This window comes from Sander lucioperca, chromosome 18 (assembly GCF_008315115.2).
Source record: "Sander lucioperca isolate FBNREF2018 chromosome 18, SLUC_FBN_1.2, whole genome shotgun sequence".
In the NCBI taxonomy this organism is placed as follows: domain Eukaryota; kingdom Metazoa; phylum Chordata; class Actinopteri; order Perciformes; family Percidae; genus Sander; species Sander lucioperca.
Genome location: NC_050190.1, coordinates 5281553 through 5423758, shown reverse-complemented (window position 1 = coordinate 5423758; position 142206 = coordinate 5281553). Strand labels below are relative to the sequence as shown.

Sequence of the window (142206 nt, the reverse complement as noted above, 5' to 3'; positions counted from 1 at the left end):
AACACACTGTAAAAGGGTCAAATTTCTAAGACCAAAACATGGACAACGTGCAAAAACAGGTTCACGGCTATTTGTACGCAGTGCCGTGGACACGCATTGTTAAGCCTTTATCCAAATTGACAGTTATGGTAGATATGCTGTGGTAAACTTTTAACTTCATCGTTTTACATCTTGTCGGCAAAGACACTATAGAAACTTTTTTATTTATATTCAGCCATGTGAATTTTTTTTTCGTTTTTATTATTTGCGATGCTGTTGGTACAGGTGATGTTTTGTGTACATGCTGCCCAGAGCTTTGTCAGTACAAAGTGGTATGTGCTACTTTGTTTGTCAAATTCAAATGGAGTGAAAACCACGCCCAGTCAGCACAAATGAGCTCCGTCTTAGTCACGTTTTGAGGTGCATCCAGTGAGAAAAGAAAAGTAGTAATCTCACATGTTACATGACCAAAATCTAACTTTGGTATGTTTCTCTCTTCCTCCAGCGCCAACCCAGCCCCACCACTCCTCAAAAATGAATCCTGTCATAGCTGGTGTCGTGTCACTGGCCAATGGCTCTGCCACTCAGCCCAGTGTGTCAGCAGATACTGCTCTTACTGGTTAGTAGGGCTGCACGATTTGGATAAAAAGTCATATTGGCATTGCGATTTACGATACTGCGATTGTGATTGCGATATAATGGTATCATGAGTCTACCTGCTTGATTATCAAGAAAAAATTGAACAAAAAGCAATCTTTTAAAAATAGACATTTTTGCTTAGCTCGACAGTACAAATGAAATAAATAGAACAACAAATAAGAAAAATAAAAAAAAATTTCTTATTCCCTTATAAACAATGACATTTAAGATGGTTGTAATATAATAACTAGTGATTAAGTTACAAAATATACTTTGTACAGCCTCTTAAAGTCTGCATGGTCTAAAACCCTCTGCTGATACTCACTTGACCATACACGAAACGCGCTACTGCCTAAACAGACTGACTGTTCATATCTTTTGTAGACGTTACAAGGGTAGTGTAATTCAGAGGGCAGATTCAGCACAGAACCATAAACCAGGCATTGGTGAGAGCAAAAATGACAGGTGCAGAGTGAGTGACGTTAGTGTTTGAATGGAGAGCGACTGGCGAGCGGTTTCGGACTTAGCGTAGCAGCTGTGTGAGGAAAAAGAGATAGCAATGACGATGTAAAGTGAGTTAACGGTGAACAATAAAACAAGCTTATTAAGACACGGTAGCTTTATCTATTGTTAATACTGTCGGTAAGTGAAAGGTGTTACAACTAGGGGTGTAACGCTACATTGATCTGGATTGATACATGATCCACGATCCAATATTATCGATGGAAAGTAAAAATATCCATACATATTGTCTGTAAGATTCCCCTTTATTTTAGATTCCCACTTTATTTTAATTTTTTTTTATTTAAAAAGAAGTTTGTTTTAAATGATTTAAATGTCTGGAAGAGCTCAGTAATAAAATTGTCGAATCATATATTAGTATCGTGACAGACTTTAAGATATCCACAAATATATTGTTTTCCGAAGAATCGATATAATTTGTATCGTGCACACAGAGACTAGAGTGTCACGCACTCAGCACACCTTTTGGTTTAGTCAAATTGCACAATTTTTGCAGTTATGTAATCCCACATTGCGATTAGATTAATCGTGCAGCCCTACTGGTTAGTTATATCAGTTAGTTGTTTTTATATATTTATGATGTGCATTTCTAACAGTGGGGTTTAATGCAGTGCTGTTATATTTTTATTTCTCTTTTGTAGGAGCACTTCCAACCTCCAACGTTGATGGCAAGAACCTAGATCATGTATGTACTGTGTGTTTGTTTCAGGCCAGACCTTACATACAACTGTAGGTCTCGACTAAAGAATGTTAAGTTATTGACAAGAATATATATGTATGTATGTATGTGTGTGTGTGTATATATATATATATATATATATATATATATATATATATATATATATATATATATATATATATATATATATATATATATATATATATATATATATATATATATATATATATATATATGTATATGTGTGTGTGTGTATATATATGTGTGTGTATATATATGTGTGTATGTGTGTGTATATATATATATATATATATATATATGTATGTATGTATATATATGTGTGTATATATGTGTGTGTGTGTGTGTATATATATGTGTAGATATACAAATATATATGTAGATAGATGGATAGATAGATAGATTTTATTTATTTATTGTTCATGATTATGAACTAGATCAGATCTGCTTTGTTTATTTCTGCTGTTTTTGTTTTTAATGTCCCTTTCCAGGCCAGTACTCAGACTGATGCCATGGGAGTGCCTGTGTCCCGTCGACGTCAAATGAAGAACAAGTCGGTTCTGTGTCGGCCCTTCACTATGGACCAAGAGAGCATGTGCCAGCTGCCCGCACCTTCCACTGATTTAGCAGGTAACTACAAAAAACACTCGGAACAGGTTTGGGTAGTTTAGCTTTGTTACATTTTGTTCACACAGGACACAGAGCGGCTGCACAGCTGGATTTAGGTACGCAAGTTTCATGTGGACTGTGTGCCATCCAGCAGCTTCCTGACAGTAAATTGCACTACAGAGTGTCCAAATACCGAGTGGACATAAAGTCCAATACAGACATTTTGAAACATAATGCGTGAAGTATTTTAAAGGGGCGCTATGCAGTTTTGGCAATTTCTTCGCTGTTTTCTCGCTTTTTGCTCGCATGTTTCTCTATAGAGCTCCCCCTACAGCTTCGGAATAGATATTTGGCAACACTGTTGTAAAAACTCGTTGGTGACTCTACCCCCTCCCATCTTCTCCCTCTGGTCATGTGCATTTGTCTTCAAAGAAGCCGGCGAACGCACGGAGCCATGTCCGCTGAGGTAGACAGCTAGTAAGCTAGTAAGCCCGTAACAGCGATCATAATAAAAACCTTTACAGACAATAGCAAACATCCTGAGGTCACAATAACAAGATTAAACAGTTTGTCCCAAAGATACTTAAAAGTGCAACAGCAGGAACGCCAGGTCAGCATCAGATTAGCAGGCTTCTGTTTGTCTCAGTTCTCGCCATTCTGAAAACGCAGGTCCGATGTTTACTCGTGTCTGACTCCTCGCTCGATCAATCTGCCGTTTCCTCTTTCTCTGTTCCTCCGACAATGCTTTCCTAGCTTTCTGCTTCTTTTTTGCCGGCTCAGCCATGACAACAGTGCGAAAAACTCCATCGCTACCTTGTTCTTGTAGCTAGCCGGTTCCTGTATGTGTGCAGTGCCGTGAAGCCATTCGTTACATCACGAGACCTGATATCACGCGATACTTCCTGACGCTGAGGCCAACGGCTCGCCGGCCCAAAGTTGGAAGGGTGGTTTTTCCGCTCACAGGCGCTAGGGGTAAGCGAGACGACCACCATTCAACCCGGAAAAAAAGTCATATAACCATTCCAATGACTCCGAAGCTGTTCAGTTAAGGTAAATTAAGCTGAAAAATAAGGCATAGTTCCCCTTTTTAAAGGATAATAATGGCGCAAAACGAACCTAGGGGTTATTAACAGATGTGTACCCACTCGATCGTTCTCTGGGACATGTTTTCATGCTAATCGAATGTGTTTGTAGCTTGAAACAAGCTAGCGTGGACCGCTGATTAGCTTACAACGCTAGTATTCGGGTCACAGGGAAAGTAAGTGTTTTGTAAGTGTACAGTTTATTAAAAAGATAGATTATGAAGACAGTCGCGTTCTCGTATACAGGCGGCCGCCGTCTTGGGAGCTACTGTCTTTCTAAACTATCTTTTTAATAAACTGTCTGTACACTTACAATGTTCTCAATGCTTCGGTTAACATTAAGGGACCCTCATTATGCTACCGTTGAAGTGTGGTGATATTTTGAACCTTTTTAGTGGTATAATAAGTGATTTTGTTTTTACTTTCCCTGTGCCCCGAATACTAGCGTTGTAAGCTAATCAGCGGTCCGCGCTAGCTTGTTTCAAGCTACAAACACATTCGGTTAGCATAAAAACATGTCAATTCCTGCCGTTTAGATAATGTTGTCGCTTTTATACCAGCTTCTTCTTCTCTGTACACACACTGATGGTGCTGAACCTACAGTAAATCAATCAATCACATGTATTTAAAGTGTAAAATCACCATTAAACATGGTCTCAATTCACTTTACAATTAAAAGAACACATAAATGTAACACTGCAACAGAACAATTCAGTTCCTGCTCCGTGTGTGGAAAAATCGCTCCGAAACATCTTGTGTTTATTGATCAAACCAAACCGCTCGTAGTGGTGGAAGTAGGTCTGGGCAATATATCGATATTATATCGATATCGTGATATGAGACTAGATATTGTCTTAGCTTTTGGATATCGTAATATCGTGATATGACATAAGTGTTGTCTTTTATTGGTTTTAAAGGCTGCATTACAGTAAAGTTATGTCATTTTCTCATCTTACCAGACTAGTTCTAGCTGTTCTATTATTTTCCTTTTCCCCACTTAGACATTATGTCCACATTACTGATGATTATTTATCTAAAGTCTAAGTGTGAAGATATTTTGTTTAAGCACCAATTGTCAACCCTAGAATATCGATATCGAGGTATTTGGTCAAGAATATCGTGATATCTGATTTTCTCCCTATCGCCCAGCCCTAGGTGGAAGGTTAGGTTTCACCACGAGATACTTAAACTTAAACAAATCAGATGAGCCAATTAGAATTAAGAAGTTGAATTGTCACCTAAGCAAAAACAACTTTTAACTTAGTGCTTTGTGAAGTAGAATATTGAGCTTGCTTGTGCTTTGTTATTCTTAGAGTCCGCACAAGGTGGACAGTGATATACTGGACTAATATTGATTTTTTGTTATTAGGTATAGAATATCAGGCTTTTCTGCCAAGACAAAGATAACATTCTGCAGGAAAAACGTACATTTTGATAATGAAAAAAAATAGTTAAAACATAAAACTGGTTAACACTAATGGTACTAAATTGTGTTGCAAACGATCTAACTAATAACCACAGCAAAAGTTAATAATAACAACAATAATAATAATAATAATAATATAATGTAATACCTAGTTTTAGCAGCACTGATAGAAGTAGCCATTTTCCCTTAGGACATGGCTGGTGTGCCTTTTTGTAGGGTGTTTGTCACAACCCTACACAGCATCTAATATATTTTCATTCATTTTTCTGGTTAATTCAATTATTCGTTGTTCACAACTAGCTGTTTCAATAATTGCACCAGCTCTGCTAGATAGCTCCTCGCAAACTGACCAGCCAACTGACCAGCCATCTGCGGACGCTTCCACATCTCCGCCGCCATCGCCAAAACCTCAGGGAGAAACTCAGCCGTGTAATGGCGTGCCAGCACGCCTAACCGGACGCCATTTCCTGGGCAGGAGGGAGACTGACTCTGACTGCAAGGTCTGCTGCTCACAATACAAGAGGAAGAGGGTGGAGGAAGAAGAGCAGCAGCAGGAGGAGGAGGAGGAGGAGAAGAAGAAGCAGAAGATGGATGAGGAGCCGGAGGGGAAAACAGAAGAAGAGTCAGAGGAGGCAAAGGGAGTCCAGTCACATGATGGGGAGAGAAAAGAGGGCGAGCGCTCAGAAACAAAGCATTGTGAGCAGCAGAGTGGGACATTGTGGAGTAAGACGTCGTATTACTGTAAGACGTGTTCAGGAGAGCCCAGTCTCTGTCCTGTGCCCTGTTTTGAACTCTACCACACCAGACTGATCTACAAAACACCTCCTGAACTGGAACCACAAGGTGAGCCTTCTGAATAACAAAAACACATTGAGTATATATATATATATATATATATATATATATATATATATATATATATATATATATATATATATATATATATATATATAGTAAAGAAAATACGGTAATACTTTACTTGAAGGTATCTACATAAAAGTGACATGACACTGTCGTGAACACATGAACCCTAACCATAACTTGTCATGACAAAAACCGAATGACACTTACTAAAAGAAGAGTTATGTCATAAACGTTTATGACTTGTTTATAATGTTTATGACACGTTCATGACAGGGTAGGGCTGTGCAATTAATCGAAATTTAATCGTGATTATGATTTTGGCTCCCAATGATCACAAAAACAGAATAATCGAGAAAAACTATTATTTAGCTCATTACGTTTTGCAAGTAAACAGTTTTTTTCCCTTGTGTTCTGAATGAAAAAATAAAGTTTCAATAGGAAAAGTATTAAGGCAAAGTTCACAGTTGTATGTGTTTTTTTTTTTTTTTTACTGTTGATTTATTTAACTTTTTCCACTGTTTTTTAAGTTCACAAATTGCAACATCTTTCCAGAAGTCAACGAGAAATCGTGTTAAATTATCGTGATTTCAATATTGACCGAAATAATCGTGATTATAATGTTTCCCATAATCGAGCAGCCCTATGACAGTGTCATGTCACTCTTATGTAGATACCTTCAAGTAAAGTGTAACCAAAAATACTTTTACATTTTTTTATCATTTGTACCACAGCTGTATCCACTATTTAAGGCTTCTTATTTTGTCAACAGTGTGTGTGTAAAAGACTCCAATTAATGTTAATGCTATTATAATCGGAGTAACTACAACGATGCACTGACATGATCTGTTGACATCGACTTCTTAAGAGGGCCGAGTGTATCACCTGAGTTTCTCTCTTCACAGCCTCCTGACATGCTGACATGAGGAGCCGTCTTCTACCACGACCCCCGGACAAAAATGAAACGACTACAGGTTCAACCGTTTGTTTAAGTTTAACCCAAAACCTTATTGACAGCAAAGGCAGAATACCCATCAGCATAAAGTAGTTTCATGAATGTGTATTTGCGAACTGGTAGTGCAGTGAAATTATGCGCGTAATGGGGAGTTTCTGTATTTTTTTATAATTAAATAAAGATAGCAGTATTTGTGCAGAACAGAATTTCATGGCTGTCTGTGCCCTCTTCCTATAAAGGGTATTTATTTTGTGTGTGTGGATGGGGGGGGGTTTATAAAAGGTCTTTAACTGATGGACCAATCAATGGTCAAGGCAAGATTGAGATACTTCCTTAAGTGCTTCAGTGACCTACAACACGGTGCTGTAAAAATTTAGTAACATTTATTTTTACCTCAATTAATATGTGTCGCAATACATGAACATGGCATTAAAACTGATCCCAATCATGGTACATTTGTCAAGTGTCTTTAAAGGTACGTTTCATTCACTTAATATGTGTTTGTTGTGTTAACGGACTGTGCTGCCACTTTATTTCTGGTGGGTTCTTATACACACAGGTATGTTTTTACCACCACCACATCCCATTATGTGATGCCACTTTAAATTACAGGTTGAAACGTCATTCACTGTTTCACTAGCAGTAATGACCCCTGTCCTACAGTATGTAACCTGTTACTTACATTTATTAAGGACACTTGTGCCTAGCTGCCTGCCCAGATGCAGCCCCTGGAAAAATGTACTGCACTGTACAAGTTTCTTATGAAGGGGATACCACATTGTTTAGGTCAAACCAATTTCTCATATGTTTTTGAAATTGGCTCCTAAACGTATGCAAAATACAACGGGCAAACCCATTGATGCTAAAATCAAACTCAAAATGTCATGGAGCTGGATTCAAGCAACTGTGCTGCTAAATATGCTACTACTTTGAACAAAATACTTTTTCGTTTCTTCGTTTTTTGGGGGATTTTCACCCCAGTGTAGATAAACTATGTAACTTCGGTCCGGATAGGGCACCACACTAAATTAACTTATCTCATTAAATATTCGTACATCTTGAATTAAAGCTTGCCAATGCTGTTGGTTAAATAAATGCAGCAGTTGGTCTGAAATTCAGCTGTTGGTCTTTAGTGCAGTGTTTTAAAGGAGATGGACTTGAAGGCAATGACATGTGACAGGACAAATGACAGGACCAGTCCAGTTCTTGTAGAAATGAACGATTTTCCCTCAGAAGCGCAGTCAGACCCAGTGGATGATCTTAGGTGAAGGTCATTTAGTATGGGTTTACTCTCACTGCTAAATTGACCAGAGGGCGAGTTGACCAAACTAGGAGATAGAGTGTACCATTCTCGATAAACGTTATAAATTGAAGGTCTCGATCTGTAACTATAGATGCACCTGTCAGCTAAAATCAGCAATCACTTGGAGGAGTGTCTGAGTGAGAAAAAAAACGTTTGGATGTTCAATTATCTTGTTTGTACTATTATGCTCTATTTTAGGTATTATTATGAATGTGTGATGCATGTTTAAAAGTAACATTCCTTGCTGTACCTCACTACTGATGCAGTCATGTGAACCAAGGTTGACTTCAGTTCATCCGTGTGCTGTCGGAGTTTACAGCCCTGTATTACATCACTCATAAATGCGTTACGGTTTATTTCTTTTGCAACCTACTGTCTGTTATAAGTTTTTGTAACTTCTCCACTGTTAACTGCATGTTTTTATTTGTTTCTTATTTTAACGAGATTGTGAAATCCTGTTGCATTATAGTTTTGTGTTTGTTTTAAAAGAATATTGTCAACACCTACAAATTATGGTTTTGTTAAATGCAAAGACGATGTCAATAAATTTAATTTGTGAATACAATTTTGTTTTGTGTGTGTTTATATTTCTTAGATTTTACCTGCCCAAAAAACCCAAGTTCATAACGACCCACCTATTTGAATCTTAGACACATCGGTCGAAACCAAACTATCGAGTAGCTGTTACTAAGTCACCTTTGAAACCATTTATCCTTGAGTAACAGAAGGCTGCAATCATTTTTAAGATGTTTACTGTAGTAAGCTGCAAAAGCTGCCTCTACGATAATCAGACTGTATCCAAGACATGAACTCCACAAGACCAAAGTTTAGTTAAATTCAGTAACGAGCAACTTCCAAACAGCAGTTTGAAGCTGCAGACAGACGAGGAAACCAGCCAAGCTTAGTTTTTACAGATGCGTACCTGAAATTAATAAAATGCAATACGTAAACAAATAATTACAGATGAAAAATACAAGCAAAGATTTAAAAGTGATGGGGAAATAATTCCACAGGTGACTGATGTAACACTGTCAGGGCTAATGATGGTTAAATGAATGTGAGAGTAGATTTATTTTTTTTGAAATAAGTAAATGTTTTTCTTGAGACATAAAGCTCTGCTGCCTGCTTTGGGGGAGTAAAGATACCCCTGGAATCTGTAGATATGTCAACAGATCTTCATGATGTAATAATAGTTTTACTTTTCAGGTCTAAGGTCACGCGTTCCCATAAACAAAAGATGCCTTAAAAAGTGAACCGACAGTTACATAGATTCAGTTATTGGTAAAAAAATCTTTCAATTGTAATCAGTGATTGCTACAACGCAAAGGTTCTATGTGTATCATTTTAGCCACACCCATTTATTATGAGAGCTGAAGGGTCTAAATATTTTTGTTCATTTTGAGAATTACAGATTAACATAAAGTGACTAACACAGCATGGCCATGGTGATGGTAAATATATGGTGTACTGTATATCTTCTCAAGATGTGTTTTGTTAGGACCTTTCAGCAGCAAGAAAGAAAATACACATGTATTGACATGTCACTTATACATTTTTCTCTTTTACCGTTTTTTTGTGAGACTGTAGGATGTTTGTCTTATCTGTATTTTGTGTCAAATTTGTTTGTAACAAAATATTTTCAATTCAAAAATGAAAAGTTCTTGATTATCTTACTGTATCTATTTCCTATTTCATTAATATTTAACCCATTTAAAAATTTTGCCCATCTCTCATTCTCTCTCCTCTCATTTACTCCTCCCTCCCTCCCCCAGCTCCATCTCTGTTTTCAGTTAGCTCCCCTGCAGGAGAGGAGAAGGTGAAGGTGTTGATAGTGCCGGTCCCAGTACCGGTCTTCATTCCAGTGCCAATGAACATGTACTCCCAGCACACACCTGTTCCAATGGCTATGCCTGTGCCCGTACGTTCCATTACATTAGTAATTCTATGAATTCAGAATGATTCATATACTTTGTATTGGCTATTTGCTGCAGCAAATCAAATGTTTACTTGTTTGTTGCAGGTTCCAGTACCTATGGTAGTACCACCACAGAAAAAGGACATGAAAGATGCAGCGGTCCAGTCAGAGCCTTTGGCTGTGGAGGAAGAAAAACAGAAAGATAGGCCTGTTTACAGTGCAGGTGAGGGCAGCGTTTGTCCTGCTTTTTATGTTTGAGTTTAAGGCTTGAGATACAGTATGTCTGCTACATTAATCAATGAAATATCGAAAGCTTAATTACCCAACTTTCACCTCACCTATGTTTATTTTTGTGTCTGCTACAGACCAGAGCAGATCTTACAGTGGAGATATGAAGTCAGAGGTTGTCACTCCCATAACCCGTGAAGATCAGGAGACACAAAAAGCAGTACAAGCCGACCTGCCACTTACTGTAAGTTCAGAGAGGAGCCCAGAGTCGACTGTTGCCCTACTTAATACCCAGCCAGAGAGGAGCCCAGAGTTGACTGATTCCCAACTTAATACCCAGCCAGAGAGGGTCCCAGAGTTGACTGTTCCCCTACTTAATACCCAGCCAGAGAGGGTCCCAGAGTCGACTGTTCCCCTACTTAATACCCAGCCAGAGAGGGTCCCAGAGTCGACTGTTCCCCTACTTAATACCCAGCCAGAGAGGGTCCCAGAGTCGACTGTTCCCCTACTTAATACCCAGCCAGAGAGGAGCCCAGAGTTGACTGATTCCCAACTTAATACCCAGCCAGAGAAGAGCACAGAGTCAACTGATTCCCAACTTAATACCCAGCCAGAGAAGAGCACAGAGTCAACTGATTCCCAACTTAATACTCAGCCAGAGGGGACCATGGCAACAAGCGACCCACCTACCACCAGTGCTGAGCATCAACCCCCCTCCTCTCCAATGATGGACTTGGAGACTGACATCCCGTCTGGTGAGACATCCTATAACTTAAGTGAACACCCAAATGAATCTGTTGAAAAAAAACTGGATAACATGTAGTCGCTACAACGTTTGTGTTTTAACAGAATCGTTGGATCAGCCATCAGCTGCTCCACAGCGAGGAGTGAAGAGACCCAGAGAAGGTTTCTCCAGCCGGAAACGGGTATGATAGCTCAGCAGTCTTTCTTCTATCCATTTTATCAGCCTAGGATTTAAAAGCTTTTACTGTACTTACTGACTTTAGTTTTTAGCTCTCTAGCTGTAGGAAACCCTTTTTACCAAAGCGTGCCTCCCTGTCCTTCGATGTTATGACATTCTTGATTATAATATGTATTTATAGAAAGAAAAGCCTAATTTTATCCTGAAAGTGCATTTTCTGCTTACAGTCAACCTTTTAGTCGTGTCAACAGCTATCCCACATTACCCAGTATTCATTGCATTTCCATCCATCCAGGGTCGAAGGCGAACTGTTACATCAAACCGCAGTGCAGTGGTGACTCCAGCCGCCTCCAAACTGAACCACCTGTTCGGAGTTAAAGCCTGGAAGAGCTGGGTCCAACAACGAAACAAGCACCAGAGAGGATGTGAGCCTCAGTTCTCTTTATATTCAAGTTTTAAGTTAGAATATCTCTTCCTCTGACCCATCGAGGGGTTCTGTTTACATCCCTTTTTATTTCATTCTATACCCGTTGAGTTTCATGTTCTCTTCCCCTGTAGCCAATCCAGTGGATATTAAAGAAGACATCCTTCAGTGTGACTCTGCTGAGCTCAGCTATGCTCTGTCTTGCTTCATCAGAGAAGTGAGACGGCCCAATGGAGAGACCTACAGTCCAGACAGCATCTTCTACCTCTGTCTGGGGATACAGCAGGTAACGCACACATATTGTTTCACGGGTTTCCATCTTGATTCTAATAGTGTGTTTCTTATTGATTCCTTCTTTCCCATCTCCCTCTCTTCGGACAGTATCTGTTCATGGAGGGCCGCATAGAAAACATCTTTAATGACCCGCTGTACAGTCAGTTTGCTACCAAGATCAGTGGGATGCTGCACCTCTGGAAACCTAAACTACTACCTAATGGTATGATTGCTGACATAAAGTCCTAATCCTTAAGATTTTCATGAAATCACACCCTAATGTGATACTGTTTATGTTTTTTTTTTTTTTTTGCAATAGATATTCAATGTATTTACCATTACCTTTCTATATAGACATTTTTGGTTGGTAGTGGTGGGAGTCTGCCATTCCAGTGATTCAGATTACCTACAACTTTAGAGCTGCACTAATCAATATTTTGATATTAACAATGTGCCACAAGACTACATATAATGTAATCACCCAACTCTGCGGTTCCTCTCAGCTCTACAGAGCGTTTTAATGCCAATTCAACTCATTGTTTTGGTTTTATGGCCCACAACTTTACCGTTTTGGTTCAGTCTCACTGCTCTCATCAGCATTGTTTATAGAAGCAGCAACAGGAAGCTCTGAGAAACCCACTGTACATTACCTGCCTAGCACCAAACAGCAAGGTGCAGCTAGCTGGTGAACACAGTGGATTTAGCAGTTTAGCGCCTATCACAGCATGCAGTTGAGCGAAAGGCATGGAAGCACCCTAAACAGGTGGCCAGTTAACTAACACCCATGGGCACTTTGAGTCTCCGAGTCACTCTGCTCCTTCCTCCTCAAGGTGGTACTGCTTCCTCCCGTATTGTGGAGTCCTACCTGTGGGAGTGTAAGCAGCTGGGCGCCTACTCCCCCATAGTGTTGCTCAACACACTGCTCTTCTTCTGCACAAAGAACTTCCGCTTCACCACGCTGGCGCAGCATCAAAGCCTCTCCTTTACCAACTTCACTCGACACTCCAAGCCCTGCAACCGAGCCGGCAAAGTCCACTACCTCCGCTACCAGAGAAGCAGCGCTGGCACACCCCACACAGGTGGGTGTTGTTAAATAATACATGTATGTCTTTTTAAATTAAAGTCGGAATGATAGTTTGTCCATGCAGCTGTGCTTTTGAGCAGTGGCTTACATTTTTTAAACTCGCCATATTTAGTACAAAATATTGTATCTGGTATCAGTAACTTCACATCCAAATATATTAGTATCAGCCTTCATCTGGTATCAGTATGTTTTTAACCCTTGTGTTGTCTTCCAGTCGACCATGAACTTGTTGTCCATTCAGTTCATTTGAATTTTTGGTGCTTTTTCCAGCGTTTTTGTTCTTTTTTTATGCTTTTGACACTTTTTTTCAGCGTTTTATTTTTAAATTCATTGTTAATAAACCTAATTGATATGACATTATGCCTAATCTTTGAGTTAAAAAAGCAGAAATTATGAATTATTTTGACTAATAGCTAGGATCAGAGGATGTTGAGTGAATCACAGACTGGTTTATGTCAAAGTTTAGTCACGATACTGTTTTAAAACCATTTAAACATGTTTATAAAATTGAATAAAACACCTAAAATTCAATAAAAGTAATTATTAATTTTACGTACAAAGATCGTTGTATGGGTTCCATACAACGCACATCCATGCATCCATGTTATTTTTGGCCATTTTGGTTCAAAGAAACCCATATTGCTGATATAAAAACTTTGAAAACGGGTCAAATATAACCCTTGGACAGCACAAGGGTTATACATCAGCTTCATCCTATTTCTAGACATCAAAACCACATTCATAAATTGTCCCTAAAAGCATAATGTGTTTGGAAATAGACTAGACTAGAAATAGAATGTTACGACTAACTGAGTTGCGGTACTTATTTTTGTTTTTAGAGCGATACCGAAAAAGGCAGGGAGAGGAAGAGGGAGACCTAGAGATGTTTGAAAATGTCGCCAATCCTCTACACTGTCCCGTCAGACTCTATGAGTTCTACCTCTCCAGATGGTGAGACACACACACACACACACACACACACACACACACACACACACACACATTTCTAGGCACCTATATGAAACAACTAATAAAACTGAACAAACGTTTTGTCTTCTCTGTCCTCTTATTCTCCAACAGCCCTGAGTCGGTAAAGAATAGGTCAGACCTGTTTTTTCTGCAGCCTGAACAGTTTGTGCACCCTCAAAGGTCAGACTCCGTCCTCCAACATTAAAGAAACCCAGTGACGAAAAGTGTCACTTATTACACTGACATATTGTATATTCACCCTATTGAAATTAATCCATCTGATGGAAGGGAAAATGTTACTTTCTCTGCTGTTTGTGGACAACAATGTGCAAAGGTATCTCTTTATATTAAAGAGAAAGAAATATTTTTCAAATTTCTTTTCCATTTCTGACCTCAACAGTTCCCACTGGTACACCTTTCAACCGTTAGAGGGCGCCACTCTACAAAGCATGCTCACACGCATCCTGGCCGTCAGAGAGGTTCACCAGGAACATGAAGCAGCCCAACATCAGTCCCCAGCCACCGCTGATAATGACAGTTTACAGTGATATGGAGCTCCGCTTATTCACACCCTGCTTATGATCTTCTCTGCAACAGAAACCTTCGCCGATGCTGAACAGTTCACAGCGAATTGCAGCCGTAGGTACGCCCATCAGTCATTCAGACGAAGGTTGACAAGTCTTTGAAAAAGGAAGACCGAACAAAGACACAATGAAAGGGGACCCATTGTCACAAAGAGACAAACTTAAAGAACGTTACAAAAAAGTGTGGGATCATTGTGTTTAGTAACCTCAGTAGTTCCCCACATAAACGCACAATGAGTTTACAAACATCCAATACTCTAAAATATGAAAAAGGGAGTACATTGTTCTTCTTTTCTCATCCTGTCACACCAGAGTGATATTTATCATTTCTCACATGTGGTTTGTTAAGGTTTTTTTTTTTACTATCAGTAATGGTCCATGCCAAGCCTGTCAAATGAACTTTTTATTTCAAAAAGCAGATTTCTGCAATACTAAACTGGTATGAGCAGCAAACTGAGAACAGTCGGTGCTGATGTGGTTGACAAGAGTTTACATCCAGTAAGCACTGTCACATCTGTTTGTTAAGGGGTTTAAATGAGTATTTACTTGTACAGTATACGTTTTAAAGTCTGATACTGGTATTTAAAGCAACACTGCGTAACATTGTTTATTTTTTGCGATTTTAAAGGTGCTCTAAGCGATGTCGTGCGTTTTTTAGGCTACAGCATTTTTTGTCACATACAGCAAACATCTCCTCAGTATCCTCTAGCTGCCTGCCCACTGAACACATTGTAAAAAAAAAACGCGGTCCAGGCTCCACAAACGGCAACAAAAACAAACTGCGCCAACCTGCACCACCAAACATAACAAACAGTGTTCCAGCCAATAACCGACAAGAAGGATTTGGGGGTGGGGGGTTAGTGCGCAGAAGGGAGGGGGACGGGACGTGATGAGGAGGAGGGAGGGGCGAGCTAGCCTCCGTTTTGTTTGATAATACTTCGAACGTCAACAAGAAGTGACGTCACCCAACATCACTTAGAGCACCTTTAATTCACTTCTACACTGCTGTCATAATATGGTCAGCTGTACATGTGCATTTGTTATGATTACATAACTTAGAAAAGACACTTTAATCTTATTCATCACTTACAATTTGACTGTACAGTGTAGTGATATTCAATTAGTGCATTGAACCCATCCTAAGTATTAGGAGCAGTGGACAGCTATACTGTACATCATCAGCATCCGGGAAACAACTTGAAATTCAGTGTCTTGCTCAGGGACACTTTGATAGTGGCGACCCACTACCTCCGACTCACAGCCAGCCCATGGTCAAAAACTAGCAAGTCGACAACTTTGCTAATATTACCTACTAGTCCAACAGCAAGATGGCCAGCTCGGATCTGTTGCCCTCCAGCATCCTAGTCCTGGCAGCACGGCTAACCGAGCAAACATAACTAGCTGACGGCAGCTACGGTTAGCAGCCCTTAGCATTTAGCCTTAATTTAGCAACAAGTACGCTTTCTGTCCATCTGGAAACTCCATAAATCACAGAGTCGAGGCAGAGCAGCCGGAGGAAATCAGACGGAAAAATCCGAAAACATTTTATCGATAAAATATGATCCAGTTTCACCAAAATCGGTGGTAGTGCCATAAAGCTTGCAACATTCTCCCTAAGTCAGTGTAGCTTAAAAATGTTTTTTTTTTTTTTTTTTTAAGCTGTTATTTTAAGGTAAATAGTTATGTAATGTTGCTTTGATGAATTGCTTTTAAATTTCAAAATCTGAAAACAATGACATCCTGAGCAAGTTTTGTAATTTTATTATTTATACATAGCTGCACAAAACTTAAAAAAAAGTCACTTAGTTCAGGTAAAGCACTTCCCACAGACATCCAGTGTAGTTTTGATTAAATTAAACATTAAATATGTAGTTTACCAAACTGCATCACATTCATCACATTGGCGGTGGATGACATTGACTGGTTGACATCTGGCATTTATTTAAAAAGCCAATATCTGACTTAATATGTTGTTAAACCAGTATACTGTATATCAGTGTAACCCTTCTTGTAATAGAGGAGACTCGCAGTGCCTCTCATCCTTTGTTTTATTATTATTATCTAGTTATCTGATATTATGTTGTTTCCCTTTTTTAGTCTTCGTCCTGTGTGGCCTTATTTCCCAACAATTTCCCCTTCTCCACTTATTTCTCTCCAGTGTTCCCTCACATACCTTCACTTATTCCCTCTGGAGGTAAAGTGGAGGAGTGGCTCATCACAACGCACATCCATTTTAATGCAGCGCATATAATCTACTACACTCTAAATCATGAAGCTGAGCTTCATTTACAGACCACCATAATTATGAATGGGGAGTGTTACAATTATAGTTACAATAGGACGTCTACTCTCCATATGCATTCCCTATATGTATTCCTGTCCCCTTTCCTTTTTTCTAACCCTGCCAATATCTTTTCTCCTCTTATTGTTGTTATCTTTCACTTGTCTTTCCCTAATTTGAAAAATGGAATTGGGAGAATTTGGATGAGCAGCAGACAAGTCAAAGTACTAGCACAAAATACTTTTCCTAACCCTTGAGGTTTCCTGTATTATAACTAATAGTGCGTGGCCGTACATACAATTAAAAACAAGTATTATGACAATGTGCCTACGATATTTACCATTGTGTCAGCAGTGGTACATTTGTTCCTATTCATTCAATTCATCTATTTAAAATCCTAGTCTGTTGCAGATTACAGCTGCAATAGACCTTTGATTTTGAATGAATTGTAGACTTTGATTCTTAGTTGGCGTATAGATAGTCCAGGGGACTCAGGACACAGACATAATATGGAAAACATGGTTGGTATATAGGGTTGCTGCTCAACCACGTCACACAGCCTGAGATGTTAAATTTAACCAAACATGTCTGGACATACTGAACATGAATGCCTATACATCTTATAATGTCCATTTAACATCACGGATCATAATTTAGTTTTTATTTTAAACAAAAAACTTTCCTTTCATGATTCTGCCGGTTGACCAGAAAAGTAAATATGTAAGTTAGAAAGTTGAGATTTAATGAAAATATTACCATTTGTTGTTTTGTGGACTCCACTACCCACAATACCATGTGATAACACCATGTGTGTTGTTATGTGTTAATTGCTACTTGGATCTATTTTGTTGTTTTAGCGGTTATGTTTTTGTCATGAAGGCCAGGGTGCCTTTACTTTTGCCTCAACATTAAGCGTTCACCGTATTGACTGATGCATTAACGGAGTTCTCTAAATGTTGGTGAATTATTTTAAACATACTGTCACCGCTGCTGGTGCAAAGGAAATATTACTGTCGTAATATTATCACTGCTGTCCGAAGCTCCCATCTGATGATTGTTAAGAAAGAACCGGTCCAAAGACAGTCAGATGTTTTATTGTCACACACAAAATGCTGTATTTCCATTAGGTATTAAAAATTCAACTTATTCTTTTCTTTCCTTGATTGCGAAAGCATGATAAAAAATGAAATGTGATGTTGAGAGTGTAATTGAAATTTGTGCAGTTTTAAAACACTGATTCATAAAATGTGCAAGGGTCTTTGGTGTGTATGTGTTTGACTGTGTTCAAGATCAGTATCTTTCTCACTTTAAGGTCATGTATCAGTTATGTATATAATCAGGGATAGGGGAAATTAGGCCATTATTATTAGATTTTTCTCATTTTTAATATGTTAAAAGTCCTATTCTTGTGTAGTCTCCCTAATAGGTAGCATTGTCTTAAAAAGTGGTTTCAGAGAAGTAGTTGTCGCACTAACTCGGTGGAGGTGTGGCTGTCTTCTTCCGTGTATCTGTCATTTTCTTTTTCCTCCTGGTGCCGGCTCAACCAGGTGAATTGAATTGAGGTGATTAGTAGCTCGCGCCCAGTTAAAATAGTGTTTCAATTACGCGCATCATTCATTTGACTGGAGTGCGACGGACAAAGAGGTCAGCAGAGGCACAAACGCATTCACTGTGAGGAATTGGGACTTTCTGATTATGACAGGCTATCGGTAAGCTCATGTGGACTCTTGTTTCATATAGATTTTCGTTTGGATCCTTTGTCTGTTTTGTATTTAATGTGGTAAATGTGTTAAATGTTAGAGGTAAAGTTTGAAAGAAATTATTACTGCATGGTGCATTTGACCTTTCCTCTGTTGGGAATATACCTGTTTATTTAAAATGCTTTTTGTGATTTCTTTTGTTTGTTTTTTTTTCTCTTTAAAGGTTTTTCACCTGTTACTTCGAATCCTGATCCTATTACATTGCTACTTCAACTGATCAAAATAAATATTCTTCTGAGTGAAATCCTAAGTCTGGTCCTTTTCAAGTGTGGCCACCTCACAGTTAAAATACACTTGACAGTGAAAAACCGCCTTGACCAGTGAAGACTCCACAAAAAAGCCCGCCACAAAGAGGGGAAGACTCCATCTGGGGGCCTGGAGGAAAACTAACTATCTTCGTCCACCTGTTCGTCCAACAGCCAGAAAAGCAACATGGCCGAGTCCAAGTCACTCGAAGAGCTGAAAATAGAGCGAACCACAGCAAAGAGACTTTTTTCCCGACTTACCAACCATATAATGAGGATCCACATGGAAATGTCTGTAGAGGAGCTTCAAACTAGCTTCAAAAGGCTCACAGCGGAGGGCACCAAAGTGATGGATGTAAATGAGGAGATTGAGGCTGCTTACATGCGCAGTGCGAGGAGACTGATGGAGAGGATGCACCTGAGTTAAGCGACCAGCAGAGAGCCGACCTCGAGAAGACGGAGAAAGAGTGTGAGCAGAAGTTAAAAGAGGGAAAGCACCTAATCCAAGAGACACTATGGACCTCATTTGGTGAGAGGGAACTGACCATCGCTCTAGAAACTGCAGAGGCAGAGTGCGAGAATGTCTCTTCCATTCAGCCTGACATGCCCCTGGAGGCATATGATTTTATGCTCCACCATTTAGAGGGGTTGGTACATAAAGCCAAGAAAGCGCACCAGACCTGGAATCGTTGGGCTCCACTACCTGAGAAGCAAGACTTCAATCATCGCCTAACGAAGCTAGAAACCCTCTTTCCCAAGCTGGTGTCGGGGAAGGCCACCCTGATTAGAGCAGAAAAAATTAAAGAGGACACCAACAGAGTACCTGTCGAAGCCCACAGTGCAGCCCCTGTCGCTGCCATAAAGCTCAGAGCCACTGCTTTACCAAAGTTTGCCGGCAGCCAGCGTGAGTACTACAGATGGAGGAAGGAATGGGAGGCTCTGCAGAAGCAAGGCGAACCAAACGGGTCCAGGGAGGTGAAGAAATTCCAACTGCTTGATAGCCTCGATGAAAGAGTGGCCAAAGATCTACGCCTGTCTACTTACACCTCAGCAGACGAGATCTTCAGAGTCCTGGAGAACCGTTATGGGAACCAAGCCACTATTGCCATCGAGATTGTCGAAGAGCTAAACGCTATCCCACCTGTCCGTGGTAACCAGCCGAGAAGAATCGTAGAGCTCATCCAGGCAATTGGAAAAGCCCTCTATGATTTAAATGAATTGAACAATGCAGATGCCATAAAAAACCCACTAGTAATAAAATCTATAGAAAGCAAATTGCCGGAGTCCCTGAAGAAAGACTGGCTAACCCACACTGCTGATCTGAACAACGCTGTGAACCACAAGAACCGCTTTGACAAGTTACTCGCATATCTCCAATCCCAAGAGTCCATCTATGAGCAGTTGGATCAGTTGAGAGACATTGACCCTGCCAAGGAGAAAATCAGGTTTCAAGCAAAGCATGCCCGGACAAAGACAACCAACTCCAGCAGTGGATCAGCAGGCTGCATTATCTGTGGAGACCCAAAGCACAAGAGAAAACTCTACATTTGCAGAAGGTTTAGAACCACCACAAAGCTTCAGGAGAAGAGGGACGCAGTGCAACAGCTCGGAGCCTGCAGGAGGTGCCTCGAAGTCCACGATGAACCCTGCAGAACAACTACTTACCTGTGCGGAAATCCAGAGTGCAGAGACCAACACCACTACCTTCTCTGTCCCTTGCCCAGACATCTGTCCCAAAGACCCAAGTTCGGCCCGGTGAGAGCTGAGGGGAGAAGATGCACCGAGGCCCAGGAAGAGTTCCTCTCTAAACTTCCTCCTGAGCTAGCGCAGCAGGGTCGCGATGCCTTCTGCAACACCGCATCCTGAGCATACAACTCCACTGCAGCAAAGAGGGGCCTTCTGGAGGAGGATGGTCTACACGAGTACTCCGTGATCCTGATGCTTCTTGACGTCATCGCAAATGACGGGCGAAGAATAGGGACACTTATTGACCTGGCGTCTGACACAAATTATATAACTCATAAAGCTGCAAGCAAACTGAACCTCCGCAGTGAAGATGTACATTGGTCGTCCATGGCGTTGGAGGGATGAAGGTGTCTGTTGCAACCAAGCGCTATCTCCTCAAGATCCGTATCAGCACTTCAAGAGGGACCCTCAAGTCTCACCAACTGATCTGCTACGGACTTGACAAAATTGCAGAAGTACACAGGCATGTTCCACCTAAAAAGTTGCAGGAGATCTTCCCTGATGTTCACCTCAAAGACCTCATTAGACCCAGAGAGATCCAGCTTCTGATCAGCCACAAAGAAGGCCAGCTGGTGCCCCAAAAAGTCCGCTCTATTGGCGACCTGGTGCTCTGGGATGGTCCACTCGGCAAGACAATCGGGGGCACGCATCCAGATCTCTTCGAGAAAGTCACCCTGATGGCTCACACTGCCAAGACTCACTTTGCGAGATCTATGAGAACTGCAGCAGTCAAATATCGAGAGCTTGCAACAAACTCTGCTTCCTGCCAGTATCGAGACCATACCGAAGCCCAGTCTAGCACAGCCATCAGCAGCAGAGACTTTCTGAAGTGGTGGAGGTGGGAAAGTATTGGAGCCGCCTGCCAGCCAAGATGTGGAGGGTGTCGCTGTGGGAACTGCCAGCCAGGGGGAAAAGAAATGACGCTCGCAGAAGAAAGGGAGATGGAGATCGTGAAAAATGGCTTGACGTACACAACTGGAGATGATCACAGCACAGAACCACACTGGCACGCTAAGTATCCGTGGGCAGAAGACCCAGCAACTCTGCCAAACAACAAGAAAGCAGTAGAAGCAACATTCCTCAGAACTGAGAAGCAGCTGTCAAAAGAACCTGAGTGGAAGACGGCTTATACTGCGCAAGTCCATGAGATGGTGAACCACAGAGCTGCAATAAAGCTATCCGAAGACGTCCTGCAGAGTTGGACCGGGCCAGTGTAGTACATAAGCCATCTCATTGCGCCGAATCCACACTCAGTCTCCACCCCAGTCAGACTAGTGTGGAACAGCAGCCAAAAGTACAGAGGTCTCAATTTGAACGACATCCTCATCAAAGGTCCTGACGTCCTGAAACCGATCAGAGCTGTTCTGCTGAGGTTCCGAGCCGGTGTCTATGCTGCCCTTGGTGACATCCGCAAGATGTATAACTCCGTCTGGCTGGAAGATCGAGAGGTCCACCTGCACAGATTCTTGTGGCGTGACAGTGAAGATACTGAAATAAAAGATTATGCTATCACAAGAGTCAACGTCGGAGACAAACCTGCCGGTTGCATAGCCCAAGTCGCCATGCGAGAGACAGCAAACTTGCCTTCATTCAGTCACTTCAAAGAAGAGAGACGCGTGCTGGAGGAGGATGCCTACGTCGACGACATTCTGACTTCACACAACGATCTTGACCATCTGAAACGCCTCACAGCCAACATCGAGCACATCCTGAAAGCTGGAGGATTCTACATGAAACCCTGGGTCTACTCTTTTCGGAATGGGAGGAAAGATCCCAAGAGTAAGATACCCAAAACAGAGCCAAAGACTATGATCCTGCCAAACCAGCTGATGGAAGACGACAACAAAGCCCTTGGCCTTGGTTACACCATCGATGATGACAAGCTTCATGTCATGGTTGCAGTGAACTTTTCAAAGAAGAGGAAGATGCGCCTTGGTCAAAACCTGTTAAGAGAAGAAGTTAGGAGTCAAACTCCTGATCCACTTACTAGAAGAGAGCTGCTAAGCCAAGTCTCTGGTCTGTACGACCCACTCGGCCTTGTGACCCCTGTCAAGCAAAAAGGTGCCATTCTGGTCAGGAGAGCTTTCCAGGAAGCCAAAGTAAAGTACTGCTTAGAAGACACGTGGGACGCTGCCTTGTCTGAAGGCCTCCGAGAAGACGCCATAAAGCTATTAGAAGAATATGCTGACTTGAGCCAACTTCGCTTCGCCAGATCCCTGACTCCGCCAGATCACTGCGCAAAGCCCAGTGCCATCATGTTTTCTGATGGCAGTGAACATGCATACGGCGCGGTGATGTATCTACGATGGAGCTGTAGCCATGGTGTCGTTGTGAGACTGGTCGAATCCAAAGCCAAACTGACCCCTCTCGACCACAGAGGCGATCCTGTAAAAGCTGAGATGTGTGGAGCCATATTTGCAGCCCGCCTCAAGACCTACTTCCTGAGACACTGCCGACTCCAGGTCGAGAAATGGTACCATCTTGTCGACAGTCAAACCGTCCTGGGCGCAATACAGCGTGAGAGTTATGGCTACCAGACCTTCTTCGCAAACCGTGTTGGCGAGATTCAGAGCTGCACCGACGTTCAGGATTGGTGGTGGATTCCAGGGCTAGTAAACATCGCAGACATCATCACCAGAGGGGCCAATCCAGATGCCCTAATTGAGGACTCCGAGTGGCAGTCAGGTCCAAAGTTCCTCCAACTTCCTGATGATGAATGGCCAATGAAATCCGTTAGAGACGTCGCAGCCCAAGCTCGAGACAAAGTCACAAAGATCCAGAAAAAGACATTTGTAGCAGTACTTACCAGAAGTCACCAGAAGACTGCACACGATCCAACATACAATCCAGCCCGGGTAGAGTCCAGAAGACCACCAGCAGGAGCAGCAATTCAACAGCTCATCGAAATAAGGCGCTTCAGCAATCTGAGAAGGCTGGTCGGGACCGTGGCGTGGATCTGGAGAACAGCTAAAAAGTTCCTGAGTGCCAAGATCAGGGACCAAGAAAAGTGGGAGGCAGTACCATCCTCAGGTGTCCTTACAGTCAGCGAAAGACGAGACGTGTTCCAGGACCTTTGTCTAGCAGCACAGGAGGGCGTCGACTTCCCAAGTGCCACAATAGACAGACTAGTCGTCTACAGGGACCAGATAAGTGGACTTCTAGTTTGTGGTGGCAGAATCCAGACCTTCGGAGAAGACCGCAGAGCTGTTCCTCTTCTACCATTCCAAAGTTGGTTATCCACCCTGCTAGCCAGAGAAGCACATAGCGAGGGACATGACGAAGTGCCGGGAACTCTACTGCGGATGAGAAAGAAGGCGTGGGTCATAAGAGGAAGAATTATTGCCCGAAAAGTTGTTGACAAGTGTATCGTCTGCAGGAAAGCAAAAGCAAGAACCTGCAAGCAGATAATGGGAAGCTTACCGGAAGAAAGGTCAAGTCCTGCTGCACCATTCGAGTTCACGTCCGTTGACCTGTTTGGACCTTACCATGTCAAGGACGATGTCAAGAAAAGTGTAACTATGAAAGTATGGGGCGTCGTATTTTGCTGTATGTCCAGCCGAGCCATCCATGTCGAGCTAGCAAATACATTGTCAACAGAGAGCTTTCTGCTTACCTACCAGAGGTTCACCGCTGTCCGAGGCCATCCCCGGAAAATCTGGTCTGATCCTGGTACAAACTTTGTCAGAGCAAAACCTGTCCTAGAAGAGATGTACACTTACCTGAATCAACAGAACAAAGAGTCACTTGAAGAGTATGCTGCCAGAAATGAGACCACCTGGACGTGGAAAATCCTCCCGGCCGATTCACCTCACCGGAACGGGGCCGCCGAAGCTGCTGTCAGAGTCACTAAGAGAGCTCTCCAAAGTCTTGGAAATGTAGAAGGCCTTACCTTCAGTGAGTTCCTGACTGTGCTCCAGCTAGCTGCCAATCTTGCTAATGAGAGACCCATTGACGCCAGAGTTCAGAGCCAAGAAGAGCGCATCCAGTACATCACGCCGAACAGTCTGTTGCTTGGTCGAGCCACACAAAGTGGAGACTTCAAAACTGTCGACTACACCATTTATCCATTCAAAAGACTCAAAGAAGTACAAACTATAGTCAACAACTTCTGGAGATCCTGGAGCCAACTCGCTGGTCCGAACCTGTTCATTCGCAGTAAGTGGCATACTGCTGAAAGGAATGTTGCCGTTGGAGACATAGTTTGGCTCTGCGACCAAAACGCACTGAGAGGGCAGTTCAGACTTGCAAGAGTCATCGGTGTAAATCCTGATTCCAGAAGTGTTGTTCGAGATGTTTATGTGAGGGTGGTCTCTGTAAGCTCCAGCATTTCGGTGAGAATTCCGAAACCAGGTGGCAGAGATCCCGAATCGAGTACCATTTTGCATCGGGACGTCCAGCGCCTTGTGGTCCTCGTACCGGTGGAAGATCAGGTCGGAGACCAGCCCACTTGAGTGCGATCTTTCCGGGCATCGCCACGTAAAGATTGAAAAAATGCAGGGTAAAGAACCAAGCTGTTGCCTGTAGGGAAAAAATGCATTTGACCTTTCCTCTGTTGGGAATATACCTGTTTATTTAAAATGCTTTTTGTGATTTCTTTTGTTTGTTTTTTTTCTCTTTAAAGGTTTTTCACCTGTTACTTCGAATCCTGATCCTATTACATCGCTACTTCAACTGATCAAAATAAATATTCTTCTGAGTGAAATCCCAAGTCTGGTCCTTTTCAAGTGTGGCCACCTCACAGTTAAAATACACTTGACAGTAGTCTAGCTAAGGACTACATTTCTCATCTGCTGAACACTGCTGATAATGTATTTAATTACTAGAGCTGCAAAGATTGTCAACTAATAAATTAATCAGCAGCTATTTTGATAATCGGTTTGAGTCTTTTTTTTTTTTTTTTTACAAAAAAATCAAAACTTTTCTCATTCCAGATTCTTAAATGTGAATATTTTCTAGTTTCTTCATTCCTCTGACGGTAAACTGAATATCTTTGAGTTGTGGACAAAACAAGACATTTGAGGACGTCATATCAGGCTACGGGAAACACTGATCCACATTTTTCACCATTTTCTGTTGAGCCTTTATTAAATGAATTAATAAATTTATGAAATTTAGCATAGGCCTAATCTACACATACACAGGTATTTTATAAAACCGTAGCCTTTTCGGTCACCGACAACGGATCCTTTGGAAAACTCCTTCTAGGGTGAAGGATTCCCAGAACCTGTTATTAGTGTTGACATGTAGACACAGCGCACACTGTCTACATGTCAACACTACATATAGCTATATTAAAGGTCTTGCGTTTGTTTTGTTTTAAATTATCATTTTTATTTGAACAGAAATATGTATTTACACTTGAAAGATTGAAAATACATAATAGACAGCTGAGCTTGATTGGACAAAACTCATATTTTATTTCTTGGAATAGCTTGCTTAAGTCATATCTCATTTTGCCCTTTATTAATTTAACATTTTCTGTAATTGTATTTAGTTTTTTATTATTACCTTAAAAATCCCAATATAAAAATGTCCAGTTATTCATAAAGGTTGAGGGCAAAGGATGAATGATGTCAACAGTGATCAGAATAATTCTGACTTATTTAATATCACCCTCATCATGGACTTCCCTTTGTGCAAGTTACCATCCAAAAAGAACTCAATATCCACTTTAATGTGGGCAGATGATATTCTCTCCATTCAGAGGCTTGCAGGAAACGGAAAACAGATTTAAAAGATAAATACCTTTCCATGATCATTTCTGTCTGCATGTAAACTAAGGAAATAGGAACAGGAATTTTGATATAATGAGGTATGTGTGTTATCTGACTCCTCCATCTGCTGCAGTTAACAGGATGGTTCTACATGTCTGCCTATTCTGAATATGTTTTTATGTTTGCTCCCCTGTATGATAGGGTAAAAGGAAATTATTTTTTTTGTATAAATTCAAGAGACACATACAACAGCTACTTTGGAAAAGTGTAGTGTAATTTGAGTATCACATATGGATGTTATCCTCTGGGGAAAACAGATTAGCAGACTCAAATCACTCAACACCAAATACTCCTAAATTATTATCTCAGCAGATAGGCTACTCCTTTGGAAACATCTTTCCTCAAACACAATTTATGAATGCATCACAAGGCCATAAAAACGATTTGATAACACTATTTCTAAAAAGTACAATTTCAGAATTATCAATCATTTTCTCTCCCAGTATTCTGGAATTGGGACTGTCAAATGACTTGCTTATTCATTTATTTTAGAACTAAAAAGACGGAGTTATGTGTGCATTCTGTGAGCTTGTGTAGTGTTATGAGGGTTGAAGGAGAGTTTAGCCTTTAATCTGATGAAGTGAGAGTAGGCGGACAAGGACGTTGGATGTTATCAGATCTGTGGCCTCTTCAGCAAGATAACTTCCTTAGATTTGACGGACAGAAAATTTACATAACAGGCTTCCATCACACATTTTGCATAGATATCATAAGGATAGTATCATATGCATATAGATGTATGAGATAAAGAATATGGGCCACATCTTGCCAGGGATTTATTGCATTTATATTCAACTTGCTTGGCATTAACTGCTCCCTGCGGATATTTCATGTTGCCAACAGCAATCTGCCACTTAAATGTTCACCTATGCACTGAACCAGCTTATTTTCTGTGACGCCATGAGCTTAAGCGTCACAGTATTTGGACAGGGATGTTGCCAATAGGAAGGACGTAATGTTACTGTCCCAGTAGGCAGGTGGAAGCTGAACAGATTTATATCCTTGAGCAGGTTTAGTTAAGCTAATACATGAGAACACCTGTGTAGAGGCTTTATAATTTGAGCAATGAAAAATCTGTAATACCGTAGTTCAGTTCAGTCACATTTATAAGTAGCTATAAGTCACAACACAGCGTAGCACCAATTCGTCAAGATCTTTATTAAGTCCATCTATACTTTTGATGTCAATAACATCCCAGTACAAACACACTAAGAATAATGTAGCAGGGACAAGTTTCTGACACTATTTATGGTCCAAGGTGTATTTTGTTTTGCTAAATTAATTCACTACATTCTTATAAAGAATTACACTCCATCAAACCAAGTAAGTGTCAAATTCAGCCATGATTGCCATGAACTGGTCAGTGTTACATTCTCTTTCATCACAAATATATGACAGTATGACATACTGGGTAGTCAGTCTTCTGTGGACTTTGAAATATGATGAGAAATGGTATTGCCTGGCACGACATTTAGGCGATACCATCCAAACAGAAAAGAAACGGGAGAGGTTAAAAACATTCATATCCAAAGCAGGAAGGAAGACAAAGTAGTGTGAAAACAGAACAGACAACATTTATAAATCAAGGCTGGAGAAATCCTTCAACGAGTTCAATGTTATCATTTGACGACTTTCATTGGAGTTACTGTGCAATTTAAAAAAAAAAAAAAATGTCCAAATGATGATTGATTTTAAGCCAATTATCAATAATTCTCAACTAACCTAATTCCTAACTGTTGCCTAGTAAGAAAAAGGTCATAGTAGATGTTTTAGGCCATGTCCTCTTCGCCTTCCTCCTCAAACTCGCCCTCGTCCTCAGCGGTGGCGTCCTGGTATTGCTGGTACTCGGACACCAGGTCATTCATGTTGCTCTCAGCCTCCGTGAACTCCATCTCATCCATGCCCTCACCCGTGTACCTGAAACAAGTAAATACTTACTTACATTAAGCTTGACAAATTAGCTTAAGTCTATTGCTGAAGTGTTTTGTATTATGACAGATTTGGGGTTATGAAAAGACGCTCATGCATGAAAATGTTAGTGTATGAACTCTGGGTAAGAACAAGACCGCAGAAGTACAGGGACTTCTCCCAGCTCTCCTGACGTCAGTCTTCTTTTACTCACCAGTGGAGGAAGGCCTTTCGGCGGAACATGGCAGTGAACTGCTCAGAGATGCGCTTGAACAGCTCCTGAATGGCTGTGCTGTTGCCGATAAAGGTGGCAGCCATCTTGAGGCCACGGGGAGGGATGTCGCAGACAGCTGTCTTGACATTGTTGGGGATCCACTCCACAAAGTAGCTGCTGTTTTTGTTCTGCACGTTCAGCATCTGCTCGTCCACCTCCTTCATGGACATGCGGCCCCGGAAGATGGCGGCGACTGTAAGGTAGCGCCCGTGGCGTGGGTCGCAGGCTGCCATCATGTTCTTGGCATCGAACATCTGCTGGGTGAGTTCAGGAACTGTCAATGCCCTGGAAAAAGACAAACAATTCAATTAGGACTTATTTCAAATACATTTTAAAATACAACTTGAAGGTGTGATACAGTCTCTAAAAAGCTAAATCCTGCCTCTCTACCTGTACTGCTGGCTGCCCCGGCTGGTCAGGGGGGCAAAGCCGGGCATGAAGAAGTGCAGCCTGGGGAAGGGCACCATATTGACGGCCAGTTTCCTCAAATCAGCGTTGAGCTGGCCAGGGAAGCGCAGGCAGGTGGTTACCCCGCTCATGGTGGCTGAGACCAGGTGGTTGAGGTCGCCGTAGGTGGGCGTGGTGAGCTTCAGCGTGCGGAAGCAGATGTCATACAAGGCCTCATTATCAATGCAGTAGGTCTCATCTGTGTTCTCGACCAGCTGGTGGACGGAGAGGGTAGCATTGTACGGCTCCACCACTGTGTCTGACACCTGGAGTGGGAGAGTGAAGGGAAAGAGGAGACAAAGGGAGGAAGAGGAAACAGCATTAAAGCACAGAGGAGGGGCAAATATTTAGTGTTAAAATATTTCCATGTTTTTTTTTTATGAACCTTGGGCGAAGGCACCACGCTGAAAGTGTTCATGATGCGGTCTGGATACTCCTCTCGGATTTTGCTGATGAGCAGCGTGCCCATGCCGGAGCCTGTGCCTCCTCCGAGGGAGTGCGTGAGCTGGAAGCCCTGGAGGCAGTCGCAACTCTCTGCCTCCTTTCTCACCACATCCAGGACCGAGTCCACCAGCTCGGCTCCCTCAGTGTAGTGGCCTTTAGCCCAGTTATTACCTGCTCCACTCTGGCCTGTGTTACATGCAAATACAGACATCCATCACTGCTGTGGTGTCAAAACTTCCTGGATCGTATTCTACATGAAATATGACTTTGTCATACTTGCAAAGTCAAACACAACTTACTCGCAGTGAGCAGTGCATACACTGAAAGAGACTGGCTCCTTCACTTCTTCACGCAGAAAAACTACTTTACAGATATATATGGCTTTAAAGTAAGAGTTGATGCTTAATCACAGTATGGCAATTTGATCAACCCAAGTTAAAAAAAAACACATCATTTGTTCACATTTAAATTCTCACCAAAGACAAAGTTGTCTGGTCTAAAGATTTGGCCAAAGGGACCAGACCTCACAGAATCCATTGTGCCTGGCTCCAGGTCCACCAGCACTGCACGGGGGACATACTTGCCACCTGGTGATTAAAACACAAGTGGACAAATTACAATTTACACACAGTGCTGAAACATTTGTTCAAAAACAGCTCCTGAACTTTTAGATTAGATTAGATTAATTAGATTTATTGTCGTGTACAAGTACAAAGACAGCAAAATGCAGTTCGCGTCCAACCAGAACTGCAGAAAAAAGCATAAAGTGCAATGCGATATTCAAGTATAGACAGGTGGTGCATAGGCAGGACAAGAAATGAATTGTAGTTATAAGAGCAGAATAAACATGGCTATGTAATATGAACAATGCATGAACAACATGTACAGATATGTGCAATGTAGTAGCAGTGGCATTATACTAGTAGTAGCACTAGTAGAACTGCTTGATTTCTCCTTTTTTTTTTAGTATGCATTAAATATTTTGCATTTTAAAAAGTTAACCAAACAAAGAAAGACGAACGAAAGCACAACACCTATATGTAAAAGTGGTTTATGGACGGTTTCTATTTTTTTTTATTTAGTCAGAAACGTGCCCATATTTTCTGCTACAATATTTAAACGTTAAATAAACAAAGTTAGTCGCCTATAAAAAGGTCTCAAGACGCCCTCATATTTGTTTGGGATAATGTCCTTAGCTGGAGGTTTGTTGTTTGTATCATGGAAACGGCGACCGTAACTAGGAGAGTGGAGCAGAGGGCAGGGGCCATTGGCATCACTTCTAGTGGCTTCCAGCGGGTTAAGGAACCCCTGCTGGATGGCTACGGAACTAACAAGCCTTCCGCGTGGTATTGAATTACCTTGGCTCTCTTAGAAACTAGCAACATTATCTAAAACTCTGTAGTTCGGACACACTCAAAGCAAAGTGAAGTTAACCTGATGCCTCGTTGTAGTACACGTTTATTCGCTCCAGCTGCAGGTCGCTGTCCCCGTGGTATGTCCCGGAGGGGTCGATGCCATGTTCGTCGCTTATCACCTCCCAGAACTAGAATCAGGGGAAAAAGAACAAAGGATAACGGTTACATTAAATTGCTAACTTGCATGACTTATCCTTACGAGTCAAACCCATCGGTGGTATGGACACAAAGGTTATGCTTAGTATTGTTGTTAACGTTAGGTAAGCTCATTTATATATCAGCCCGCCCAAATCTAATTTAACATTCACGCTCTTTTTCAGTGAGTTAAGACTTAAACAAAAGCTACCTTTGCTCCAATTTGATTTCCACACTGGCCTGCCTGAAGGTGCACGATTTCCCTCATGTTGGTGGTAATTAAAAGTTTACGGACAACGACCGAAACAGACAAAGTTGTAACCGGTTATAACGCTCTAGCACTCCAGTAACGGACTAACCTGAGAAGAAGGTGGGAGTGTTGCCAACTACAGCTGGCCGATAAATGCAATTGGACTAGCTAAATGTCAGTCAAAGCATATCAGACATCTCATTGGTCGAAAAAAGTTGGATTCCAGTTTTGATTGGATAGTACTATGGGAGCTCTGTTGTCTTGGTAACACTAAATAGAATCTAATACACAACAGCGTTTCTACAGAGACACCCTAGACGCTCCAGACGCCCCTTTGTTTATTCAACATTTAGCTAAGTTTCGATAAAAACCAAACAACACGAGATCTTACAATGATTTTCATTGTTGACTATATCTCTAATACACGAGCCTCTCTGCTGCTCAAAATAAGAAAGTTAATAATAGATACAATTGAGGCGATATATGATCATCTGTGCATACATACCAAACTTTCACAAAGCCTACTTATACATGTTTTCTGTGATGATATAATGATAATTTAGTGTGGTTTCATGTTTATTAGGCGCCAAGTATGCTATCTAACTAATCCTGCACGCTAGGTCGCCATGGAAGAAGAGGAAGAGGAATGAATGAGTAATTGTCGTAGCTTTATTTGCCACAAGAGGATAGTAGAGAGCCTTATAACATAAGCCTACTCAACTCACCTGACGCACTAGGGCGTTTTCTCATACAGTCGAGGGATTTTGCTGTGGGGGTTGACCTTTAGATATTAACATCTATGAATAAAATGTACACCAAATTAAATCACATTACTCAAATGTTTTCCTCCTCCATACATAATGCAGCTTTGACGGACATTCAGTGGGTGCATTACCTGTATATATAGGCTATGACAGTAGCCTAATCAACCAATTCTAAAATAAGTCTAATAGATCTTTCTCCAAGAGAGTTCCTCCAAGATTGTGCTGGGATAAGCCTGGTTTCATTCCTCTGCTGGTGGTGTAGAACTGAATAGTTACTTCTGGGGCTCAGAATCTATAATTTACCTTTACAGAAAGCAAGAGAATCCATTCTGGCTTAACCTATTTTTTGAAAATATGAAACCTTACTGCAGACACCTAAAAAAAAGTGGCTTGCAGGAAGGTTAACAATACCATAAGCCCCTAAATCACATTAAGAATTAGACCCATATTTTTAGATACATATGAAATTCTACAAGGTTAAATTGGAGGAGCAGCCTCCAAGCTGTAACGGAGAGTGATCAAGTCCGAAGTGCTGGGATTAGGCTACATGGACAACAGAACAACTGTGGAAGTATATTCTTCTTGTGTAGGTTTACTTGACCTAGTAATGATAAAGAGAGGTTCATCCAACAGTCCAGGCCTCTTTCATTTTGCTGAGTAAATGTATAGAATTTGCTTTATAAAGACCAGAATGGGATGAAATGACACATATACCAAGGTAAACAAAACCAGAGGGTTACTATCGAAAAGGTACAGAGCTAAATGGGACCCATGTATCATAGGTATTCCCTGCAGCACAAGGTTCACCTGGGCAAGAGGTTGGTACAGTGACCAGTGACAACATGTAGGCTACACCTGGGAACTGTCAGTGACATGATTATGATTTGACATAAAATAGGCCCTCAAATAGGAAACACTTGTACAAAGAAATCCAGAGCAGTGGGTGCTAACTAAATCCTACTGTTAAAGTAGTATTATGTTTTTGCTGAGCTTGTGTGAGACAGTGGGCTAATTGATTTACCTCTATATGATTAATTTTAGAGGCTATAGCTTGTTGCATTGTTGGGTTGCTTTATATCGAAAAGAGTAGTACGTCATCTGCTACACTTTTTTTTTTTTAATAATTAAATCCAATATAGCAATACCTGAAATTATAGATGCAAAATTACATTGCACATGGTTTTATGTGGCCATTCACTGAGAATGGGCATCTAGCCGACTGACAAATGACGTCATGTTCCTGCGACTGTTTATATGCGACACACACCATCATGGCTCTGTTTCCAGCTTTCGCAGAAGTAGAGAGTAACAAAGTTGAAGATTCGTCCAAAGGTGATTACTTCTTCATGTAGCACTCGATTTAATACGGATTGCTATTTGCCTCAATACTCTGCTGTCATCATGTTGAGAGGATAACGTTACACCTGTTGAACTACGAGCTAACGTTAGCTTAACATTAGCTGTCTGCCTGTCGTCGAACCTGAAAGACAGACCTTGGCGTTAGCTCACCTTCTTGTCTATTAGTTTACATTCCGCTACAGGGTTACTCGTGAAAGCCAGGATCCCTTCTGACTATTTGTTTGCATTTGGTTTGCCTCGTATATTATGTTATGATGTAGTAGTAGTAGTAGTAGTAGTAGTAGTAGTAGTAGTAGTAGTAGTAGTAGTAGTAGTAAGGTTGTCACATTCGCATAATAGACCAAGCAAAGCAGGCGTTATTGTTGTCTTGTGCGTAGACACGACATTCCCGCCGGTCTCGTGCCAAGGTACTTATCCCCGCCAGGATTTGTATCCCCTGGCCGCGGGAGCGCGCGTGCACTCAACATATAACATAATAACACACAAGGTGACAGGACAGACCCTTTGCATGTTAGGGGAGTAGATACACATTATATCAGGTGAAAAACGGCCCGATATTTTCTGTATCCCCTATGTAACTTTTGCTAGAAAAAAGCTGACATCTCCATATTATCTCAAAAAATAACACGCATGATGACAGGACAGACCCTTTGCATGTTAGGGGAGGGGGTACACATTATATCAGGTGAAAAACGGCCTGATATAATGTGTATCCCCTTTGTAAATTTTGCTAGAAAATAGTAGACATCTCCATATTATCTCAGGTTGTTTATCGTGACCTGGTGGACACAGAAAATAACAGGACAGACCCATTGCATGTTAGGGGAGGAGATACACATTATATCAGGTGAAAAACAGCCTGATATAATGTGTGTCCCCTATGTAACTGTTGCTAGAAAATAGCAGACATCTCCATATTATCTCAGGTTGTTTATCGTGACCTGGTAGACACAGAAAATAACACGCATGAGGACAGGACAGACCCATTGCATGTTGGTGGAGGGGATACACATTATATCAGGTGAAAAACGGCCTGATATTTTGTGTATCCCCTATGTAACTTATATGGTAGACAGGTGAACAAAGCGGTTAATTGAAAGTCATATTAAACTAAATTAAATTAAAACAGAAATCACGTTAGGAGAGGGAGGGACGTGTTAGCAAAGACGAGGAAAAAATATTGTTCATAAACCTGCACGACTCACATAGATAGGCCTATCAGTCGGCCTTTGTAGAAGGTGCATGTCAATATGGAACTTTGGAAAATACTGTCGATTAATCCACAATAATAAACGAAGTATTAAACAATTTACACATCGCCTTAATGTAACAGACAAATAAACGTATTTATGTAGATAAATGAGACCCTTACTAAGGAAACCCCTATCGAGTCTTCCACGTCGCTATCTGTTCCATTTAAAAGGTGAATTTGAAGTGCAGCAGCTAAACTCCGCTCTGAGTGCACGCACGCTCCCGTGGCCAGGGGATACAAATCCTGGCGGGGATAAGTACCTTGGCACGATACCGGGTTGAAAACAAGCGCTTTCTTGCATTTCTATATGACAAAGAGACCAAAATATGGAAAGGAAGCCTTGATGATATTCTACACACACTTTTTGGATGCTTTTATATAGGGCTTAGTGGTCCCCTAATACTGTATCTGAAGTCTCTTTTATATAGGCCTTAGTGGTCCTCTAGTACTGTATCTGAAGTCTCTTTTATATAGACCTTAGTGGTCCCCTAATACTGTATCTGAAGTCTCTTTCCCGAAATTCAGCCTTGGTGCAGAATTACGGCCACTAGAGCCAGTCCCACAATGAGCTTTCCTTAGGATGTGCCATTTCTGTGTCTGTAGCTATTGAGGAGGAGAGAGGGGGGGGTGCAAGGTGGAGGGTGGGGGTGTGGCCTTGACCAACTGCCACTTTGCTTGTTTTGCAAGCCATGATGTCTCTCTCTTTCACATGGATGGGCAAAGCAGAGAAAGGGGAGGTAACCTTCCTCCTTATGACGACATAAAGGGAAGATTCCAGATCGGCCCATCTGAGCTTTCATTTTCTCAAAGGCAGAGCAGGATACCCAGGGCTCGGTTTAAACCTATCACCATTTCTAGCCACTGGGGGACCATAGGCAGGCTAGGGGAACTCGTATTAATGTTAAAAAACCTCATAAAGTGAAATGTTCATGCCATGGGACCTTTAACTCATTCACACGTAGCAAATCTGTACCAACTGAGTTAACTCCGTTTGTTTTCTGGCTTTAGCATCTCCATCTTATCTTCAGTAATGCAAGATGAGAGAAAGTATCCCCTGCATTATTAATACATGATGTACTCACCATCACAATGTCTCAATCCTCCTCCTGATCACTGAATGACACTGGTATTTTTCCCATCCACTCTCTACTTTTACAATTAGACTGGCTGAAAAATAAGAGTTTTCGGACTGGAGATGCCCTCTCTCTTCACAGTCGTTTTTTTGAGAAGACCAATGACAGTGAGAGGCTGAACCAGAAGGAATCAAGGTACAAATCCAAACTAAAAGCTAGTTTCTTTGCTTGCAGACACAACAATGGGCATTTGACTTTGGACGCTCAAACATTCAACTTTGTGGTAGCGTCTTTTAGATTTCCTCTTAAAACGCTTTTCATAAGAAACCCTCTGTCAGTGTACGGCACCAATTTTATTGTTGCTTCTATATTGCCATTTCCCCTTATGTTTTTCTTGTTTCTGTGTTCTTATACTTATGCTTGCATCTGTTTTTCTTAGCTGTGAAGCACTCTGTTTAAAAGAAGAAAAAAAAACTAAACAAAGATAGTTATTTCTCCAGCATGTATTAGAAGTATTTGAAAATTAGTCAAATAAATCTTTGACTTTACATGAGGCAGGTGTTTAATGGGTTCTTTGCGTCTCTGACTCGCATTAACGTTGACTTCATCTTATAATCCTCAGTGTAGGCAGAGATGTGAGCTCTGCGGAGGAGGAGAAGGAAGAAGAGGGTAATGTGCCACCCAAAAAGAAGAAAAAAAAGAGTGAAAAAAAGAGGAAAAAGAAGAAAAAACACAAAAAGAAGAGTGGAAGATATTCAGACAGCAGTGGGACCGACTCTGAAACCATTTTCCCCAGTGACCTCAAAAGGGTCAAAGAAGCAGATAGGTAATAGACTCACACGTTTACATCACCCATGCTTACACTCTTAATCTTATATACAATATCAGTGACTTACTTCTGCTCTGCATTCATGGTTGGTGTGTGTGCATCCACGCAGTCCTCAGCCTGCTCCGTTAGCAAGTTGTTTCTCCTGGTTGGATGACCTCCAGTCGCCCACAAAGCAGCCGTTCTGTGTGGACCGTAAAGCAGACCCATCCAACTGGACCTACAAGTCCCTCTACAGAGGAGACGTAGCCAGGTAGCTCTCACACACACACACGCACACACACACGCACATACACTCGTCTCTGCACTACGAGGGCAGTGCATCTTGGATTGTGAGTGTCTCTTTTAGTGACCATCCCTGCTCATGCTAACTTCTTTCAGTAGGTTCTTCAGTTTATTACAAATCAAAAACATCATTGAGTTAGGGAAAGACTCTCTGTGACTCTTTGGAGGAGTAAACATAAAAGCTTACATGTGCTGAAGTAGGTTTAAAGACTACAGTAGCAAAACAAATATTTACTTGATAAAAATGTAGCGGGTTATAATTTTACACGTAATGTTTAAACTGTGTGTGTGTGTGTGTGTGTGTGTGTGTGTGTGTGTGTGTGTATATATATATATAAGGTATAAGAGGAAAGGCAGCTCGTCCTTGGGATTGGACTTCCGCAGACAGGGCGTCAGCTGGGAGGAGTCAGAGTCAAATAAGAAACAGAAAGGCGGGGACAAGAAGAGAGCAGCAGACAGATACTTCTCTACAGTCAGTCGCCAGCTGTTGAGGTCCCAGCCCCCTATTCCTACATTACCTACAATTCCTGAGCGCGGTGATGCCATCAGCCCCGCCTCCTTCCTCCCGCTGGGTGACGAGGCGAACAAAGGAGCAGAGACTGGTAAGAGATTTAGCCAGGTGGTGAAGGGGGAAGTCTTTACAATCTCAAAAAGTCAAGCAATGTGGTAATTTAATGTAAATGTCAATCCAGGTGACCGGGTGAAGACATCATCAGTAAATCCTCTCGGTGTGTACGACTCCTCAACGGCCCTCTGGCTGCAGGGGAAGGGACAGCAGGAGCAGACAGAGCCGCAGAAGCAGGACATACCGACGGGGCAGAGTGCAGCGCTTTTGGCTGGAAGGACCGAAGAGTTTAACAGGCGGCTCAGAGAGCAGCCGGAAGACACGCAGCTATGGATAAAATTCATACGATACCAGGTGTGAAAACTTTTGTTAATATATAGACTACTGTGTTATTCTGCTTCACTTGCCTAGTCTCGCATGGCCAGACCTATCTCTACAGCACTGCTACTTCTAAACCTCATCATCTCCTCTCTCACTCTAGGATGAGCTGAGTGCAACAGTGTTTGGAGGCGAGGAGGAACAACAGGGCAGCGATTCGGCCGAGCGCCGTAAGTCTTCCTACAGAGCGGTTCTGGAGAAAAAGCTGAGCATCGCAGAGCGTGCAGTGGCCACCAACCACAGCTGCATAGCTCTACAGCTGGAGAGGCTCAGGATCTGCCAAGAGCTCTGGGAGCCCTCACTTCTGGCTAAAGAATGGAAGAAACTGGTCAGTCTACAGTCTTTATATGCTGCCGTAATATTCACTCAGTGCTTTTGTATTTCAACGAAAGCTGCCCTAAAAAGAGTAGAAAATTGGCTGCGCTCTATTTTTGTAGTTGGTTCATTCATTTTCACACTGCCTTTTTACAAGCAAAGGCTCCTACACATTTCATTAAAGTGCTCATATTATGCTCATTTTCAGGTTCATAATTGTATTTAGAGGTTGTACCAGTATAGGTTTATGTGGTTTAATTTTCAGAAAACACCATATATTTGTTGTACTGCACACTGCTGCAGCTCCTCTTTTCACCCTGTGTGTTGAGCTCTCTGTTTTAGCTACAGAGTGAGGGATCTCACTTCTGTTCCATCTTTGTTGGGAGTCGCACATGCGCAGTAGCGAGGTAAGGACTACTAGCCAGTCAGTCACTAGGCGAGCATTGTAACGGGTGTTACAAAGTGACGCAGGTTCATCACGGAAGTAAAGGCTGGACTCAATAGAGCTGTTTGGAGCAGTTTGTGAACAGTGTTTTCTGTTGGAGATGGTAAGTCCCTTTGGGGTGGACTTTGGGCTTTTTCACTTGTGCACAAAAAAGATATATAACACAATAAAGGAAAGGGGAAAAGCCAAAAAGCAATATATGAGCACTTTAAATTAAGCACTTTCTATTAATCTGACTCGCCAGATGGTTTGTATTACGGTATGTACTATTGTATTTCAGGTGTTCCTCCACCCAAACAGTGCCCCCTTGTGGAAGGAGTATCTGCTGTTTACCCAGAGCTACTTCAGCAACTTCACCGTGTCGAAGGTCAACTCTGCCTATGGGAAGTGTCTGAGCACGCTCAGTGCGGTGCGTGACGGTAGCATGGTCTCTCACCCAGCCCTGCCAGGACTTGAGGAGGATATGTTGGGTAACAGAGATTTTGTTGGTCTGGCAAGCAAAACTAGCCTCTACTTATCCAGTGCCTCTACTCTGAGAGGACTGATTAGTGGATAACAGTTACATATTCAGTTCACCTGCTGAAATTTAATCACCAACTACTGTCACAAGGAAATCAAGCATGAGTCATCATATTCTTATTTGTTTGAATACAAAAACGTTTGTATGCTCAATGCTTATTAAAAGTTGTTGTCTTTTCTTTCTGTTTAGATATCTTCACCCAGCAGTGTCATTTCCTACGTCAGTCTGGTCACTCAGAGAAGGCCATTTCTCTGTTTCAGGCCATGATCGACTTTACTTTCTACAAACCTGACAGTGTACGAGAACTGTCCACCAAGCAGCAGGTAAACACACACACACACACACACACACACACACACACACACACACACACACACACACATACTAAACCAAAAAAACTACTCAGGCTCTAAACCTAGTCCTTACTTTTATATTCAAATTGTAAATCTAAACCTAATCCTAATAAATAATCTTGACCATGAGGCCGAATCGTAACCTATAATGCCTAAAAGGAATAGTTCGACATTTTGGGAAATACACTTATTTGCATTCTTGGCCCGGTGCAGGGACTTCCTGAAATCGTGTGAACTACGTGAGGTTGCCAGGCACCTTGTCATTTGTACACTTTGGTTTTTGTACGTATTAAACAGAGATAACTGTTGTCTTTTTTAGTTGATTGCGATAAAAAAAATCTACTTGGGGAGTAAAGACATTAGAGTACACACACCAGTGCTCCAGCAATGCAAATAAGGAGGGAATTGTGTCTTCCAGTTAATTATAGTGTGTGTGTGTGTGTGTGTGTGTGTGTGTGTGTGTGTGTGTGTGTGTGTGTGTGTGTGTGTGTGTGTAGGTTGAGTTCTTTGAGCCGTTCTGGGACAGCGGGGAGGAGAGGGTTGGAGAGTTGGGGGCCAGAGGTTGGAAAGCCTGGATGCTTCAACAGGAGCGAGGAGGCTGGCTACAGCCCAGTGCAGGTAAAACACTCAGACATCCTTATAACAAAAGTGAGGTAGGCTTTACTTTATTTAGTGTTGATGTAAATCCTGGAATAATCTTAAAATTGTTTGTGGGGCTAAAATCTTTATTTTTTATCTTTTTGTAAACCGTCATCTTCTTATGTGTGTGTTTGTGTGTCTCCACAGAGGAAGAAGAGGAGGAGGAAGAGGATGAGGAGGAGGTGAAGGATCGGAGCCAGCCCAGATGGACAGTCTGGTTGGATGTGGAGCAGTCTCGTGAAGCAGCTCACTGGCTGCCCTGGAGGCCGGACAAAGCCAAGGGCCAATCAGAAGAGGACTGCGAGGACCCGGACAGACAGGTACTGATTTAAAGTGTCTCTGCTCACGTATGGTATGTTTTGGAAGCCATTTACAATATAATAAAATGAAAGCCACCATTGTAGGCGTGACCACTTTGTTTGACTTCTTCGTCTCTCTCTTTTCTCTCCAACTGTAGGTGTTGTTTGACGACATTGGGCCGTCCCTAATTTATCTGTCTTCACCAGAGCTCCAGCTCAGTCTTCTTCTCCGTTTCTTGTCGTTCCTGGGACTGCCCGTAGACTCTGTGCTCTCTGCTGCCCCCTGTCAGGCTGGCCTGCTGCTGGAGAGCCTTTCTCTGCTCACACAGGGTAAAAATGGCACCGTCCGTCAGTCAGAAAAATACAAACTAGCTATTTTTGATTTTTTTTTTAAAACTATAACAATCAACTTGAAGCATATCATTGAGACAAAGCTGTGTCACGTCTTAGGTAATGAGCTCAGGCATCCTCTGACCTCCCAGGACCTACCTGAACCCGGGGTTAACTCTGTAGGTCACATGACCACTCTCCAGGGAACAAGGAAGTGGGTGGGGCTTGGGAAGCAGGGCGAGAGGTTTGTCACCAATGTGATCAATATGCTCCAACCTGTCCTTCCCGCCCACCACCGAGCCGCCCTGTCACTCAGCCGGATGCAGTACGAGAAACTCAAGGTAAGAGTCTGTTTATCTGACTCAAGTTATATTAGCTGACTCAAGTTATATCATTTAGTAGACTCAGACTTTTTAGACTTAGTTTCAAGTCTAAAAAGGGTCTGATATTTGCACTGATTTACCTTTTGCATTTGTATGTGTACATGTCAGGTCTTGCGTTGCCTGCGTGGCAGCAACAAAAAGCGCGTCCGCTCTCAGGGAAAGAGCAGCAAGCGAATTGCCAAGCAACTGCTCAAAGAACCCGACAACCGCTCCTCGTTGGTGCTGTGGAGGGAGTACGCCCACCTGGAGTGGATGCTGGGCAACCTCGACGAGGCTCGCAAAGTCTTCTCCACGGCAACAGCGATAGGGGGAACCAAGGGGCTGAAGAGCTCCACCCTCTGTGAGCTGTGTCTGCTGTGGGCCCAGCTGGAGGTGGAGGACGGGTCAAGCGTGCAAGGGGGAGGACTAACTGATGTCACCGTGTCCCCAGCTGTTTGTGTATTAACCAGGCTAGCAGAAGGAACCTCCTCATCCTCCCAGCCCCTCTCTCCGGTTTCCATCCTGAAAGCCAGGAAGTCGTATGAACAGGCTCTGACTGCCGGCTTGTCATCTCTGGACCAAAACCCCCACAAACCTCAGGCCAACAAAACAGGTTCACTTTATCAACAACTTCTGTGTGTTAAATCTATTGCAGAGGTGCGTGGAGAGCCTGTCTTTTAAAAGGCCCATATCAGTGGTTTTGCATGTTTGCAGCTGTTCACTCACTGTTACTGCTGGCCCTTTTTCCAAACATACCATACCATTTGTTTGGATTCATGAGCGCATATTTATCAAGTTCTTTGCAGACTGTTTTTTAATCATTTTAGTACAGTAATGTGAGGTATACAGTACAAGATTAGTAGTAATTGGCCTGAAAAATGGAACAACAACCTTCAGCAATAAGTAATTATTACCAGTTACTAGAGATGGTCCGATACCATTTTTTGCTTCCCGATACCTGAACTTGCGTATCGGCCGATACCGAGTACCGATCCGATACCAGTGTGTCATATATTTTATTATGTTTTAACAACTGTATACTACTATCCCTGTATGGATGTGATATGATTTCTATCTTTGTTGTCGGTCTGGCTCAGGTTAAACTCTTTGTGAAACATGAATGCCACAGAACTTTCTTTTATTATCCAGTTTGACAGTCAGTTATAACGGAAAAAGAACATAAATAATCTACTTTAACGTAGATTTTCTTTAGGGCTTTATTATGTGGTATCGGATCGGTGCATAAACTCCAGTACTTCCCGATACCGATACCAGCGTTTTAGGCAGTATCGGAGCCGATACCGATACTGGTAATGGTATCAGAACATCTCTACCAGTTACGCACCAGTTCAACCTTGTCTCACCAAATACTAATTCCAGATCCTCAACTTAGAGTATCTTCTCATACCAGGTACCTTTTTTATAATGAAACTGACAGAGAAACTGTATTTATTGTGAATTGGTCCCGTCTGGCCACTACCCAATCCACTTAATCAGGTCGATATCTGCTGATACCGATCTGGAAGATCTGATTGGTACATATCTAATTATTAGTCAAAATGAGAGTATATTCATTTTTCTAAAATAAACAAAAGCATAGCCAAACTAATAGTAGTCACTGGCCTCTACATTGCATACCAATGGGTCTGACGGATTTCAGTACAGCAACAAAACTGTTCTTCTGAGTCGAGCTAAAGTATTCAGTTACTTGTAGGAGTAAAAACCAATGGGAAGTCTTAATCAGTACTAGTTATGCAATACATGAGACCTCATTAAGATAAAAAAAAAAGGGTGCCCGGATAGCTCAGTTGGTAGAGCGGGCGCCCATATATAGAGGTTTACTCCTCGACGCAGCGGCCCCGGTTTGGCTCCGACCTGCGGCCCTTTGCTGCATGTCATTCCCCCCTCTCTCTCCCTTTTCATGTCTTCAGCTGTCCTATCAAAATAAAGGCCGAAAATGCCCAAAAAATAAACAAATCCTCCCCAAATGAATGCTGAAGACATTTTGACATGTCACAGTAGGAAAAGCCCCGGTGTAAATAACCAAGTGGCTGAATTCCACGTAGCTGCTTGGGTCTTAGGGTCCTGGTGTTGTGCATGCTGGCTCACTGCCGTTGCTAATTGGGACACTTGAATAGAACAGAGCTTTTGTTGATGTTATTAGTAACACCTGTGCTTTTCCTACTATGACAGGTCTAAAATGTCTCCAGCATAAAACGGCTGCCTTTCATTAATTTGATCTTATCCTTATCTCATCGTTTCACCAGCAGGTGATGAGGACCTGCTAGGAGAGAAGCTGAGGCTGAGAGGCCTAATAGGCTGCTACGCTCTGTTCCAGTACATCACCATGGGCATCCAAGCAGCTAACATGGTCTACAGCCAGGCTAGAGAGAGGGTGGAGGAGCTGCACCGCACGCTAACACTTGACAAGCAGCTTCAAAGTAATGAAGAAGCCAACCTTGCTAGCACTGATGCTAGCCAGTCTGCAGAGGGTTCCAGCCATACCAGCAGACGCTATGTTAACAGGCTAGCTTCTGAGTGTGAGGCATTAGCAGTGCAGCAGGCAGCGTTGCTTAGGTACCACAACAGCATCAGTGTGTTTCCACTGGCAGTACTGAGACAGACGGTCACCTCTGCCCTCTCTACCTGGCCCAGCAGCGCCCCTCTCTGGAGCATATATGTCCAGGTAAGCCAAGGCCTCCATTTCATGTTTCAATGATGATTGAAACAGCTCATTGCCAATGAATGATTGATTGAATCAATCAATCATTCATTGGCAATGAGCTTCTGTACACGTGTTTTTACCAGCACTTTGCACCTTTTCTGTACCAAATCAGTACTTGTGTATTTTGGCATGATGACCCTCATGTGACCCGTGTTTCAGGTTGAGAACCGTTACCATAGTGCTGGCCGGGCGCGTCGCTTTTTTCACTCTGTAACCAGAGACAACAGCAGTTTGGTGCCACGCCTCTTTGCCATTGTTGCTGAACAACAAAGGAAGCAGCTGGTGGACGCTGCTCAGAGGTAAGAGCAGACAGCATGATGGGTAGTTGCAGGGTTTTTGCCTGCACTCAAGTTGTTTGGGAATAAGCATTATAACAACTTAGAAAGATGTAATCAATGATGCCATGATCATAGTTTTCCCTATTCCTTCTATGTGTGATAAGCAAAGAAACTTAATTTTCACAAATACTTTCTATCAAAATTCCCATTCCTTATTAATACTTGTGTATATATAAATGTATGGTGTTTATAGGTCTTGTTGCCATGATGCTGCCTTGCCCATCCTGCCAGAGAATGGCCTCAGCAACCGTATCCGTGGACTGTTTGAAAGCGCCATAGCAACAGAGATGGGCTCTCACTGTCCTTTACTTTGGAGGCTGTACATGCACTTCCTGGTGAGACAGCAAATAACACTCATACGTTTACTGCCCTTGTGAGGACTCCGTATTGACTTGAACTCATTTTCTATCTTTGACCTGTCAGTTGAAAGAAAAATAAAGATTAGGGGAAACTCATAATCCTTTTAAACAGTTATCCAATCGTACTCTTAACAGCATAGTTACAGACTTCACTGAAAGGGGCAAATACCAGCTTTCTTTTTTCACAAAATAAACTTGTCAATAAGCTGATAGATGTTAAGGGCAGTTTCAAAAGTTACGTGTATCAAGGATCAACGCGGTAATTTAGCATTTTGCATCATCGTGGATAACGTTTGAACACAAAAATGTGCATTTCAGTAGTGATTGGAAAAGCCTGCTGTGCCTTTAAGATCGCATTTTGTTGTGCATATCATTCTGTTTGTTATTATGTGACCTTAGAGTGCTGCCTATTTTCTCCTTCTCCAAATATACAAGTATAAGGCAAACACACACAGGAAGACCAGCCTATACAAACTTACGTTGTGTGTAATTTGCACATTTTTAGATATACAAATATTGACAGTTAGTAAAGTCTTATGCTTAAGCTGTGTGTGTTTCTATGTGTTTGTATTTGTAGGTGTCAGAAGGGAAGGGTGATAAAGCCACAGGGATCTTCTACAAGGCCTTACAGAATGTCCCCTGGGCTAAGGTGCGCTACAGACATCAAAGTCATATTTGCTAACAGCAGCTGACCTCGCTCTACTTCATTTTTAAATTGTACATATGAGAAATTAATTCTCGCTCTCTGTGTTTGTGTGTGTGTGTGTGTGTGTGACGCACGTGATCAGGGTTTGTACATGGACGCAGTGCAGCTGTTCCCTGAACATCTGCAGGAGTTTGTAGATCTGATGACAGAGAAGGAACTCCGACTCAGACTGCCTTTAGAAGAACTGGATATACTACTGGAGGACTGAACACGCATCTCATTCAAGAACTTGAGTTTGCTTTACCGGCAACATGCCAATGAAAAAATCGGCACCCTTGATAGCAAGAACAGGAGACCCATACTGTACACAAACTCAGATGCTTACACACAGCATTAAACAGTGAAGTTGCAGTGATCTTATGGGCAAGGAGCCATCCTTTGTACATGATATCTAATGCTTTATTTTCACAGCAAACCACAAAGACTGTTTTATTACCAGAGATTGTTAATAAATATATAATTCTCATTCATGTGTTGTGTGCTGTAGGATTGTTTTATGCATAGCTTACAGTGCATGCACACTGAGGTTTAGGGCCTGTGTTTTAAATGAAATATATTATAAAAGTCCATGACATGTTACTAGTAGATGTGATTGTAAAGAGCAACTGTGAAATAATTGTGTTAACCAATACTGAGATAAATGAGAAAAAAAGACTTAACACTGCCTCAACATTTAAAAATCATGATTATCATATTTTAACTGTGAATGCTAAAATGCAAATGCTTCAACTTGTTCATAATGCTTAAATTAAATTGTATCCCTGCACCTTGGTGAAACAGAATCTTACCCAAATACCAAGAATAGAAAAAGATCAGACCGGCACTAGTGTCAAGTTCCGAAAGTTGTCACTTTTCACGTGGTGTGATTTCCATCTTTCAGTTATTTTGTATATTAAATGTCATCATCTGAACACTGCTAATGTAAATTATGTCACAGAGTTTAGGCCTGAATATGCGTTGTTGCTGTTTTTATCTTCTGATTTTAAGAATTGCATTTTAAACATAGGGAATTCAGTCTCATTTTAAGCCGATATGAGGCAATGTCCGCGGTAAGTTTTATTCATTTACTCCCTCAACTGACCGTTAAATTACCTCAAAGTTTTTAGGCCTACTTGCCCTATTTGTATATAACTAATAAAACAGCGGTGGAGTCGCTCCCTCCTGCCATCGTTGCCGCGCCGTGGTTTGACGCATTGCAGATTCGCACTGGCCAATCAGCGGCCTCTGTACAGTGTGCAGAATATTGCGGGTCTGCTCTGTCCAATCAGAATCCGCCTCTCAAAACCGCAACTTCTCCAGTGCCACGGAGATATCCTTCCGCCTGCATAAAAGTCTTGTCTAACACAAACTAGTCCGTCACTTTTCACAGATAAAAAACAAAACATAAATAGATACGAGGAAACCTCTCACATTTTTCTTTAAAGGCAAACGACCACTATTATGAACTACTCAATTATTTTAATAAAAGTTATAATTATCTTTTTCCCCCAGACAGATGTATCCTGATAAACCACTACATTTCACTAGGCTATTTTTTTATGACAATAAAACACAGCCTATTACAGTGTTATGTGAAATGGGTCAAAGAAAAGTAATGTTTTTGCCTGAAAATATTCTTTATTTGTAATCTATTTGTAATGATGATGCTACACTAACATTTTAATTTAGGCCTATATAGTGTCAACGCATACAGGTAGGTACATTTAGACACCTGTTGCAGTTATTCAGGTTTCAATAACACTAATGTGGTTCTATGGTTTTGATGCCAGATGTAACGGCAGCCAATGGCTGAAGAGACCTCAGCGGCACACTTTATGATTGGTGCCAGATAGTGTGGTTTATGACTGCATATGTTAAATAATAGAAAAGTGGGATTCATTTCATTTTGTATTGATACTAATGTTTACATCAGTCGATTATTCTAAATCTCTGATTGCTGTGTACAGCATCAAGGCTGGATTACCAACAGGGTAAAGCAGGCAACTGCCATGGGGCCCCGGGGTCACTTTATGTCATGCATGCAAAACTGTTAGGGAATGTGCACCACTTAAGTACAATATCAAGTAAAGCAGGTCCTGCATTATTAGCTATTTTTGCCATGTCTTGTAGAGGGACCTTGTTTCAAGAGCTTTGATATTTTTGTGCATATAATAGAATACATACACACTGCACAGGGGGCGTTTGGTGTCAGTGGCTGATGGTTAATCCAGTCTTACACAGCATGCACACCCTTTCACATTGAAAATCTTATTGTACCTGTCCTTCGCTTCTCTTTCTAAATGAAGACTATCGTTTTTAAGAAACCCGGATACCCCCCTTGGAAGAACTTGCCACTTCACGCTACATCAACAGAGCAAAATATATCATTAAAGATACCTCTTTAAAAAGTAAGTAATTACTACCATCCTGCAATCCACTAAGCACTTGCTGCACTTTAAATAATTTTATATGTATCTATTTATTTCATTTGTATCCCACTGAATGTCCTTTGTCTTGTGTTTTTATGTTTAAATGTTTTTTATGTTGGAATGCATCACCTGAGTGTCACATCTAATTTCGTTGTATTCCTATGCAATGACAATAAAGGCTTTCTATTCTATTCTATAAATTAAAAGTAACTTTCCCTGTATGAAACATGACAACCCCAAAGACAGGTACGTGCACAGCAGCAGTGTGCATGTGTGCATGCACAGCAGCAGTGTGCATGTGTGCATGCACATTCACGTTTTAAGAGACGGAGAAAGAGCGAACACCTTTCACTGATTGAGCGACTTTCCCCACAGTGCGGAGGAATACAGTGAGCCGTATAGCAGTGGTTCGTCCTGCCTGCCCGCCTCCAGCCAGCCAGCCTTCTTGCTCAGTGGCAACCTTCCATTTCCTCTCTCCCTGTAGCGTTAGCAGACCAACCTTCCTAACTCAGACATGGTGAGTATTTTGTCAACCATAGTTTGTGATATGTTCGACTTGAAATTGGGTTGATTTGACTGAATGCCAGCCAGGGGTTCTTAAGGCTCTCCCGGATAGTCGTTTTGTTGAAATATCCCGCAGCCTCCATTGTAGAAAATGGACTTGTACCGTTAGCTAGCCAACTATGCTAGCTGGTAACACTGTGGCGGCTAGAAATAGTATATTACATCATTGTTGCTTAAACTCGTAACCGCGATTACAATTATAACGGTAGTTGATATTATCACACGCTGAAGTGTAACACTAGCTAGTTACTTGTTACAGGTGGCCACATATTGGCAGTAGCTAGTTGCGGCGGTTCAGTTGGCTGCCGATGTTAGCATCACAGCTAACGTTACACCCCCCAATGAGGCAGCTGTAACGTCTGTCAAATATGCATTTCCGCGTCGGGGTAGTAACGTGAGTTGGTTTCCGCCATTAGAAAAAATAAATGAAAAATAAAATCCATTTTACTTATATGGTTTCCGCAGTCTCTCTAACGTTACACTGTTTTTTTTATGCCGATGTTGCACCGAAAGCTGTGACCAATTCGATTCACAGACATACGAACCGAAACGAGACTGATGGGTGGTGTTGGTGGGGTAACACACAGATTTACACTTCAGTTCCGGCCACTGGTTTCTTGCTACTAGCTAATAAATATTGTAACCCGTCTAATAGTATTTATGTAGGTTCACATTATCGACAGCTATCAAAGTACAACATGTTACCGTTGTAAAAACTGCACTGGTAATAGCTGAGAGTCCTTGTTAGGTCACAGAATACCAGATATGTTTGTTACTGTTAAACCTGTATTTGAATACCATATTGAAGTGAATATTTTTGGGTACTGATTTATTTTTTAGAAGAAATGTCTTAAAGTCTGCTATATCCTAACTACTGTACCTGATCATTGCAGTCAAGACATTCCTACAAACAAAGAAATGTACCTCCTTCCTTCTTCTTTTACAGAACTGTCTCCGTAACTGTAAAATCTGGTTTGTTTGTTTATAAACAATGGCAGCTTCGTAGTCAGTGTCCCTGAACACTCCCAAGGGAGTGGTATGAAATGCAGTCATTTGGGAACATTTTTATAATATGACATGGTGGACCTTTTCTTTAGGCTATGTGTAAGTCTTAAATGGACACAAGCCTTGTTTGACAGATGCAATCCGCTGAACACATCGTTGGCTCCTTGCACTTTCATTACGCAGTAAAAGCCCCCTACTTCAGTTAACTCCCATCAGTTACGTAACTATTATTTTAAAGAAATGCTGCAGCAACATATCACTTAAATTCATGTTTGTTGTGGATTATTTTCTAGATCACATCGTAACGTGAATTTTGGTTGGTTGTGGTCTGACACGTCCTCCTTACAGTACATACAAGCCTTGACTAACACTGGTTTGTGTCCTTGGGTGTGTCCGGCTATCTGTCCCAGCAGCTCATTAACTACAGGAAAGTGTTATAAACTGTATCCCAGGTGGGACATATCTGCTAATCATAGTGCTATAATAAAAACTAACAGGCCCCTCTTTTTTAGAAGACCTGGGTCAAAAACCAGTAGACTGCTGTTGTTTTTACACCAGTAAAATGACTAGAGTAGTCTTTTTAGTTGTATGGTAGGTGGTCTTAGCAGTGTGCAAATCCAACTTTAATTTCTTGAGATACTTGCAACATGACATTTCTTATTAAATATAACATTAATTGCAGCATATAACTTTGGGTTATTTCAACTAAAGTCAGTTGTTTGGCAATTGATTTCAAAGTAGTCTAACAGGTTTTCACAAGGAATGAAAATACTAGGATAAGCTGTGTTGAACTAACAACTTTTCATTGGAATGTTCCTGTTTAGATTTTAAAAGGATTTCAAAATGGATATTCTGGCCCCCTTACAGACTTCTTTAGTGTTAATTTCTGTATCTACCTGTTGGATTAGTTACCAAAGGTACATGGTTGGTTTGTGGTTGCCATAGCTACATTGACAAAGTTTGATACAGGAAGAAGTTTTAAGTGGGATTGAGACATTGAACATTGGTTCCTTTCCATGTGTAGGACTTGTTTAAGGCAGAAAGACTTGTTTGGTCAGTCTTACTGTGGTTGGACTGTGAATCAAATGTGCTTAGCCCACTTGAAGTTAAATATACTTGAAACAAAATATACATTGGTGTGTTCTCATAGTCAGCTTTGATCACTTGATGTGTTTACATCTTTACACATCAGCATTCGCTCTGCATGCTACCTATTTTGTAGTGTAGTGATTATAAAGATATAGAATAGGCCATAGCTTTTTTTTTTTCCTTCCAAGAAACATTTTCTTATAAAAATGACCACAATTAGAGCTGTGTATGGTAATCACAAATTGAGTTTTAGTAGCAGTAGTGGAATCTGTAAATTTCACTAAAACCCTTAGTTCAATTTTCTTAATACTGCCCATGGATGCTGTTAAAGTAAATCATAGGGCCTACATGCTGAACTCACACACACCATCTAACAGGAACATGGTCTTTACTGCGAGGCATTGCAGGACCTTGAGAGGAATTTGGCCTGAGTATAAGAGGGGTTAGCAGCTTGTTAACTAGTGTTGGAGCGCACGCACACATGAACACAAACACATCCTGTCATTATCGGCAGCCAAATTCTGAAAGCCTAGTATTTATTACTTGACAGTACTACTAATACCTTGTAGATGAAAGATTTCAGTTTATATTCTCACCTTTCCTCCCTCTCATTCTCTCTGGCTTTAAGGTCAGACAAATGCAGAATATAGTTGGGATCAGATATCAATATTTAGAGTATTGATTATGATCATTAGCTTTGTGCTTTTGATTTCTAAAATCCTTCCAGACAGTTTCCTAATCAATCAATGTTAAAACATGAATGAAAAAGATTCAAATATCACAGCTTGTGGTCTTTCTGTCTTTTATTTATAGTTATAACATAACGGCATCAAAGGTATTGTATGCCATGTTGCTGATGTTTCTGCATTAAAAAGAGCCTAGTTACTAGCAAAAGCAAAAAAAAAAAAAAAAAAAAAGTAATGAGGGTTTTCATGAATCTAATTGGTGCTTAAGAACACACTCATGACTTGTGGAAAGAAAAGAAATGTGAAGATTCACAAGCAATGGGATGGTGATTTCTTTCTTCGTTGTGTTGGCAGCAGTATCTTGTAGAGGACGCACTTTATCATTTGAACATCTGTTAGAATACATTCATGCACATTCTTAAGTGATATTGGTGCCATTATGGATTGAGTTTTGTAAGAAGGGCAGTTTTCCATTTTTGGCTCATTTACTTCAAACCAACCTTAACCCTGGACTCATGGCGAACTCCTGAGGTGTATCACTCAGAATCTGTTGTAACTGTGTGGATAGGGGCTCCTGTCAGAGGGGGGCATTTGGTGTGACCCATGATGCTGTCTAGGAGGTTAGCAGCCACCTGATCCTCCCTAGGAGCCGCAACTGTAGCAGTGAGATGACAGGCCACAGTTTAACACATGCGTATAGACACACACACACAAAAGCCCCGTGACCTCCCCCAGTCTGGACACTGTTACTCTCGCACACCTTGAATCAATTTTCCTGACACATTTGGGTGGCCTGTCCTGGCCTCTACACACACCCATTCTCTTTCTCTGTCAAAGGGTTGAAGGCTATTCTTCTTTTGAACCACTGCAGGAGGTGGACACTTCATCTGTGCATCCATCTTTACTGTACACCTGTTGGGGAGATGGACGGACAACTAAGCCTTAACTGTCATGCCTAGGCTTACACACACACACACACACACACACACACACACACACACACACACACACACACACACACACACACTTGTACATGGAGGGACAGGGAGTGGGGTTCTTCATTGCCTCACCCAGCTGGAGTCAGATGCAGCCAGGGAAGGACAGCGTCTGGTCACGTTCACTCACAGTGCTTCAAGACACAAGGACAGAAAGATCGACAGTTAGGCAGGCAGGCAGCATTATTGAAAGACAGACGGATGGACAAGTAACCAGAAAAAACATCAACAGAAGGACTGACTTTTCCATCAGCTCTTTAACCAGCTCATTGAAGAGAGACCTTGCCTGTCAGGTCAGTGCCAATCCACTGACCTTTGCCACTCCAGAGGGATTGTGAAAACTTCTGTCATCCAGACATCCACTCACACTGGATGGATTGAAAGACGAGTCCTGCAATTATCCAGTCATCTGATCACCATTCATGTGTCCATCCAACTATCTACCTATCCACAAGGACTAAACTGTTTTGCCGTCTACTCAAATCAAAACTCTATCCAAAATGTTCCTCGCCAATACAGTTATGTAACTTAAGAGATGGCAAAATCTGTCATCCACCATTCCCTCTGTCCATCCGTTTTACAAATCAGGAGCAACTGATAGATGTCTGGCCATCGTTTTTTCCATCCACCTATTCCTTCCATCCTAAGGCATCATTCCTGCCCTTCATGCCATCATTCCCTCATCATGCAGCCTAAGAAAGCCACTCTGTACCCAGCAGAGGATGAGCTGGTGAGCCTCTCCACCGTCTATGATCTCTTGGATGAACAACAGCATTACTACAAGGAGCTCATCCAGCAGCAGGAGAGGAACTACAGAGCCTTCCTACAAATGCTGATGGACTCGTCATCTAGCCGCATGGACAGCCTGGTTAGAGAGATGCAAGACCTGAGGAACTGCCTGCAGAGAACCAAGGCTGAGCTGGCCGAGGTTAAAAAACAGGGTGTCCAGAACAGCAAACGGGCTGAGTGTCTGGCTGAAGGCCTGGTGATGGTGCGAGGGGCTCTGGATGGCCTCAGCGTCAAATCAGGAGTAATTGGTGGAGGTACAGGAGGAAGAGGTGTGGATCTGATGCAATGCAGAGGAGGTGGTGGGTTAAGGCTGGATGGAGGAGGAAGAGGAGGTGGAGGCAGAGGTGGAGAGGCAAAAAAAACAGCACCAAAAGCAGTGAAGCTGGTGGCAGACCTCACAGATATCCACTTTGATGACATAAAGGTTGTACACAGATGCACAATCAGAGTGAAATGTATGGGTTAGCTAGAGCTTTTAGCATCGCTTAATGGTATACTGGTGTTAATGTATGGCTTGTGGATAGCCAAAAACTCCTGCTGTCCCTGTTTTGAGATAGTACGTGGTTAATGCTGGTCGTTTGTAGAGGTGCAACGATTAATCGATTAGTTGTCAACTATTAAATTAATCGCCAACTATTTTGATAATCGATTAATCGTTTGAGTCATTTTTTTATTAAAAAAATAAGATTTCTCTGATTCCAGCTTGTTAAATGTGAATATCTTCTAGTTTCTTCTCTCCTCTGTGACAGTAAACTGAATATCTTTGAGTTTTGGACAAGACAAGACATTTGAGGACGTCATCTTAGGCTTTGGGAAACACTGATCCACATTTTTCACCATGTTTTGACATTTTAATAGATCAAACAACTAATCGATTAATCGAGAAAATAATCGACAGATTAATCGACTATGAAAATAATCGTTAGTTGCAGCCCTAGTCGTTTGCTGCGACTAGATGTTAGTATAAGTGTGCTCGGGCAGCCAGTCCCAAAAGTAAAAAAAGAAGAAAAGCGAAAGGATCTTAGTCTAGTTTGTACGAGTTTGTGATCCAGAGTGCTTCTTTGTCTTTGTGTCTGGTTATGGTCGCAGCACTTTACTCATGGCGCATGCTTGTTTTAAAAGGAGTGTCCTTTAGACCGATACTGGCTTTTCAAGGCTGATACGATTATTAGTTGTTTGGAACCAATATGTGTTTACAGTGAAAATGAAAATCTTTAAGTCAAAATTAAGATTTTGGAATGTTATAAACTCCAACACAAAACTTTGTTTAAACGATTTAAGCCATTATTTAATAAATTCGAAACTCAACATAATACCCAGTAAAAGATAGTCAGATAGTGTTGTGGGCGGGACATTAAGTCAGACTCGGTGGTGAGTGAAACCGAAGCAGAGGGACAGACACAGAGCTGTAGCGGAGCTACAGTAGCGCACTTTTTAATTATCGGTTATCAGGCAAATAAAACGCAGATACCGATAATCTGAAAACTGCCAAAACACGGGCCGATAACTGGTCTATCCCTAGTGTCCTTGCCACCTGCCATCCCCTGTGATTGTTGCACAAGTGCGATGGCTGTTGCTGAGTGGCTATGTGCTAGGAAGTAGGGTTTTTAACATCTGCGAAGTAAATTATTAATATTGCATAGGAAATAGATTTATTAAAACCCGTTACTATTTGCATCCCGGCCTTTACCTGTAAGATTAAGCTATTTTTGTATTTTTAAAAGTGTAAATTTTCTCTTTTCCCTTTTTTTCTACTTTCTTCTGTCTTCTTTCTGTTTCTGTAGGCTGACCAACTAACAGAAGAGCAGATTGCAGGTATGGTGACAACATATAAAGACTGCATTTATATATATATATATATATATATATATATATATATATATATATATATATATATATATATATATATATATATATATATATATATATATATATATATATATATATATATATATATAACCTCTCTTTAGCAACAAACACACATTCTCTACATACGTCCATGCATTATCACATGGAATATAAGTTTTGTTACTAACATTTTCTTTCATCCTTTCCTCCACCTTCTGTATTTTTTTTTTATTTTTTATTTTTTTTTTGTCCCCTCTTCCCCTTGTGTCTGTCCAGAGTTCAAGGAGGCCTTCTCCCTGTTTGATAAGGACGGAGATGGCACCATCACCACTAAGGAGCTGGGCACTGTCATGAGGTCACTGGGTCAAAACCCAACTGAGGCCGAACTCCAGGACATGATCAATGAGGTGGACGCAGATGGTATGCTGATTCCGCCTCCACATGGGGAAGGATTTTGTGAAACTGGTCGTTATAGACCCTTTTTAACTATGTGACTAGTAGGGGTGCACGATTCAAAAAATGTCACGATTCGTTATCGATTTTCAGGCTCAAGATTTTTTTCGGTTCAAAAAAACGATTCACAGTATGTAAATGTAGTCCCATGTGATTGCGGTAGACGTACAATTTTTAAAAATTTTTTTTATTATTATTAAAAAATATGAATAGATTTTTTTAATTCTATGAATCGATTTTGAATTGGTAGAGCCTGAATTGTGATTCGAATGTGAATCGATTTTTTTTTTTTTTTTTTTTTTTTTTTTTTTTTGCACACCCCTAATGACTAGTTGTAACCATAACTTACTTCTGATTTCCTTTCTTTCCCCCTCCAGGCAACGGAACAATTGACTTCCCTGAGTTCCTGACGATGATGGCAAGGAAGATGAAGGACACTGATAGTGAGGAGGAGATCAGGGAGGCATTCAGGGTCTTTGATAAGGTAAGATGTGTTTATGTGCACGTTTTGTTTTTGTGACCAACAAGACGAAGCAAGAAAAATAATTGATTCTTAGATGCGTTTTTCTCATCAGTTTAGCATTGATACACAAAACTCATTCATCTGAAATCAGAACATCCCTAAACTTAAGCTGACAACTAAGGAGGAGCTTGACTCTGTTTGGCCTGACAGTGATGCTTGATAATGTAATGTATGTAATGTAATAATGTCTTCATTGAAAACTGTGTGTGACTGACTGTATGCTGTGTGTGTGTGTGTGTTGGGCAGGATGGCAACGGTTACATTAGCGCAGCAGAGCTGCGTCATGTGATGACTAACCTGGGGGAAAAGCTGACCGATGAGGAAGTAGACGAGATGATCAGAGAAGCAGACATTGATGGAGACGGACAGGTCAACTATGAAGGTACAAGAGATCAAAGACTGTCTTGACATTTAACCACACTGATACAGTTTAAGATTACATTATGATTAAGTATGTTTATGGAACAAGGCTAAATTATTTAAGCTGACAAACGCTCATGATAGACAAAAGCTCTGTAATAACCTTGTGTGCCCAATTGCTGTTTTTTTTTTTTTAGTCTGATAATCATTTTGTACTGTGTTATAGTACACAATTTAATCCCTATTCCTGATGAGTTTTATTGTTTGTTTCCCTGCAGAATTTGTTCAGATGATGACCGCCAAATGAGCTGGGCTGGGACAAAGAATCAGTCAAATGTTTCACTTACCTCTTATTGCAAAAATCTACATTTATTCATACTGTTCTGTATAGACAACTTAAACTGAATGTTGGAAAACTGAAAATCTGTCCATATAAACAAGCTCAAAAAAGGTAAAAAGACAAAACGGAAAATTCTAAATGAATCTGCATGTACTGGCTTGTATTCCCCGCCCCCCCAGCGCTGAGCTGCCCAATCAGATCTCTACTCGTTAGACAAGCAGCCTCTCTGCATCTGGCTGGTTTGGCCACTGCTCCTCTGCTTCCTGGTTCCATCTGCCTGATGTCCCGATGATCATATGGGCTGTTCAATCGCCTTTCTTCTATGACTTCCTGTTTTCTTTTCTTTTCTGTTCTTCATGCATGCAGCTTTAGATGGGTTACTGTTGAGAGCCCGATGGCAGATGGCTGTTGTTTGGCCTCAGGTTGTTCTGGGACCCACATAGAGGAGGGAGGGGTTAGTTGAAAGATGGATGGGAGTGAGTGAAGCAGCAGAACCTTTGCCGTTTGCTTCCCTTAATGAAGTCACTGACAATAGATATTTTTAAGAAATTTTTTAAAATGGAATAAATAAGAACTCATTTTAGATTCTGTGTTAATGGCATGTCAGGATACTCGCTTTATCCTTTGTGTGTTTACCTTTTTTGAGGGGGAAGCTTGGGTGGGGCATAGACTTAAGCCCCTTGGGTGTTGGAAGTGTATCGGACTATTAGAGGGGTTGGGTGGGCTTCAAAGGTGATGATATACAAGAGCGACTTTGAGGCAATATTAATATCAGGTTTTGCAGAGTTGGAGATTTACAAACAATGAATCTGTGGTTATCACTGAAGCATGCGTATGTACAGTATATTGCCTCAAAGGTTGCATGCGTTTCATGATTATACGGTGGGGTTTAATTTCAGTAGTGGGGACAGGGTCGGTGCTTTGCGGCATTTCTATCTTGTGTTTGTGTGCGAGTGTGTGTGTGTGTCTGTGGGTGCGGCGAGGCCCGGCCCAGTCCAACTGTTCTGTCCAGTTCAGTTGATCTGCATTCCAAGTTGTACAAGCTAGTCTTTACATTTTGTTTTTCCAATAAAATACCATGAACTAACATCTCGTATTGGGTCTTTGTGCGTTTGTTTCTTAAGAATCAGCCGACTTGTGTTTTTCTCTCAGTGAAGGCAGATTCTGTGGGGGAAGTGCTGCTTTTAAATGACTCATCTGTGCTATTTATTTCATGCGATGTATTTCTGAGAGTGTAAGACATAGACACTGAAGACATTTTAGGAAGGGAATGGGTCAGCTTTTACATTCCTAAATGAGCAGTTATCAGAAGAGCAGAGAGTTAGTCTGGTTTTCAACAAACGAGATGAGAACTGAAAAATAATACAAAATGTTGCAACTAGTCTCAGTCTCTTATAAAATAAGTATTCGCATAGCAGCTAAGCTGTTATTTAAAGGAATGATGGGAAATAGAAGGCAGGAATTAAGGGTCAGGAATAAAGTAATACTGAGCTGGGCCTCTCTGCCTATTAAAACAACACCATGGTGACTTTAATTATCTTCCCTTGTTGATAAGCTATTAACAAAAAGCACTATCAATGAAACAGGTAAACGAATACAATGTGCTATCAATATAACTGAGGGAAAAGTAGCAATTTTGTTGCAATGAGGATTTTTAAAACGTGGGACTATTCAAAAGACTTCAAAAGTCTGTTGACTAACGTGCACACACGAGTGAAGGTTATGGACACAAATGTGTCCTCACTCAGTAGTACTATTTGTGTATGGAGGGGTGTCACAAGGACTTAAGAACGTCTGTCTGCAGATGAGGAGTCGTTGCTAGGCAACAGAGCCTGGCATGGGGTGGGTGGAAGTGAAGGAGAGGGAGCAGAAAACTGTGGGAGTTAGAGGATAGAGCAAGAGAGGAGACAGGGGGTGGGGGGGATATGAGGAGGTTGAAAGACAACAATAGAAACCCAGGACTTGAGGGAAAGGAAGAGAACGAGGGATAAAAAGAGAAAATAACAGATTCACATTGCATCTTAAAACCCATAAAAGCTCTCCTCTTTAAGATGCCTCCCGTTTTCCTCTGGTTCAAAAGCTGATTTTCTGGCTTTAACAGATGAATCCAGTGGAAGTTTTACAGTCTATGACAATAAAGGCTTCTCTCTGTGTTTAATTACTAGGGAGCTATGTCAATAAGCAGTGTAACTTCATGTTTGTAGTACTGGTACTTGCACTGATGCTACTTCCTCGGATATACGTACATTATAAAATGAAGCTGATGATTCTGATTATGGCATTGACAGGAAGCAGACAGATAGAGATGGAGAAGTGAAGGTGTTACATGTATCTATGTAACACATACAGTTAGCTCAAATTATGTAACTGTCTGAAGTGTATTAATATATCTTGCTGATCACTGCCACTTTGACGTTATTAACAGTCTCTAATCCAGAAGATTAATCTCACATTTGGCTCAAATTCATCTCACACACATTTACACACAGTGTATCCTTCACAGATACACAACCCCCCACTCCTACATACACAAATATTTAAGTTTTTCACCTGACAGCCAAAAGAATAGAGCGGTGTGTGTGTGTGTGTGTTAGGGTTCGACATCCCATGCTACTGTATGAGGCAGATATTCAGTATAATGTCAGTCAAATGTCTCTTTCTTTGCTCTTTTTGCTTCCAAAATGGTATGCTATTTGCTACATTTTCAGCATTTGCAGATACTAGATGTCAGATTTTACTAGAAAATGCATTTCCTGCAGAAACTGCATGAGAATGCTTAAAAGCTAAATTGCTGAAGCTAAACTGAATTGCTGGCATAATTATAGATAGAAGAAGGTGAAGTAGTGAGAATAGTTGGAAAAATGGAAATGGTTTTAATTAGTATGAATTTCATTGAAATGTTGAATAATACCAATAATGTATCAAACTCAAGTGGAATATTTTAAGTTGAAGAGAAAGTTTTAAGACGATGTTCTCTCAGTATAGTCATAGTATAGTATGTCAAAAAAAGTGATAAAAAAGTCATGGTATAATGTGAGGGAAAAAGTCATAGTATAATATGTTGAAAACAAGTATTAAAGTCATAGTATACTACCTCGAAAAAAGTGATAAAAAGTCATAGTATAGTATGACGAAGAAAATTATTAAAAAGATCACAACTGAGATGTTCATAAGTCTACACACCCATGCTAAAGTTGACTAAAAAGAGGAATAAAAAAATCATCTTTTGGAAATTGATCTTAATGCCCTCATTAAAAAAATGAGGAAAAATGCAATCTTTAAGGACACCAACTTTCTTTGTGAATGAATAATGTATCGTAAAAAATAAATGTTCTTCCTTAAAATACAGGGGGCATAAGTAAGTAAGTACACCCCTATGTTAAATTCCCATAGAGGAAGGCAGATTTTTATTTTTAAAGGCCAGTTATTTCATGGATCCAGGATACTATGCATCCTGATAAAGTTCCCTTGGCCTTTGGAATTAAAATAGCTCCACATCATCACATCCCCTTCACCATACCTAGAGATTGGCATGGTTTTATTTCAGTTAGCCTAATAGCTGGTTTGATTTGCATTGAGAGATGATCTTATGGAAAGTACCCCATGCCAATCTCTAGGTATGGTGAAGGGCATGTGATGATGTGGGGCTATTTATCAATTTATTTTAATGTATGTCGAAAAAATATATTTTAAAAAGTCATAGTATAGTATGTCGAAAGAAAGTCATAAAAAGGAAACACTGTATGATGTTGGAACTGCATTAAAAAGATGAACTTTTAAACTGCTGAAACACAATTAGTCTTCATAATTCCACTTTAAAAACACTGGTGTGTCCTCCCATGTTGTTTTGCTAATAAGTGCATGAGTAAATGTACTCATTGCAAAGAATGGTCCCTCCCAGAGTGTAAACATGCGGTGTGATTACTGCACTTCTGAGGATTTTCATGCTTTCAGATAAGTTAAAGAATTGATAATAACATCTTTATTTCAGACTCACAATAGGTCCATAGCAGGCATGCATGCATCTTTAAAAAAAATCAGAAAACTAAAAAAGTGTAAAAAAGATAAAGTGTTCTTTTATGATTTTTTTTTACATTGCTCTACTTAATGTATGAAACAAAACAAAAGCATTTTAAAAGCCATTGGATTATCTGAAAATGCATTATCACAGAGCTGAATACGGAGCTGTTATCCTTAGCTCTTGAAAAGCTTCAGAGCTAGATGGGTTTCACAAGACAGCGATTGTGCTCCTCCACAAGTTGCTGCAACAATACCCGAGCCTCAAACTTGTACTGAAATACAGTCCTTGTAAAGTTAAAGATGCAGTAGATAAGACTTATAAAACTAACTTTCTGTCATATTTGCTGAAACTGACCCTATGTTCCAGTAGAACTACATGAATCCTCAGGAACCACCTACAGCCTGTAGTGTGATTTGCAAAAATCCACAGCTCCCTGTTCAGATGCACCAATCAGGGCCAAGGGGGGGGGTCTAACTGCGTGTCAATCACTGCTCATGCACATGCATTCATTCTCCCTTGTGGGGGGAGGGGCTTAGGAGATCGTTTTGGCCTTTAGCAGAAAGGGGGGAGGGATTGAGTAGTTGTCAATGTTTAATTTTTATTTTTTTAATTAAAGTCCTGGATCGTCACAATCATACCTACAACACCTTTAAGTCCAGTGTTTCAGAATTTTAGCAGGAAGAAAACCTGATTCTGTGCATTCAAGAATTAATCAAAAGACCAATATCAGCCTGTATACAGTACATTTGTGGGCTGAGGCCGTGACCTTTAAGGGGGACTCATTGTGAGTGACACCTGAGAATACAGCAGTAGTGGGGGGGGTCCTTTGTCTGAGAGACTGAACTGTGGCTTCCTGACACTCTAGGACAAAGCCTGTCAGCGCTGTAATCCTCCGATACAAAACACACGAAAGAGGACACACCTATCCACTGACAGACACACACCTGAGAACGTAACACACACTGCTGGCTCCGAGGTCACAGTGACAGGGAACACCACCACACAGACACACAGGTTTGTACTAACCAAAATATTAAGCCTTAATAAACATCTAAGCGCACATTGAGTAGAAGAGACATTGCGGCATGTTTTCAATATTCAATATGTCAAAATAAAACACACTGACAAGAAATTCCACGTTTTCAACCACTTTTATTATCTTTGTCATTGTAATCATCCTAATTTTCAGTCGTTCATTTACAGCACAAAAGGACTCTGACTGGCTGAGCTCACATCAGCAAACTAAATCGGTTCATCCTTTTATTCCTCCACCTGCACCTCAGTTACATCCCTCTCCAGAAAATAGAATTATAATTTACTTTCTAAAACAACAACAGTAATAATACACTTGGAACAATCAAATATACAACAATAATCCTTTGTATTTATAATGAAATGAAAAAGTATATTCATCTTGTTCAATGTACAATGACTGACAGGACACAGAGACAACACGATCACTGGCTGCATTTACACACAACAAAAATCAGATTTTTGAAAAAATAAAATATAACAGATTCCTACCATTCATACTTAGAATTTGTTCAAATATCAACGTTACATAGGAGCACTGTTTTTTCAGCGGTTTAACTGGTTATCTTGTTTCTGTTCAAGTTTTTGTAGTTGGCACTCTTATGTGTTCAGCTATTGTGACTACAGCTGCAAAAGCATAAAACATGGAGAATTATTATGGAAGTAGGATTTATAGCAATATTTTTACATTTTGGGTAATATGCTCGTTCGCTAACTTGCTGAGAGTTATAGACAAGAAGATTGATACCACTCTCCCAAAATGTATTAAAAAAAAGTATTTCTTTTGCTTCCCTTGGAGAAATTGAATATTAGGGCACACACTGGAAGAAATTGCAAAATAATAGCGTGTCATGGTAATATGGCTAACAAAAGGAGCATGTAAAGGCTGTCGACATGAGATTAAATGTGCTTTAATTTATACATGTAAAAAAAAAGAAGTGACAGCCGTCCCTTGGGACATCAGCCGTTTCAAATCTGATCTCCTGTGTGTGTAGATGCAGCCTGTGTTTTGGCATTTAGACTGATTGATTGCTTCTTCAGTGATCTGTTGATGATGCCTGTCAATGCTCCAGTAGATTCTCAAAGATTAGGCTGTCCTGAGCCAGCCATACAGTAACCGTGATCCTCTCCATGTGGACAGCAAGTGAACGTGTGTGTGTGTGTGTGTGTGTGTTGAGATCATCAGTAATATTTGGCGTGAAAGAAAAACATGAATGGACTAAATAACGTGTAAACAAAATGTAAACTCTTAGGCTTCTGAATGCTAGAAATGCCAGAGTAGGAACTCAAATGTATTCTTATTTACATCTTTGAACAGGACAGAACAACAAACACACACAGCATACTACAAATCACATACAGCCAGACACAAATACGCACAGGCAACAGAAAGTGCAGAGAGAGAGACACACACACACACACACACACACACACACACACACACACACACACACACACACACACACACACACACACACACACACACACACACACACACACACACACACACACGTCAAAGCCACAGCAAGGCATTGTGGGAAGGGTGGGTGGGCACTGGGAAGCATGTACGTTTGTGTACTATTTTAATTTCTATACAGTGTGTGTATTTACAGTAAGGGTATGGCAGTAAAACCTTGTGCAGGTGTGTGAGTGGCATGCAGGCATGCTGTGTGTGTGGCTCGCAGGTCCATCATTTGTGCCACTGTGTTACAGTACTGAGGCTACAACTGTGAAGGTGTGTGTTTCATAGTGCTCTAGGTATGATGGTGAAGGGCAGAATGGGGCTGCTGGCCTCCAGCTCCAAGGCGGTGAGGAAACACTCGGTGGCAGCCGCAGCGTTCCCCTGAGCCTGCAACACCTCACCGAGGCTGTTCCACACATCATGAGCCGTACTGAGGAGAGGAGAGACGAGAAGAAAGCAGAAGAGGAAACAGGAGAGAGGAGAAAAGAGAGAAAAAAAGGAATCAGGGAGAGCATAGGAGAAAAGGAAATGAGGATGGAGAAGAGAAATCAAGATAAGGAAAAGAGGAAACAGGAAAGGAGAGGTGAATAGAGGAATAAAGCAGGAGGAGAGGAGAGAGAGAAAGAAAGAGGAGAGCAGGAAAAAGGAAATGAAAAAAAAACAGGAGAGAAAGGAAGAAGAGAGGAGAGGAAAAAATAGGAGAAGGGAATTATTGCAGTGAGTGACCTAAAATATAATAATCACGTACATTGCACTGACACACACACGCACGCGCACACGCACACACACACACACACACACACCTGTTGACCTGCACAGCATCCCTCAGGACCTTTTCCGACAGACTGTAGCGCTGCAGCTGGTGAAGAATCAGACCCTGTGGACATTAGAGACACAAAGAGGAAGAAAAAGGAGTTTCAAGTCATTGTGTTGTGATGAATGTGTACTGCTGTGCATCGCAGTCATACTAGTAGTGAGAATAGAGTAACATTACTAGCGTTATTGTTGTATTTTATTGCATTAAGTACCACTGACTGAAAGTACTGACACGTCATCAAGCAAAGAGCTGCATTATTTATAATAGAGCCACATATTCTATAACAGGTGTATATATATGATAATGGAGCAGCAAATAAACTGTCCTAAATGGCTTCCACTGTCTGACACACGCCTCTGTCGTTCAGCTATTCAGATACATTACAAGCTTTTTCCCTGTAAATGTATGTAATGCAAGAAGGACTCAACGTGTGTTTCCTCCATTCTGCAGCACTTCAATTTAAAGGAAGCTTTGATTCACGTTTGACCAACATTAAGGACATATAAATGCATATTAAACAAAAGTATGGCCCTGAATCATATGTTACATCTCATTAGGTCAAAGTCCTCTAGTTGCACAGTTGAGAACTGGTATTCCTCCTCTGGCCACTGAGGCTGGCAGATTCAAACATATTCAGGAGGAAAACTGTGTGAGATCTGTGGAGTGGATAGTGAGTCTCATTTCATTTGTATTGTACTGTACATACTGATGATTTTGTTTCAAAACCCTGAAATCCTATTTATCTCAAAGGCCTGGAGAAAAAGCAAGATACATCATTTAGGTAGCATTTATTCTGATGTCTCATTTATGAATAATTTATATATTTTGTTCCCACATGAAGGACTGAAAGTCTGATTGTGAAAATCACTCAATTTGGTTTCCCTCTTTGTTTTTTTCTTCCTTTTTGTAGTATTGTTTGAAAATGTACACTTCATTCTGGATCTGGCTTATATGAATTTGTGGTGCCTTGTAAACCCTGGACATAGTTATATATGCATGACACAATAATAAACACTTTGATTCATTCATTCCATTTGGCGAGAGTGGAGTACGGTAGGTCAGCGCTGGTGCTAAGAGACTTTTATAGTCCACAATAACCAGTTTTGGGATGGCCCTCGGTGAGGTAAAATGTGAAGGTGTAAACAGAGGCAGAGAGTACAGTGCTACGATTGGGATGGAGCCAGTAAGAAAGAGATAGAGGAGCGAACAGGGAACAGAACATTGTTCCCTCCCTACACAGATGGTTTAATGGGGCCGTCCCACAGGATTATGGTTGATTACATAAAACACACAAACCCTCTGGCTGTACAGACAGCGCAGAAGGATAGGACACGTTTTTTTTTTCTGTTCTCAAAGGAACAAACACTAGGACAGAGCAGAAGGAGAACATCAGAGAGTGTGTGTGTGTTTTGTCTATTACCAGTCTCTGCATGGTCTTGACATGCGTCGGGTTGATGGACAGGGCCTCTTCATACCAGCGTTTGGCCTCGTCTATGTTGCCCCTCAGTTCAGCTATCTGCCCCCTCATGTACAGCACATTATGGGATGTGGGGAAAAGGTTAGAGGCTTCCTGCGTGCATGCCGTGGCCTCTGCTGGCTTCGACATGCCGGTGTACACCTCGGCTATCAGAGAAACACAGACCGGGAGGAGAGATTGCCAACGTGAGGGTTTAACTATGAGTGCACGTTTCCTTTTGCTTGACTAAAATGTGCCGTTTGCAGCAGCTTTCAAACATCAGTATCTTTGTCAGTATCAGTATCTTTGTGGTTTAATTACTGAAAGCAAAATAACAGTCAATATAAAACCGGCAGCCTCTATCTCATAAAACCAAGACTGCATTTCCCAGAAATGCTATTGTTGTGTGGTACAAAGAGGATGCTGCAACATCTCAAGTAACATTTTTAAACCTCTTAAACTAAAACAATGTATTAAAATTAAGAGACACAAACAGAAAGCTATATTTATTTATGGAGAAAACATTTTTGAAAAAAAAAAAAAAAAAAAGCAGTGAGAAAGCATAACTCAAATTTTCTCTCTCAAATAGCATAAATCCGAAAAAAAATTTCAGTATCAAGGTCACCTAATGACTTTAGTATGGAAGAAGAGAAATACAAACAAAGAATGAGACAGACAGAGGAAATGAGTTTGAACCGTCTGCTTGTCTGTCCTGTGATTGGATGATTATTTTAGCTGTGTCGCCAAGCTGGAAATGACCACCACTGACAGGAAGCAGCAGGAGAGATAAACAGGTGCAAAAAGAACCTCTGTCTATGTGTGTGTGTGTGTGTGTGTGTGTGTGTGTGTGTGTGTATGTGTGTGTGTGTGTGTGTGTGTGTGTGTGTGTGTGCTGTCTGCATGTGTTTATGTATACTCTTTAGTCTACTTATGTCTGTCTGCTGGTGATGCAGACATTATAATCAGGGCTTGAGTGTACTTTAAAGGTAATCCAATCTGCTGCTGTTAAAATGAAGGAATGACTGCTTGCGACCATCACATCACAGGTTTTGACCTTTTAGTCTCAACATGTGATTTTTCCTTCTCTGATTTGTCTTATTTGGAGGATTTTAAAAGGCCTAAAGAGATGAAAGTATCCTGTATTTTTACATACTTGAAGGTTTTGAGAGGTAAACATGTCTAGTATTTTATAAGAAAATAAAAAAGACAAAAGTAAGAGAACTATTCTCTGTAAATGACTCTATTCTATCACTTTAGTTGTTTACTGACCACTCAGATTTATTTTTTTTAATTTTTGGGCATTTCAGCCTTTATTGGACAGGAAAGCTGAGACATTAAAGGGGGGGGGAGACATGCAGGAAAACCGTCACAGAACGGATTCAAACCCTGGACCTTCTGCGTTGAGGAATAAACCTCTGCATATGTGCGCCCGCTCTACCAACTGAGCTAAACGGCCACCTGACCACTCCGATTTATCTCGGAATCCCTTGGGGAAGTCCCGAATAGTCAAGTGTATTCTAATACGCGATGATGATACAATTTGCCCTACAGCAAGAAGTATACCTATTACCAACTAATAGAGTCAACAAAGCATTACAGGACCTACTGCATGTTTACGCGTCTGTTGACTGATGTGTCACTATATTTGTATGTATTCAACTTAATAACCTAACCTTATCACAACCACCTGAAACAAGGTAGACATGGTAACAATAGGAGATTGATACCCTGAACTCACTGAAAGTCGCAGACATTCTTTCTTTCATTCTTTCTAGGTCATATTAACCACCTACTGAATGTTAAGGTAACATCAGAATAAATGTTTTTACAATGTTTTGTGGCAGTGGTAAGACAGAAACCACAGTCATAACCTCATCTAGTCTTTCTGTCTCTGTCAACCCTGTTTTAATCCATCCATCCATCCATCTTCAACTACTTGGCCGGGGTCAGGTCGTGGGGGCTGTTGCACTTTCATGTATGTAACGGTTATGTACGTGTGCATACCTGCATGCAGCCAGATCTGAGCCAGGGTCATCCAGGGGTGCAGGGGTCCATGTTTGGGGGCACTGCTCTGCAGAGAGGAGGCTACCTCAGACAGAGCCTGCTCTACACGACTGGCTGCTATAGATGTAGCATGAACTGAGCCTGGAGGGAGAGAATTGAAACCATTATACACGCCATCTCCTAAAGGGACTGACTCACTACTGCGGCACATTAGGCAGCCATGTGCCACAATGCAGGGTTTTAATTCAATCAAACACAACAGCAGATTTCACTGATTCCTACAATTTCAGACAGAAACAAGGAATTTATCAGTGTAATCTGGAGTGTTCGGGTGCAGTTGAAAGCTCAAAACTCTGGGCCCACATTGGCACACAGTTTCCTGTTCCTGCACTAAAGCCTTTAATCAGTCCACAGCATTCCACACGCTGCAACACACAGTGTTATGGCTCTGGTTAAAATGAATCATATTCTGCACCATCATGCACAAACACTGCATCACTCTGCTGATTAGTTATTGAAAGAAGTGTGTCTCTGATTTTGTCTCTGCATTTAAATTACAAGATTATTACAGGGACGCAAAATGGCCACCACATGGGACTGCAGATGCACACTGCAGATCTGTGAAAGCAAAACCTGATATCATGATTGTGTTGTCAACTCCAATATTATTTCCCACATATCATATCCTTCTAATGTTACATAAAACATATATATATGAATGTTATTGACTTGCCACTTATCTTTTATTGCCTACTTATCTATAGTGTGTTGTCATACATATTCTTTTTGATAGACTGATACTCTTTTAAAGGTTTTGACATTTGTCAAAACGTCTAGAAACCTCTAAACATTCTTTCCATATTTCCATGTGTGATTTTGTCTAAAATGTCAGGATGTAAAATAGTAAATCTGATAAATATTGACTCAGTGACGACTTCATCCACTATGATCTGTTCTACATGCAATTTAGATTTTGATCAATTTATAGAACTGCTTTTACAATTTTAACATTTTAAAATAGATTTTTCTGTTTCCCTCATTAAATGCAGTAAAACATAGATACTGATTAATGAATTTCCTAAAAAGATTGGGAAATATAATGGGTGCGCTAAAGACAGTGCTAGACTAAGAAGTTTGTAAAAAATATTTTTGTTTTATAGAAGTCAACTGCAGCCTGAAGGGATTAAATAACACATACATATGTGCTTTTTATAAAAAAAATGACTGATCGTTGAAGCTCGCTGGAATAAAAGCTTCACTTTAATAAAACATCTCCCACACCCTTCTCTTATTATTCTGACCTACGATGATGTAAAATAATCTTCCTCCTCTCACTACATTGCTACTATACTGTGTGTTTGTGTGTAAAGGGACAGGAACTACCTATGTGTAAAAGATGAGTGAAATAAGGATAAAAAAAGATTTGAATATTACAACTGTGTGTGTAATGTGGTGTGTGTGTGTGTGTGTGTGTGTGTGTGTGTGTGTGTGTGTGTGCAGGCAAAGAGAGCTAGTGTGTGTTGCTGATAAGTGGCTTTAAAAAAGAATGTCTCTCTCAAACACACACATACAAACACAAATGTATTTCAAGTTGAGCAGCCTAAGGGCTTACGTTAAGTAATATTATAGTAGATGGCAGCATGCAGAGGCCCAGCCAAGTGCAGCACATTCAAACATGTTACAGTATATTGAACTAAACTCGGAAATTCGAAATAACTTTTGCCTAGGGGTGTTTCAACGGCATTTCCTACTAATTAATCTGTCTGCAAATTTACTCAAAGGTTCTCCATTTATCTCTATTTAATTTTCCCTTACATCCCCTTTTACTTTCCTGAATACACTAGTTATCATGCACTGCAAGGCTCATACATCATATAGACGGTAAGGCACATGGCCTTGACAGTAAAAGTGCTATTTAGACAGTGATTAGTCAGTCTAACAGTTGGAGAAAGAGGAACAGAAGTGGTACTCCATTTTTACCTCTGCCAAGGTTATGTGCTTGACTCGGTTTGTCCATTTATTGGTTTGTTTGTGTGTCTGTCTGTCTGTCAGCAGGATTATGGAAAAACGAGTGCCCTGACATTCATGAAACTTGGTGGGAGGTTGCATATGGGCCAAGGATGGACCCGATACATTTTGGAGCAGAGCCAAATCAAGGGGCGGATACACAAATTATTTTTCACTTTCGTTAACATTGTGAGATAGGGCATTTGTGCCGCATTCATGTGGTGTCGGAACAATCGGAAAAATGAGTTCCCGACTGGGAAAAGTCTCACTGCATTAACATTGTGAGATAGGGCATATGCCTTGGCAGAAGTCTGTGCTCTCAGAGTGCCCTTCTAGTTTTATATTGATTGCTTTCACTTATACCATTTTGTGCCCCTAATATCTATCAACTGAGTATTTGTAAAATGAAAATATATAATAAATGCACCTTCAGACATGATATATATATTTTTGTTTTTAAATATTTAGAAACAAGTTTTCACTCAGTGAAATTTACACATTTTCTAACTACTTATGAAAGCTTCCTAAAGTGCCTAAAACGTGGACAATTCACACAGCAACACATGCACTACTGTAAAGCTGCTCTGAATTAAAGGAATACACTGACCTAAGGGGAAAATGCCACTAATCACCACAGCATAAACTGGTGAGTGTGTGGTTATCCTCTGTGCTTCCAGTGTAAGGCACATTTTAACAATGACAGGATGAGGAACAGATTATTTGATCTCCATAGAGCATGTACACAGTGCTTAAGTGTTAATGGCAGTAAACAACTAAATGTTGATAATAGATGCACAGAGGTGAAAATAATACATATTTTCCTCTCAAACAAGATTATCAATGGGGCATCTTATCATGGATTCCCTCATTCAACCTTTTCCACAATAGTTTGCTAGATATCTTTGGATTATGCCAAAATTATTGTAATCAATTAAGATCATTCGTAACTTCTTTCTCATGCCGTCAGTACAGTCAGTACCAGTATTTGATCATTAGTGCTACATGCAAGAAGCTGCTTTTTTCTCTCCTTTCTGGTGTTGCTCTGTAAGCATTTGCTTTCTTTTTTGCTTTACTGTGAAGGATAAACATGTCAGAAATGGTACCTCCATCTCCCTTTTACAACTCAATGTGCTGTAAAGCATTTCAAAAGCTTTCCAGCAAAACCCAAAGTTTGTTTCCTGAATACTTTCACGTTGCTTTGCTCTGATAAATTGAAGAATGTGTATGCACAACACTGTTTTTGGAGAGATATTTCTTTAAGTCGTTGTATTCCTTTAAATCCTAGACCACCAACTTGATAGCAATTCAGTACAAATCTCCCTGAAAATGGCTGCAGACTTTAAGTTAAAGCAGAGGATATATGTACATATGTTCTTCGTACAGATATTGTACATATATCGAAAACCTCGTCGAGGAAAAGGAAGTCAACAGGGACCAAAGGATGGATAAAATAATGGATGGGAAAAGGAATGTCAGATGGAGGTTAGATGGCTACTTACAAACAGAAAACATGGAGGAAAAACCAAGAGTATTAGCTTCCTGAAGGCCGCCTTGAAAAAAGGATGGATAGGAAAAAAAAGAAAGACGATTGTTAATGATTGAAAAGGAGGAAGAGACAGAGAAGAAATATCCAAATCATATCCAGAGCACGATGAGGTTTTTATTCTTCACAGTAGCCTTTAAAGGTCATGACACACCGACCAGATGGCCGACCCCCAGCAGAAAAGACAGTTGGACTGATCAGTATCCCCGAGTTGGTCAAAAAAATGCCTCGGAACACACCGAAGCGATGAGACGTAATACGTCTCCATAACAGCAGGCGGCGCTAATCTGTATTGTCGCCCAAAAATGAAAACCAGCAGCTGATTGGACGAACGCGTCACGTGGGTCTGGTTTCTCCGGAAATTCACAGCCAGACTGTCATGGCGGCTTGTTCAGAATACAATCTCATATTTTACTAAAATAGTTCACCGAAACGTGTTTCTGAAAACATTTTAAACGAGAAATAGGCCGTGCAGTTGCTGAATCTGTCTTCATTTCAGATCAACAAAGGTCAGTTTAAAAGATTTTCATCAGATTTTGAGAGACTCTAGTCATGCTCATCCTGCTCCTCGTTTCCGGGTTAGCACTCTACCAATCAGTTTTACATTATATTTTTGTGTCCATTACTTTATTACAGTTCTGATGTTCCTTCGTGCTACAGAAAAAAAGATAAATAAGAGTAGGTGCCCAACAACAAGGATAAAACCAATCAAGACCTTTCTAATAAAAACATCCAAGTTTTGGACTAAAGTTTGGAAAGTTAGAGCACTCCTGAAATAGTGTAAAACTTTGAAGATATGTCATTTGAGTCCGACTGCCAGCAGTGCCCGCCTTCCGATTCAACATGTCAAATCGCCCAAAATAAAAGGCACGGAACACACCGAACAGACTCGAGTCACTGACCTCACCGGACTGTCCGACGGCCGATTATCGGCTTGGGGTGTCTGGGGCTTTAGACTTCATCACATGACACAAGCTGCTTCCACGCGTGCCTTACTTATGCTGTAATCTGTTTAAATAAATGCTTACCTACCCACAAACCTGCACATTTACTTGTATTAATAGCCATATTGAATTAACTAAAAGTATATAAGAGGCTCACCTTTTCTACTTTATAACTAGTTTTCTTTAGTTGTATGACAAATACTCTGAACTGCTTAATTTTGAAAAGTATTCTCAAAATTAAGTAGTGCAGATTAACATGCATTTAGCACAGTTGGATTTAAATAAGATGTTTGCACCACACATACCTCACAAAGTGTTTAAATTGACTAACAATGCGCACAAAAGCTAAGTGCTCCCTAATCAAAGTAGTATGCTAATACAGTAACAAAAGGATCTAGTCACATCACATTTTCAGTAATTGTGATCATTGTGATGGACTTATTGCCATGGTTTGAAATAATGTAATTGTTCTCAGGCTGACTGAGAGGCTCATGTTCTGGAGAAAAATGAATTGTGATTTTTCCATGCAGCTAAATGATGTAACTCCATAGCATATAATAGCAACAGTTATTTTCCAGCGCAAACATCATTAGTAGAAGAGATGGCAACAAAGGGAGACAACATAAGGTTGAAACCAGGAAACGAGACAAATTAATGTTGGCTGAAATGTGAAATCCTCACAGAAACAGAGAGAGAGAGAGAAGAGGAGGATGCAAAATAAATAACAAAAACAAGAGACAAATGGCCAGGGAAAAGCAGATAGATGTGAAGAGACAGTAAAGCTGTAATATGTAAAACTAATTTTCTGTTATATACATATATATATAAAAAAGCTGATCTTGAAAACCTCGCTGTATCAACAGAGACTTTGTGGAGTTTAAACGTGTGTCAAGTGAGTCAGTTCACCTGAGTTGCAAAAAATGCAACGCAACTGCAGCACGCCCATCAAGGCTCAACTGCACTCTAATCCACACCATGCACAGATTTACAGCAGGAGTAAGACCTACAGTAGGTGTGACTGAAACACACCCAGTACTTTGTGGGGTTAGTCAGTTTAGTATTAAACTCATTGTTCATGCTTGAGTTTAAGTCTAAGTCAAATTCAAGATTCACATTTCCTACAATCTGAGTGAGAACTGAGAGCACCTGGGACTGGTAGACAAAACTGATCCCCGTTATGTGGAGAAACTCTGGACAGTCTCTACAATATAATATTATACTAATATTATATGAAAAAAATATTATGAACTCACTGTTGAATAGCTACAAAAGAATGTATGTTATTATATGATATGATAAACTAATACTATGATAATACTTTCCTAATTTAGTGTAGTGAGAGATTTAATAAAATTGATAAAGTAAAAAGATATGAGTATAATGTAATAAAAGCTGGCATAAGCTACATCAGTGAGGTCTTTTTCCAGTTTCTGAATTTTGAACATTCACTGAACGGTTTAACACCACCAACACCAGAGCAAAAAAAATAAATACTGGGACAGCTCTCATTACTCAACACACAAGTTAACCAATGAGCCAATCTCCCAAAAACTTGGTGTATTCTTTTAGCTCACTCTCCACACCATGCTACAGGCGGAGTGGACGTGGCGGAGGATTACAATTGGAGGAGAGCCGGCGGAGAGTGGCGTGGTTGCAAAAGGAGTGAGTCCTGGTCTTGGTGGGCGCAGGAGGAGGAGGAGGAGGAGGAGGAAGTGGAAGAAGAGGAAGAGCAGGAAGAGGTGGAGGAGGAAGAGGGAAGGAAGATGGGTTTTTGTGTGGAGGGAGAGGAGGAGGCTGGAGGATGAAGACAGGGGAAGAAGGGGAGGACAGTGGGGAGGAGAGGGTGGAAATGGTGGATGGGGAGGAGGGGGAGACGGGTTCAAAACCAGAGTGAGAAGAGGAAGAACCTGAGACTAAAACAAACAAAGGAAATAAAACAGAAATGAGTTAAATTAATCAAGGAATAAAGACAGGGAAGATACATACTGGTTCTCAATCTGCATACACTATTTTTTACAATATTTCAACAAAACAAAACAATATTTCTAAAATGATCTCAAAAAATTATTAATTATCTCGAAAGTTTATAATTTTTGTGACCAATACTATCATAATAACGAGTGGGAAAGGTTTTCCTTTGATATCTGTAGATATGAGGGAGAATGGATCAATATGAAAACAAGATAGAGGAAGCCACATCTCCCTCTTGATTGCGTTTTTCATAATTAAATCACAACTGACAATTAGTGATTTTCCAATTATGAAAAGGGTATGCACTATTAGATGAGAGAAGTGAATCGTTTGCTGAAAACCATTGAGCACAACTGTGAGTGTGTGTGTGTATGTGTGCCTACCAGTCTCTGGGTCACTGAAGTCAGGCAGAGTCATGGCGTTGAGCTGTCGTCTGTCTGCTATGGCTCTGTCCAACAGACTGCTGCCACGCCCAGAATCACTGCCACAAAGACATGTGCCTGGGTTGATATACAAACATGGTCTCCAAAAGCAACAGATAGTACAACCATTTTGTTTCTTAGTTGCCTTTAGTTTTCTTAGCTACTGTCAGAACACCGGCCTAGTTGTAATGAGAGTGTTTACTAAGTGGAGCTTTACAACTGTTTATTAATGATGTAAACTAGATTAGAAGATTTTTAAATTACATTTAAAAAAACAACACTATATTTTAAATTATAAAATATTCTAATACCATTATATTAAATAACTAAATAGCATCATCCTGAAACACATATATCTTCAAGTATATATATATATATATATATATATATATATATATATATATATATATATAAAAATTAAATGTAAATAAAAGATCACACATTTACAAAGAATTAGCAGCTAAGTTTAATTAATATTTATTTTGGTGTGTGATACTTCCCTTTTACAGAGATGATTGCTTTTTTTTGCTTTTTTTTTTATTATTTTATTTTATGGTGTATTTTAGGCCTTTATTATTCGGGACAGCTGAAGATGTGAAAGGGGAGAGAGAGGGGGAATGACATGCAGCAAAGGGCCGCAGGTCGGAATTGAACCTGTGGCTGCTGCGACAAGGACTGAGCCTTTGTACATGGGGCGCACGCTGCACCAGGTGAGCTATCCAGGCGCCCCAGAGATGATTGCTTTTGACTGGACGGAGATGTTTTCCTGCAACTGATTTACACATTACATATTAAGTTTTTAAGGCTAAGACATCTTTACGTTTTAATGGTGCAACCCGATTTAGTTAATCACTAGTTTGAATGAATGAAACTGTGTGTGTGTGTGTGTGTGTGTGTGTGTGTGTGTACCTGGGATTGGTAAGGTTGTAAAAACTCTTCCAGATCTGCAGCATGTGTTTACAAGTGAGCAGAGCATCCTCCGGTCCTCTACACATCGACTCCAACTTCACCTTGGTATATAGCAGACTACAATATACAAACACATAAACACACGATAAGATGACATTTTGTGTGTGCTTTAAATGAAAGCATGTTGTGGTAGCGTGTGGGTCTTACTTGAAGTTCTCAGGGTACTCGGACAGAGCCATCTCTATAATATTCAGAGCGTCGTGGTAGTGTTTCTGAGCAGAGAGCAGCAGGGCCAGCAGATGAAGGGAGTGGACATCATCCCCTTGAAGCTGCAACGCCTGTCGTACATAGCCTAGTGCCTCGGGGATCTACACACACACACACACACACACACACACACACACACACACACACACACACACACACACACAAACTACAGGTTTTCACTACAGTTAGGGTAAAAAGCACTATGCAAAGTGACATATATGTATGTATATGTACATATGTATATATATGTACATAGTGATTTTAAGCTGTTATTACTAAAGATTGTGTTACCTGTCTGGACACAGCAAGTTGAAGTGCCAAGTAGAAGGCTGCTAGATGATCAGTAGGAGACAGACTCTGAGCTCTACAGAGAAAGACCGAGAGATTTTGTGTGTTCAGACGCGCTGAATAAAAAGTGAATTAAGATTACATGAAACTTTAAAGACCCCTGTGGGGAAATTGGGTCGCTGCAGTAGCAGAACAGTAAAAGGGTCGCAAAGACAGCAAAGTAATAGAGCGTGTAAGAAATCAAACCACAGAATATTTAAACATTTCTACACAGTTAGAAACTCTAACACCATATTAACAAGCAGATTGATGGCATATAAAAAAGAGGACATATTGCAGCAGTATAACAATGTCATAAATAATGCAGAGTATGTCTATTAAAGGGATCGTTTAGATTATTTGAAGTGGGGTTGTATGAGGTACTTATCAATAGTCAGTGTATAACCTACAGCAGAAGGCAGTCAGCACGCCCCCAGTTTGGAGAAGCAGGCAGGAGTCCCAGCATAGAAGCTAAACAATGTACTGCTGTGGACGGGAGCAGCAGCTAAACGTGTTTTAGCCACCTAAAAAAAATCTAAACTATCCCTTCAAGACCATTAAGAGCTTTCAACTTATTTATACATACAACTTGCAGTATGCTCTGTGGATTATTAGTTGCAGACTCTTAATCTCTAGGAGGAACAAATAGTATCAATGTTTTAAAGTATATGTGTGTTACAGCGTTATTCCAATATATCCCTCACATTTAGAACATTTTTACAGATGGAAGGTGTCTAAGGACAGTACACAAGTCATATACTGTGTACGCAGATGACGAACTGTGCAAGGTAAATATAATGGATTGATAAGGTGGTAAATTCAAAACAGTTTCTATTTTCTTAGACTGAGAAGCAGTTTGTGCCGTGACAAAATCATTCGGAGGGAAATGTGGGTGTGAAAGAGAAAACAGCGAGCAGCATGGCTCAGTCCCAACCTCTGGAAGGCTCCCAAAGCTTTCCTCTGGTACTCCTCCTGTGTGCTTCGCAATGATGCTAAAGAGACGCAGGGAGACAGAGTCAAGGACAGAAAAAGATATTAATTATTATATTAAGGCACATTATACAATAAAAAACAAAGTGCAACCGTCAGTGGAGTCATACAACAATATTTAATGTAGTGTTTGAAGTTTGGATGTGTCTATACGTGAAAACATCACATAGACAACAGGAACACAAAGGGATGCATGCGCTGACTATTTTTTTCAGATTCACATGAGATATGTGACTTGCTTTCCATGTTGCCATGAATCACTTTAGGTTGGCAAAAGGGGGGGGGCAATCTCCAACATTTCTGAAAAACTGAAATCTTAATCCTAAAGCTTATAAAGTAAGAAGCAACCAAGTGTTCCTGATTATCATCCTTTGTCGTTTGTCGGGATGTACAAGAGCACATACAAACAGAGACCTACCGTCAGTGGCTTTGAGGCTGTAAACCAGCCCGATGGCCAAGAAGCCTTTGGCTCTGAACTCAGCTGCTTTCTCCCCCATGTCAATCACCATCTTAGCAAAGCACTCCCCTTCATCCAACTGGATTATGGGAGTAGATAGACATATATTGAGAGAGAATGGAGAAAAAAAGAGAAGAGATTTTGGAATAAAATCAGGATGTTTTTTAGAATATAAAGGTGTTTAAGGGAAGCCATTAACAGAGGAGCAAATGGAAATAACTACTAGTGTATACACAGAACGGTAGCTTAAAAAAAAAGTTTTGAGAACCGCTAAGATGCTTAAGCTAGCTGCATTTGAGTTTAGGGCAAGATGGTCCTTACCCAGTGCAGAGGTCCGATACACAGCTTGACAGCCAGCAGTGGGATGGTGGGGTCGTCAGGCTTCAGGCGAATACACTCCTTAAGGACCTTAACGGCACGAGCTGATTTCCCAGCTGCCATTAGTGACAGGGCGAGCTGGTACCACAAGTGGAACTCCTCAAAGGCAAACTTCATGGCTCTCTCCAAACACTAGACACATTGTAAATAGGACACATTCCATAAGTGTTCTCAGGGTATATGTAAGCTTTATCTAGCTGTACAGCCATTTTAGAGCATTCATTTGTTTTGGGGAAATGAATGTAAAAAAAAAAAAAAAAAAAAAAAAAAAAAAAAAAAAGAAGTGTATGTGGGTGTACTCTGGGTGTGGGCTTTAACACTTAACACACATATGGCGTTTTTCCACTACATGGTACCTGCTCGACATCCTCCTTTTTCCATTGCAGATTTAGTACCGCCTCATGCGTGAGGCGAGCGTGGCTGGTCGTCATAGCGCCGCTGCAGGAAACTGCCGCGACCTAACGCGACATACTCAGAATGTCGAATGTGTGTTGTTTTTGATTCTCGGCATGTGGCTGTTGCCACAGCCAGAAGACAAATTTTGTTTCAAAAGCAGCTGGGGGCAGCATAAAAAAAACACGTCTGACGTTATGATACGCAGTGATTAGTGACGATTCTTCTCCGACCAATCAGTAGTCTGCAGGTTTTCACGTCACGTTTTGGTATTGCCTCAGCTCACTTAGAACCTCGACGGAGGAGATACTAAAAAAAAAAAAAGTACCTGTTGGCAGGTACCAGGGACTTTTTTTCATAATGGAAAACCAAAAAAGGCGAGTAGAGTCGAGCTGAGTCGAGCAGGTACCATGTAGTGGAAAAATGCCAATAGTGACTATGCAGCCCACAGAGGGATTACTCACCTCTGACAGCATCTCATACTGCCCTCTCCTGCCCAGAGCTATAGTCAGCAGGTCGTACACCACAGAGGCAGACTGCAGGCTAATGATACGATCATTGTTGTGTTCAGGAATTCTGCTCAGGACAGCATCACGGTTAGCCTAAAACACACAAACAAAGATAAAGATGTAGAAATGGCACTATGTCAAGGTTTCCAAAACCAGAGTTGAGGATCCACAGCTAGTTTGAGAGGGGTGTGAAATATGTTTCTTGTGTAGAAACTGCCCTCCTTGCTGTCACTGAGCAGCTTCACATCGCTAGAACAACCTCTCTCTCTTCCATCATCATCCTTCTGGATCTTTCTGCTGCCTTTGACACAGTGAACCACCAGATCCTCATTTCGACACTCCGAAATCTGGGTGTCTCAGGCTCTGCGCTCTCATTGCTCACATCTAACCTGACAGACCGAACCTACCGGGTAACTTGGAGAGGATCTAGCTCAGAACCTTGCCCACTCAAAACTGGCATTCCTCAGGGATCAGTCCTGGGTCCCCTCCTCTTCTCTCTGTAAACCAACTCTCTTGGGTCTGTCATTCAGTCGCACGGCTTTTCTTATCACAGCTACGCAGATGGCACCCAACTAATTCTCTCCTTTCCTGAGTCTGAAACTCAAGTAGCAGCACGTATCTCGGCCTGTCTGACTGACATCTCTTCTTGGATGTCTACACACCATCTGAAACTCAACCTCGACAAGACTGAGCTCCTTTTCCTTCCAGGGAAGGGCTCTCCTACTCAAGACCTGACTATAACAATTGACAACTCTGTGGTAGTCCCCACCAAGACTGCTAGAAACCTGGGTTAACACTTGATGACCAACTCTCCTTCACTGCTAACATTGCTGCAACCACCCGATCGTGTAGATACATGCTGCATAACATCAGAAGGATACGTCCCCTTCTAACGCAGAAGGCGGCTCAGGTTCTGGTTCAGGCTCTAGTCATCTCACGTCTAGACTACTGCAACTCCCTCCTGATTGGCCTGCCTGCATGTGCCATCCGACCCCTGCAGCTCATTCAGAACGCAGCAGCTCGGCTTGTCTTCAACCTCCCCAAGTTCTCTCACACTACACCTCTTCACTGATTACCAATTGCGGCCCGCATCCGCTTCAAGACACTAGTACTTACATACAGGGCCACGAACGGATCAGCACCCGCTTACATCCAGGACATGGTCAAACCATATACCCCAACCTGCCCACTTCGTTCTGCATCAGCCAACCTGCTTGCTGCCCCCTCACAGCGAGGGAGAACTAATCACTCAACGAAATCCCGACTGTTCACTGTCCTGGCTCCCAAATGGTGGAACGAGCTCCCCATCAATATCAGGATGGCTGAAAGCCTACACATCTTCCGCCGAAGGCTAAAAACACATCTCTTCTGACTACACCTCGGATAAAAAAAAAAAAAAACTGCACTTTCATATGTCTCTTTGTAGCTTTGCTTATTTAAAGCTAATGAACTTGCACTTACTACTTGTTGTCTGGAGTTTGAACCTTCACAGTTGAAAGCACTTAATTGTAAGTCGTTTTGGATAAAAGCGTCAGCTAAATGACATGTAATGTAATGTAATGTCTTACCATGGACTCACTAATGAGCAGCAGCAGCAAAGCTTCTTCTGTGTTCTCCTGAGGGCAAAACAGACTGCGAGAGAGACACGCACCGAGAGTCAGAAAAATGGAGTTGGAAAAGGATGAGAGGGAAGAGAAAAGGGAAAAATTGAGAAAAAGAAAAGTGATAAGGAGGACATGGAGCGACTGGTTGGCAACAGTTTAATTTTAGAGCCTGTTGGCTATTCCCCACAGTATTCCAACTTTAGCATCAACAAACAAACATTATCACTTACTTCTCTCCCGAGTACACCCGTGGGCGTCGGCTTAGGCTGTAGTTCTTGGTGAGAGTGTGTCCTTGCCGTGTGGGATCATCCAATGGTGACACAGTGGGTGGGTCTTCCAGAGGAGACCAGTAACTCTGTTCGCACATTCCTCTGAGCAAGATCTCTGCAAGCTGTCTGGCTATGGTCTGCATTCACACACACACATGCACATTTGGCAAAGATACTCAGCAATCTGTTTATTTGGGGCTTACATTGCTTCTAATATAATTAGAAAACAAGAGTACAGTTATATAAATCATTTTATCCTTGTAACAACTGTTATCGGGATTCTTTTATCATCATAAACAGACAAAATCAAATATTGAATCTATGCCGAGAATTAGATAAGAAGATTGATTAACACTGTTTGGTCAATTTGAAGCTAGTGCCAGCAACCGGTTAGCTTATCCCAGACTGGAAACAGGGGCAAACAGCTAGCCTGGCTGTGTCAGAAGTGGGGCTGTGCAATTAATTGAAATTTTATCGAAATCACAATATGGACTATCCAAATCGCAAGGGGGTGCAATATTTGTGTCAAAATACAATCCTGAATTAAGTATTGTGTTGCTGCAGAGATGTTCTGGCCTACATGTGATATTCTACAGACTTAAAGAGATATTTGCTGATTTGACTCCAGCTCTGTGTGAGCAGTGTGTGCAGATGAATGGTGTTTGGCTTCCCTCTGTGGCCACAGCGCACAGAGCAATTGCAATATCAGTCAAAATAACAGCAATTAGATATTTTCCTCATATTGTGTAGAAATGAACAGAATCCTTCTAACAGCACCTGTAAAGCTTACTAATTAACACGCTATATCTAGTTTGTTTAATCCGCAAAAAAAAAACCAAAGCACAAAAGTTTGGGGCTGGAAGAGGACTTTCTGAGTTTGCCAGGCAACCAGCCAAAACCTAATCAAGCTCTCGTCAAGAAAGCAAATAAGTGTATTTTTCAAAAATAAAAAAAGCCAACCTCCCAACCCATGCCTCACCATGCGCAGGCTCTGGGTGGTTCTGTTCTCAACAGCCCGAAGAATCTCCCGAAACCGGCCCACGCCTCGTGTCAAGTTGCTATGGCAATGTAGTGAGGAAGCAGGAAGAAGGACATCTGTCAGAGTCTGTAGTGCGTGTATGTGTGAATGCAAGATGCATCAAAACAAACATCATGTGCATAATCCATACTATGTCCAAAACATTTTCAAGTTTCTATCTATGTGTGAGTCAGTGAATATTTAGTAGCATCACTAGCAGATGTTTCTTTGAACCACAACTGTGCCAGTTTGCAGGATGACACAGAAAAAGCCTGCCTTATATGGGGTAACATTAACACTCACATGTCTCAGGATCTTTGATGTTTGTTTATATATTTCAAGATATTTCATGCTGCACTAGGCAATTGTGCATGCTGGCTGCTTCAAATGAGTTTTTAATGTTACGGTCAAATATAATGCAAGGTGATGTTAGTAAACTAAATATTTTCATATTTGAATTCATTACTTCCTGTGTGATGAAGTCTAACAACTAGACACCAGAATTTAATTTGGGTGAAAAGGGAAATTCTACAATGTCTACATATTTTAAGTGCCCTCTCTTTCCCTCTCTTAAGTGGAGCCATTGCAGAAACAATGAGCTACCACTGGGCAGACATTTTGCAGATTTCATCCAGTCCACTAAAAAGGCATTACTTCCAGCACAAGGCTTTACCTGAAACTATCCCTGCTGTACTGAAAGCAACAACACTGTAGGAACTACTCTCTGCTGCCCTGTGTTGCTACTTAACTGTGTTCACACTTTTTTGCTTCAACCACCATAAAGTGGGTGGAAAATGCCCACAAAGGGTTGTTCGTGATTACTGTTTGGGCATATGGTGCCCTTTCTAAACTAGAAAAAAAAAAGTTTGAAGTTTAAGAGGAGTGTAAATACAAAAAACGTGTTTAGTTTTTTTTCTTAAAAATGTTTGTTTTGTGGTTCTGAAGAGTGGTTCTCTCTGATATTCTCTCCCGTACTATCTATCCACCACCACCCGTTTCCCTCTCTTACCCGTTCTTGAAGTGGATGACGTGAGCTCTCTGCAGGCCTGTCTCCAGGAAGTAGCCCAGTTCTAAGTCCTGAGCAGTCGGGCCAGGCTTTGGGCTGCGGTTCTGAATTCCTGCTGACAACGCCTGCAGAAACAGACAGGGATAAAGAAAGGAATACAAAAGTGAACACAACATTGCAAAGAAGGTTCTGCCTGAAAGCCCCCTCACCTAAATGAATGATGTGTGAAATCCTACTACTATCTGTCAATGTTTGTCAAAGGGGTAAACTTCTATATGTAAGAGCAGAGCAAAAGGTCGGCTTTCATGTTTGATGCACAGCTGTTAGCTTAGTCTTGTATAATCTCAGAGGAAACACTAGGCCTGATGTAATTTTATGACACTAAGATTCAAATTGGCTCACTCATACCATTTCAACGCCTTTTTTATTCATTTATGTATGCATGATAAATGTTAACTAAGCAAGACACAGACAATCATATTTCTGTCTTTTGCAGCCAGTACGGTATGTGCAAGTGGGACTGCATGAATAATTTACTTGAATTCACTATTGGTAACATTGGTCAACATTTCTGCTAATTGTGTTGAATTATTATTTCAGCGTTGTCAAAACGTTATGATAAAAGTATAAAAATTGGGCTAGGGTTGATAAATAAACCTGTTAAAATCTGCTTGTTTAGTTTGTGTGAAAGGTTACTTAAATGTGTTTCCAGATCACATCATGTTTATTTACATCATTTACATCCATGTATGGTGTTTCTATTTAAATTAATATTTCTATAAGGACTTAGGATGTGACCTTACTAGAGCTGAAACAATATGTTGAGTTATTAGTCAGCAACTATTTTGCTAATAGATTAATCATCGTCATTTTTCAAGCAAAAATGTAAACAAAATCTCTGGTTCCAGCTTCTCTGTTGTGAGAATTTTCACAACGGTAAACTGACTATCTTTAGGTTTCGGACTGTATTTATTATAGTATAACTATGATATTTTAAAATATTCCTATAACTCAAGATGGTTCTGTCACATCCGTACTTGGTGACTTTATCCAGGTGATGTCCTTTTTTTTCATCACACCTTATATTAAACCTATAGCATCATATGTTCCGTTGTATTCAGACAAGCAATTTATGCAATACAGTTCACAGGAATTTAAATATAGTTTTATGGTTGGGACAGTTTAATTTTTATCCTCCTGCTTTTTATTGCAGTTTACTGTTGTTTGCCTGCTTAGTCTGTGCGTCCTCTTACACATTCTCCAAATAAAGAGGAAGAGATTGTTTTGCCAGTTGGCTTTCATGGGTGGTAATGCATTAGTCAAACTTGCACACCGTCAGCAGAGTATTCATCACACACCCACAGGGATGGCAGAGCATTTGGAAGTCCAGGTGCTAAGAAGATATTTGGTGAGCGCTTGTGTGACACTCAACAAAAACTATTTTTTTCGGCGACGCACAACAAAGTGGAAACTGCATTCTGACTGGTATCGGATGCCAGGACTCTGAGTGACTGCAAGTCTCTCTTGTGTCAATGGACGAACATTCCACCTTCTTTTTCTTCGTTTCTTTGCAAGCAGGCTCAAAAGCAGCTGTTCTTCCTCATCCGTTGACTCCAATATCATCTTAGCCACTGTTGACATTGACGTCAATGCTGCTGCCAGTTCTGCCGTTGTTTACCTTTTTCTTCTTCTTCTAGTCCGTAGAAATAGCAAAGTCGGTAGCCTTTCCTCAGTTGCGACACCTCTGTTCAGGAGAAGACTGCAACTAGTGTTGCGAGCACCACGCGCGAGTATAAATAGTTACGGCGCTCCCATGACGTCACACTGTCGCGCGGCGCGGTCGGGAATGGCGAGTATAATGAACGCTTTAAGATTTAACATAACATGGCACAAACATATACCTTCTCAGCCTCCTGCAGGTAGAGCAGAGCAATGTCTCCAGACTTTTCATAGCAGGTAATGATTTCCTGCTCCCGGTCTGTTGTGCTCTTATTGGACGATGGAGAGCCAGTGTTCTTATTGGACAGAGATGGAGAGGCAGCTGGGACCTTCTCTAGGCACAGCCCTGAGAGGGGGGACAGGGAAAGAGTGCTCAGGGTGACAGAAAATAAACAAAGAGTTAATTATCTGCTATTTATTTTAGCCTTTCAAACCATTAGTATATACAAGTTTATATTTCTGATAGAGTTGTTTGGTGTAGTTTTAGACACATGGATGATCATCTTCTCCTACTGATGATTAGTTTTCAAACTGATCTGCTTTGTGCCTCAAAACATAATAAATAATTTAAAGTCATCACATTCATATCAATCATAAATGACAGGCAACGGTTACTTGAGTTAACAACTGTCAACTGACTGTGCAAATTGTATTAAGTTAAACGGATGAATTCAATAAGAATAGAATGACAACTGAATATCTTTTATTCAAGGGCAACCAGAGATGCCTGATGTATGACTGTGTGCATTTATTCATATTACAGTTTATTCCACTGTTGATAATGAGCAGTGACACAGTACTGCCATCGTGTGGAGCAAAGCAGCAGTGCAGAGGTTGGGGTAACTTGACTGATGGCAGTTGAGACATGGAATGATGACTGGGTGTGAGAAAAGAAGAAACGAAAAAGAAGTGTGTTTATACCTTTAGTAGCGTATGCCTCTGCTATCATGGACAGCCTGTACACAGGAGCTCCCCCCAGCTGCATGTCATCCAGGTTCACCTTGCTGTAGTGACCTGCCAATACATCAATTATTTATCAATTAATAAAATCGATTGGTACGCCAGTATTTTATACATATACCAAGGCACTTTTTTTGATTAATAACACCAAACCATGAACAAATACTAAATATGAGTAAATAAACCAAACCAGAGGTGTGTGTGTGTGTGTGTGTGTGTGTGTGTGTTACCTAAAGCGTCTGTGTATTCTCCCTCCACATAGCACAGTTTGGCCATCAACAGGCTGGCTTCCTGGAGGTAATCAGCCTGAAGGACAGAACATAAGACATTTTCTCTTTTTTAATATTTTGACTTTTTAAATTCATGAGTTTGATTTTGAGAAGCTTTGCATTAACCACATTTTGTAGCACTACATTATGTGACCGAAATTGATTTGTAAAATAAATAAGAAAGAAAATGACAACTGCTAAAAGTGACTACAAAAGGAGGATTCTAACAAAGCAAGTCATTCAGTCAGTCAATTGTCTACACATCCATAGTTACCTTGAGGTTGCCTCTGTCCAGAGCAGCAGTGAGGTGTTTCCTAACCTCCACCAGTTTAGGTCGTTGGCCCCTGGGACTGGCTCCCTGTTTAATGGGGTTCTCCTTCAGGTACGTCTGAAGCTTGCATTCCCCCAGCAACAACTCTCCTAGGTCATCTACACACACACACACACACACACACACACACACACACACACACACACACACACACGATGAGAGAGATGTGATGAGAAATCATGACTCTAAAGGCTCTGACACACAACCTGATTATCGGCCGTCGGACAGTCTGACGAGGTCAGTGACTTGAGTCTGTTCGGTGTGTTCCGTGCCGTCGTCAGTCGGAGGAGCCATCGGCGTTCATTTTGGCCAATTTGACTTGTTGAATCGGCCAGTGGGCAGTCAGACTCAATGACCAATCTGATTGGTGGGTGTAATGATGGTGGGCGAGTAATGACAATCCTGCTTGACTACTATCAACACTCTCTGATGAAAACAGTGACTGACAACAGCGTGCTCTGTCTTTACTAGGTCTAGAGAGAGATGTTCTGTCATTTCCGGTTTTCATTTTTTGGGGCGACAATACAGATTAGCGCCGCCTGCTGTTATGGAGATGTATTACGCCTTGTGCACGCGCAGAATGTACGCTCAAGTGGGCGCCGCTTCGGTGTGTTCCGAGGCACTTTTTGGACCGACTCGGGGAGACGGGAGCCGAATGATCAGTCCGACTGCCTTTTCTGCCGACGGTCGGCCGTCGGGTTGGTGTGTCACAGCCTTAAGGTTTGAAGGTCAATCAGAGTTAAATCTACAGCCAACCTAAGGGCGATCTAAAATTAATTGATTTACAATACAAAATCAAAATACACTTTTCACAACACTTTATGGACTATCTAATGACACTTTAAGGGTTCTCCTGGGGGTCAGCTTGACTGCGATTGCAGTAAATAAATCTACATATACATAGAGAAACGCTGCTGTGCTCACACACACATACCAGCAAGAATTATGTATAGCTTAACAAGCTTCTAAACCGTGTGACTGTGTGTGTTTAGAGGTTCAACTGGTGAAAGGAGCGGTAATCCAGTTACTGAACCCAGTCAGTGACCAGAGCTCATAGCTCTCATGTGCCAAATTACATTCCATAATGGCAGCATTTTTCATAGTGTTCAGAAAGCGTCTGAAACATTCACATCTTCCACAATTACAAAATAGCAGGTAACCTTGGTTTGGGTTACATACATAACAAATAGCATTTAGTCTAGAATATAATCACATATTCATTTTATGCGAGAATAACGTGTCGAAACATTTCTCACTAAGATAAAGATGGGAAAATACAGCTCTAAATAATGTCAAAGCTTTCTGAAATGATTTCACTGAAAGTCGACAGACCTCATATGCTGTTTTTTTATTTGCCAGTTTTTAGGGGTCAGGGGATTTTTAACACATTCATTTTTGGCTTACAATTTACAATGATCTGACAACATTTCTGTTTTAAGACTATCATGCCACAAGCCTGCGGTTTTCCTCGCCCTACATATGTGCAACAGAACAGGAGCAATTCCTCTAACTGCCTTCTTGGCTGTGGTTACTCACTTACCACTTACAAATAAATTAATAAAAAAGATAGGGCTCTTAATGTTTGGCCTTTACTTTCTAGAGTTATCTCTCAACTGCTTAATGTAAGTTCACTATTAATAACTTTAAAAAAAAAAAATCACACATTTTTGGACCACACTTTGAGTTGGTTCAGTTGAACCAGTCGCTGATCGATGCCGCAGCATGCTTTGGCTGTCAGTCACAGTCTGTCAATCCACAAAGGAGTCTGACTGTTTGTCATTTAGCTTAACTGACTACTGACTGACTGAAAACGTGTATGCTGAAAATGGGACGTTCGCAAAGGAGCTGAATCAAAGAATCGAAAGCCTGCTTCACCTCTGACTAGGGCTGCACAATATATCAACTAGCGCAATATACATATCAACTACGAGATTTTTTGTGTTAGTAGAAAGAAAATATCAGTAAAAACACTGCAAATTAAAATGTAACTCATTCTTTTTTAAGTAGTGCCTTTTATGTTCAATTCAATCTTTAATTCGTTCAATAAAATAATGTTAGAAATGATTTCCTTTAATTTGTTTTAAATTCAACAAGCAACGTATTGTATTTTATAAGAATACTAAAAGCAACAGAAAGTCAGAACTGAGTACACTTTAATATCTGTTTATATATCGCGAGTAATATTGTTATCGTGATATTCAACAATGTTATCGCATATGGCATATTTTCCTCACATCATGCAGCCCTACCTCTGACCGCACTCACTAAGGAGTACGCTCTGTAACCACACTCAACAGTCATGTCACAGTGTTATAGAGTCCACCTGTACATCACTGAAGCACTGGAGGCCAGCAAAAAAGAGTTTTTAGGGGGTGTGTTAAGTTACTCTTTAATAGGAGGGTTCCAGGGGCCGAATAAGATATCAATCACACTACAAGGCTTTATGGATGCATTAACCTCCACGAGCAGTCAGCCTTGGTTATTTGATGACAGGATGTAGTTCACTTTAGTCAATTTGGATCTATTGGATCAGGGCAATGAGTGATATTTCAATGTAAACATAATGACAATAGGTGCTTTTAAATTGCATGACAAGATGGGATATGATGCTATCTGTTTGCACACAAGCCAGCTCGTTTTCATATCAAAAGGGTCAAGAAGGCAACTATAAAATGTCCGTGAAATGAACGCATCACGATGTACATGACGACATAGAGCGATGCGTTCATTTCACAGGGTTTTGGCAGATGAGATTTTATTTATTATATTATTTTATCCATGGGAGTTGATTCAGATTACAGTTAGAAACCGGGCACTGCCTGGGGAGAGGCCATATTTGTTAATTTGTAAAACTAAATGTTCCTCTGTCGTAAACGAGTAGTAACTGTAGCTAGCTAGATGAGCTGTAACGTTACTGCCGGTAACGTTAGCTAGTGCAGTTTACATTTCAGCATCAGCAAGGAGTTGTTTGACAGCTAGCAAGCGATCATGCATCCTAGCCACAAAGCTAACTGTGTGTGAAGCAATGAGAAACCATAATTAAAAAATATCTGATGCTACATGTGGAAAATGTTAAAGCATATAACTAACATCTGGATCATTTCAGCATCATCAAACTGTAAGACATGTTAGTAACACCCGTTTAGAGGTGAAACAATCATGTACTTTTGCTATTAAGGTGTTGGTGTATGCCAATAATAAGTACCTGGTTAATGTATCAAACAAGTCAAGCAAGAACAATATTTAACCCAAAGACATGTGTTAGTATGTTTGAGTTCCGCTTGAAGGGAGAGCAGAGCAGAACTGTTAACGTTAGACCACAGGAACTGAGCGAAGTTCTCCATATCCTAAAATCAAAGTATCTTCAGTACACACCACACAGCCTAAAAGGTGGTAAAATCCCCTGTGAAAATGAAGCAAGTCTCTTTTTTGACCTTTGCTAGCTAACTAGCTCTAACCAGAGCACAGGGCTGGACATTTCCCAGCATCGGGTGCCACTGTCAAGGAAGTACCGAGGACGAGACCAGGGGGAAGGCCTTGTAACGTTAGACTGAATGAACGAACAGGGAAACCCGCAAATGTCTTACCGTTTGATATTAATTTGGCTGAAAGCTGTCGTACTAACTCCGGTATCTTGTCCCATTGACTCTCTGAACGGCACCGCTCTATCTCGGTCTCCAGTCGTGAGCCAGACTTCCTCGCTGTCATTTTTGTTAGTGGGCTCCACTGGACCAAAACACCACAAGAGGATCCCTCTCTGCTGGCTGGTACAAGTGTCAAGTTACCGCAGACGAGTAATACACTGCTTCCGCTCACTATTTTCAAAATAAAGCTTTCACTAGTTGAGATGACTGTTGTATCCCAGTAAGTCAGAGTTTTACTAAGTCGGAATAGTGACATCTAGCGGTCAAGAGTGTATAATTCACCCTCCATTTTTATGCTTGCCAGCAGAGCATCTTCATTCCTCCGGATTTGCTGAATTGACTCTAGATCCTTGTTGAAGTCTGATTATAAACATATAAAACCACACACAGACTAAAAACATTTTTGTAAGAAGAAACAAGTGTCAGCACAAGAGGATTTTTTTCACAGGAGATATTTTGACATGTCACATTAGGCAAAGCACATGTGTAAATAGTCAAATTAATGATGGCTAAATTCCATTTAGTTACTTCAGTTTTAGGATGCTGGTATTATACATGCTGACTCACTGTCTCACTGTCATGTCTTATTTGAACACTTTATTAGAACAAAGCCATCATTAATGTTATTTGTAACACCTACAGTCTACTTTTCCTACTGTGATAAGTCAAAATGCCTGCTGTTAAAAATGTTCTGAGAAAAACAGAATTTAAAATATTTATTATGTATAGCTATCTGACTTGCTAACAGTCATCAAATTACTAGTTATTTTCAAAAGACTCAAGATATCCAAAAGGCCTTAAAAAAAATTGCCATTTATTTATGAATCATATTTTACCACAGAATATCTGTCTAATATATACTACAGTAAATAATATGTATAATCAGCATTAAATAACTCAGATTCTTTACTTATGTACAATAAGCAATACCACATTGTAAAAATATTCAATTACAGGTAAAGTCCTGCATTCAGAATTGCACTTAAGTAACAAAAGTATTAGGCTATCTGCAAAATGTACTTAAAGTATAAAAGCAAAAGTACTCACAGAGCAGGCAAAATGGCCTCTGTCAGTGTAATTGACGTTATAAAAGTGCATCCAATTTTACATTCTCATAAATTTTTTAAAATCTTAATCTGCAAAGTAACTAGAAACTATAGCTAAAAAATAATTGCAGCGCAAATAGTACAAGATTGTCCTCTTAAATGTAATGGAGGGGAAGTAACATAAAATAAAATACTTAAGGAAAGTACAATAATTGTGCACTGTGTATAATTATTTTTGATAGTATTTTTTAAAATAAAAAATAAAATAACAAATCTATATTTTTATCGTTAGTTTATTTTTCTACATTTGTCTCGCTTCCACCTAATGTCTGACTAATTACATTATTTATTTATTTATTTATTTATTTATTTATTTATTTTTAATTTTTCTCTAGAGATGCCCACTGATTGTGCTTACTTATATGTGTAAATATTGATCAACAATGGGTTTAATGTTTATTTCTTGTTTCTTGGTTTATTGACGATACAATCTTTAAAAGACATTTCCTTAAGGAGAGTATGTAAACTCTATGTCTCTATTGAAAAGTAGGAAGGGAATTCATATTGTGCAGAACAGTTACCACCAAATACAAGTATGTACAGTAGGGCTGAATTTTGCTGTCAAATAACCCGGTTTTTGCACAAAAGGCTTTTATTCTGAAGAAATCAGAAAGGAAGTGGTGCTAGCAGTACCCAGACAACCAGATCGTGGTGAGGTGGAAGAAGTGACTGTGATGGCAGATTTGTCGTTGTATTTAACTAATGTCAATGTTTCACTAGGACAAACTATGGAAAATGATAAGGTTAGTCCGTGCGATACTACTTTCTTCACTTTTCGTGTTTGCGAATGATAAAATAGACTTTTAAGAATTACTTCCTTAGCTGAGAAGCTAACGTTAACCGTCAACAAACACAAAGTAACGTTAGCTAAAGTAAGCTAGGTAGCGTTAACGTTAACTTACGAACCAGTGCTTTCATTGGTAACGTTGACCGGTCATTTGGGACGATTTACTTTACTTAATTTACTGTGTACACATGACATAATGAGGTAAAAAGTATACTACATATAACGTTTTTGTTAGGTATTGATTTGTTGTTTATGAGTTCATTCTGCCAAATATGTCCTGAGGGTGTGAGAGTGCACATTAAACTCTATGAGAATATCCGTTTAGCGTGCTTGTGCCTTGCTTATTGGCACTTAGCTAAGCATTTACAAATCAAACAAAAGCTAATATGAATATACTGTGTATTACTAATAATAATGGCGTGGCATCATATACATGTTTTTAGGGGTGTGCAAAAAATAGATTCACATTCGAATCGCGATTCAAGCTCTACCGATTCAAAATCGATTCATTGAATTCCAAAAATAGAATTTTTATTGTATGTCTACTGCAATCACATGCTTAATCGAGAATCGTTTTTGAATCGAATCTTGAGCTTGAAAATCGATATAGAATCGTGACATTTTCTGAATAGTGCACCCCTAATGTTTTTACTGTTTTGACAGAGGACAGGAGTGGCGACAGACTTTGAGACGGTGGAAATAGGTGACTCTGCGGGGAGGCAAGGGAGGGTGAAGGTTCCCCGCAGGACCATCTTCTTTGCCAGTGGAGAGACCATGGAGGAGTACAGCACCGATGAAGAGGAGGAAGTGGAGGAGCCTGTCAAGAGAGAGGTCATCGCTGTAGATCCGGTAGGCTGAGATCAAAACTTGACTGAAACCATCAGGCTTTTACAGATACTAAAGCAGCCGCAGTTGTAAGGCATATATCCTGTGGGTGCTGTTAGCATTAGAGCAACCCTTCTCTAAGGCCTCTGGCAAGACAATCTAATTGGCTGTTCACCTGTGAATCCATAACAGTCGGGCAATTAATCTCAAAAAAGTATCAAATGTGCTTTTAAATTATGCTTGAGATGGAATTTTAGGTCAATTTTTTTCTTTTGTGTTTGACCAGCAGATGTGTAGTCTAATTGTCATGTTCTCTTCATATGTGTTTTAGTCCAAACTGACCTGGGGTCCATATTTCTGGTTCCACATGTGGAGAATGGGCACCTCCACTATCTCAGGTAAAGTCATCTACTGTCTCAGTTGGCATTCATGCCAGCAAGGACCAATCACATCTTACTAGGTTCTGAAATATCACAAGATTTCAGAGGTGTTTTCCTGGACAGAGGAAGTCAGGAAATGTTATAAATGTTCTGCAGAAATACTGGAATATTAGCAAATTGTACAAATGAGACGCTTTACAGGAATGTATCAGAATGTATTTTGCAGATTCTGTCGTACTTGAATTGTATTTGGTTGTTTTTGGTCCCCTTCATATCACGCCCCAAGTGATCATCACAAAAGAAGCTGTGCCAAGAGTTGGAAGATGTCTTTATTTTGCGTGTGTGTGTGTGTGTGTGTGTGTGTGTGTGTGTGTGTGTGTGTGTGTGTGTGTTTCCTGTAGTGTGTGACTACATGGGAGAGAGACTGGCCTCTCTGTTCGGCATCACTACTCCTAAATACCAGTATGCTATCGATGAATACTACCGTATAAAAAAAGAGGTAGGACACATGCACACATGCACATCCTTGAGTTTCATATGTAAATATAAATAAAGTCACACCTACAGCTGCTTACTGTACACAGAGACGCAGGAGCAAGAACACAAACATAAACTGTCAAATAATTGTTGTTAGTATTAAATGCAACGCACACTGATGTTCTCTTGCAGGAGGAGGAGGAAGAGGAGGAGAACCATCTGGCTGAGACGGCGGAGCGAAGGTTTGCGGATCAAAGAAGAGGTGAGCAGGATGATCCTCAGGCTGACCCTCATCCTGCTACTGTGGAGCAGCCAGAAGCGTCTGGAGCCTCCTTTGTAAACATTAGCTTTGAGCTCGAACCTGAACCTCCTCTCCACACTGCAGACACCAACAGAGTCCCTTCTTCCCTCCCTTCCTGAAAACTGACACGCACAGACAAACCACTAACAGTCACACACTTTGATCCGTTGGCAAAACCTTAAATTAACTAAGCTGTGTAGATTAACGATACTCTGATTTTTTCTATGTTTTTATTTTAGAAAAAGAGATCTTAGTACACAGTGCAGGTACACATTAAAAGGGCTGTGGGAGTGACTGCGCTTGCCTTATCTGTGAATGTAAATTTGTGTATAGTTTTAAATAATATGCAAGAATGAGAGAGACTCATTTAACTATTTGTTGACCAGAATGGGACTGGGCTCAACTCCCTTTGAATTGAAATCAGTTGAGTAAAATAAATAAATGCTGGGTGTTAATCTTATTGAGACATAGTCAATTTCGATTTCAACAGAATATCCAAATACATACAGTATGGCAACCCTGCTGCTTCAGCCTTTAGGTAGTCATGACAACATCCTCAAGGCTACTATAGCCTTCCTGCTACTTGAACGTGACTCATATGTTGAGTTATTAACGAGGTTCAAGAGATAACTTTTATAAAAAATTATAAAAATGTTTTTGTCATATTTGCTGAAACTGTCACTACATCCTGACAGTAGGACATGAGGCAGAATAACTGAAAAAAGAAATCATGTTCGTCTGCCTCCCCCTCGTGCTCAAAATGGCATTTGCAAGTTTCCACGGTCAATGGAGTCAATGGACTGCTCGTGAACTGCGGTCAAACTGTAAAACTAGGCAGCGCTGTTCTCATTTTACAGCTAAACAGTACACTTAAATATATATTATGAAAACATTTGAGGCGATAAAAAGGCAATGCAGAAAACAGTATCTTGATTCATATTTGATCAGAGCTGCCTAGTTTGACAGTTTGACCGCAGTTCACGAGCAGTCACTCCTGGGCTCTGATTGGTCGTTTTCCTTATGTCATTAGGAGCACCAGGAGGAGGCAGAGGAACGTGATTTTTTTTCACAGATGATCTGAATTATGTACTACTGTCAGGGTATAGCGACAAAGCAAAAATGACAAAAAGCTATTTTTTATGAAAGTTACCAACTGTAGCTTTAAGCAGCACATATTTGCTGATTTTTGTGGACCTTCTGGTAAGCATTATATCTAAGTCATTGGAAATGGCACAAGTGAAACTGTCCAGTAGTTCTGCCTGTAATTATCTGTGCTTGATCTTGGTACAGTACTTGGGTCTGTAGTGTATCACAGTCTTCTCTAGTGCAAGTGAATGAGCTCACAGCTATCAGCTGTCATCAGCCATAGTACTACATGTTATTGTGCATAGCGTATTGATAGACTTGGAAAAACCTCCTGTGCACTATAGTGTCTTTTAGATGAAGTTTGCCACGTCACACCACCACTCGGATGCTACTGTGCAGGTTGATTTATGCAAATGAGATTTAGAGCCGGGCAAGAAGCAGCAGTTGGTTGTTCAAATTGACTTCAACACTAACCTCAAAGAAATGATCTGCTCTCTTTCTTAAATCGGTTGACTAACAGAAACAACTTGTAATACGAATTGTTTTCTGTAGGAAATGCCCAAAGTGCAAATTGTTAGCCAATTTAGAATAAATCTTTGAAAATCTGCTAGTTCTCAAATGTATTGGTGACTAAAGGCATGAAAAGTTGCACACGACACATACAGTGCTACTATCTTCATGTGTTGAGAGTTCATTCTTCAAGTGTCCTTGTGGAAGCGTTTGATATGAGTGTTTAGCTGCGCAGCAGGCGTTCTGCAGAGACTGAGCTATCATAAGCTTCTTAGTGATTATTTGTATCCACTGACACGGCTCTGTGGTGACAGGCCTCTCATCTCAGAGCAGCCGTGTTTAGCCAGGAGTGGCGCAGATGCGGAGAAATGACGCACACCTCTTTGGAAAATTATCTCGTTCAAGAAGAGATTTTTAAATGGACTTTAAAGATGTAACGAAAGTGAAATCCCAACAAATCCGACCGCAAGTATGTCAATAACACTTGGTGGTCTTTTACTAGTCAATAAAGGATATTATTCAGGCTTTTTTATTTGTAAAGGGCCAATATATGCAAATGTTATTTTAACAAACCTTTAATGAATATGTATACATATTTATATTTTCTTTGTGTTAATAAAACCTTTGAACATTCAAAAGGTCGACTTTCGTTTTTTTCATTATTATGCATAATACAATAAATGACTTCTTTCACAGTTATCCCATTGTGTTATAAAGGAATTAACCACCTGGTTTACTTCCTAGAAAGTTTCATTGAAAGGGCTGTACGTTCTGAACATTAATATAGCAGTAAACAAATATTTGCTATGTAAACATAGTGGAGTAATGGTGTCCTGAGCAGAGAAGTCACACCCCTTCTGTGTGTGTTGTAATCTGAGTATGAATAAATAAATAACGACCATGTCTACAGAACAGTATATGTTTTACTGGTTGTACAGTATAAAATAAATAAATAAAGAGAACAGGACACAACTGTTCTTTCGCTTCTCTGATTCGTTCCGTTTTGTTGTCTTGATATATTTTGAATTGTCATCTGTGTTTTTCTTCTTCGCATAGGCTAAATAAAGGTATTTCCACCGTGAATTGGTGCATAAAAGTGTATCCGAAGTCATTGCTCAAAACTTCCCTGGGGGAGGACACCCAGACCCCCCACTATGATATGCCCCCACCCCCCAAAAGGCAGATTCTGGCCAATATACAGTACAGTATACCCACTACAATACATTAGACTACACCACTGCTACATAGGGTTTGTCACGTAGTGGACCTGTGTGCTGACATGCACTAACATATGCAAGTGGCACGGTAACTGGCCAATGAAATGATGATCATTATAGCGTTTCAAGCGGGCTCTAAATCGAACACAACTAAGCCACACAGCCAACAGACGGGACGCATCCCTCCACAAAATAAACTAAATATTGCACTTATGGGTCCTGCAGCGGCACAGGGTTCAAATCCGACCTGCTGCCCTTTGCTGCATGTCATCACCCATCTCTCCCACCTTTCATGTCTAGCCACTTTCAAATAAAGGGGAAAAAGCCCCAAAAAATAATCTTCAAAAAAAAAAAATAATATTGCACTTTCGATATAATATTGCGCAACGTGATATCGCGATAACGATATTGAATCGATATATCACGCACCCCTAAATCCCAGCCCACAGTTTTTGCAGTATTTTGAGTACAGCCCCTTTAATGGTAGCTTTATAAAACAAAGTAAGACACGGCAGTAAAACCACACTGTGAACAAAGCGTTGATATATTATCACCTTTTAAGTTGATATGGCAAACTTGTTAGAAAACGGTTTGAACGGTTCGTAAATGGGCTTTTTTCTCACGCATGTTCGATTTGAGTGGGTGTAAATAATGAGGTACTTCCATTATACAAAGAAAAAGGGAAACATTTATTTCATAAAGGGGGTCAATGACAAAAACGTCTTTACAAGAAAATAACAGGCAGGAACACAAAGCACTATGTCTGGCTTTCCTCTATCCATCTCTCTATTCATTTCCTCAAGGCTTTCACAATGTAGACATTTAGCTAAAACTGAACCAGAGTCAGCAGTAAAAGTTCAGTTCACTTCATTTCAGTGCTTTCAGGTTGGGTGTGAAACTGTGACCTTTTGGTAACAGGAGTGTCTCTTCTCTCTACTACACTTCAAGCCCAAATCATCTTCAGCTGTCGTCGGGATCAGCTGTGTTGCTTCCGTCGTTGTCGTTGGCGACCAGCACTTCTCTGTTCTCGTAGGTCCAGAAGCCGTTGAGGTCAATCAGGATGCTGGTGACGGTGTCACCCTGGCAACTGTTCACCAAGTCCTGGAGAGTGATCTTATAGGGGTCTTTAGGCTTCACCATGTCAAAGATCTCATCCTGAGGAGAAGCAGTGATCCAAATGTTCATCTCTTTTCTTTTCTTTTTATCCCAAAACAAAGAATGTCTCTATTTGGCATAACAGAGGGTCAACAATCTGTACAACTTGGTTGAACCTTGGCAACCAAAATAAATGTAAATCATCATCATTAGCTATGTAAAAAAGACATTGGAAGACTATGACTGAAAGTAACGTTCGTCACCTTTAAAGCACCCACCACATTGCCATTATTAGAGCAAGGTTGTGCAAAAAGACTGGCGTGTTAAAGAAACTTGGCTGAACTGTGTGTGTGTGTGTGTGTGTGTGTGTGTGTGTGTGTGGGCTTGTATAACTATATTCGTGGGGTCCAACAACTGGGAGTCCAGTATACTTGTGGGGTCCCGACAGCTTTGTGGGGCCAAAATGCTGGACCCCACAAGTTTAAAGGTCTGTTTGAGGGTTAAGACTTGGTTGTAGGATTAGGGTTAGAATTAGGTTATGGTTAGGGTGAGGGTAAGGGTTAAGGTTAGGCATTTAGTTGTGATGGTTAAGGTTCAGGGTAAGGGGCTAGGGAATGCATTATGTCAATGACGGGTCCCCACAAAGATAGTGCCACAAACCTGTGTGTGTGTGTGTGTGTGTGTGTGTGTGTGTGTGTGTGTGTGTGTGTGTGTGTGTGTGTGTGTGTGTGTGTGTGTGTGTGTGTGTGTGTGTGTGTGTGTGTGTAATATACCTTGACATCCTGGAAGGTGACAGGCTCCTGACCGTGGAGTTTCATCTGCTCCTGAATGGCCTGAAGAACAAAGCACACAGCAGTATCATGAAACACGGACACAACACAGTTGAGTGTGAATGTGTGTTTGTAGCGTGTGTGTGTGTGTGATCTTGTATTTCCGATCCTCGTAGAAAAAAATGCAAGCTAGGTCCTAGCCTTAACGAGGGGGTTATAGTCAGGAGCTAGAATGAGATTTTACCCTGAAGAAATAGTTGAGGGAGAAGACGTTGAGGTATCCTTGATTCTCCATGTCCAAAAGCTTAAAAATATACTGTAACGCTGCTGGCTCCTTCCTGTTTTCCAACGCCAATACAAAGTCCAGATAGGTCTTATAGTCCTAAGATAGAAAAGGAACACAATAATTATTACTGTAAATATCCTATTTAGAACCAGCACACAGAAGCCGGCAAAAACTAAGAGAGAGTTGCTAGACTGACCCTGGCTGCAAATTACATTTGCTGCCGCTAGGCTGCCTAGATTTCTAGGCTACTCTCCACCATCAATTAGACACCACTAGATTCCAATAGAGTTCCAGAAACTTGTAGAATGAATGACGAGGATCCTTGAAGCTGTCCTTTTAATTTGTCACCCATCTGTATGTACTGTATGTGTACTGCATTTGATTGTACCATTTCTCCATCGTAGGTGAGACACTCCTGAAACACCCTGTCCAAGAAGACTGAGGTGAGCGTAGCTGTGCCGTAGCGTGAAAGCTCCTCTTTGCTCAACATGCCGTTGTGGTCCTTATCCAGGTTGAGGTACTGGCCTGTAGAGACAAAAAGATTTGTAAAAAAAAAAAAAAAAAAATTCCAGTAATAACCACAGAACCACAAGCTCAGCCACTGACAGGCTGCAGTCTGTGATCTTTACTGAGCTGGTTTCTTACATAGACACCCCAGGTACTTTATTTCTATTGACCCTGAATCCCAGATTCACACTTCGCCCACCAAAGTCTTTTAATTTAGCTGGCAGAGATAAAATAATACATTATTGCAGAGGATCATTTAAAAATCGTGAACAGTTGATGTGTGATTGGAAAGTTGACATTCACACACAGATGTTTTCTCACCGTAGACTCGGAGAGCCGAGGGGGCTGAAAACCAGTTGGACTCCTGACTCTCTTTAGAAAGCTCCTCGTCTCTTAACTAAGGGCACAGAGGAAGAGGAATAAGAATGTGAGAGAGCATAACAAGAAATGACATCAGCTAATCTTCACTTGTGGGAGTATCACATAATAATGAATTTGCCTTGTAATGTCGGACCATTTCATAATAATATAGAAAAACTGCATTAATCCATACAAAACAGCTACAAAATGACACATCTTTCAGGCACTGTATTACATTACAGTCAATTCCTATATTTGTCCCTTAAAAGTGCTCATATTATGCTTTTTGGCTTTTCCCCTATTCCTTTATTGTGTTATATCTTTTTGTACACATTATAGGTCTAACAAAGTGAAAAATCCCAAAGTCCACCCCAAAGGGACTTACCATCTTCCAGAGAAAACACTGTTCACAAACTGCTCCAAACAGCTCTATTGTAGTCCAGCCTTTACTTCTGTGACGAACGAGCGTCACTTTGTAACACACGTTATAATGCTCGCCTAGCTGCTAGCATGGCACGCCCTCATACTCTGCAACTGACTAGCTAGCAGTGCTTACTGCGCATGTGCGACTCCCAACAAAGATGGAACAGAAGTGAGATGTCTCACTCTGTAGCTAAAACGGAGAGCTCAACACACAGGGTGAAAAGAGGAGCTGCAGCAATGTGCAGTACAACAAAAAGATGGTGTTTTCTGAAAATTAAACCACATAAACCTATTCTGGTACAACCTCTAAATACAATTATGAACCTGAAAATGAGCATAATATGAGCACTTTAAAAAAACTGGTTTGCTGGTAGAGGAGAAACCTACTAGTGACTTGTAACATTTTATTACATATACCTACCCAATCGATTGCAAAGTATGAATTAACACAGCAGGGGTTGTGGGGAAAAAAACAATGTACTTATAAAAGGTTAAGAAATGTGAGTGATACAAAAATTCTACCTCCAACAAGTCGTCCAGAAAACTGCAGGCCAATATATCCTGGATTTTAATCTTTCCTGAAGAAGAAAAAAAAGCAGAAACCCAACACCCTCAGTAAACGTTAGTAAGACTTTGTAAACTCAGTCTCTGTAAACCCAAAGTGTTCTCTTTATAAACACATTCTAGCCACAGATATTACTTCTCTCTGGACATGTTTCTTCACCTATTACCTGTCCGTATTGACCATTTAAAATAGTTAATACTACCCTTTGACATTGATTATTCAACATTTTACTGTAGAGATACATTTTCACCATGTGTGGGGCTCAGGCTCACCTGTTCGGAGGGGGTCGAGAAAAAAAAAGAACTTGCGAACAGCAGTGCAGACGTAGAAAGAGTAGAAGGACTTCTCCAGTCCATCCAATTGAGGCAGAGTGGGGATCAGCTCCAGGATATAGTTCTCAAGATCCTATACAGAATTTCTTTTTTATTTCAGTACTAATGCAAACCACTATTCTCCTACTGGCTGTACATTACTTTGAAGAGGAAAAAAATGTGTGGTTAGTGATGGAAATACTTACGGACTCTCTGAGGTGACCCTGTCCTGCTACATCATACAGACTCAGACCTATCCTGGTCTGATGCAGCCATACTAGATGCACAGAGAGAATATAAATGAGCAACACTCAGTGACAAGGATTTTCACCAGTTCAGATAAATGCAGTTGAGTAAACAGGAGTTGGGAGATTACTAACCAAACCAAATATCAAGGGAGAGATCTCAATGTAATCTAAGTTCCAAAAATTGTATCAGTTAACAGTAAAGAGTAAAAAGTTGTTCTACCTTCTCAAGATATATTTTACTTGTTTATCTGTTTATCTTTTTGCTCACTGCTGAACATATACAAAAGACAAGAAAATGAAGGTCCGGACCTTTCCTCATGACGTAGTTAAAGAACTGCATGATGGAGATCCTGCCGTAAGGGTCGCTGTGGAGCAGCTTGGAGTACACTCTGGCTGTGAAGAATTTTCTGAAGGAAAGAGAGAAGAGAAGAGGAGAGACATTGTTACTTTTTATTACCTTATTCTATTTGATCTGAAAGCCAGGTTTTCCCCTTTTACATCTGCTATTAACATCGTTTTTTTATAGCATAAAAAACACATAAAACAATATTGGCCAGGGTTTTTTTTACTGAAACTGGGCTGTTGGCAGTAAACCTCTATTTCCTGTTACTTACTTGCACTTGGGCCCGGCCTTTTCTCCCACCTGTAGGTAGGCTTCATAGCTAATCATGGCCTCCTCCCCACTCACTGGAGGCACTTGGTGCTTATCAAGCAGAAACCACAGATTCTACAGAAAGACGAGTAAAAAAAGACAAAAACATAGATGGACACAAAATAAGTATCCTACAGTGGTGTTATTCATGCCTAATTAAGCCATTGTGTTGTGACTGACTAAGTTTGTGTGTGTTTTACCTGTAGTTCCTCATTATCCAGCAGTTCTCTGCTCTTCCTCTGGAGGAAGACAGCTCTGGATTCCTCTCTCAGTTTCTGAAGTAATACTTCATCCTCTGCTGGTAGCTGCAGAACAACATCATCATCATCATCATTACCACCACCCTATTTTCATTTCTGCACATCTCCTTCATTAAACAGCACCTTGTACTTAACTGGCAACTACACATCAGTAATAACATGATCAACGTCATAATCTTCATCAGCACTACCACCATCAACCGTGTTTCAATATTACTGTTGTATCCCACTGTAATGTAAGAGCATTATCACCTCTGTTAAAATCCTCACTCTGTCAGAACAGGCCATTATCAGACACACACCTTGCAGTAAAACTGCAGTTTTGTTCTGTTTCATATATTAATAATATAATTTAGGGTGGCCTGCCATACGGTAACTTCCAACGTCCAAACTAATCTTGTAGTGTTATTATTTGGGGGCAGACATGTAATTGTTTTCTTCAAATAAAAAAGGACATTTGTTTGGTTAGTGTAATTTATTGATGACTCAGAGTTTAGTTTAGTCATCGGTCTTGTACCATAACACAATCAAAATGACATGAATGACAACACTTTTCATTGGGTTTACATATGTTGTGTATTTCAATAATACCCTGTAGTAAAATCGTGGGATGTTCTTGTAGGACTTGTCTTTGTCGCCTCCTCCCTTCCACTCTGTGTAATATTTGGTGAACAGCTCAGTTTCTTCTGCTTTCTTTTCCTCGTCGCTTTTCTCATCTGTACAGCAACAGGGACACAGGTCAGTAGAATGTTAATGTTGACTTAGCTATCAATCAAAGTAGCGAACGTTAGCCAGTATGTAACATTAGTTTACATTTTGTCTCACCTTTTTTGGTGTTTGCTAACCTCCTTTTCAAAATGTCCGACCATTGAGGCTGTTGTTCTTTAGCCATACCTGCTGCGAAGTGAATCTTATCTTCCGTCAGTTAAACATTTCTATCCCAAAAGTCAAAAACAGTGTAAAGTAGACTTGTGTACAAAAGTAGCCAAGCTACCCAAAAATGGGACAACTTCAAGTTGCTGTATAAACAAGAACGTGGCTTCCGGTTTGAATGACAGAATTCAAAATAAAAGCGTAATTTAAATACAACGGTGGAGCTAGGTCTGCCAATGCGAGACTACATTTGGGAAAACGCTAACCCCACAAAAACCGAACAATTAAGCAGCGAAGTACATGTATTAGGTAATAACAGTTTCTATCAATTGAAATAAACACATGAATTGCAAAGTCGTCACTGCAATAATTAATTATGGTCTCATAGTATATTTTAAACCAACATTTCTAAGAGAGGAGGCACAAGAAGGAAATTAATGTGAATTCATATTTTTCCAAAATATTCTTCAAATATGTTTTATTTGTTGTGTTTCAAGCATAGACTGTATTTAAAGAATCTTTATATACAGTCTATGGTTTTAGGTGATAAAAACCAAATAGCTTATTCCGGTCTTTCTCTGGTTATCTTTACAAACTTGACGCAGTTTACAAACGGAGCTGTCGAGCGTTGATGACGTCAAGGTGTGCGACTCGAGTCATGCCTACAGTTGTGTTTGTCCATGAAGTTATGGAGAAAGAAAGAAGCTAGGTATTTCATTTGGATATCGAGGGGAAGTGTGAGTCGCCTTTAAATAGTTATAATCATACCTACAGCAAACGAGAGAGTGATATTATGGCATATGGAGTGATATATATGGCATTTGGAAAACAGCAAGGTTAGCTGGGTAGTCTCATCTCCAGGTTATTGATTCATGTAACTAACAGCATGTGATGATCTGTGGTCAATTGGTTTGGGAAATACGTGTTTCTACAGTTTGTGTATGCCAGTTTGTGTATGCCAAATTAAGGATTATAGCTGGTGTATAACTAAAGTGAATGTGAAGCTTAGATAATCGACATTAAGTTCTCACAAACCCAGAGGCCAACATGGGCTCCACCTTGATATTAAAGGTCAGAATATGCCTAAAACCGTTAAAGCCTTTCTTTCACCAGGGAAGTTTAGCTTTCTTCACACTCAATCCTTCTCCGTGCAAGTCATCACAGCTGCCTCTCTCAGCACGCTTTCTGTGCACCAGAGACACTAAGCCCAACCCAGGTGGCAGACAGACAGACAAAAGTAACAGTGGACGGACTGATGGACAGGGGGGAGTAAAAAATAGCACCATCAGATGTAGGGAAGAGGAATTATGGGATGGTGCTGTAAAGGGAAAAGGTAAGAGCTCCACTCTTTGGCAGAGGCCTTCCTTCCCCAAATCTGTGTTTGCTGCTGGGACGGCAAAGAGGACGGCAGAGATGCTGAAGAGGAAGCAGCATGTAGGGGAGCCTGAAGGGAGGACAGCTAGAGGAGCAGGTAGGACCGACTGGAACTATGTGACTTAGTAGGAGGGTGTCTTTTTACATGCAGCAAAGCCTTGTTTCTCTTTTTTGGTGCAAAATACAACATTACAGAAAACAAATTGTGTGTAGGAACAAGGCAGTTCAAATACTTACACACACATAATTCCATACTCAATAGACACTCAGATGACTAAGTATTTTTAATGACTTTTTCCTTCTGCCTTATAAAGTCTAAATTAATCTATGAAAGTGTAAAAATAGTTTCAGTTTCCTTCACCGAAGCATAAATGTTTCACAGCAAAGGTGCATCCTCCCGACCGGCCGCTCGCTGCTGCAGAGTGGAGAAAGCTGAAGGACTCTCTGGGAAATCCGCAACGCTTTGACATCCAGATGATGTGTGCGCTGTTCACCCACGGGGCAGATCTGGATATCGCCAAGTAAGAGCAAATGAGTGTGTTTGTCTGTCTGGGTTTTTGTTGAGGTCCATTTCTCCTAACAGTAAATAGGATTTTTTTTTACATTAGGTCTGTTCATTTTATGCCTGTTGTTTTTGTCCAAGTGGAGAAGAAAACCAGTGCTACCTTATATTTTAGCATGTTGGATTAAATCTCAAGAACTATCATTTTAATGTCATTGCAAATAACCATAAAGAGGAAAATATAAGCAAGGCAGGTGTGCCATAATGTTCAATGATTTAATCTGAATCAGAAAGGAATTATTGCCAAGTAAGTAACACTTACAAGGAATTTGCCTTAGCGGATGGTGCATACATAAACATAGACAGTCCTCAGTCCTTACCGCAGTGGCCCAGGTTCAGTTCCAACCCGCGGCCCTTTGGTGCATGTCGTTCCCCCCTCTCTTCCCTCTTTCCTGTCTGCAGCTGTCCTATCAGTTAAAGGCAAAAAAGCCCAAACAATAATCTTAAAAAAGAAATAAACAATAAATACAAAAGAATATGCATGTTGTTAAGTATGTTTATGTTACATACATGTACTGCATCGTTCTACCACAGGTCCCTACTGACTTTTGTAGCAATGGAAACAGGAACCCTGTCTTATGAGCTGTTACTACGGTACCTGACGCTGTGTGTGAGCAGCGGCCACGACTCCGAGGTGTTCGACGTCTATGACATTATGCGGGGAAGTTTCCATTCTCTGGACACAGGAGCGTCCAGCCTCTTTATCAAGTCCTTCAGCCGGACGGCAAGGTGGAGGGAGGCTGTCAGCATCCTGCATGAGGTTAAGAAGGTGAACAGTGTTTTGATTGTTGTTACTTAAAAATCACTTTAAATTCATAATGGAGCTGGAGGATGTGACATCCCTACTCTATCCTTACCTGGTTTTACGGCCATCCTAACAGGTCTTTACCCCATCACCACGCAACTATGGCGACATTATCACAGCAGCGGTGTTAAATGGTGACACGACCACTGCCTGGGCTCTTTATGATGAATTAATTGAAAAGGGACTGAGCCCGCACCAGGAGACCTGGGATGCTCTGTTTAAGGGAGTGGGGAAGACAAATGAGACGGAGGCAGAGGGCATGTCTCAGTCTGAGCACCAGGAGAGGCTGCAGGGGATTCTGCTCTACATGAGGAACAACCAGATCTACCCCCAACACAGCCTTGCCAGCAGCATTAAGACCTGGTTTGAGAGGTACGGGAGAGTGATAAAGACACTGAGGGTTAGGTGGGAAAATGAGGCTGGATACATATAATACAATTTTCTAAATTAAGCAGCATCCGTTCTTTAAACTGTGGCTTTAAATATGATATCATTGTATAATATAAAAACATAACAGATTGATTGCCAAGCTATTATTTGATCAGTCAGGAGTTAAAAAGTGCTGCTTTAAAATATGGCTTATGAAAACATTTGAGGTGATTTTCCCTTTTCTTTCCTCCCTTTTATACAGATTTAAAAAACAAGATCAAATTGCAAACCAACATTCATACCTGAATTTATTTTCTTTTGTTGGTGGGAACTTAACATGATCTCATCTATTATCCACCTTAACCCATAACTCCTCGCTCTCATTCCTCTATTCTCCATCCCTCTCCTCCTCTTCAGTCTCACAGGACCGACATGGACAGGAAGTTGGACCAGCGCAACCCCAAAGTAATTACACCCCTTCCTACCTCAACATGAATCTTTATAACAGCTTAATAGGGGCAGAATAGTTTTTTCTGTATGTGTCATTCATGTGTGTGTGTGTGTGTGTGTGTGTGTTTAGGGGTGTGTGTAGGTGTTGTGGGTCTGAGTTAGAGTCCATCCAGCTGACTGCTGAGGAGTACCAACAGCTAAAAGACAGAGTGATGGCTGACATCATTCAGGGACGAGATGTTTTTAACAAGACTACACCGGAGGTACACACACACACACACACACACACACACACACACACACACACACACACACACACACACACACACACACACAGCAGGGTTTCCATGGGTCCTTAAGAACTCTGAATAAGTCTCTAATGATTTAAATCTAAGGTCATAAAGAGCATATAAATAGCTTAAATACATTTCTACCATGACTTGAAGACATAGTATGCAGGTTTATTTTGAATTTAATTTCAATGTCTGCAGCTGTGAAATATTAATTGGTATTAACAGATTATAATATATTTGATGATATTATGTTGTATTAATTGATTTGTGCTCGCAGTTTGTCCATTAAATATGATCTACATTCTTATTAACCTTTAGATTGAAACGGTACATAAATAATAATACATTATGCTAATTGCGGTTGGTGTTAAAAGTCTGCGAACTTTTAGCTTCGGCAGTTTGAGAACTTTTAAGATATGTTCAGTTTGAAATAGTAAGTCATTCATCCTAAATTCAAAATTCCATGTTGTTCAAAAAATGTGATCTGATATCTATGTTGAGGCTCATCTGTCTGTACATTAGCTTTCCATCTCCTTCTCTTTAACTTCTGCTAGATGGCGTCATTGGTACACATGCAGCACTAGGCTGGTAAGGTTGGTTGAAACAGCTTATTAGTGAACTCTAGCAAACACTTTCACTGTCTAGATAAATGAGAGTAAAACAGCTTTGGTATGGAGTTGTTTTAAAGGAAGTTAGGTGTAGCGTCGGGCACAGTGAGGCTGCTGTCTCTCCATCTGGTTTAAAGACTCATTTCTCTGGACTGTTATGACTTTAATATTTAGTAATTAGCCCCAGACACAGAGGACGAAACTCCGGATACTTGCTGAGTACCGCTGTTGTTTGCACTTTTCAAGCTTGGTAACATGACAAAGTCATTACTTTTTACTGTATTAGCATCTAAACAGCTTAATAATGTAGTTTAGCTACAATGATGTACCTTAGCTACATTATTAAACTGGAATAGCATTTGATACAGTTACAAAATGTAGCTTAGCCAAACGAAATTAACTTTTTGGTTGGCTAAGCAACATTACTACGCTGTATTAGATGGTAATAGTCTGTATTACATGAATGAAACAAACCACAAATTATCATTTTAACATGTATTGTATGAATTAAACAAACAAGATATAGGGTGATAATTAGTTAGCTTTAGAGGCTAGCTGTTTCCCCTTGTTTTTAGGCTTTATGCTATTAACTTCATATTTGACAGACCGATACGAGAGTGGTCAATTTTCTCATCTCTACAAGAAAACGCATAAGCACATTTACCAAATGTCACTGTGTCATTAAGATAAACTATTCTGCTGCTTTGTGCAATGTTTTACATGAAATTGCATGATTTGAGGTGGCAGGGACCATTGTTCCACCTCTCTTCGGAAACAAACGTGGTGATAATTTATCAATGAGCGTATCAGTCATTTCAGTCGATTTAAGTGTTTCCAAAAAACGATAGGACTCACACCACCTGTTTAATAGACAGCCTCAGCCCACAGACGATTTAGGATCTTGATACTTTCAAAAAGGGCAGCACACACATGCATGCATAATGTGCACTGTCTGTGTGAAGAGAGAGCCAGGGCACAAGCTTTTCATCGGATTGGAATGTTCTGTTTTTTTTTTTTATAATGACAATAAACTTAAAAACAAGGTTATTCACTTAAAATAGTTAATAAAAAAAAAAATTGGCAGCATTAGTAACGTAGTTAATAATATGTAAAATTTGATTTATGAACAGAGAGAAAGTTTGTATGTTTTCCTTTGTGTTTTACAATAGTCAGGGGGAGTTTGTTCGTGCAACAGTTAGTTAAATTGAGGGGATTTCCAGCATGTGGAGCACCATGTGAATCTGGACCACAACTACCTTCTGCCAAGGAGACAGGCTAAGGAAGGAAGGCAGACAGACAGACAGACATGCTCGACTTTATTAATTCCAAACTTAAGGCAATTCATTTTAAGGGCAAACAGGGTGCTATAGACTACAGTGAAGCAACAGATGCAGGGAGGGACAGAAACAGATTTGCATCAATGCAAAGAGGAAGAGGAGCTGCGTTTGTCTGTCTGTGCTGATTACAAGGTCGTCACAGCGAGCAGGAAAGCATGATATAATTTAAGTACAGATATATATATAGATAGATAGATGGTGAGACACTGAGATCAAGTCATCCATTTTGACACTACGAGTGCCAAGAAAAATAAAACCCCTTGTGCAATTAAATGAAAAATAACATAACAGCCATTATTTACCACCTTTGTGAAAGCTATTATGCTTAACTCCTCTCTGACACACAGTTTCAACAAAAATGTACAGTTTCCTGTGGTGATTTATTGCATTGCGTTATATTAAAGGACATTTCTAATAGTTTTGGTCACCCCTATTTCTGAAACAAAAATAGAACATTTAAAGTTCCCCAAAGGTTGCATTTTTGATTAACTGTTCTGCTATATTGCATTACATTGTACCTCTGTACAATTGCCTTTGTGTTTTTGTGTCCACACTGTTGGAGCTAAATAACCTGCCAGCATACACTGTGTGTTTCTAGCAACAGGGGCTTCATGCGTTGCGCAGTTACAAGCCTCAGATACCAAAATAAGAACAAAAGTTTTGTCTATTTATAATGTTTTAACATACAATACACAATACAGTCTTCTGCTTTTTTATTGTAACCAATTTCAGTTCACTAAAATGCAAATGTTGTACTTCAATACTAAAAATAAATAACTTTAAAATTCTTACATAAAATATTAGCCTCTATATTGTTATCTGGTATTGTTGCTTCTGCTACTACTATCATGGAGTAGGGTATGTATACAGAATGCTATCTTGATTTGTGTAATAATTGTGTGTGTGTGTGTGTGTGCGCGCCTGCGTGTGTGCGAGCTCTGGAAAGTCCCTGGATAATTATACCAGACTTTCTCTCCGTCTCTCTCTTCCTCCTTCTCCTGCTCTTATTCTTTTGTTCTTGGTTTTGCCAATTCTATTTTTTTTATTACAATTTATTTTTTATTTCTGCACCCTTTCTCTATCATAACCAAGCACTCTCTTTATCTCCACACTTCCATCTGTCTATCATCCATCGTTTTTTTTTCTTTAATTCCTTTTTTCCTCCTACCCGAAACACACATCTGCCCCTTCTCAACCAATGCCAGCCTCCACTGCACATTGTTGTAGAATGAATTATCCGATACTGTGTGTGAGTGAAAGCAATCAAAATAGATACTGGAGCATCAACAGGCGTTTTATCTAGAGCACAGTTCCATCAGAGGAGGAATTTTACAGCCTTTTTTACATTTTTACAGTCACAATTTGATTGTGCGTCCGTGATGGCATGCACGCAGTCAAGTTTCAAGTCCAGGGGAATTCACTGCAACCTATTTCCATACTGCTGCTATCTAAAAGTGAAAGTTCTAACAATGTTCCCGTGCTGAAGGCCTATTCTAAGCTACAGCACTACTTTCCTGTTATGGTACAAAGCTGTAACAAAGATAAAGCCTAACTTCTGTGTTCATATTACACAGATGACACAAAAATATTCAACAAATTGTAACTTGATTATTAGCTGCATTTTCAGGTGCTGCTTTACTAAAATTAAGTTTAAGACGGAGGTTGAATATCTACAGATCTTTCCACATCAGACTTTTTACTTACATACTATACGTTAGCCCCTTTGGAGGGAGTAAGTATATAAAGTGTGACCAAATGTAATACAAACAATACAGCTAAGAGTGCACTGACAGTAGCCCACTTTACATTTTTGTCATATTAGTGAGTCTAAACTAAAATAAGTTTTGTCCAACAGAGAAAAAAAATGTCCCAGGTCCTCAGTGTGTACATTTTATAAACAATTAAACTTTAACATAAAACCGAGTACTCTATTGTCAGTTGAGCTGCCAGCTGGCCCTCTGCCATCTCAGTGCCAAGAACAAAAAGCCAGGTAGTATTACTGGCAGGCCTGTGATCAGTCAGTGAGAAAACCAGCCAACCATCAGGCCAGTCAACTCACAGGTGGGGTTCAGATACGCTCCACACACCACAATAAGGAACAAGCCCCTGATGTTGTTGTTTGAGAGATCTGTGGACATTTTTCTGTACATTTTCAGTACAGTACATAATACGTCAGACATCCAGTTAATCAGCCAGCCAAATTGTACATTTACTGAAAATGAGCAAGTCAGCCACTATACCCAAAATGTACTGTTATAGACTGGACTTCAGTGATTTTCTTTGTTCAAAAGTTCAGCATTAGGGCTTTTAAATAATCCGTGATTGCAAACTCATTTAAGCAACTACACCTAGGGATTCTTTATTAAGTAGGAGGTCTTAAGCATGGGCTCATTTAACCAACAACTTCTCCATCACACCCTTGACTTCTCCCCTTGGCCACCAGCAAGTCAAATGTATTACGTTTTCACTAAAACATCTCCACATCTGCTGGATGGATTGGACCAACAGTATGGACAGACATTTGTGGACCCTAGAGGATGAACTGTAATACCTTTAGTGATCCCTTGACTTTTCCTCTAGCGGCACCATGGATTCAAACCTTTAATTTGGCTTTAGTACTTTAAATGATGACCAAATCTGTGCAAAACTGTACTTTGTGTTAAGTGCTAATTACTACATGTTAGCATGCTTAGTTTAGCTGGTTAGTTTAGATGGTTAGTAGAGATAGTGAAAACTTCAGGTACACTGCAACTCGTGCATCACTTATTCTTCACTAGATTTGTCTGTTCTCAGCCTTTTTTTTGCATTTTCATAAGTTGCTTCTATTAACTCTGAGCCTCGATGGTTAAATGGCAAAAAGCAGGAATGTCATGGAGTGTAAACTCAAGTGTTTTTGTACAATATAGTACAATGTTCAGGTATAACTTGCCTATTTTTATCAATTTCTTCTCCTCAACTAACCAATGTTTTCTCACGATAACACTTTCTCTATCTCTCTATCTATCTATGTGTCTGTTCAGGAGTTGGAGAGGTTCAAGGCGTTTGTGAAGAGGAAGCCGGCTTTTGATGTGGTCGTAGATGGACTGAATGTAGCAAATACCAACAAGGACAAAACCAGGCAGTCAGAGACGGTGAGAAAACACAAATGCACATGCACAACAAAGAGATGAAAAGAGTAAAGCTTAATATTTTCTACCAGTCTAACGACACTTATTCAGGATCCTCTCTGCAAATGGCATGCTCACACACAGTTTTACAGTCTACTGCTGGTTGAGATTTTAGTGGGTTCTCCCTACATACCGTATATGTCTGTCCAACCCAGGGGCTTTTCTGCCGGTTGCACTATGACTAACCCTGCAGTGTGTTAGTAGATGTGTGTAGGAGGTGCCTTTGTAACTTGCTAATACCTGATTTTAACAACACCTAGTACTACTTGTCTGCCTACCTACATGTCTGTCTATCAGGATGTGTGTATGTGTTAAGTATCTGTACTTCTGTCTCTGCATTCAAATATGTCACATCTTTCTCAGATGTTATCTGGCTGAAAGACAAAGCCAAGTACAAACAGTCAAACCTTTTTTCCTATCTAGTCATCCAGTTCATGGGAAAGCTAAATACATTATTAAAATGAGGACCACTGACAGAAATGTTTATTCAAATACCTGTATGAATGAACTCGGCAGCGACATAGCTATATATGAAATATGAAAATACCTGCTGAATTTGTAGTCCACAACATATACTAAATACAAAGTACAGCTGAGGCTGATGGGAATGTCATTAGTTTTGCAGGTATTTGATAAACAAATCATAAACAAAGTATTGGACAAATTCAACTTTTTAACCTGATGATTGTGCTAGATAAAAAGTCAGAGGATCACCAAAGTTAGTGAATTTCTTTCTGAATGGGACATGAACGTCTGGACCAGAATGGTAGACTGACTAACCGATCAACATTGCCTTCTATAGAGCCATGCCACAAGAGCATGGCTAAGAATTGTATATATACTGTATATCAACCTTTCAGGGTCAGATAATATAAAATTACGACATCTAAAGGCTTCTCCAGGGCCCACATACTCACTACAGCCACTCTAAACAGCTTAGCAATCGATTCCCCAGATGTCAGAGTACAGTGCGTCTCTGTTTAAGTTCTGTTCTGTTTAAGAGTGGTAGTTTTTGCTGTGGCAATAAGTAGATTTGTTCAGAAACAACTAACCGTGAACAGTTACAGAACTGTGTGTACGACTGAGGTTCTCCCGACTCTCCGATTTGAAAAACCGACTTCAGGAGGTGTTCCAGGTGAAATTTCCAACTTTCCAGTTCAAATGGAACGCACCATGAAACGCTTTGTTTCATCGACCTGGCTCCCCCATCCCGAAAAGCCCAGTCTGCTCTGATTGGCTTGTGAGAAAAATATGGCACACCTTTGCAAAGGTAGTTGGAGGGTGGTATATTCCAGTAGCTCACAAAAATTGACTGGGTTGACTTATTTCATTGTTATTGGGTTGGTAGGCACTCCAGATATTGAAATGTACGTGCACATGTCCACCGAAAAAGTGAGTTTTTCATGACATGTCCCTTTAAATATTTATGTTCCTTTTTTAAATATTAATATAAATAAAAGTATTGAGGTATGTAAATGTGTGTTTCAGTTGTTGGCGGTGGTGTCAGAGCTGGAGGGTCAGGGCCTGACTGTTCTGGTGTTGGGGAGGAAACACATGCTGCGGCCCTCCAGATCCTGGGAGAGACACAACATGACCCTCATCCAGCAGAAAGCTCATTGCTTCTTCACTGAAAACATGTGAGCACCCGATAGCAAAAAAGACTAGCATGAAATATGCTCAATAGAAAAACATAGAAAACACATTAACACAGCAGAGGCAACACAGACTATTTACTGAGAATGTTTAATGAGCAGCGTGCAACATGAGGGAGGCTGATTTAATAGAATAAAAACCAGAACAGGGATTATGAATTCATATGTATCATTCAGCACATTGTAATTTGGCTGTGCATCTGTTTATTTACAACTTTTTTGTTCTTTTTTTAGAATTTATTTGTAATGAGTGTACCTCACACCTTTTGGTCTATGTGTCTGTCAGTTCGGAGGATGACCCCTTCTTGCTGTATGCCACTTTGCATTCTGGGAACCACTGTCGGTTTGTGAGTAGGGACCTGATGAGGGACCACAAGGCCTGCCTGCCAGACGGAGCCACCAGACGGCTCTTCTTCAAATGGCAGCGAGGCCACCAGCTGGTAGTAGATGGATACGTCGCAGCAGGCAGGAGAGTCCGATTTCAGGTGAGGAAGAAGAGGAGCAGGAGGAAGAGGGAAGGATATGAAAGGAGAGTTGATAATGGGGCATGAATGAAAGAAGCATACCAATTAACTGTGTGTGTGTGTGTGTGTGTGTTTAGAGTATTCTCAGCTATGACACCATTGTCCAGACTTCAGCGGACTCGTGGCACGTTCCCTTCGACGACACAGAGGACAGGAGCACCTATGAAGTACCACAACGATGGCTCTGCCTCACCACAAAGCACTGAACACACTCACACTGATCATATCTCATATGCTTTGATAACAGCTGTAGACTTGTAAATAAATCATTTACCACAAATAACTAAGTGGCCTGATCTCTTTAACTTTGAGCCATAGCAAAATGCCATTTGATTAGATTTTAAGTAATAATCAAACATTCGTGGCATCTCATTGCAACATGGAGCAGTCAGGTGTAAACTACATAGACTGGTAAACTACAAAGCTGCGAAGTTGACCCGGATATGGAAGCCTTCAAGCGGACAGATCACATCCGGTGTAGATGTTTGCCATGTTTTGGATCTGTTGCCTCTTAGTTTAGTTTCAACTTCAGTCTATAGCTACCAGTTTTACGTTATATCAGTTATTTTCAGCCGTCATGTCTCGGGGGTCAAGTGCAGGATTTGACCGCCATATCACTATTTTCTCTCCAGAGGGAAGACTCTACCAAGTCGGTAAGTAAGTTAGTGAAAGAAATGAAAAAAACTCAACCTGCTCTGTCATCACTAGTGGCTAACAGGCTAACATTAGCTAGCAGTTTCTATCTAGCCCATTTATAGTTCAGTGTTATTTAGAAAGGACATATTGCAGTACGTCGTGGTAGGGTAAAAGTAAATGCAATTTAATATATGATTATTTATAATGGAATATAGTTAATTGTCTAGTAATTAAACCGTTTTGTTGCAGTTGGGCTAACGTTACCTTAGCTAACGTTAGCTTAATTGAGCTGTACAGTGCTCCCATAAGCTAATGTTTGGATACATATTTTTTTTTTTTAATTGAAAGGAATTTTTATTTAGGTAATCTAGCAACCAGTTAAGTAACCTTAGCACACTGCTTACCCCTATTCTCACAATTTATATTCGTCATTCTCTTAAACCAGTCATTATAAGGGACTACAGATGAAAATTAGCTTTTCTGCTAACTCTGGCGCATTTACATTTGTGAGTGTAAACAAAAAAGGTCAATTGATGTGCATTGTCCCTTTTAAATAAACAAACAAAATAAATAAAAAATAAAATAACTGAGCTGTAACACGTTAGCTTCAGAACAGTGTGAAGCCTTATCAAAAGAAAATCTGTGAAACTAAAATACCATTATCCATATGTTACAAAGGTATACATTGTGTTATACTTATGAGAGTGTGTGTATGTACAATGACGTGTAAAATTAGCTAGGTTGGTTCCTGATTTCAAAAACAAAATGCTGGCAGTGGTGAAACGTTTAAAATGCACTCTTGTAGAACTCATGAGCAGTCTGTTCTCCCCCCCTTCTGTCTGTCTTCAGAGTATGCATTTAAAGCCATCAACCAGGGAGGACTAACCTCCGTAGCGGTCAGAGGGAAGGACTGTGTTGTGGTCGTCACGCAGAAGAAAGTCCCGGTCAGTACACACGGAGACGTTATAAACGCACACAGAAGATAATGTTTCTGTTTCTTCACACAACGCATGTGGTCAGATTCCACAGCTGTCCTTATTGTTGCATTACTTGTGGAGTACATTTCTCTGTTGGCAATCTCTTTGTCTTGTGTTTTTTCTCAGGACAAGCTGTTGGATGCGGTGACAGTCACACATCTGTACAGAATTACGGAGAACATTGGCTGTGCTATGACCGGCATGACTGGTAAGCAACGTCTTGTCCATCTTATGGTGAATATACTCAAAAATGAGCCATTTAATGATCAAGCCTGTTAAAAGTTCCTGTCTACAATACATGTTAGTAACAGATTCCCACTGACTATTGCCTTATTGCCATGTTACTAATGTTCTTATTTAAAAATAAAATTTAAAATGCATCAGTTAATACAATTTTCCAGCTGTTTTTTCAGAGCTGGAGAAAAATAGTGTGCAATTTTAATCAGGTGCCAACTCTAGTTGCAGCAGAACATTACATAACACTAGTCAGAACAACCACCTACCAAGTATTATAAAGTGGGATATGAGTTGCAAATGCATTGTAGCTAACAAAATAGAAAACCTATAGCAGTAATTTAAAGTGATATGATTGGGTCATTGACTGCATTGTGTGTGACAATGACGTTGAGAGTGATGATTCATCAATCTCTTCTACTCTGTTGTCTCATGGATCAATTTACGTAAAGAAGTTTATCATACTCTTTCACTGTAAAACATTGAAGCAACTTGTTTGTGTTATGCTCATTCATGTATTTGTCCAATCTTAAATTAACTTGTGTGAAATGCTTTTTCTGCCTCTTCCTCCCTCCAGCTGATAGCAGGTCTCAGGTACAGAGGGCACGGTATGAAGCAGCTAACTGGATGTATAAGTACGGCTATGAGATCCCTGTGGATATGTTGTGCAAACGCATGGCGGACATCTCCCAAGTCTACACACAGAATGCTGAGATGAGGCCGCTGGGCTGCTGTGAGTAGAGTGTTTGTGTGTACCAGAAACACGTCCTTAATGATTGTTTATGCTATATAGGGTGTAGCTAGGCCTGCATGGTATAAAGAAAATATGCGATATCCGAAAACGTTGTTGAATATCACAATAACGATATTACTTATTAAAGTGTACTCAATTCTGCTAAAACACAACACATTGCTTGTTGAATTTAAAACAAACAAAAGGAAATCATTTTCAACATTCTTTTATTGAACAATTTGAACATTGAATTGAATAAAATAGGCACCACAAAAAAGGACATTATAAAGTGTAGTATTCTACTGATATTTTCTTTCAACTAAGACAAAAAGTCTCTGAGTGTCTATCACGATGTGTTTATTGACAGTTGATATCGCGATGAAGATTAAAAAAAAAAAAAACAGTGTATTGTGCAGCTCTAGTTTTAACTAAAACCGGTCTGTTTAATATTCAAAATCGTTTAATCCACTTTTAAAATAATAAATGTTCTACGACCAGAGAGCTGGTGAGTGCTTTTTTGTTAGCATTACTTTGTGATGTATTAAGATGTACACTGAAAGTTGTTTTTGTAAGACTAAAGTGTTGTGTAAATGGCATTTTAGAGGGTTTTCATCACAGCTTGATTTTGAATATCAACACAAAAAATCTGCACCGCCAATTTGCATACTATTTCTTTGAAAACCGATGTTGATCTAGCTGTCATGTTCTTGCACACGGCATTTAAAACTGTTTATGGGTCCTCAGGCCAATTTTTATCTTAAGAATGAAAATTCAAATGTATTTTGCAAAGCCAAAACCAGATGTTTAAATAGATGACATTGCCTCTTTCTCTCTACTGTGCTGTCTTCATGTTCCTCTGCTGTGGGTCCTTCCTCTAGGTATGATAGTAGTCGGACTGGATGAAGAGTTGGGTCCGCAGCTCTATAAGTGTGATCCAGCCGGCTACTACTGTGGCTTTAAGGCTACAGCAGCTGGAGTCAAACAGACTGAGGCCACAAGCTTCCTGGAGAAGAAAGTCAAGAAGAAACTGGATTGGACCTATGAGCAGACCATAGAGGTAGTACACATGCACGCGCACACATGCACGCGCACACACACACACACACACACACACACACACAGACACACAGAAATGCTGCTCGCTGGTCACTCACACATTTATTACTTAGTGATTTCATTAACAAATACAAGCAGCCCTTATAAATACATTATGTCCCATTTTTCAAGATTATTTGACACCGTGAGCTAGGGCTGCGCAATTAATCAAAATTTGAATCGTGATTACGATTTCGGCTCCTAATGATCACAAAAACTGAATAATTGAGAAAAAGGATTATTTTGCACATTACATTTTGCAAGTAAACTCTTATTTTGTCTTGTATTCTGAATGAAAAAAAAAAAAGCTCAAACAGGAAAAGTATTAAGGGAAATTTGATTTGTTTAACTTTTTTTATAAAGTTTTATTTTTTTTTAAGTTCAATATTTGAAGCATCTTTCCACAAGTCAAAGTAATCATGTTAAATAATCGTGATTTCAATATTGACCAAAATAATCTTGATTATGCTTTTTTTTTTTCATAATCGAGCAGCCATACTGTGAGCTCCTGTTTCCAAAGGCATCTATATCTCCGATGACATGTTTAATTTATTTCCCTCTCCTCTCCCTCCTGTTAACACCCTCTTCTCTTAAAACAGACGGCTATCTCATGTTTGTCAACCGTTCTGTCCATCGACTTCAAGCCCTCGGAGTTGGAGGTGGGAGTTATCACTACAAAAGAATCTAGATTCAAGTGAGTGTTTTCCTGACACAAAGAGAGTAAATATATGACAGACGCAGGTAAAGGACTTTTTCACTGCTCAGCTGCTGCTGCTGTAAACAGGTTTTCCAGAATTAACGTGAACCCGAGCGTTGCTGAAAAAGGCAGAGGGATTTAGCCAAACTTTCTGGATAGATTTTACAAAATAAACAAAAAGAAAAATAATCTTTGCTGATCAGCTAAACACACAGCTCTGAACAGATACCACTGCTTCTGCATTTAGAATCTTGCATCTTACTGGAAACAGTTAAATCGCTAAAACATGGTAATGTGTTGGCATTGTCTATATATATATATATATATATATATATATATATATATATATATATATATATATATATATATATATATATATATATATATATATATATATAACAGACTAGTGTTGTAATGGAAATTCCCTAAAACTAAACCCAGGGATAAGATCAAAGAAAGGGCTTACAGGGTTTAATGTTCTCAACATGTCCATGTGTAAGGCCTGCAAAATCTGGCATAACAGAAATGATGACCGTTAACTTGTGTGTTTGTGTTCCAGGATTCTGTCAGAGTCGGAGATCGATGTCCACCTGGTAGCTTTGTCTGAGAGAGAGTGAGGAAAGTTAGCATCCATTTTGCTGCCGACTCTGAAAAGGATGAACAGCAATACCAGACACCCCACCTTCTCCACACAAAGGTCTCATCTAGTGAGACGATAAAGGAGGAGTTGGTATCGTCTTGTTCAGAAGAGGTGGTGCTATACAGTGAGGTTGAGATAAACAAAACGATGTAACAGTAAAGAACAATGTGGTCCTAATTACCAGGTGGGTAGAATATGTTACCCATCTGCACTGGCACGAACCCCTCCTCCATCCTCTCTGGTCATTGCCAGGACCTGACTGGACACAATATTATCCACATATCGACCCCTACTGCATTTTTCTTCTAGCCACACTGAGGCATCCTCACTGCAGGCAGCTGCCAAATGTCACAGAGCCTGGAAAGATGCTGCACATTTAAATTAGTCCACCATATGACCTATGGATCTGATATGCTCCTTTCTCTGGATGGAGCTCAGCCCAAATGACTTCAGTTGATGAGTGTGACATGAGCAGATTGGAAGATGGGGTTACACTACAACTACACCACAATACCTCTTAATACCTCTCAATATTATGGACTTGGTGGTCCTGTAGCTATTTGAGTCACTGTATTTCAACAGTGCTTACAATCTTTACTCAGGGCTGCAACAACGTGTATCTCTCTCATTTTATCAATCTGCGTTAAAGTCTGGCTGTAGTTCCAGGATGATGTTTATGCTCTGGTGTGCTTTGATAACCCAGGGGACAGCGGTGGGAATTCTCCATAATCATTGTCACAACCATCCCGTGTTTAGGTCTGCTCAGGTCAACGTCAACAGGAAGTCACCAATTATTTAATTCTCTCCCTTGCGTCTTGATCCTCCTCCCCTCTGCTGCCATTGCTGTACATTACTGCCCTTCTATTAAACACAATGTTTTTATTGAACACTTAAGATTCCCTGCTTTTTTTTTGTCTTTGCATATGCGTATTGCCACCTTGGCTTTTATGTAAAGGTGAAGCAGCTGATGACATGAATCACCATACCAGCATGGAAAATTGCGAAATATGGTGCCTGTCTGTCCAGGTGCTGTGGGAGTGAGCATATTTTCAGATTTAGCATTGCCAATTGAAATATATCTCCACTTAATCTTAGGAGACAATTTAGCATAAAATGTTTGTTGAATACAGCTTCCTGAGATGTATTTTAAATATAATGTCAATATGAATTTGTATTTACATTATTTTATTGAAGCACTTTGTGACGTTCTACTCTTGAAAGGTGCTATATAAATTAAGTTAGTTACATACATTAATACAAATTTGGTCAGAAGTCAGAAAAGTCCTTAGGGCTGGACTATGAATAAAGGGAATAAATATCACTCTAGTTGCACTGCTGGTATCATATAGTATTTGGATGTAAAATGGACCTTTAATGTGCCACTGTTGTAAACCCCTGAAGATTGCATGTATACAGCTCTTTTAATATGCTTTTACTATAAATACTCAATCATGAGCAGTCTACAGCAAAACAAAGATGTCTTTTTAATTAGGGAAATAAGATGTGGTGACTACGCCAGTATTTAGGTACAAATTAAAAAGGCCTTAAAATGTATTTGTATTTTAACGTACAATCCATACCAAGCTGGTTGACATGAACCTGATCTGCGATAAAATCAGAATTGCCTAAGTGTATTAAACAGTGTCGTTTGAATTTGAGTGAGACTTCCTTCTCTGAACTTGACTGAAGCATCCTGTTTGACGGAGGTTCGCCTTTTTTGAGAAGCAACAATATCGTGAACAGCTGAGCGTTCTGTTCCTGGGAATTTCCTGTCCCTTCCTTCTTAGCCCTACCCTCCCAAAACTTCCTTATTTAGATTCCTGAGCAATCAGCGTCATTTCACACACGCAGTTCCCCTATGCCTCTTATCTCTTCTTACACACACACACACACACACACACACACACACACACACACACACAGAGAGAGCAGGAGGAACTGTCACAGACTTAATTGGCTGCCAGTTCCTCATTTAGTGGCAACAAGTTGTTATCAGCTCTTTCCTGCATGACATGCATTATATGAGAATGAAAAGCAACCAAGCTGAAACTTATGTCATGCTTTGATGGTGGCATTTCTACAAGCAGAGACATACTGACGACAGCAGAAAGGCATGTGGTTAAGGTAATTTCTTGCATATTTGCAGCCTTGAAATATTGTCAGGCGCTGTAGATTATATTTTGAGTTAGGGTTAGTTATTAGTTATCTGATTTTTCTTTTATAATATTACCAAAATGATTATGTCTTATGTACATGTGTGAAAACATTTTAAACTTAAAACTACAATCTTCCAATCACATGCCATCTGTTTCCCCTTCATCCCAGTCCCCACAAATACAGTATATTCACAAAGGTTTTTAAATACGAGTGTCTTTAATTTAACTGAAGTGTGCTGGACTGTTTGCTTTCTGACATATACAACCTGCTCAACTGTACACATTCACAGCTTCCATAAAAAATACATCTTTGTATACACAGCATTTACAATATCATACAACAGAGCTGTTGCAGGTACATCTGTGCGGATGGATGCTTTTTTTTTTTTTTTTTTGACAAAATATTTGCAGTGTCCACAGAATACAAGCAATCCTGTCATCATACAGCAAACTCATCCCATCATAATGATCATGTGTTCACATCTCAGCATGTTTGCTCTCCCGCAGCTTGGAGCGATTCGAACATCACATCTGATTATCCTTTGCAGCTGCCTGTCCCGTCTGTTTCGCCAGCGCCCACGCCCGTGCCGTGTCATCCACACTATTGGGCTTGTGTGACGTCATTGCAGGAAGTAGTAGACGTGCCGAGCCATTTCTCTTGTCCTTTGCCGTCATCGCAGCCTCCTGCCTCTCTCTCCCTCTCATTTCCTGCTAATGTCCATTCCACTGAATATCGTCATAACCCACCTGCAAACACACAGAGGACAGAATAATGGTTATACGCTGGCCAGAAAGCTCATTTTAATGTTGCAGGGGAAAGCTCTGCGTATTTAACACACACACACACACACACACACACACAAACACACCTCCTCATCATCAGACTCCTCGCCCTCCTCTTCCTCGCTGTCGTCTGATTCGCTGTCAGGCAGCTCCCTCAGGTCAGGGTTGGTCAGCGAGTACAGTTCTTTCCGGATGTCGTCGTCGTTGCGACCGTAGGTGAGGTGGAAGGGAGTGTGGCCTCCAGAGGTCAGGAGGTTGGGGTCTGCTCCTTTCTTCAGCAGCAGTTTGACCAGTGAGAGATTCTGCTGGTCCACGGCCAGGTGCAGTGCACTGCGACCGTTACGCTGTTCCTATAGGACAGAGAGAGAACACAAGATCTTATTAGCACCAGGTAGCCAGGTGGGTGCCGGTTCTCAAAATGAATTATTTCTATACTTGTATACTAAATACTTGCATGTAATCTTACTTTGTAATTCTATACTCCGTAAGTATATAAAGTGTTTATTAATTTCTCACATATAGATATGGTGTATGTGTTTGTGTTTGTTGTTTACCTTTGCATTAATGTCAGCTCCTAGATTGACCATGTTCTCCACCAGTGACAGGAAACCCTGAACTGAGGCCAGGTGGAGGCAGTTCTGACCTGTAAAAAAACATCAGAGGAAGAGCTTAACAGCTGACACCAGACCAGCATACGTCATTGTATTCCTGCAGTTTTCTAGGAAAAGTCCAGGATCCACAGGTGGATTTCAAGTTAATAAAAATTTAGCAAGAGCTAAATAAAATAGTATTTTTCTGGACAAATACTATTATCAGTAAGTCAAGTATTAACTTTAATGTGGATTTATTTTACTCTGCCATGTTAATGCCATTTAGGAAAAGAAAGCAGACTTTTCATTTTATATGCCAAACTCAGTTGAGGTTTTTATTATAATATTCAAAAATGTGGTTGCCTGAACAAAATCTGCAAACCAGCCATACTTTAGTCTTAAAAAAACAGTCTATGCACAAGTCTAAATCTATTTGGAGGCTTAGCATCTAACATTATGGGCCATGTAATAGATGGGTTTTCGTCAGGGTGTGATGGCCTGAATGGCTATGGCATTCCCCTTGCTTAAATGGTTCCTTCCTCCTAAACATAGTGTTCAGGGCAGCAGAAATGACTCTTATCGTGCCCACCATTCATCTGTTTAAATAGTAGTTAAGACCAGCAGCACCGAGGGTGGGCCACCACAGAGTGGAAAGTACCACCACTGCTCCAGAACATAATATTCTAATAATGTTGAAACATAATAATTTAGCCTACCCCTGCCTAACATTTTGTTCCCTAACACAACTGAAGCATTTATCAGAAATGTTATAAAAGTAAAAGCTCTAAATGTTCAAAGGGGGAAAAAGTCAAAATCACATCAGTTCAGGAAAGAAACATTGTTCTCGTACTACAATCTTACCATGATAGTTGCAGGCAGCCATCACTGTGTGTAGATGCTCTGGCTGACAGTTCTGTGTTAGGACGCTGAAGCACAGCAGGTCACCGTGGCGACAGGCGATGTGAAGAGGCGTGTCCCCGCTGTCGTCCACAAGCGTGGGGTCGCAGCCGGATACCAGGAGGCGCTGACACACATCCGCCTGGTTCGTTATTACTGCTAGGTGGAGAGGAGTCTGGGGTGGAAAGAAGTTTGGAGAGGTTATGTGATGACACAATGCATTCATATTTATTATTGCTACAGCCTGGTGAATAAGTTGTTTAGATAGAGCAAGTTCACAGAAAGAGGTGGAGGCAAACGGAGGAGATGATAAAGATGTGACTGAGTAAATATCAACATATTCTTGTTTAAATCCTCTTCAGTACCTGTCTTTGGTCATTTTGTGTGTTGAGGAAGTCTGTGTCCTTGGACAGGTCTATCATTTTTCTGATATAGTCCTTGGCCTCGTGGATGATGGCCAGGTGGAGCAGCCTATAAAGACAGAGAAGGAAGGTAGAAGACCTGTTACAATACACCAAACCAAATCTATATTGTAACCAGTGACACACACTGTCACATGACAAATACCTCCGATTGCGTTTCTGTCATCCACATCTAACACTGTTACTTTTAAACAGTGAAAGGCTGCACAAACCTAAGGTTTACAATGCAGAATAGTTAGTTGAAAGGCAAGAAAAATATAGAAAAGACTACAGTTTTACTTTGTGCAAAATCAAGCTCATGTACAAGCCTTTTATTTTTATTAGAACATTGCAGAGATTTAAAAAAAAAAAAAAAAAAAAAAAAAAAATCAGCCGTGAAAACTGAGCACCCCATCTTTGACTTCTACTGATGTCCTCTCAAGGAGACAACACAATAATGGTTCTTGCGATTTTCTTCAAAAGTCATCCGGGAAGTGTAATCCTCAAAGATAAACTTAAAGTACATCTCTGGATTCTTCAATACAGCTGTCCACCAGTTTCCATGTCTCTGCCTACTGTTACATTCAATGGGACATACAACATTTAAAAGATTCTTGATGCTGTTTATTTGACTGAATTGTATACAATATTTACACTCAGATCCATTTGATAGTTTTTGAAGTGTAACACAGCAGCCAGTTTTACACTTTATGTAATGGGGATCATTGCCTACGAATTCCATTAGGACCCCTCTAGAAAATGTTATTGACACCCCTGCTCTTATGTCCCTTGGTTAAATAACTAACATGATATCATGTCATTTCATAAGAGACAGTTCCGGTCCGGTTTGAACTGATTATGAAGTCTGGTGTTTTTATACCTCCATGATGAAGTCACGTTGTTCAACTTAGACGCAATAACACTTCATTTATGCACGTGCCATGAGAACAGTAACAATACTGTTAGTTTGAACTATATTTCTCGGCTGGTAAATTGTATTCTAATAAAAAAATAACATTTAGAGTCACTCTTAATGTTATTCCCCTTGGTTTTATGATAGCAACAAGACGCAGACACGTGTTCCAGAAAAGAGTTTCGCCCTCAACCTCCACAGACCTTTATGTAATTTAAGGTACTTGTTTTTTTTTCCCTTCGTCTCCCTTCACGGGAGCGCGCGTCGGTTAGACTCCTTGGCGGCGCGCCCGGGACTTTCCCAGTCTGACCCGCGGCCATAGTATATTCCCTCCTGATAATAGCCTTTTGTTTATGTCCAACACCACCGTGTCTGTCCGCAGCTAGACCCATTATCAAACCGGACACCCGTCCTGTGTATTGTTAACACTCCTGCGGCGTACTTTTATAAGCCGTAATCCTAAAGTAAGCTTCAACCCGGACTAAATTAGGCCTGAGCCTGTGCATTGTAATTACAAGCTAGAGGCAGACATTCCCACAGGAAATAGATCAAATTACCCCCAAGACCCGAGCTGGGCCTACTCAGGCGATATTGCAAGCCTAGCTGTACCTTCTGAAAACTCACAAATATCCCCATGCTTAACTCTGTAACGTTATTCCTGGTCTGACTTACGTGTCTCCGTCTTCTGTGATCTGTGTTTTCCATTCGTGCAGTTCTCCGGTTACAGCGAGATGTTGTTTGTGCTGCGGCGCCTCGCATTCCACCTGGAGCCGACGGATCTCGGCCGCCACAGCCTGGTACTCCTCCTCCTTCAGCGAGTCCAAACCGCTGTCGAGTCGCTCCTCTGTCGACGGAGCTGGCTTCCCTTCTTTGGAATCCCGGCTGTAATCCATTTGGTTTAATATACTGGTCCGGTGGAGGTCCATGGTGGTTTGTTATTCGGGACGAGGTGCGTTTGGTGTTCTACTGTCGAAGTTGTGCAGCAGTCTGTAAATGCCCTCTGTGTGGCTGCAGCGAGATGCACTTGGGGCGGAGCTAACAACTAGGTGGGGGATTTCCAGAAAACTGTCACTCAGAATAACACAGCATACAGATTGCTGGCTCCAAGAGGGGATTTCTATTCAGACACATAAATACACTCCTCAGTTTGTCACCAAGAGAGCAAAGTCTTTTTGCAGGCTACATTTGCTGCACTTAAAATAATAATTTCTGCAGTATTTCAGTTTTTACATAAGTGTTTTGACTTTTTTTAGTGGCACATTTCCTCAACACATATGCATTTATTACTACATTTACTAAATCTATACCTCAAACTTGAAATCAGTGGTTACTTTGAAAATATTCTTCTCAGTTATTATGCAAACTATATAGTATTTAATCAAAATGATGCACTTGTCATCCTGGCCAAATGTATAAGAAGGAAGGTCAGCCTTAAAGCCTAATCAGTGCTTCAAGAGATGCAATGTTAATTCTACAAAAAGGGGAACAATGAAGCCCAGGAAATCAGGATAACTTAAAGCACAGTATTTTATGTATTATATGGTTGCACAAGATTTGTCGCATTAATGAGTTTCTGTTAGGGAGGGATAGTTGCATGGAAAGTCCTAAAACTTCACTTTAGTATGTCCATGCTGACTCACTTGTAATGTTGCTCAGCAGCCCCTCAGTGCTTGAGTGTGTGGAAAGACCTGCATGTGGGGGGCTGCAGCGTGCACAGGAGTTTCCTCCAAAACTTTAGGTGTGATTTCAGTTTGTTTATCATACCATAAACATAATACAATGAACACAAGAACAAACCAACTGGTCTGCAGTGGAGTTTCACCTAACATGGTCAACTGTATGTTTGTTGTTAAATATATATTTCCTGTGTCTTACTGTTTGGGTCTGTTTCCAATTCCAGTACATACAGGTACAGCATACATAGACAAGGATTATACTCCCACTCATTCTGTCGCAGTGCCTTTAATAACCCAGTATCAAATCACTTATTCAAATCCTCTGCAGATAAAAAAAAATTGGAAGGACTCCAATTTCTCGATAAGGCTGCAAGACTTGCCGAGGCTGTGACCTATCCCTTTAAAAACAAACATCAAGTTGAACGCAATGTTCTGGAGGCCTGAGGGAAACTCCAGGCTTGTTTTACCTCCCATTGTTCAGTTCAGTGTGACCAGTTAGACTGGGAAGCTCAGGCTTCGCTCTCAGCACATTTTTACTGTCACGTTAGCAACTGTTGAGCAACATATTAGGACTCATGCAAAAGCATAGTGTTTCAACTAGAGAACAGTTTCTGTGCAGAATCGTGTGCACCATTAACTAGATTTAGTTACTTACCATGTCATATAGTGTTGAACTAAGAATGGTAAGATTGTAGAAAGGGCAACAAACCACACAGGCCACAGTCCCTATAACAGTTAATTCTACATACATATTATGCACAGTATCTAGCCTGCTGCTTACAATCAGCTTTGAAGGCACAGTGAAAACAAGACCTCTGTTTGAACCATTATAAGGCAGACGAATGGAGGAAAGCAATGCACACAGCAGGCTGACAAAGCAGTTCCACACACCTTTGCATAAAGCTTTATGTATTTAGACAGAGGAATTTAGTATTTCAAGTGTATTACAAAAATACGCCAAATTCAGGCTATATTATTCAACTTTCCATTTGTGAATAATAGCTGTCTGTCTATGTTTTTAGTAACTTTAGAGTTTCTTTTTATTTATTGATAAAGGCTAATCAAACCAATCTTAAGTATGACGTCTCAGTGGATAAACAGTGTTAGACATTGACAGGAAAAACAATGCATCTTTTTCTGTTTAAATTCAGATATGTGTTAATGATGCTGATGTGGTTGGAGTTAATAGAAATTAATAATTTTTTACTGTAAACCAGTCAGACGAAACCAGTGCAACTCGGCATTATTATCGGAACTGACACAAACATCTGAAACAACTGATACTTAAAACAATACAGTAAGAAAATGGTAATATATTGAACACATATCTAAATATTGTATATGCTGCCTTAAACATAAAAGGAAGTAACTACACTTGCAAAAGTCAGAAATGATCCTGGATTTTTTTTTTTTGGGTAATCAGTGTTTTTCTGGGGTGTCTCCCAGCTGGCTTTTCTGGGCTTTTTAAAATGTAACCTGAGTCACCATCACTTTGTTGATTTCCTGTTGATGGTTGGATTGTGCTCTGATTGGGACGTGGGAAAAGGAAACTGAGATGGTGTTATCAAGTCTGTGAGAAGCTCCGTCTTCATGATTGTTCTGTCACTGTGGTTTTGGGTTATGATTGTGATTTAGTTTTAACTCGCTACAGTACATTTTCCCAGCAGATCTATGACTTCATTAAGAAAGGATTATGCTGATTTTAATGTACTAGTACAGTGCCCGTTCAAAATGTGTCTGTTTGGGATAGGCCGATTGCTTGGTCATACCTGTGGTATCGCTGCTTGAAGCTTTCTAAAGAACCATTGTAGTTTCCCTCAACCTTTATTGTTCGGTTGTTTAGTTTAATTCACAATTTATTAATATCCAATATCCAATGCTGTCCAAACTGTTCCAAATTCCAAACCCCATGTTCATTGAGTACCCAGGAAACCAAGTGTGAAGTAGATTGGATGAACGGTTGTTGAGATATTTGAAAGACAGATGCACACACACAAACACACACACACATACAGAGATTCCCTGATTTATTAGGGAGAGTGAAATCCAGTGTTATCATCCATGTGTGTGCTTTTTTGTGATTTGGTTTGTGTGTGAATATTGTATATGCCAAACCATAAGGCTTTTCGTATTGGATGTTTAAAATATTTTTATTTGAGCTTTTACTGGAACGAAGTACATAGAAAGAACAGAGTTGACTCAAAGCCAGCTATTATTTTTAGTCATCCTAATTTCTCACCTCAGTGTTTCTCTCATTAATAGTAAGTGAAAAATTAATGAAAACACTGATCATGCAAGTGAAAACATGAAAGAGGAACATAAGCAGTATAATAACATAATGCCATAAAAATGGCATAATGGGCTAACATTGCCAGTTCCTGGCACCCAGTTTTGCATAGCAATGTTACATAGCACTTTTTATTTAATAGTGACCATCCTTACAATATGAGTTAACAAGAATAAATGGTTATTAAAAGAACAAATATTTTTTCTATATGTATGATACATTCGGGATAGAAATGTAAATACATTTCCAGCATTTTAAAATGAAAGGCGTTGCTGTCTTACTGAGCGTGAAGATGTGTATAGCATCACTATGTGAGCTACAGTATTTCTTTTGAATATGCTGGAAGAAGAAAAGCCATTGGTACATAAATGTCTAACTATGCATGTTCGCGTGTGTCGTGGAAATCCCTGGGCATTCTGGATCTCAGACATGTACAACACAGAATGACTCATCATGAATCACTCAATCAGCCACATACAGTAAAATACATAATGGTGAAGGGTCAAAGTGAACAATGACTCATCAAATCACATTCTGAACTTATGACTGTGTGGAGAACGAAAGCATGACAGAGACACAAAACCCCCCTTAAACCCTGGACCACTGTGGAGCTTAAATGTTTCACCTGTTTCTTTACCTGCTTCCTGCTTTTTGTCCACTTCCTGGTTGGTGTACATTTTTGCTGTTGTTTCAGTTCACACCCTCAATATATCTATTTCAAACTGACACTTTATTAAGAGCAACAAATAAAAATAATAATAGTGTGAGCAGAGCTGTGGTCCAAGATGATCCAAAACCAAAATGCACATCTTAGGATATGCCAGCCTCCTGTGTATTTAAAAATATATTTAAAAAAATATTAAATTAATCAGTGGTGGAACGTAACTATGTAGATTTTCATAGTAGGTGCTACAAGGACTGAGCCTCTATACATGGGGCGCATGCTCAACCAGGTGAGTAAGCCAGGCGCCCTATACTATGACTTTTATTTAATTTTTTCAACATACTATACTAAGACTTTTATTTTTATTTTTTCTATGACTTTTTTGACTTTTTTCAGCATGCTACGCTATGACCTTTTTATGACTTTTTTCGACATGCTATACTATGACTTGTTTCGTCATACAATACTATGATTTTTTTTGACTTTTTTCGACACACTATACTATGCCTTTTTATGACTTTTTTTACTTTTGTTGACCTAATATACTATGACTTTTTCGACATGCTTACTATGACTTTTTCGACATGCTATACTATGACTTTTTTATGACTTTTTTCGACATACTATACTATGACTTTTTTGACATTCTATAGCCTACTATGACTTGTTTCGTCATACTATACTATGACTTTCTTGACTTTTTTCGACAAACTATACTATAACTTTTTATGACTTTTTTCGACATGCTATGACTTTTTTACGACATTCTATTCTACAACTTGTTTCGACATGCTGTACTATTATTTATTTGGGCATAGTATACTATGACTTTCTTAACTTTTTTTGACAAACCATACTATCATTTTTTTGACTTTTTTTGACAAAATATACAGTGATTTTTTGACTTTTTTCTACATACTATACTATGACGTTTTTTTTTATTTTTTTGACATGTTATACTATGACTTTTTTTTTAATTTACGACATACTATACTATGCCTTTTTCATGACTTTTTTTTACATACTATACCATAACTTTTTTCGACATACTATACAAGACTTTTTTTTACTTTTTTACATACTATACTTTCACTTTTTTCATTTTTTTCAACATACTATACTATGCCTTCTTTCGACATACTATGCCATGACTTTTTTAATCACTTTTTTCAACATACAATGCTATGACTATTTTTACTTTTTTTGACAAAATATAATATGACATTTTTAACTTTTTCAGACATACTATACTATGACTTTTATATCTTTTTTAAACATACTATACTATGACCTTTAATGACATATTTCGACATACTATACTGACTTTTTTTTTGTGACTTTTTTCGACTTGCTATACTATGACGTTTTTGACTTTTTTCGACATACTATACTATGACTTTTTTTTACTCTTAATCACTGTTCTTAACACAGGGGAATTAGCTCAAATGGTAGAGCATTCACTGCGCAAAGGAAGGGAGCCACTATAGTAATTTCATGTCATTGTATTGATTAATACTTATTATTTTGTGTTTATTATGACAAACATTGTTTTGGCTTTAAGATCATATGCCCCCCAATGACTTGTGATGTTTATTTCTATTTCTGTTAATATAATGATAATAACAGTAACATGTGCCTTCAAAGACTGTGGGACAATATGGAGCTTTTTGCTTTAGCTTTAAGATATATGCCCCCCCAATGACTATTCATGTTTATATTTATCTATCTATCTATCTATCTATAATAATAAAGTGTGCCATAGCAATTTCATGTCATTGTATTGATTAATACTTATTATTTTGTGTTTATTATGAAGAACATTGTTTTGGCTTTAAGATCATATGCCTCCCAATGACTTGTGATGTTTATTTCTGTTTCTGTTAATATAATGATAATAACAAAATGTGCCTTCAAAGACTGTGGGACAATATGGAGCTTTTTTGATTGATGCACAGGCTGAGTCTTAAATGTTGGTATGATTAGATTTAATGTATCTGAACACAAGATGTAAAATAAACAAGTATTGAAATGAACACACACACACACACACACACCCTCTTCAGGAAAACACAAGATATAAAAAATAAACAAGCATTGAAAATGTACACACACACACACACACACACACACACACACACACACACACACACACACACACACACGCATGTACACACACACACACACACACACACACACACACACACACACACACACACTTCAGAAAAACTATATGCATACAATACAGGGAACTATACACGCAAGCACACAATATACAATATATACAAGCAAAACATAGTTAAAACTTATTTTGCTGCTCTCTGTTCTCCCAACTACTTTTTAAGAGGTTTGCCATTTGAGGCACGTGAGCAGAAGGTGGCACTGCCATGACGACTATGCCCAAACTCCTTTGTTTTGGGCTGCCCACAATGGCTACAGGTATTGTAGGTGACCCCTCTCACATATTTCCTCGTGTGGACTCCACTCTCCTCCTCAAGGACCGGCTGATGCCTGTTCCTCTGCGTGTACCGGGACAAAGGAGTGCAGGTGCAGGAACAAGTGGAACTGGGCCTGCACTGGAAGTTGAGGCACCAGAAACTGCCAGTACGCATGACACGAGAGGTAGCGGGTTAGCATTCTACAAAGGTTTTGGAATCTTCTGTGTTTTTGACTTGTGACATCAATTAAACTAAATCCTGCAACTGTGTGTTGGTATATGGTTCTTTACAACTACATTTTGGGTGTGGTTTATGTCAAGAAGAGATTGTCACAACTATTCTATGACTTTTTTCGACACACTATACCATGACTTTTTGGACATACTCATTTGAACTGGGATAACAAAAGCATAAAATAGCCTTTTAACATATAAAAACTAAATATAAAAGCATAACCAAATCATTTTTAAAATGCCAGTCAAAGTTGGATTATTCCAAATTGAAATTTGTAAATTGATGAATGAATAAAATGGCGGGCGCATGATCGGAAATGTACACATTCATTCACAAACATTCCTGAATTTTTTTTATCACTTTTGTTGACATTCTATACTATGACTTTTTTTTATCACTTTTTTCGACATATTATTCTATGACTGTTTGCGACATACTATACTGTGACTTTTTTATCACTTTTTTTTTACATAACTATGCTATGACTTTTTCATAAATGTTTTCAACATACTATACTATGACTTGTTTCAACATGTTATCCCATGAATTTTTTTATCACTTTTTTCAACATACTATGCTATGACTTTTTTATCACTTTTTTTCGACATATAATACTATGACTTTTTTATCACTTTTTTTCAACATACTATATTATGACTTTTTTCGACATGCTATACTATGACTTTTTTTGAAATACTTTATTATGAATTTTTCATGAAAGGCATTTTAGTTGAACAGGAAGTTGTTTCAGTTTAACAGGAAGGTGGCTAGGAAAAGTAATGTGACATTTCCTGATTGGGATCCAAACCTGAGTCTCCCACATGACAGTCATTGAGATTTCAGAGATAACTTTTTCTCACGTAAATAAGATGTATATTAATTGCAATATCACCTGCAACCTGCAACACCTGGATAGCTCAATGAGTTATATCATTGACTGTCACGTGGGAGACTAAGGCTTGGATCCCAGTCAGGGAATGTCAATTTACCTTTCCTAGCCACTTTCCTGTTAAACTGAAACAACTTCCTGTTCAACTGAAATGCCTTTCATGAAAAATTCATAATCAAGTATGTCGAAAAAGTCATAGTACAGAATGTTGAAAAGTCATTGTAAAGTATGTTGAAAAAAATGATAATAAAAGTAAAAAGTTCATTTTTAAATAAAATAAATAGTATGTCAAAAAGGTCATAGTATAGTATGTTGAAAAGATGATTAAAAAAAGTCATAGTATGTCGAAAAAAAGTGATAAAAAGGTCATAGTATAGTATGTTGAATAAAGTGATACAAAATTCATGGGATAGCATGTTGAAAAAAGTCATGGTATAGTATGTCGAAAAAAGTCATAGTACAGAATGTTGAAAAAAATTATAAAAAACTCATAGTATAGTATGTTGAAAAAATGATTAAAAAAAGTCATAGTATGTCAAAAAAAAGTGATAAAAAAAGTCACGGTATAGTATGCCGAAAAAAGTCATAGTATAGTATGTTGAAAAAATTTATTAAAAAGTCATAGCATAGTATGTCGCAAAAAGTCATGGTATAGTATGTCTGAAAAACAAGCAAAAAAAAAACGATCCTGTTTTTCTGAATTGAGTCATTATCTCATGAGTTCCCAAAAACAGAGCTCTTCTTCTGTAACCCTGCAAACATGACCCTTCTTTCTTGTATTTACTTCCTGCATAAAATCAGAACATGCTCCACAGAGGCAAGAAACAGAGCTCTCTTTTTGGGAATTCATAAACTTTTTGGTCAGGTCAGATACCTTAGAGTGATAAGAGAATGATTGGAAGATGGAAGGTTGAGTTTTCAAAGCTGGTATGTTTCATTAAGTTTTGAGGTCCATTATACTTAGTGAAAGAGAGAAATATGCCAAAAACCTGAATATTTCTGTCAGGTCAGATAGCTTAGGGTGATAAGTGAATGATTGGTAGACAGAAGGTTGTGTATTCAAATCTTATAGGCTGCAATAACATTCAAGACCTACTTTACAGGAAAGAACTATTCTAATTGATGAAGAGAAAAGTTATAAGGTTGTGTTCTTGTCAGTCTCCTTCCCAACCGGTTGGTTTTAAGAAAAAAATTAATTTTTCGACATACTACACAATGAGATTTTTTCCAAACTTTTTTAGATATACTATGACTTTTTCATCACATTTTTCAACATACCATACTATTTTTTCTTTTAGATTATTTTTTTGGGGCATTTTAGGCCTTTATTGACAGGACAGCTGAAGAAATAAAAGGGGAGACAGAGGGGGAATGACATGCAGCAAAGGGCCGTAGGTCAGAGTTGAACCCCAACCCACTGCATTAAGGAGTAAAGCTCCTCTATATATGAGCGCCTGCTCAACCAACTGAGCTACCCGGGCAACATAGTACACTATTACTTTTTTCGACATACGATACACTTTTTTTCAACATACGATACTATGACATTTTTATCACTTTTTTTCAACATACTATACTATGACTTTTTTAAATCCATTTTCGAAATACTATACTATGACTTTTAATAAATTTTTTTGACATGCTATGCTATGACTTTCTTTGACATACTATACTATGAATTTTTTCGACATACTATACTATGAATTTTAGACTTTTTACGACATACTATGCTATGAATTTTTTAATACCTTTTTTCGACATGCTATACTATGACTTTTTTCGACATTCTATACTATGAATTTTATAACTATTTTCAACATACTATTCTCTGACTTTTATATCACTTTTTTCGACATACTATAATGACTTTTTTCGACATGCTACACAATAACTTTTTATGACTTTTTTCAACATGCTATACTATGACTTTTCGAAATGCTATACTATGACTTTTTTTGACATTCTATACTATGACTTTTTTATGACTTTCTTCTATTCTACACTGACTTTTCGACATGCTATACAATAACCTTTTATGACTTTTTCCGACATGATATACTATGACTTTTTTATGACTTTTTTCAACATACTATAATATTACTTTTTTATGACATTTTTCGACATACTATACTGTGACTTTTTTTCGAAATACTATACTGTGACTTTTTTCGATATGCTATACTATGACTTTTTATGACTTTTCGAAATACTATACTATGACTTTTTAATGACTTTTTACAATATTCTATACTGACTCTTTTATGACTTTCTTCTATACTACACTGATTTTTTCGACATGCTATACTATGACTTTTTTGTGACTTTTTTCGACATACTCTACTATGACATTTTTAAGACTTTTCAACATACTATACTATGACTTTTTCTGACATGATATACTATGACATTTTTATGACTTTTTTCGACATACTATACTATGACTTTTTTCGATATATACTATACTATGACTTTTTATTCGACATACTATACTTTGACTTTTTTATTGCTTGTTCCAACATGCTTTTTTCGACATACTATACTATGACTTTTTTTCAATGGACTATACTATGCCTTTTTTCGACATACTATACTATGACTTTTTAAGACTTTTTTTCGACATGCTATACTACTTTTTTGACTTTTTTCAAAATACTCTACTATTACTTTTTCTGACATGATATACTATGACTTTTTTCAACATACTATAATTTGACTTTTTTAGGACTTTTCGACATACTATACATGACTCTTTTATGACTTTCTTCTATACTACACTGACTTTTTTCGACATGCTATAATATGACTTTTTTGACTTTTTTCGACATACTATACTTTGAGTTTTTTTTACTTTATTCGACATACTATAGCCTAATATGACTTTTTCATGACTTTTTTTGACATACTATACTATGACTTTTTTCGACGTGCCATACTACAACTTTTTACGATTTTTTTCGACATACTATACTATGACTCTTTTATGACTTTCTTCTATACTACACTGACTTTTGTCAACATGCTATACTATGACTTTTTTGACTTTTTTCGACATACTCTACTTTGACTTTTTCCAACATACTATACTATGACTTTTTTAAATCCATTTTCGAAATACTATACTATGACTTTTAATCAATTTTTTTGACATGCTATGCTATGACTTTCTTTGACATACTATACTATGAATTTTTTCGACATACTATACTATGAATTTTAGACTTTTTACGACATACTATGCTATGAATTTTTTAATAAATTTTTTCGACATGCTATACTATGACTTTTTTCGACATACTATACTATGACTTTTTTTTCACATACTATACTATGACTCTTTTATGACTTTCTTCAATACTACACTGACTTTTTTCAACATGCTATACAATAACTTTTTATGACTTTTTTCGACATACTATACTATGACTTTTTTCGAAATACTATACTATGACTTTTTTCGACATGCTACAGTATACTATTACTCTTTTATGACTTTCTTCTACACTGACTTTTTTCGACATGCTATACAATAACTTTTTATGATTTTTTTCGACATACTATACTATGAATTTTTTATGACTTTTTTTCGACATACTATACTATAACTTTTTTACTTTTTTGACGTACCATACTATGACTTCTTTTGACATTTTTCAACATACTATACTATCCCTTTTTTTCGACATACCAGTACAATACTGTGACTTTTTTAAACATATGTGTATATATCTATGATGAGACGGGAGGTCTCCAGGCTGCAGCCATACCCGACTCAAATATCCTTTCGGTCCGGTGACTCAGGGGTGGATCTACAGGGGGGCAAAGGGGGGCAACTGACCTCCCACTGTAGGGCCTTGCCCCCCCAGCTGCCCCCCTAACTTTGGTGTTCAAAAACTGTGCTTGTAAAAATAAACTGCCACTATGTCCACAAGCTTCTTAAAACATTGAAACAAACAATTATTGTAATCTTATATATATATTTTGGTCAAACTATATTACACATGACTGTAGTGCAACTTAACATTTAAACAACAATAGACTAGCTCAACTAAACCAAATTGCCTCAACAGCAACTAACTATGATTAATTAAAGAAAACCACAAACAAGGTCCTGGTTTTATACTCAAGGCAAACGAGCCCCCAACTTGTTACGACCGACTCACAGGCCACAACAAAAGAGGGAGATGCACAGCAACGTAACAATAATAAAGTGACATTTATTAAATAATGATGCAAACAAAAGAACGATGAGGTGTGATTGTCAGTATCAGTGATGATTGAAGGTGTATGGATGTAATGGAGAATGTGAGGTGCATGTTGTCAGTAGTTAACAAAGGGAAAACTCAAACAGAGAGAAAACATGTTGGTGCGCAGTCGGGAGAATGCGGCCGCCTGGTCTCGGGGCAGGCGGGGTTAAATAGTCTGGGAGGACCGGCCAGGTGATCACAGTCATCTCATTATCGCCTCCGCTACACCTGCAAGTTAACAAGACAAACCACAGTACACATGTACGACAGGCCCAGGGCCGTCACACCAACAAACATGACATAATTTTGATGCATTTATTTTAAAAGATTATTTGTGTAGCTAGTGTTTGTGTGTATGCAGTAGTTATAATATAGTTGTGAGGACTAGTTTCAAGAAACTTGCGCATAGGTGAGGATTAAGGTGAGGGTGTGGGTGCGCAGACCTCATTCCCACCATCTTCACTCCTACCAGACAGACAGACCCACCCACCCACCCACACACACACACACACACAGACAGACAGACACATTCATAGACAGACAGACCCACACACAGACAGACAGACAGACAGACCCACCCACACACAGACAGACAGACAGACACACACATAGACAGACAGACCCACACAGACAGACACATTCATAGACAGACAGACCCACACACAGACAGACAGACAGACCCACACAGACAGACAGACACACCGACAGACACTATACAAGTACAAATGCATTTTCTTTTCCTCCACAAAGAAGCTTTTTTTACCACTTCTTCTTCTTTGGCTTTTGCATTATCTGGCTCTGAAGATCTACCAGCTGGGACCTCATGGTGCTCTCAGTCCTCTCCCACTGCTGCTCTTTTTCCTGCTGAGTCAGCTTCAGGCTTTCTGTGGCCTGAAGGAGATTACTGGTTGAGATTACTCTCAGGCTGCTGCTCAGTCTTCTTTAGAGCAGCCAGGAGGCAGTCACTCACTGCCTCCTGTTTTTGGAGAGCTTCCTCCACCTTGCTCAATTTATCCTTTAGCTCCTGAGCTTGAGCCCTCTCAATCTCCAGATAGCTCTCCAACTCTAACTCTAGTCTTAGCTACTGCGAGCGTCTGTATTTCCTTACAAAGCTCAATCTTCTGAGTCTCCACATTGTTTTTAAGGGCCTCCTTCTCTCCCTTCATCTGCTGCCAATTTGACTTTCAGGTCTTGAGTAATGAAGTACTGCAGGTCGAGATCTTTCTGGGCTTTTCGCAGCCTGTTGCTGAATTTTCCCAGCTGGGTTGTCAGGTACTCTGTTTCCCTGGGTGGGGAGTGGACATGATCAGCCAGAGCCTCATCCAGCTGGGCTCTATGGGAAGCCTGGGATCTTTCCACTATCTCCTTTGCCTCCTCTGCCTGTTTTCGGAGAGTTTGCTCCATCTTGCTCAATTTGTCCTTTAGCTCGTGAGCTTGAGCCCTCTCAATCTCCAGATAGCTCTCCAACGTCACGTTGGTGGCCTTACCTACCGCGAGCATCTGTCTCTCTTTATGTAGCTCGATCTTCTGAGTCTCTACATTATTATTATTTTTTTTTTAACCTTTATTTATTCAGGGAAGGTTCACTGAGAGGCAGCCTCTCTTTTGCAGGAACGCCCTGATCACATTCACACAGTTCCACATTCATACCTGGAAGCTGCCCAGTACAACCACAGTCTGATCTGCTGGCCACGGAGCAGCTCCACTGGAGCGGTTGGGGTTAAGTGCCTTGCTCAAGGCAGGTGCGCCAGTTGGGACGCCATTTTCTCTAACTCCAATAACCATGTGCGCTCAGCAACTCCAAGTCCAATACTTTTTATGTTGGATTTGAAAAGCCGTTTAGCCCCTGCTCATGTTTATCTTGTACATGTTAAAAGTTGTTGTAAAGGAAGCGAAATATGAAGCTATCCCTATCCCTCGCTGCTGCAACAGTGAGAATTTCCCCATTGTGGGAAATAAAGGGCTTTTCACACGGGGAGCGACACTTCGCCTGCCTAGTCGCGTGGATCTGCGGAATCTTGCTCCTCATGTGAAGGACAACGCTCCGCGATTAAACGCCAGGCGATCAATGTGTGGTAACCATGGGGATTCTGTACTGTAGCCCTGCCATACAACTGAATGAGATCAGCTGACTGTGGTATCATATATCCCTAATCACAGGTCCATTTAAAACAAAAAGTGGCAATCCTAGTATTTTCCTAACCACGATCTGTTATTGTCGATAGCTAAAGTTAGCTAAATTAGCATAGTCATAATTACGGACGTTACCCGATAAATCCAGTCTTGTGCCGATGCTCTGACAAGCAGAAACCCCGCTGTCTATGTCCTGATAATAGTTTAGAAAAGAGTTTTATATTTTAGTGAACTCACAAACAGCAAGAATCAGTCTCTTGTTCATTGTTGCTCGCGTATGGAAAAGTTCAACACAATTCAACTTTTGCTGCAGGCGGGCGTGTGATGAGCACAAACGCGAGTTTCATGGGATTGCCCCCGCTTGTCGAGTCAACTGTCAAACTGCCCGCGCTCCCCCCCCACTGGATCATAATTACTGATAAAATAAGACACATTCTATTCTATTTGTCTTACTATATCAGTAATTATGATCAACCAAAAGGTCAAACAAATAATAGAATTATGTTATGCAGTTTTACAGTTTTTCCTCTATTTGTCACACAAGCCATTTACATATGGGGGGTTTCCGTGTACCGTCTTCCAATTGCCACTCTGCCAAGACCTTTCGCCACCCCTTTGCCACCCCATGTCAAATTTTCTAGATCCGCCACTGCTGTGACTATTTGTGAAATTGTGCAAACGACAGCCTTGAAAAGGCTGTCGTTTGCATTTGCGTTTGCATTTGCATTTGAGAAGGAAGGAGTGGTAGCATGCAAGCTCCTAAATTGACGCTCGTCTGAGAAATGGAGTTTTGGATAATGTTCAGCTTCGGCAGCTTTACCTATGCTAAAATATACTATGACTGAGGAAGCCTAGTGACGAGTCCATAGCAACCAGTGTTGAACTTGTCATTACCCAGTGTCCTTTGCTGAATGGTCTCAATGTTTTATTGTTTTATTTCATGTGAATACTAGTTTACTTGATGAGTAACTTAGTATTTGAAGTAATGCAGTAATGCAGGAAGTGTGCATTTAGTTTCCATGCTTATTGTGTTTCCACAACAATGTTAGTGAGTAAATCTACTGAAATGGCGACCACACCACAACAGACGAGTGTGGTGCGTAAGATCAGAATGCAGAGGTTTAGTTACCTATGTCATGGCTGTAAGAAAACAATAGACACTTGTACATCTTTGCAAAGTGTAAACGTGTACAGAAGGCTCCAATATAATATTGGGGAGGGTTATCCTGTTTTTTTACCAAATCATTTGGGAGGGTCATCCAAAATGTATCACTGGTGAAGGGAGGGTCAAGTCTATTTTGACTTAAAGTCCCATAACTCCTCTGTTGGCCCCTGAAATAAATAACGAACAGTCCCTTAGCTATTTATACTGCTTCAGCTGCTTTCCGTGCTTAATCAAGTCTTATTTACAGATTACTTGATTCAAGCCTAAAAATGTTCCACATCGTTCATTCATTGTGAATTCTTTTTGTGCTTTTTGAAAATATTGAACAGATTGAGATTTCCTAATTTGAGCCACCCATTTCCCATTTTACCAACTTAACAGTTACTCTTTAGTTACTTCCTCCAAATTAAAACCGGCAATTCTGTTTATGAACAGCTTTTACAAAAACGTTCATACAACATTGGTATTATTCAGCTTTTTAAAGACATTCTTATTATTTAGTACCATTTCCACTTTTCCCTACAACTTCACCATTTTACGTATTTTAACCAGCAGTTCAGTGTAGCGACAGCTTTTCAAAAACAAATCTTAAAATGTTCCACTGTTGTTTGATACATTATTGGTATTATTCAATATTTCAGTGAAATTCATACTAATTAAAACTATTCCCACTTTTCCAACTATTCTCACTTCTTCACCTTCTTCTTATGCAATTATGCCAGCAATCCAGTTTAGCTTTAGCAATTTATCTTTTCAGCATTCGCATGCATTTTCTGCAGAAAATGCCTTTTCTAGTTACATTTTATTTTACTTTATACTTTGTCAGTGATTCAGGTCTTACATACAAAACGTACGATTCATTTGTAAAGTGTGATGTACAGATTAAACCAACATATAAATCATGTTCATCAGCTAAAACAAAAATACTACTTACAATACTCAAGACTCATATTATAATGTATAATAATAATGTAACACGGAAAAGGGCAAGAACAATTTTACTTCTGATACTTTTAAGTACATTTTGCTGTTAATACTTTTTATTTTACTACTTAAAGGTGCTCTAAGCGATGTGATGCGTTTTTTAGGCTACAACATTTTTCGTCACATACAGCAAACATCACCTCACTATCCACGAGCTGCCTGTCCCCTGAACACATTGTAAAAAAACGCAGTCTGTGTAGACAGTCCAGGCTCCACAAACAGCAACAAAAACAAACTGCACCAACCTGCACCACCAAACATAAAAAACAGTGTTCCAGCATTCCAGCCAATAACAGACAAGAAGGATTTGGGAGTGGGAGTTGGGGGGTTAGTGCGCAGAAGGGAGGTGGGCGGGACGTGATGAGGAGGAGGGAGGGGCGAGCTAGACTTCGTTTTGTTTGACAATACTTCGAATGTCAAGAAGAGGTGACATCACCCAACATCGCTTAGAGCACCTTTAAAAACGTTTTTTACATTGTAGTATTGCTGAATATACTTACTTTAAGTGAAAGATCTGAATATCTCTTCCACCACTGCTTATATTCTGTCATAAAGACGTACAGTAAGACTACATTTAACATTTACAATATGTTACAACATTCAATATTACAAAAGATGAAGATACTGGGATTAAGGTTGAGTCAGAGACTGGCTAAGTTTAAAAGATATGTTTAATTAAAAAAATATATATGTTGTTTAAAAATAATTAAGTTGTTTTTATATGCATTTTATCTGCATTTAATGTATTGACATGCAATAACTAATATGTTATGGAGTACAACAATATTTCACTTTCCAATATGTACAAAAATGTTAGGTGCCAACAGTTGCAACCAGTGCAGTAAAATAGTTTTTATCAACTTGCTAGAGAAATTCAAATAGCAAACCCTAAGATACTGTTGGGCTTTGTTCTGATTACTTTGCAGTAGTGTTGTTAACTTATTTGTTGATGTTCCTGGATTTTGCTGAGTCTGCTTTAATAAGCTGTGTGTGCGTGTGTGTGTGTGTGTGTCTGTGTCTGTGTGTGTGTGTGTGTGTGTGTGTGGGGGGGGGGGGTTATGCAGTCAGCAGTGCAGACTTCCCTTTTGCTCAAGCTGATGTTTTTTATTCCTTCTATCTTACACCACTTTGTTGGTCAAGTTGCCAAACTTGCAAATTGTGATGACCCTGCACAGATTCACAGCTCCAGTTTCCTGTTATTTAACTCTATAGTTGGAAACAGACAACCAGAATCAAATGTTTATTTCCTGGAGACCGCTTCAGCTTCTCGGTGCATAGACGCCAAACCAGGCCGCCCTGACTCCACCTGACACTGTCAAAAACTGCAGCACCAGGGTGAGCCAAAAAGGAAGAATTAGTCGAGGCAGCTTGTTTTCTTTGCAGACAAGATCTCTGTCAGCAGGGGGAGTAAGAGGGCTGCTGTTTCTGTTATAATACAGATCATCAGCGTCATTTAAAGCTATAGTGCGTAGTTTCATGATGGACTCTTCAGAAAAGGTCATTATCTTCACTCAGGAAACGTCAGCGGACGACACAGTCTTCTGAACATAGTCATACTGAGAAATACAGAGAGAGTTGTGTGGAGCTGATAGTCTTAATTAGCTTTGTAGCAACTCATTTGGCAATGGCTTGAATGTAACGGACGTTCAATAATATCTAAATGTTACGCACTAAAGCTTTAATAATAATAATAATAATAATAATAATAATAATAATAAAGCTAAAAACAA

The 142206-nt window shown here is 40.0% G+C and overlaps 11 protein-coding genes across 27 annotated transcripts in view; 7 read left to right on the top strand and 4 right to left on the bottom strand.

Moving 5' to 3' along the window:
* The window catches only part of LOC116065780 (zinc finger MYM-type protein 4-like), a 31297-nt gene extending 16512 nt beyond the window's left edge, over positions 1 to 14785 (top strand). For 4 of the 7 annotated variants that reach the window (XM_035994913.1, XM_035994912.1, XM_035994918.1 and 1 more), the window contains 14 exons: positions 485 to 598; positions 1782 to 1825; positions 2329 to 2467; positions 9846 to 9991; positions 10094 to 10211; positions 10354 to 10971; positions 11066 to 11142; positions 11434 to 11563; positions 11697 to 11848; positions 11944 to 12058; positions 12666 to 12914; positions 13759 to 13870; positions 14000 to 14068; positions 14289 to 14785. In XM_035994913.1, the coding sequence (XP_035850806.1) occupies positions 485 to 598; positions 1782 to 1825; positions 2329 to 2467; positions 9846 to 9991; positions 10094 to 10211; positions 10354 to 10971; positions 11066 to 11142; positions 11434 to 11563; positions 11697 to 11848; positions 11944 to 12058; positions 12666 to 12914; positions 13759 to 13870; positions 14000 to 14068; positions 14289 to 14436 (2231 nt within the window). In that variant the 3' untranslated portion in view covers positions 14437 to 14785. The remainder of the gene's footprint in view (positions 1 to 484; positions 599 to 1781; positions 1826 to 2328; positions 2468 to 9845; positions 9992 to 10093; positions 10212 to 10353; positions 10972 to 11065; positions 11143 to 11433; positions 11564 to 11696; positions 11849 to 11943; positions 12059 to 12665; positions 12915 to 13758; positions 13871 to 13999; positions 14069 to 14288) is intronic. The other 3 variants (XM_035994916.1, XM_035994915.1, XM_035994917.1) reach the window with 3 other exon arrangements.
* A 12631-nt stretch (positions 14786 to 27416) lies between these two features.
* LOC116065757 (tubulin beta-4B chain) lies at positions 27417 to 31289 on the bottom strand. The gene is made up of 7 exons (XM_031321371.2): positions 31113 to 31289; positions 30786 to 30894; positions 29828 to 29938; positions 29293 to 29537; positions 28851 to 29173; positions 28401 to 28745; positions 27417 to 28195 (listed from the first exon to the last, which is right to left on the bottom strand). The coding sequence occupies exons 1-7, from the start codon at positions 31167 to 31169 to the stop codon at positions 28048 to 28050; spliced, it is 1338 nt and encodes a 445-aa protein (XP_031177231.1). The 5' UTR covers positions 31170 to 31289; the 3' UTR covers positions 27417 to 28047.
* A 1811-nt stretch (positions 31290 to 33100) lies between these two features.
* On the top strand, positions 33101 to 45514 carry nrde2 (NRDE-2, necessary for RNA interference, domain containing). Of its 3 annotated transcripts, none has more exons than XM_031321337.2 (19): positions 33101 to 33247; positions 35683 to 35794; positions 36222 to 36425; positions 36538 to 36678; positions 37050 to 37312; positions 37403 to 37629; positions 37757 to 37981; positions 38694 to 38883; positions 39123 to 39256; positions 39784 to 39904; positions 40073 to 40245; positions 40383 to 40554; positions 40675 to 40895; positions 41046 to 41529; positions 43187 to 43602; positions 43801 to 43940; positions 44173 to 44314; positions 44916 to 44987; positions 45127 to 45514. In XM_031321337.2, exons 1-19 carry the CDS (start codon positions 33142 to 33144, stop codon positions 45250 to 45252), a joined length of 3669 nt encoding a protein of 1222 aa, XP_031177197.2. In that variant the 5' UTR covers positions 33101 to 33141; the 3' UTR covers positions 45253 to 45514. The 3 variants fall into 3 exon arrangements, with proteins under 3 accessions (XP_031177197.2, XP_031177196.2, XP_031177198.1); XM_031321336.2 differs by having other exon boundaries at positions 43184 to 43602; XM_031321338.2 differs by having other exon boundaries at positions 33143 to 33247; positions 35689 to 35794; positions 43184 to 43602.
* Positions 39739 to 88995, bottom strand: ttc7b (tetratricopeptide repeat domain 7B). 7 transcript variants are annotated; one of them, XR_004895783.1, is made up of 24 exons: positions 88777 to 88995; positions 85133 to 85287; positions 84820 to 84895; positions 84551 to 84643; positions 83812 to 83975; positions 81914 to 82035; positions 80866 to 80944; positions 79848 to 80023; positions 79582 to 79645; positions 77969 to 78106; positions 77055 to 77243; positions 76695 to 76812; positions 76221 to 76278; positions 75251 to 75323; positions 74900 to 75060; positions 74693 to 74809; positions 73745 to 73842; positions 73010 to 73303; positions 70403 to 70453; positions 66897 to 67037; positions 64857 to 65059; positions 63423 to 63496; positions 62836 to 63049; positions 39739 to 39781 (listed from the first exon to the last, which is right to left on the bottom strand). XR_004895783.1 is itself a non-coding variant. In XM_031321279.2 (23 exons), exons 1-23 carry the CDS (start codon positions 88895 to 88897, stop codon positions 62902 to 62904), a joined length of 2913 nt encoding a protein of 970 aa, XP_031177139.1. In that variant the 5' UTR covers positions 88898 to 88995; the 3' UTR covers positions 61258 to 62901. The 7 variants fall into 7 exon arrangements, 4 of the variants coding, with proteins under 4 accessions (XP_031177139.1, XP_031177141.1, XP_031177142.1 ...); XR_004895781.1 differs by lacking the exon at positions 39739 to 39781 and adding an exon at positions 61258 to 62331 and having other exon boundaries at positions 62826 to 63049; XR_004895782.1 differs by lacking the exon at positions 39739 to 39781 and adding an exon at positions 61258 to 62331.
* calm1a (calmodulin 1a) lies at positions 47738 to 57198 on the top strand. Its single transcript, XM_031321285.2, has 6 exons — positions 47738 to 47969; positions 54365 to 54395; positions 54705 to 54848; positions 55259 to 55365; positions 55651 to 55786; positions 56043 to 57198. The coding sequence occupies exons 1-6, from the start codon at positions 47967 to 47969 to the stop codon at positions 56069 to 56071; spliced, it is 450 nt and encodes a 149-aa protein (XP_031177145.1). The 5' UTR covers positions 47738 to 47966; the 3' UTR covers positions 56072 to 57198.
* Positions 47978 to 54101, top strand: LOC116065704. Its single transcript, XM_031321284.2, has 2 exons — positions 47978 to 53156; positions 53519 to 54101. The coding sequence occupies exon 1, from the start codon at positions 52393 to 52395 to the stop codon at positions 53044 to 53046; it is 654 nt and encodes a 217-aa protein (XP_031177144.1). The 5' UTR covers positions 47978 to 52392; the 3' UTR covers positions 53047 to 53156; positions 53519 to 54101.
* Positions 88996 to 90468: 1473 nt separating the features above from the next.
* fam177a1 (family with sequence similarity 177 member A1) lies at positions 90469 to 93339 on the top strand. Of its 2 annotated transcripts, none has more exons than XM_031321406.2 (5): positions 90469 to 90682; positions 91390 to 91575; positions 91883 to 91949; positions 92333 to 92430; positions 92601 to 93339. In XM_031321406.2, exons 1-5 carry the CDS (start codon positions 90614 to 90616, stop codon positions 92826 to 92828), a joined length of 648 nt encoding a protein of 215 aa, XP_031177266.1. In that variant the 5' UTR covers positions 90469 to 90613; the 3' UTR covers positions 92829 to 93339. The 2 variants fall into 2 exon arrangements, with proteins under 2 accessions (XP_031177266.1, XP_031177267.1); XM_031321407.2 differs by having other exon boundaries at positions 90543 to 90682; positions 91393 to 91575.
* A 2851-nt stretch (positions 93340 to 96190) lies between these two features.
* Positions 96191 to 102065, bottom strand: ppp2r3c (protein phosphatase 2, regulatory subunit B'', gamma). Its single transcript, XM_031321342.2, has 13 exons — positions 101825 to 102065; positions 101591 to 101715; positions 100940 to 101044; positions 100702 to 100814; positions 100397 to 100494; positions 100046 to 100116; positions 99801 to 99933; positions 99486 to 99541; positions 98502 to 98577; positions 98062 to 98198; positions 97632 to 97769; positions 97391 to 97450; positions 96191 to 96677 (listed from the first exon to the last, which is right to left on the bottom strand). The coding sequence occupies exons 1-13, from the start codon at positions 101889 to 101891 to the stop codon at positions 96483 to 96485; spliced, it is 1374 nt and encodes a 457-aa protein (XP_031177202.1). The 5' UTR covers positions 101892 to 102065; the 3' UTR covers positions 96191 to 96482.
* A 413-nt stretch (positions 102066 to 102478) lies between these two features.
* Positions 102479 to 113296, top strand: LOC116065734 (protein only RNase P catalytic subunit). The gene is made up of 10 exons (XM_031321341.2): positions 102479 to 103343; positions 103629 to 103767; positions 104343 to 104577; positions 104690 to 104985; positions 105400 to 105447; positions 105563 to 105695; positions 110691 to 110801; positions 112326 to 112474; positions 112776 to 112974; positions 113091 to 113296. Exons 1-10 carry the CDS (start codon positions 102920 to 102922, stop codon positions 113217 to 113219), a joined length of 1863 nt encoding a protein of 620 aa, XP_031177201.1. The 5' UTR covers positions 102479 to 102919; the 3' UTR covers positions 113220 to 113296.
* Positions 113297 to 113410: 114 nt separating this feature from the next.
* psma6a (proteasome 20S subunit alpha 6a) lies at positions 113411 to 118919 on the top strand. The gene is made up of 7 exons (XM_031321288.2): positions 113411 to 113666; positions 114499 to 114593; positions 114753 to 114834; positions 115438 to 115593; positions 116472 to 116650; positions 117288 to 117382; positions 117945 to 118919. The coding sequence occupies exons 1-7, from the start codon at positions 113591 to 113593 to the stop codon at positions 118000 to 118002; spliced, it is 741 nt and encodes a 246-aa protein (XP_031177148.1). The 5' UTR covers positions 113411 to 113590; the 3' UTR covers positions 118003 to 118919.
* Positions 118920 to 120379: 1460 nt separating this feature from the next.
* On the bottom strand, positions 120380 to 124783 carry nfkbiab (nuclear factor of kappa light polypeptide gene enhancer in B-cells inhibitor, alpha b). Of its 2 annotated transcripts, none has more exons than XM_031321286.2 (6): positions 124438 to 124783; positions 122817 to 122922; positions 122416 to 122626; positions 121519 to 121607; positions 121048 to 121314; positions 120380 to 120930 (listed from the first exon to the last, which is right to left on the bottom strand). In XM_031321286.2, exons 1-6 carry the CDS (start codon positions 124689 to 124691, stop codon positions 120883 to 120885), a joined length of 975 nt encoding a protein of 324 aa, XP_031177146.1. In that variant the 5' UTR covers positions 124692 to 124783; the 3' UTR covers positions 120380 to 120882. The 2 variants fall into 2 exon arrangements, with proteins under 2 accessions (XP_031177146.1, XP_031177147.1); XM_031321287.2 differs by having other exon boundaries at positions 120380 to 120928; positions 121051 to 121314; positions 124438 to 124782.
* Between the last annotated feature and the right edge of the window lie 17423 nt (positions 124784 to 142206).

Bases quoted from the DNA above. Each gene is read 5' to 3' on its own strand.
- LOC116065757 (XM_031321371.2), bottom strand. From the start codon at position 31,169: ATGAGGGAAATCGTGCACCTTCAGGCAGGCCAGTGTGGAAATCAAATT. The intron at 28,746-28,850 runs GTAGAGAGGCAG...GTCTTTTTCCAG, and splicing joins CGGGGCAGCCAGCAGTACAG to GGCATTGACAGTTCCTGAAC. The intron at 28,196-28,400 runs GTGAGTAAAAGA...TACTTGTTTCAG, and splicing joins CGAAAGGCCTTCCTCCACTG to GTACACGGGTGAGGGCATGG.
- nrde2 (XM_031321336.2), top strand. From the start codon at position 33,142: ATGACGTCATGTTCCTGCGACTGTTTATATGCGACACACACCATCATG. The intron at 37,313-37,402 runs GTAAGAGATTTA...ATGTCAATCCAG, and splicing joins GAACAAAGGAGCAGAGACTG to GTGACCGGGTGAAGACATCA. The intron at 38,884-39,122 runs GTAACAGAGATT...CTTTCTGTTTAG, and splicing joins ACTTGAGGAGGATATGTTGG to ATATCTTCACCCAGCAGTGT.
- calm1a (XM_031321285.2), top strand. The intron at 54,849-55,258 runs GTATGCTGATTC...TTCCCCCTCCAG, and splicing joins CAATGAGGTGGACGCAGATG to GCAACGGAACAATTGACTTC. The intron at 55,366-55,650 runs GTAAGATGTGTT...TGTGTTGGGCAG, and splicing joins CATTCAGGGTCTTTGATAAG to GATGGCAACGGTTACATTAG.
- LOC116065704 (XM_031321284.2), top strand. From the start codon at position 52,393: ATGTCTGGCCATCGTTTTTTCCATCCACCTATTCCTTCCATCCTAAGG.
- ttc7b (XM_031321279.2), bottom strand. From the start codon at position 88,897: ATGACAGCGAGGAAGTCTGGCTCACGACTGGAGACCGAGATAGAGCGG. The intron at 74,810-74,899 runs GTAAGACCCACA...TGTATATTGTAG, and splicing joins GAGTACCCTGAGAACTTCAA to TCTGCTATATACCAAGGTGA. The intron at 63,497-64,856 runs GTAATAGACAAA...TAATGTCCACAG, and splicing joins TCAAGACCATGCAGAGACTG to GGTCTGATTCTTCACCAGCT.
- fam177a1 (XM_031321406.2), top strand. From the start codon at position 90,614: ATGGCAGATTTGTCGTTGTATTTAACTAATGTCAATGTTTCACTAGGA. The intron at 91,576-91,882 runs GTAGGCTGAGAT...TATGTGTTTTAG, and splicing joins AGGTCATCGCTGTAGATCCG to TCCAAACTGACCTGGGGTCC. The intron at 92,431-92,600 runs GTAGGACACATG...GTTCTCTTGCAG, and splicing joins ACTACCGTATAAAAAAAGAG to GAGGAGGAGGAAGAGGAGGA.
- ppp2r3c (XM_031321342.2), bottom strand. From the start codon at position 101,891: ATGGCTAAAGAACAACAGCCTCAATGGTCGGACATTTTGAAAAGGAGG. The intron at 101,716-101,824 runs GTGAGACAAAAT...GTTGCTGTACAG, and splicing joins GTTAGCAAACACCAAAAAAG to ATGAGAAAAGCGACGAGGAA. The intron at 96,678-97,390 runs GTATATTACACA...GCTTCTCCTCAG, and splicing joins TCACCTTCCAGGATGTCAAG to GATGAGATCTTTGACATGGT.
- LOC116065734 (XM_031321341.2), top strand. From the start codon at position 102,920: ATGGGCTCCACCTTGATATTAAAGGTCAGAATATGCCTAAAACCGTTA. The intron at 103,344-103,628 runs GTAGGACCGACT...AATGTTTCACAG, and splicing joins GAGGACAGCTAGAGGAGCAG to CAAAGGTGCATCCTCCCGAC. The intron at 110,802-112,325 runs GTGAGAAAACAC...TGTGTGTTTCAG, and splicing joins AAACCAGGCAGTCAGAGACG to TTGTTGGCGGTGGTGTCAGA.
- psma6a (XM_031321288.2), top strand. From the start codon at position 113,591: ATGTCTCGGGGGTCAAGTGCAGGATTTGACCGCCATATCACTATTTTC. The intron at 114,594-114,752 runs GTCAGTACACAC...GTTTTTTCTCAG, and splicing joins TCACGCAGAAGAAAGTCCCG to GACAAGCTGTTGGATGCGGT. The intron at 114,835-115,437 runs GTAAGCAACGTC...TCCTCCCTCCAG, and splicing joins TGCTATGACCGGCATGACTG to CTGATAGCAGGTCTCAGGTA.
- nfkbiab (XM_031321286.2), bottom strand. From the start codon at position 124,691: ATGGACCTCCACCGGACCAGTATATTAAACCAAATGGATTACAGCCGG. The intron at 121,608-122,415 runs GTAAGATTGTAG...GTTTTTTTACAG, and splicing joins GGCTGCCTGCAACTATCATG to GTCAGAACTGCCTCCACCTG. The intron at 121,315-121,518 runs GTAAACAACAAA...TCTGTCCTATAG, and splicing joins GAGCTGACATTAATGCAAAG to GAACAGCGTAACGGTCGCAG.